Source organism: Aethalodelphis obliquidens, unplaced genomic scaffold, assembly GCF_003676395.1.
Source record: "Aethalodelphis obliquidens isolate GAN/ISIS:26980383/991018 unplaced genomic scaffold, ASM367639v1 scaffold4, whole genome shotgun sequence".
In the NCBI taxonomy this organism is placed as follows: domain Eukaryota; kingdom Metazoa; phylum Chordata; class Mammalia; order Artiodactyla; family Delphinidae; genus Aethalodelphis; species Aethalodelphis obliquidens.
Window position 1 is genome coordinate 60,788,812 of NW_020837948.1, and position 144,179 is coordinate 60,932,990.

Here is a 144,179-nt window from a genome sequence, read left to right on the forward strand (position 1 = left end):
GAATGTCCCAAGGTGGCTGTGGTTCCTGGCGCTTGTACTCTAACACAGTGCCTTTCTGGCACTGTGTTAGAGTTGGAATCCTGGGGCCAGGCCCAGAGGAGTACATTTGGACAAATTCAGAGCAAGCAGGCCTGAGGCATGTATGGGAGCAAGCTGCAATGTCCAAAACCTGGAGGAGGCAAGAGCAAAAAGTGTGAGCAGGCAGGTGGGGCAGGCACCCGGGCAGCAGGCAGGTGCAGCAAGTTCCCAAGAGCCCAGCTAAGTGCAGGCAGTCTGGTTAAAAACCTGGGACCAAACGAACAGAGAGCTCTTATTCCTCACACGGTAGAGTGAGGTGTTGAGAAGCCTTACCAGTCTCAGTGTCTCTTTACTCACCCCCTCAGGAAAGCGAGGCCAGTACCATGTTTCTAAAGTCTGAAAGGCCCTCACATAACAGCCTGTGCCGAAAAACACCCCCCTACGCCCCCAGCTCCCCCCCACCCCAGCCCAACATACACATATACCTCTGGGATGGGAAGTAAAGAGCTTTTGTGTTTTCAGGCCCCTTGAGGAAGTTTAAACTGGGTACTCCCTCTGGAGGAGTTAAGGTTGATAGAGGATAGGTCTTGAGTCAGGGATGTAGAAGTGGCTGGACCCAAAAGGGATTGCTGAGGGAATTCCCTGAGCCTGGGAAGATGGAGAAGAAGCAGATGGGACCACAGCATGAGAAAGTGGACTGGATTTGCACTTGATCACATGATCAGCCAGCCAGCCCTCCTCCCCTTACCGAGACGTCCACATTCCATTCCTCAATAACCTTTCTCTGACCTCTCACCCAGTATTCTGTCTCCTCAATTCAGAACTTAGTGAAATGGCCATGATCTCAGGAACACAGAGGCTTAAAACAATCTTCTAACCATTGCTTTGTCCAGACTATGCAAATTCTGCTTTGGCATCTAAGTGTCAAGACCCAAGAACCCTTTTAAAAGGTAGCCATCCTTTGGAATTAAACCTCTCTTAACTTTTTAAATTGAAGATAGATTCCAGGGTCAACATAAAAAACAACCAGAGGGGCTTCCCTGGTGCGCAGTGGTTGAGAGTCCGCCTGCCGATGCAGGGGACACGGGTTCGCACCCCGGTCCGGAAGATCCCACATGCCGCGGAGCGGCTGGGCCCGTGAGCCATGGCCGCTGAGCCTGCGCGTCTGGAGCCTGTGCTCCGCAACGGGAGAGGCCACAGCAGTGAGAGGCCCGCGTACCGCAAAAAAAAAAACAACCAGAGAAAAGCCTAATCCCCATTGTTTAGCATTTTCCAAAGTTCTTTTCCTTTTTTTGCCTTTGCACTATATATGTGTGTTTATGTACCCAGAAATAGTCTACATTAAATTATGGATTAAGTTTGTTTTCAGCAATAATGCAAATGTATGAAAGTCTTCAGACTCTCCAACAGCTAACGTCTTTCTTTTTGCTATTCATACATAAAAAAGTAAATTTTACTTAATGCTGTTTTGAGTTCTCATCATAAGAACTGTCCTCTCAGTTGATTGGCTAAAGTGGAAAACTCAATGTTTGTTGATTTTCAAAACAAGGTTTTGAGTTCGCTTTGTTCACATGTGATCCCTTGCTTGCTGTGAACTTATATCCAAAAAGAAAATCTCTACTCATTGGATTAACTCTAAAAGATAATGTGTAGCCATAGTAACCTCCTAGACATCACTTCATTAGCCACAAAGCTTAGAATAATTGTTTCTGCATCTGTTTATTAAGTGTACACCTCTGCTTCCACAAAGGATCTGAAGCAGCCCATTGGAATATCAATAAACATCTATCTCCAGGTCACACATATAACAATAGCTCACAGTAGTACTTATATGTTCTCATTTTTAAAATATTTAAATGATTTTGTCAAAAGCTTAAAAATAATACATTTTTATATATTTTATATTATTTAAGATAACTGTAATTTTGTACATTTCCGTGTTCCTGAATAATGTAACCCTATGGAACTTGAAATTCACGTTATCACGAACAAGTCAACCATATGGTTCAGTTATTATGTGAAGGCCAGCCAGAAGACCCAAGGTCCCCACACTTCTCCCTGTTGTCTTGGACCAGCAGCAGGTACCATACTGGTTCTCACTCATCAGTATCAAGTATTGGGGAGAATCTTATCAGTTCTCTTTTTACTCAGCTAGTTGGCATGATTCCTTCTTTAATTGAAACTCCATCATTGCATATTCTGTAAACCACCTTTCTTTCTTATCCCCCTTCCCTTTTTTGGGTATCTTCCTCAAACTTATCTTTAGCCCAACTATCTCTTTCTGTGACAAAAATGAAATTTTGTCACAGTTTTCCACCATAGCTTCCAAGGTCATTTGAAACCTGGGTGCTAGTAACAATTACCAGTCTGCTGTCATGTTAGAGCAAAGGCAGAAATTGTAATTCATTTTATACTGGCTTTTCTCAAACTATATTCCACAGAACACTAGTTCATCCAAATGTCAATGTACGTTATGAGAAAAGGCTCCATGGTGAGTATGGTTTGTGAAACACTGGTGGCTATAACACACATTAGCATTTTAAAGACTCCAAGAAGTCCTACAGTCAAGAAATTTGCTTAATTTGACTCTTCCCACATTTACTTGCCTCAGACACCCCCACTAATACCGCTTTTGTGAAATACAATTTGGGACGTAAATACTCACAGTTCTTACAGACTACCGGGGTGGACAGTAATTATCCAGGTGATGCAGAGGAAGATATATTTACAAACTGAGATAATTACTCTTAAGACCCTGACTTAGGCTGGAGGTTGGAGAATATCTTTTCAAGGATGTCACTCTTTGCTCAAGACCTGATTGGTGAGTAGGAGCTAGCGAGGAGCCTTCCTCAGGTCATGTGGTCCATTCGTCTGTCTCAGTGGAATGGCTCCTAGGCTTCTAGGTCAGCTCAGAAGACACAGGCTGGGAAAAGATATTTCATTCTCTGTGACATGTGGCCATCCATTTTAGTCCCTGATTGAGATTTAGTTGAGATTCCCTTAGAGAGGGAAAGGGAAAGAACAGAGAAGCCACGGAAGCTTTTTGGGGAAACAAGAACCCTCATAGGATTAGGAGACAGCTGGGATGTGGGAGTGGTAGCTGGAGGGAGGAAAGAGGGAGATGCCAAAGATAGCATCCATTTTTATAAGACTTAAGTTATTTTTACAAATGATCGTACAGACCGTTCAACTGTGGTCTGTGAAACATAGACTGTCACTCGTCAGTAGTTACAGGATATTGTGTAGTACAAACCTCAAGAGTTTAGCATATTTTCCATTGTACACTTGTTACTTGAATGCTGAAATTATCCACCTTTACCGACAAATGGACTAAATTTAGTATTTAAAGGATTGAGACCAAGTGCAGGAGGCATTCACAATTAGGGAAGCAATTATGGGTTTATTTAAAGACCATAAAGTTGAGAATTCTTTCTTTGATTTTTTTTTTTTCAGGGAAGATGATCTGAACATTCTGCTCCCTCTGACAGGGTATCTAGTTTTGAGAAATTTGATATTCACCTATTTCTAGTCTCCCCTAAATGCAATACAGTACAGTAAGGCAGACCTTAGTGCAACGTTAAACAGATAGATGGTGGTTGCTTGTCAGGAGTAATGAGGTTCTTGATGACTGACCAACAGAGGACTATTGATACATGATTTACCTTAGCAGGTAAGTTCTGGCCTGGGAGATCAGATGGTCAGAAATCCAGGAATCTAGCAGAGAGTGACAGAGAGAAAGAGAGAGAGAGAATGAGAAGAAACAAAACACTTAGACCAAATAGGGAGTGCAAGTAGGACAGATTTTCATGAAAGGATAGGGACTCCAAGGGTTGAAGCTTAGGAGAGGGGCAAGAAACTAAGAGTGTTAGGAAGGGACTGTATTGCTCTCAAGCAGTACAAACCTACTGCACAACATGAGATTTAAGCCTGCCTCAGTGGTGCACACTCAGTGTTGTGAGAACTCCTCTTCTGGCAGCAAATCCAGAGCTACTAGACTGGCCCTGAGGGTTTAGGGAACGGAATCAGAACAGAACAGGGTAAAGAGTTGTGGTGCCAGAGGCAGCCCTTAGAAATGAACTCTTCCAGCCGCATTTTGATTTTGGGGTTGGTGGCATTGACTGTGGGTAGTAAAAACACGAAGTGAGAAGCCCTCTCTACAGGCTTCCTCCGGAGGAAACCTCACCAGTTTGTAGTTGAAGTCCAGAGAAATCTGTCTGTCATTTAATTGTCAATGTTATGTGTTCTTCAGAGTGTGGGTTCTGGAATCAAACGGACTGAACCTCGAATCCTCACTTAGCCACTCAGTAACTGCTGTATCAGTCAGGGTCCCTTCAGGAAAACAGAGCCGTGCCAGTTACCAGATGAGACTTAATACAGAAAACAAATTACAAACGGAATGAAAGAAATAAAAAGCTAAACAGGAGACAATGAGAACACCCAAAGAATAGCAAAAGTAGGAGCCTAAAGAGTCAAAGGGAGGATGGGAGCTGGGAACATGGAAGAAAGGCACTCTTGTGGGATCTGGGACATGAAGAAGATGCAGTTATTGCCAGAGATGCTACCCAAAGCACGGGGGGGAAAATATCCTGGCTTCTCCTTTCCTTCAGCTCTTCAATTTCTTGCCAGTGAACCTCTTTGTGAGCCAGAAGCCAGTTGGTAAGGGAACCTAGGAAATACAGTTGCACAGCCAGCAAAGCAGAGGAAGGCCAGGAAATAAGTATGAGAGCAAACAGGCAAATGACCAGCCCAGGAGCTATGTGATCCATCTGTTTAATGTTTATAGCCTCAGTTTCCTCATTTGTAAAATGGGAATATTATTCCTACCTCTTATGGTGTTGGGGTGATTACATGACTTAACATATGTTTCGGTTGACTTTTCTTGGTTGTAAGGAATAGTCTCACACACAGAACTTCAAGTAGTTGGAGGGACAGAAGGGAGACAGCTGAAAGCTATGCGTGAAAGCAGGGAAGCAGAGGTCCAAGCGCAGGGCCAAGCTTCATAGTAACCAAGGTGGAGCCAAACAAGCAGCCTCTGGGAGAAAGGGCAGAAATGACTGCAGAGCTGTGTCTCCTGGAGGCTGAAATCAGAAAGACCTTGGCAATCGCCAGCACTCCTCTGGATCTCTGTGGTGCGAGTTGTAGAATTTTGCTTTCTTTCCTACATTATCATGACTCCAAATTTCTCTGTGGGTTTGGTTTCCTCTTTCAGCTATCAAGTTGCATCTTCATCTTCCACTCTAAAGCTTGTAAGTTTTGTGATCTCAGGGTTTCTACTTCCTTATGATTTTGGCTTGATGTGATCCTTCAGAGCCCTTTTGTCTCCTCTCTGTCTCAGGATCTTTCAGCTTTAGTTCGCACTGAAAATTGTTTACCTCTTCACGTATTTCCCAATTTAACTTCATTGGATCAAGAATCTTATAGGGCCAGTTCCTTTTCGTTTGGTGAAACTTTTCATTCCATGGCCCCTCATAGGAGCCCTATGGCTTGGATGCCTTTGGGTAAGGAGCCCACCATTGGTCCAGTCAGCAGTTTTGGAGGGAGTAGGGCAGGGTGATATGGTCCAAAATAAGGCTTCCTAGCACTGTCCCTTTAGAAGGGGCTGTGGATTGGTAACCAGCAGGGGGCCTCGCTTCTGTCCCTATGTTCTCAGGGGTATTTTGGTTCCTGTTATCCCACAGGAGCTAGAACTCCTGGCCACTTCTGCTCACTTATGGTTCAGACCTCAGTGGTCCCACTTTCAACTTTTTCTCCTCTGATTATAGCTCATAGAGATAATTATCTTGTTTTGGAACATAGCCATGCTTTTTTTTTTTAAATTATTTATTTATTTATGGCTGTGTTGGGTCTTCGTTGCTGCACACTGGCTTTCTCTAGTTGCGTTGAGCAGGGGCTGCTCTTCGTTGCAGTGCATGGGTTTCTCATCAGCGTGGCTTCTCTTGTTGTGGAGCACGGGCTCTAGGCGCAAGGGCTTCAGTAGTTGCAGCGTGTGGGCTCAGTAGTTGTAGATTGTGGATTAGTTGCTCTGCGGCATGTGGGATCTTTCTGGACCAGGGCTTGAACTGTGTCCCCTGCATTGGCAGGCGGTTTCTTAACCACTGTGCCACCAGGGAAGTCCCAGCCATGCTTTTCTATTTCCTTTTTTTCTATTTTATGTATCACAACAATGCCTTTGGAGCAAAACAAAGCCTCAGATGTTGAACTTACAACACCATCTTGACTAGAGTTCATGCCAATAATTTCTAAAATTTATGACTAATACAAAGCTGGAAGTTATCAAAATTAAGTTCTTATGAGAAACTCTTTTAAGAAGAATGGGTGACCAAGTGGAGAAAAGAAGAAAGAGATAAAGATAATCTTAGCTCACAGATTGAGGGAACACAATGTTGATACCAGTGAAGGTACCTAAAAAACTAGAGTGTTGTGAAGAATATAACTTCAGGCATAGGCAGTTTTGGAGACTGAGGTCTCCTTATCTTAAAATCAATAACTCTCTTTCATTAACAAAACAAAAACAAAAACCCATAAACAACAATAACAATAAAATCAACAAACAACTGAAAGACTGGTATTGGTGAGTGGATGACTCCAGTGATAAAGGGAAAATGAGCTCAAAGACAATTTTAGAGATTGAGGTGAGGGTGAGACACTTTGTCTTAAAAGCCATCAAATCCTCCTTGCCTCCTCCTAACACACTGGCCCAAAATCCCAAGCCAACCAATAAAAAATCAAGACTAGACTGGGACTTAGACAGTATATGAAACCATGTGAAAAAAGTGAATGGCCCATGGGGTTTGTTGTTGAGTGAACAGAGTTTCTAGGGAGAAAAGGATTATAGCAAAGGATTTCTCAGCCCATCTCAGTTTCTGCCATACAGGTGGACAGAAAGGAGGGGAAGGCAGAACTAACCAGCTCAACTCTGTCCGCCAAACTCCAGGGTCTGTGTGGGTCCAGGGCACTGCCGCAGACTGGCTGTGAATGAGGACTCTGTGTTTCCTCAACTTCTGTATGGCCTGTCAGGACCTACACCTATTGTTTTCTTCACCAAAGCATTTGAGGGAGTCCTCTCACCTTCTGGAGTCAGGGGCAGGGCAAAAGAGGACTAAGAATGTTCTGGCCTCGGCATCTCAGGGAGAGAAAAGCAAGGCTTTCTGAGAATTAGGATGTACACTGTGGGGCTTTTCACTGCCTTTCAGACTTACAGAGTGAACCCAGGTTGATTAAGGAGTGAAAGAACTGTCTTCAGAGATGGGACACTTCCTGGTTGGAAATTTTCTGGCTGGACTTACTGATTGGAGAAAGGAAGGCTCATTTAGTGCTGCCAGAAAAGAAAGGTCTGGCTGACAACTGCGGGGTTGTTCTTGTCTTCAGAGTAGACAGGATATTGACTAGCTGCCTCCTGGATGATTGTATTGGGGCTGAAAAGTGGATCAGGCCCTGGAGAGTCAGAGGGGATGAGTCCAAAGTGAGATGAATCTGACATGGAGGAGTGGAGGGTTAGCAGGGGAGTCGAGCGACCTGAGACCCCTTCTGGTTCCTGAGACCCTCTCACAGTGTGGCCTGGACTTTTCTTTCCTCTTCAGCAAAAAGGAGGATTGCACAAGATTATTTTCAAAGTCCCTCCAGCTCTAATACTCATTCATATAGGTTGGGTAGGGGGATGAGGGCACACAGGGCATAGAGAATGGTTCAGTTGGAAGCCGAGGGTACAGTTTGCCTTTAAACATCAAAATGGCAAAAATGGTAAAGAGAAGAAAGGACCCAGTTTCTCTCCTCTCAGAAAGATCAGGAGATTTTAGATTTGATTTCATCAAAGTTTTTTCTTTTTTCTCTAAAAAAAAAAAGATCATACTGTATTTTACACATAATCCCTTCTAATGACTTCAGTACTTCACGAGCCCCTGTGTAGCTACTGGTTTTCACATTTAAGGTGGGAGATCTTCATTTAAGGATCTTAAAAGTTTGGATATGAAGCTCACTCATGGCCACACTCTGGGAAATTACAGAGGTTGTGTCTAATGTTTTTGTTCCTTTACCGTTTATTCAGGTCCATCCCTCACCTTTTCTTCCAGATAGAAGAGTCCAGAGGCAATGCGTCTTTAGATTCATTCACTATTTATCCAATATTTGTTGAGAGCTACTAGGTGTTGAGACCTAGCCCTGAGATAGATGCTGGTGACAAAGGAGGAAACAAGACAGATGTGATCCCTGGCTTCTTGGTAGCTTCAGACAGGTGTGCATGTGGAGGGGCACAGCCTGGAAACAAGAAAGCAGAAAATAAGTTATGTGATTATGTACTGTGATGAGAGCTATGAAGTACACAAAGGGCTGAGGGAGGGGAAATGGTCGGCTGAAGGTGAAGCCATCTGGGTGTGGGGCAGGGGTAAGAGGAACTCTTCTGTATGGGCAGAGGTGTCTTTGCAGAGGTCACACTTCCTCTAAAAGTTGATAAGGAAAAGCAGTTATGCCAAGAATGCAGACCTGATTCTGGGCAGAGCAAAACTGCAGTGGCCTCTGGCACGCAAGAGTGACTAGTGAAAGGAATTGATGGATCCCCAGAGCACTGGGAAGTGAATGCACCTGCTCCTTTCTACACACTATCATATATGGAATTTTAATTTGTAAGGTTTAGTTTAGCTATCAAGAATACCTTCGTAAGTTTACATATATGAAACACCGGCAAAGGCTCTTTAAGATGAGTCTGGAACTGCTCAGCCGGCCTGAACTTCTTCAGCACAGGACCTGTCAGAAGTGGGCTCAGCATGTTGTCTCTTTCCGTGTGAAGACCAAACAGGGATACCTGTTTGCAAAGTTTGGGAGTGGAAAAATCTCCACTTTTTTTTTTTTTTAAATTGTTCCATCAGTGGAAGCCCAAAGAAAGGAAAATGAATTCAAATGATAATAGTTAACCTTTATTGAACCTAATCTTTGCCAAGCTCTTAGTAATTGTTTTACATGTTTATTTTAAGCTTCATCTTTATGAGGTAAGAGTTATCATTATCCCGGTTTTACACATAAAGGCAAGTACAAAGAGGTCCATCTGACCGAAGACCCCAAGGCAGTAGGACTCCAGACCCTACTCCCTTAACCATTAGGCCACACTGCTTGAGGCATCAGTTTCCCATAAGGAATTTGGCTGGCACAACGTTAGAAAGGAGGTGTGGAGTTTCTCTCTGTTTCTAGAGTTCTTTAAAAGAATGTCAATTTTCCATCCAAGAGTGAGATTTGTGGAACTCAGGAATTTGTGCTTTTAGATTGTTGTCTAGTTGATTCTAAATGCTATTGGCTAATGTTTGAAAAGCACACACAGGGACATTCACAAGTATGGAGCCAAGAGGCTGGATGGACTCTGAATTCCTTCAATAATAACAGTAACAGTAATAATAGTAGTAGTATTAAGCAGTAGTAGCAGTAGTAGTAGTAGTAGTAATGTCATTTCTTGAGTGCCTTCTCTGGGCCAGACATTATATGTGTTTCCGTGTGTGATTTTATTTAATCCTGATAACTCTGCAAGGAGCATATGATTTTACAAATGAGGAAATCAACTCAGAGACAAGTAACTTGTCTAAAGCCATGCAGACAGTGAGTTGCAAAGCTGATGTTCAAGCCCCATCTGCCTGTTCATGTTCCACAGCATCACACTTGGTATCTATCATTCTGTAGGGTCATTTTTAGAATCTGGGTGGCCAGATCAATCTCATTTTTTTTCTTGTCTCATCTCAAAGTATAGCCAAATAATTAAATGAAATCTTTCTAGATACCTGGCCTTTGGCAAATTGTTTAGCCTCTGATTACCTTATTTGCAAAATGGGAAAGAAAAATGTAGTTCCTGCCTCATATATTTGTTGTAAGGATTAAATGAGATAGTTATGTAAAGCATTTAAAGAAGTACCCAGCATTCAGTAAACACTCGATGAATGTAAGCTACTATTACTATTACTGCCATTATACCGACCAGATCTTCCTCAAATGAATTTGTACAGTTGTCCCATGATCAGAATTTCTGACAACCAAGATTGATTGCTGGTTTCCTCTTGGCCCTCGTGAACCAACAAAAAATCAGCCTACTCCTTAAAAAGCAAAAGCAAAGAGTCCTCAGATGTCTTTGACCATCCCTCACAAGATATAAATCATGGCATAACATTTCTCAGCTCAGTACCCTCCAATGGAACTGGAGCTCTAGTTGTGCATCTGCAAGTTCATCTTCTTGTTCCTGCTGCTTTCCCTTTGTCAGGTAAACTTATACTTTTCACTAATCATTAACATCCTCTCCATCCATCCATCCATCCATCCGTCCATCCATCCATCCGCCAACCCATCCATCCATCCATCTAGCAAATAATTGTTGAGGACCTAATCTACACCATGCACTCACTCTTCCAGGCACTGTAGATGCAGCAGTGAACAAAACAAAGATCCCTGCCGTCTTGGAGCTTACACTCTAGTGGGGGCTGAGAGATTAACATAAACAAATAAGGCAAGCATAAAATATGATAGAAGCTGATAAGTTCTATGGAGGAAACTAAAGCAGGGAAAGGGTATAAGGAATGCCAGGGGGGTGCAGTTGCTTTTTGAAGAGTGTTTTCAAGGAAGTCTTCACCAAGAAGGCATAGTTCAGCAAAGGCTTAAAGGAGATGAGGGAGTGAGTCATGTGGATTTCTGGGGGAAGAACTTTCCAGGGAGAATTTCAGCAAGTGAACAGTCCTTGAGGCAAGCATATTTGAGTGGGAGAGACCGTAATGACAGTATAGTCAGAGGGGCCACGTAGAACATTTTAAGCCACTCTAAGTCTTTGGCTTTTACTCTGAGTGACAGGGGATGCCATTGGAGGGTTCTGAGCTGAGAAATATTATGATTGACGTTTTCATGGGAACACTCTAGCTCCTCCATTGAGAATAGGTTACAGAGGGGCAAGGATTGAGGTAGAGTGGCAATTACATGACTGCAGTAATGCAAGGTCACTTAAGGAAAAAAGAAAAATTTTATTAAAAGAATATTGGGTAGCTTATCAAATATCTGAGAGGTCTAAAAGCCAGCTCTGTCATAGTGTAGAACTGGCCCTGTGATGTCTCTCCACTGCCAGCACTGCAGCCTCAATGTTGTAGCCTGTGCTTCAAATGCCATTGAGGCTGGACCCGTCTGCTAAAAACCACTGCCTAATGTCATCATATGTCACTTCTGATCACTGGGCTTCTAATTCTAGGTCTGGAGGTTACCTGTGATTGGTGGGGCCTGGGTCAGGTAGCTATGCCCATGCTCTAGCTACAAGGGCAGGAAGCAAAATACGAGTCTGACACTTTCAACTTCTATAGTGGGAGATGGCTGATTCCCAACCACAGGGACACGGATTTAAAATGTTAATTGGCCATAAACGAATGACAAGGATCCACAACTGGTGGGTTCCTTCTGTTCCTTAGCCCTTGCACTTCTGCCTGGCTGTGTACCAAACGGCAGTTTGGGGTAAGTCTTCTCATGGTTTTTCCACAACGGCAGCAGCAGTAGAATACAGTTGTTCTCATAGTTATCCACACAGCTATCCACACCGCACCTTCACAATGTTGGTGATTCAGGTACACAATGTGAGTCATGCCGAGATGTTGCTTCCATTTAGCATTTTACCTCTTCCCTCATTGAAGGCATATTGATCCCCTCCTCCTGCTCCCTTCATACCACTGTAATTGACAGTGCAGCCTGGTGAATACAGAAGGAAATCTATTGAAAAGAGATATGTGGAGTCAGGGATGAGTAATGAACACCGTGGCATCCTCGCAGCTGTCAAGATATTTATCTCAATCACTTTGTCAAAAGGTGGCTTGTGGGCTTCCCTGGTGGCGCAGTGGTTGAGAGTCTGCCTGCCGATGCAGGGGACGTGGGTTCGTGCCCCGGTCCGGGAAGATCCCACATGCCGCGGAGCACCTGGGCCCGTGAGCCACGGCCGTTGAGCCTGCGCGTCCGGAGCCTGTACTCCGCAACGGGAGAGGCCATAGCAGTGAGAGGCCCGCGTACCGCAAAAAAAAAAAAAGGTGGCTTCTTATTGAATGAACCAAACATTTGAGATAAACAGAATTTACAATCTGCCATTCCTCACTTATCTTAGACTAGACAACCAGGCATTGTGTCACATCCTGTAAAAAGACTCCTTCTCTCCCCCTGCCCATTTTCGATTTAAATTCAATATTAATAGGTACACAACGACCAAGAAGAATTCACATTTCAAACCTAGAAGCTGAAATGGCCCTAAAAGCCTAATTCATTGTCCCTACTTGCAAAATTGTTAACTCAAACGTTAATATTTGCAGATAGTTGTTAGAGACTGGGAGTATATTACCCTCTTCCACTCTTGTTTGATCTTATGCTTTCAATTTTTACTCCTTGCTTAAAACTTTCAGTGTTATTAAGTAAAACCTTGATGGGATTTTAGAAGACAGTTCCCCTGCTGAAGTAAACTGGGGAGCTGTTAAAAATGCCTATATTTGGGCTCACTCACGACTAATTAAATCAGACTCTCCAAGGCCCAGCCTCCCACCCTCCTTCATTCTGCAGCCAGCAGCTGAAAACCACTGGTCTAGGCCTTGGAAGCATTTGAATTTGAATCAAAGAACATCCAGGTCGTGGCTCAGCTGGTAACAGAACTTGACTCAGACTAGACAAGGCAGTGTAGCAGGTAGTCTAAAGATAGTGTAGGCTTTATAACAGGGAGGGATAAGGTACTAACTTAGGGCTGTGAGGGGGTAAAGTGGTGAGGTTGCAGGAAAAACTGGTGCTTCCTGCCAAGGTCACACTGTTCTATTCTTGAAGAATTTGAATTTCATCCAAGGGTAGAATCAGCCTTAACAACAAGATGGAGGAGAATGGGTTGGAGAGGGTGGGCCTTGCCAGGACCAGAGAGAGATCTTCAGGAATGATAACAGAGGGAACAAGAGACTTTGGTTTGGAAGGCATGGCTGCAGCGAAGGCAGTATCCTGAGAAGTGTAGCTCTCAGAAGCAGCGATATCAGAAGCCTTAATGAGGCACTGCAGGCTTCGGACTAGTCAAGCGATGGGGCTTGGGCATCTCCCGGGAGCACTGGTAGTGTTATTTGGGAAGCCTTCCCGGTTTCATTGCCTCCAGGCCTTCCTAGAGATTGTGGTCCCTCTGCATGTCTTAATAAACGGCTGCTATGATTAAGGCAACTGGGGTAAGCCCGTGTTTCAATGAAGAACTCTGAATGATACACAAACGTGCTTACTTAAGAGTCGCTCAAATCAACAAGACAGAAGATATTATTCCTACTGAATAGAAAGAAAGTGGGAATCAGAGAAGTTAAGAAGCTTCTCCAAGGCCAGACAGCCAAAAAAAGAGCAAAACTGAAGTCAAGTTCCCATGTGATTATCGCAGAGCCATGCCTTGTGCTCTGTGCAGAGCCTGGAAAGGGGCCAATAGGCTGTTGGGGGGAAGTTTGAGTATCTTTGGCTTGGCATCCTTCTCCTTCATGGTTCAGCTGAGGGCAATGACATGGGGCTCAAGGTTGCCTAACGTTTGCTAACAATTGTTTGGCTTCTATCAAAGTTATTCAAAGAATGTGGGCTCTGACTGGATGCTTCCATGGTTTTGTGTTTTTGTACCTCATAATTTCCTAGCAAAAAGCCTTTCTGAAAAATTTCTTCCTTTTCAGCATAGAACTTACAGGAGAAGGGATTTTTCCTACCCCTCCGTCAGTATCAAAGTGGTCTCATGCGTGTGGCCTGGGGACCGCGTTTTAGAAGAGCTGGGTAGATAATGAGTGGCCAGGAGAGAAGCCAGGAGTCACTGTGGGTTCCTCTTCCTGGTGGCCACTCACAGATGCCACCCACCCGTAACCTCCAGAAACAAAACATTTGGACCCCAAACCACTGTAGCCAGAGCAGCTCTATCCGGTAAACCAACTCTAGTTCTCCTTGGGAAGTCCATGAATTTAAAAGCTGGAAGGGACCTTAACAATCTCATTTTGCACATGAGAAAACCATTCCAGAAGGATTTTCCTGAAGTCACGCAATTAGAGGCCTGTGAGGGCCATTGCTTTGGGTTGAGCACAACAGGAACTAGAGAAGCACTTTATAATCGGAAAAAAAGAAAGCTTAAGAAAAAAAGAGCATATGGCTGTTTATGTGTTTTATAATTTAACTGGGGAGACATATAACATACTGAGAGATGAATGACCGTGTGAACTGTGAAAACGCTGCAGGAATTCAGGGACGGGGGAGCCACGAAGGGCGGGGTGGGCAGACCGGCGTATGCGGAGGGGCCGCCGGGGAGCCGGGCAGCCGGCCGAGGCACGGAGAAGGGCGGAGAGCGCAGCGGCGCCTCTGCGGCCGGGTCCAGCCAGGGGAGCCCGCGCCCCCATCCAGCCCGCTCTAGCGCCCTGGGTCCCGGAGCAAAACTGGGAAAAGCCTCGGAGACGCCTCTGCAGAGTGAGTCCTCGCCTTGCCAGCGAGGGCAGAGAGCCCTCGGGTAGGGAGCGGCTTTGCTATCCCCGGCTCCCCGCGGCCTCTCCATCCGCTTCCTTGGTCGCCTGCTGCCGCTTTAAGCCCTGACGACCCACCGCGGGCGGCACAGCACACCCGGCCTTTTCCAGCTAACTGAGGTGGGGACATGTGCGGAGCCGGCGCTCCCCTCTTCTCCCCCCTCCGCCCCCTGCCTCTGCCCTCGCCCTGCACTCCAAGGCCTGGGACCACATCCCTGCGCGCAGCCCCACCCGCCTCCGCTCTGCAATCCGTCCTCTTAAGAACGAGATCCTGCAACTGAAGGTGCAGCTTTCAAATCCCGGTTTCATTATATTTGTGTTTCCCGTCTACCGAATCCCACTAACTGCTAGTCATGCTTCGCGGGGGGGTGGGGGTGGTGGTGGGTGCTTTCATCCTTCTTCAATGTATTTATTCACAGTAGCCATGATGTGGAAAGAACAGGCACGCAGTATAAAATCCAGGAATAGGGCTGTCAAGAGAATGGGAGCAAGCCAAGCAGGTAACACAGCCACTATTCCAGAAAGCGGGAAAGACCTTGCCCTCCCTTCGCTGCCTTGGCCTCCTCTGCAAGGGAGAAGGGGAGAGGGGCTGGGGGACACCCTCCTCCACCCCATCTTTGCTTTCCTGTTTGCAAGAAAGAGTCGCAGTCAGTTGTCCAAGTTTTGGTTGATTTTGCTTTTTGGAGCCTTCGCTAAGGGCCACAAGGTCCTTCCAGGACCGATAGAAAGCTTTTTCCTCTGAAGTTTTCATTCATTCATTCCACAAATATTTACTGAGTGCCTAATACGTGCCAGGCACGGCCCCAATGAACAAAACCTAACACCTTTGCCCTCATAAGAATTTACATTCTCATGGAGGAAAAAGAAAATAAAGAACATACCTAATAAATAAGTGAGTTACATGTTAGAAGATATTTTAAAAACATAAATCACAGGGGGGAATCAGAGTGTGATAGGTTCCTATATAAAATCAAGTGGCCTAGGTAAGCCCGGGTAGGACCACACAATGGAAAGGTGCCAGGAAGGAATGAGACCATCTGCAGATTTGTTACCCCTGCCCCAGGGCAGTCCCTTAGGAGTGCTTCTTTGTGTCCACAGATTTGCATTGAGCGAGACCCTTGAAGTGGGTGGCTGTCTTTCACTTCTAGAATAGGATGGGAGGTGAAGCATCAATAATTCATATTTTAATAGAGCATTATAGCTCTGACTTCCCCAGCTTCCATTCCTAACCGCTGGACAACTGGGAAAAGGGCTGTGATTCTTGAAAACAGGTAGGAAGCTGGGGGAGGGGAAAGATAATAAAATCCAAGGAGTTTTGTGCTCTGAGTCCTGGCAACAAGAGTCCTGTGGTTGGCTTCTGAGAAAGCTAGTGCAAGGTGGTTCCAGCTTTAGGGTAGGAAACAGCTATACATGGCATGAAGTCAAAGGCCATATTTTAATAATAATGACAATAATTAAAATAGCTGGTGTTTATTGACAGCTTACTATGGCATTGTGCACAGGTTTCACAGGTAGCCTCTTAGTCTCTGTCTTTTCTTCAACTGGGATGTCTTCAACTCTGCCGCGGGCCTTACAGTGAGATGCCGTGGAGGTTTTAGGCCCTTTATATTCTTCAGAGAGTGGCAAACATAATGATGTACCTTTTTATTCTTATAGTTAACTGTTCTGCAAATGACCCTAGGCCTTCTTGGAGTGCTTTTTCTTCTCTTTACCATGCTTCCCACGGGTAGGGGAAGAAAAGGTGAAATGGAAGCTGTGCCCCAGAAAGAAACAGAAACTGATGGTGAAGAGGAATCCTTGAGCTTGTCTTGCAGAGCAACAGACAGGGGAACAGTTCGTTACAACCCCTCTGCTTGTAACCTGATTAAGCTCACTTACGTTATTTTGTTTTTCTTTGTCTTCTCTTTAACTGCATTCCCTCCCAGCTTCACATAGACCAGTAGTTTTACAGGAATACGGAATCAGCTCCTGCCCAGTGTGAGCTGGCTAAGGCTGCTTGGGGCCACCCACCCTCCAACTGGGCCTGTACAGGTGTCCAGGTGAATGGCCTTTTGACGTCAGAGGGCTGGAAAACTCCACCCTCAGATCGTGCTAAGCGTCTCCATTTTGAATAAACAGAGCATGTAACCCAGAGGTGCCTGCACAGAACACCAATGACGGCACTTTTTCCCTACCTCCCTACCTGCCCTGCTTATCCCATAAATACCCCAGCCCTCTCACCTTCACGGAGGTGGATCTGAGACCTGTTCTCTCATCTTCTTGCTTGGCTGCCTTGTGGGTAAACGCATTTTTGGCTGTAAACCTCAGCTTCTCAGCATTTGGCAAGCTGCTCATCTGGCAAACAGACCAGGTTTGGTAACAAAGGGAGAGGATGGAGGGGAAAGAAAACCTTATCTTGCCATTTATCCATTACCTCATTTAGTTCTTACAACACCTATTTTACAGAAGAGGAACTGAGACAAGTACAGTAGTTGCCAAGGCCTTACGGCAAGTTAATGCCAAGGAGCTTCGGACTCCAGAGCTGTACCCTTACCTGTCACAGTAGCTGGGAGGACAGAGAACACATGTCGTTATTGGGATTGTCTCCACTGTCCTGCTTACCCCACCTCCAGGGGTAGGGCAGTATTTAGGGCAGTTTCCTTGCTCTTTAAGAGACTTTAAAAGCATGCCAAATCCTTTAACAATTAATTCAAAGCAAGAGACTATGTCATTTTATTTCTTGGAACCAACAGTGAACTGGGTTGAGTTCACTATTACTTATGCTTGGCTCAGTGCTTGAAGAGTATTCGGCCTCCTCAGGATAACTTAGGAGCAGGGTTTATGTTATCACCGTTTGGCCTGTTTACCTCCTCTGAGGTTGTCAAGGAACAAGGGTCCATTAATACCTGTTATGTACTTGGTGCTAAGCAAGTCACTGAGTGGGGAGCAGCGGGAAGGATGAACATTGCAGCAGAAATCCTCCTACCCAATCTGACTGTAGTGACGCTTGACAGTTACTGTGGAAAATAATTAAAAAATGATACTACCGAAAATTTTTTATTTTAATTGTATGTATACATGTAAATTAGTAGATGCACACATGAATTCATATAAATACCTATAACTGTAAATTCACTTGCCGTCTTTTCATGTAAGGCTAAGACCTTTGCTTTGATTATGGATTGGCTGATTGGAGTTCTGTATTGTCTTTCTGGAATAAACGACACCCATGGTGAGTCACCTACCATTTCCAGTTTGGGTTTCAAGTGAATCAACAACCTAAAGACAATTTTCAGGTAAGCTGAGTATAGAACACTTCTAGATTTTGGGGATATTTCTCCCTAATTTTTTTTTTTTTTTTTTTTTTTTTTTTTTTGTTTTTTCACTGTTGCAGCCTCTCCCGTTGCGGACCACAGGCTCCGGACACGGAGGCTCAGTGGCCATGGCTCACGGGCCCAGCCACTCTGCGGCATGTGGGATCTTCCCGGACCTGGGCACGAACCCGTGTCCCCTGTATCGGCAGGCGGACTCTCAACCACTGCGCCACTAGGGAAGCCCCTCCCTAATCTTTTAGACTTGTCTTTATCACAATCTAATTTGATAGCGAGGTTTCTGTGTGTGTGAGATTCAACTTTATGAGTCTTTTCAAAGCATTCAAATTAGTTTTTGTAGAAACAGTTCTGTTTTTTTCTTTTTACATGCCTTGAGTTTACCTATCAATTAATTAAATTATGTAATTATAATATAACGCTCCTGGTATAGACTGATATGGGAACAGACATATACTTGGCAGGCTGATCTTTGGCAAACTGAGTGACATAAACGTTGGGGCTGCAGACTCCATGAAGGTCTGTAAGTAAGCTCAGCTATAAGGAAGCAGTAACCATGAAGAAGCAGATAAAAAGTTAACTGAGGGAGGGTTAAGGAGCCTATATGCAGAGAGAAGCAGGGTCTCTGGGGATACTGTGATCCAGGAAGAGGGGGGAATAGCCAACTGCTTGAGCCATCTTACTTCCTGATGGCATTCCGGTTCTAAATTGTGTTGTGATACACATGGATTATTTCAGTACCTTCCTTTTTTTCTGGGCTCATCAGTGGATCTCTGTTCCTTGAAGCTCAAAGGACAGAAATGGAACAAGGACCCTTACTGTATATTATGTACAGGTCCTGATGGCAAGGGGGTCAACAGTGAAGGTTTCCAGTCTGCTCGGCTCTTTGGGCTGCTACTGTTTTTCCTATGTTGTCTTCTGGGTTTCCCTAAGTCCCTTCTCCTCACCCTTGGGGACTCTCTTTCTTCCTGAATCATCAACATTTCTAGCTTTGCTCTGGCTTCTCTTTTTTGCCACTTGCTTCTCATTTTTCATCACGTTTTTCTGCTAATTCTGTTTTGCTCCCACTTCTGTTTTTCTCCCACTTAACTCTCCTGGGCTTTTGAGTTTTGACATTTCCATGGCTGACTTTTATAGCCTTCAGAGGTCCTTCTCTCCTGGGTGTGCTCTATTGTCTGGGGGAAGCACTGATTGTCTTATGTCTTCTGTAACCTTCAAGGTTTGAATCTTCCCAGAGTGCTCACTCCCAGAGGCTTCTGGAAATATTTTCAGGTTTGCAGCTGTAGTGGAGAATAGGGGGTGCCAGATGTCAGAGTAATATCAGTTGGCTCAATGCATTATTATTATTATTATTAGCAGCAAAGTCTTCCCTTTGGAGTCCTTTGCTTATTTTAGAGTTAGTTTGCATTCCACTGGCTCAAACTAGTTGAGCACCGGAGGGCGAATGAGCCAAGGTGTTTGTTGTGCTAAATTTCAGGAAAAAATCAACCTGAATTAAAAACTGACCTCAGTAATGAACGCAATAAATATTGTTATATAATTAAGAACTGATGATACTGCTGATTCTAGTACTATCTAGAAAACACCTGAACATAGTAAGCAAATATCCTATCAGGAAATCTCTGAGTCCATTTTCTTAAGAGATTGGAAAACCTATCCTTTGACTAGTTTGCGAAGTCCCATGGGTCTTTTACATCTCCGATAAAGCTGGACATAGGGATCACAGCTTGGCCTAATACCAAGAGAAAGTAAAATGATCCAACATCTTTAAAACACCACTTTCTCCTCTGCATGATTATAGAAAGAAAATACGAAACAAACTGGTTCAGAGCACCGCTTTCCCCCTTTCCCTTGTCCCACTTTAAAGGGTAGAAAAGCAGATTTCTCATCCACCCTGGACCTTACTGTGGAGCATTACTACCCTGGAGTGTAAAAGCCTTCTGAGCACCAAACAAATAAACATCCAAGAATGCATCCCTTCTGAGAGAGTCACATGAAAGCAAAGCAAAGGGAGCTTTGGGAGGAAATACTGAAGGTGTGGCACTTTGTTTCACTCAGGGGAAAAGGTCATGGTGAGTTTCCAAGGCTCCACCCATGCCTTCATCCCTCCCTCCACCCCTCCCTCCATCCATCCATACATGTAGTTTAGGATTAAAGTTTAGATGTAATTTTTGCCAAGGGATGTGTATTAACATATTTATTTGAAATGATAAAAATTTTAAAACACAGAAAGCCATATCTGAATGAAAGTAAATCTGACTTTGCTAATTAATTTTCAATGAAGACAGCTTTGCCAATTATGTAACGTGGTGCACCATTTTCTATAAATTGTATGAGCTAAGCTTGTAGTTTTTTTTTTTTTTTTTTGGCAGAACAACCTGTTTATTGACAATAATGATTCTTCCAGGGAATATATTGGAATAACTAAGGTTCAAGGCAATATTCCACACATTCTAGAATGAATTCCATGGAGGAATAAATTGCATCTCACTGACTCAGAACCTATACATATTTTTCAAGTAATATCTACACAGGATGTTGAATTACAAAGAACTTTTGAAAACCACTAATCATTCACATTCTTCCCCAAATGTCACAGAGTAAAACTGATGGATCTTTTGTGACCTGATGACATTTGTCTCCATTTCTGTAGGTATTATAATGGAAATGCAATCTTCTATCATCCTGCTACAGTTAGTATAAAGCCACTAGATACTTTTTGTTTCCTGCATTTTATTTATTTTAAGCTTGTAGTTTTAAAATTTTTAAAAGTTAAAATACTGATTTAAAACATGGTGGAAATTCTACTCTTTACATTTATTTAAACTGATGATAAATTTTTTAGATGCCAGCTTAAAAATGTGTGAATGGGTATAGAGTTTTCCAAAAATATTTTACCCTGGGGATATCAAAGCCAAAGAAGAGAGTACAATTGCTGTAGAGAATTGTTAAGGGAGCAATGATATTTTAGTTAGAGAAGATGAAGAGAGGCGAGAATTGCTGCTGGTGTGTGTGGCGGGGGGGATTGTTCTCAAAGAATTCAGTGCAGTTGAACAAACGTTGTAATGACTTGCCCTGCGCAGGACAAGGTGCAATGGGCACACAGAAATGAGTAAATGCTGATGACATTGCTATGTCCTTAAACTAGGTTAATTCTTATTTTAAAAAGTCTATACAGTACACCATTTGGGGAGGAAGTAGATGCCCTAATGAAATAAAAATAGGGTATCATAACTTCAGAAATGTTGTGAACCTTGAGAGTGAAACATCTTCCTGGTAGAAAGGGTCAGAGCAACAGTAGGCAGCACTGCATCAAACTTTTAAAATATGATCTGACATGTGCAGGATGTTCATGGCAACACTCTGCATGCCATGGCAAACCTGACTAAGTCAAACGTCCTCTCCCGTAGACTGGCTATACGCATCCTGTACGTTTAAGCAACCGAATACTTTTACAACAACCATCGAAAGAGTCAACAAACTACAACTACACACAGCAAGATCGAATCTCACAAACACAAGGTTGAGTAACAAAAATGACAATGAAGAGGATGCAGTGTGTGACTCTTAAGTCCAGAAAAAGGCAAAACGAATCCTCATGGTCAGAAGTCAGTCAGGGTCATAGTTATCCCTGAGGAGGCAGTTGCTGAAAGGGACTTGAGGAGGCTTCTGGGTGCTGACCATGTTCTATCTCTGGACCTGGCTGGGTATAAAAGCTGACTACTTATGATCTGGGTGTTTTTGTGTATGAATGTTAGGCTTAAAAAATTAGATAAACAAACAAGAAACAATAGTAGTCTGGTGTTAAATCAGTCTTGGATTGAATGGCCAGGCTTGCTAGTCTGAAAAATTGGACCTGAAATAGGAAATAGAAATAAAGTTACCCCAGATGGTGGGCAGCCATTTGAGTGAGTTTAGGATTTGGGAGTGCACAGTCAGAGTTCTGCTGGTACTGCTTCCACCCCATCAGTTGTGAACCATAGTCCTCCTCCTTATTGCATCCCAGCTCAAGGCTCTCAAACCTCTGGCTCTTATTTAAACTGTAAATCTCACACAACGTGGAGCTCACCTGTTGGGTCAGAGGCCCGACCATAGTCCAGTTCTACACGAGCCTTTCCTCAGTTGTCTGCAGTACAAACATCCATTCCCTTCACTTTCCTTCAGAATCTGAATAAATCCTGAGATGGCTGGAGAGGAAGCTTCACCAGCCTGAGTGACCTGATGAGAAATCTCTCCCGTGAAACCTGATGGGAGGGACTTAGGAATTGCAGCTTCTAGACACCCAGTGGGTGATTTTACAGGTAGTAGGGGATCATCTTCGTATGATTGGCAGAGCAGGGAAAGAGGGAGAAGCCCGTTCTATGCATCTCACAGGAGGGTTACAACGAGCTCTATGAATGGAACAGCTGGGCACAGGCAGGGCTGAGAATCCCTTTTGAAAAACCGTGGCTGACTTACCTAAGACCCATGCTGCTTCCCAGTATTTTGAAAACACTAGAAATCACCTTCCAGCTTTTCCAGAGGTGAAGTCACAAGCTCCCAGCGGGATGCAGCTCCCCGACATCAAAGCCGTCCAGCTCGGATGGCACATGTCCCCATCCAGGCTGTCCTTGGGCGGGTCCGCTGGCTTGGAGAAAACAACACGCCTCAACGTGACAGTCCCCACATTCTGCAGACTTGAAAGGGAAATCCTCTGGATTCTGACTGGGCTCCTGGGGCTCAGCCCTGGCTCTGCCCCGAGGCTGCAAGAGGAATACGAACAAGGAAAGGGCTGCGTGTTGCTGTCATCGCTTCTCCAGGTGATCAGACACGTTTGCAGCCCGATCTTCTTTGGTCTTCACGTCCCCTCTTTGCCTCCGCTGACTGGTGCCTCAGACACCCAGCCCAGCATTTCCCCCCTTCTCCTCACTCACCCTCACCTCCCTCCCACCTACTTCCACTTTTTATTGTACATTTCAACAGAGCGCTTCTTAAACCTCGCAGTTACTCAAAGGTTTGCCCCCAGTATCGCTGTTGTTCTACAAGAATCGATTCCTATCCCTCCCCGAAGCCATTCTTTTATGTTGCTCTCTTGCTTTCGCAGATTTTCATTTTCGTGTTCTTTTCCATTTCTACAAAGGCAGGATGTAGAGGAAGGCCAGCAGAGGGCAAAGAGCACCGGAGCTGAATCAGGAGAGAGATGAGCATTTTGGTTTTAGTCACTGTGTGTGTGACTTCGGGCAAACAGTACAGAGTCTTCTCTGGGCGTTAGTTTTTTGATCTGTAGATGGGGTTGGATCACCCATGGCAGAAATCCAATGCCATGTGTTGCGTCAGTATTGGTGCCATGGCGATGCAAAGAGTAAAACTCTGTCCTGGCTCTTACAAACTTACTGAATAACATTACATTTTTTCTGATACACACACACACACACGCACACACGCACACACACACACACACACAGTTAGAGACTGAATCATGGTAGCTCCTTGCTGTCAGGTGTAACTTAACACCACATTTTATTTTTCAAACTTTGGTGAAATGGAGACAATTCAAGGCTGGTTTTCTTTTGCTGCCACAGATGTCCACATAATTGCTGAATCCTCTTAGTGGAGAAAATGGTCTTTGTCCTTACTCAAGGCAGACAAGGACATGACAGCCAAATCCAGAGAGATGGAGTAGACAAAGCAAATCAGAGCTTTATAGAGCGGAGTCTGGCAGAACCAGAAATAGAATTATACTAGGGAAGAGCACTGGGTTATATCTGAATTTTTGCAGAATCCACTTAACCCACTTCCTACTTGATTCCTTATAGCTTCCACTAACCCTCGTCCTCAAAGGGGCAATCTTCTTTTGATTAACCAAACCCAGATTCTTCCTGTATTTGCACCGACTCTGATAATGATGTGAGCGTATTTTGATTACCTTCGAATATCAAGGATTAATTAGAATAAATATTTCTCACTTTCTAAACAATTTACATGGAGGTGGGGTTTTGTTTGGGACTAGGAAATGAATGTACACGGGGATTTCTCTATGAATACTCAAAACCTAAGCCAAAGAGACTGTCAAGTTTATTCTGGACTCAATACTGCTATATGACCTAAGGATTAAATTTCTATCAGAATATGAAGCATGTTGCTTTCCATTAGGAAGGAGAAGAAAATAAATACATCTCAGTGCCTGCTGCGTGCTAGGCACTTTATATTGATATATGTTAATTTATTTGATCCTGATCATAAATCTCCAAGGAGATATTTTATTTTCTTTTACAAATGAATAAACGTGAAGAGCACACACAGCAGCTATAGAGCCAAAGCCAGAATTGGAACCCACAGTCCAAAGCCACTGTTCCATGTGGTCTTGTCAAATCACATCTGCTATCTTCTTTCACCACCTTCAATTTAGTTTTAATTCATTTTGTTCCCGGTACTTTGCTAGTGGTGTGGCAAATACAAAAGAACAAGATGAACCCTTTTTTGGAGAGGTTACTAATTTGAGAGAAATTAGAGCCACAGAAATGAAGTGATTAGAGCATATTATGTATATAATCAACTTGTAGGAAGATGTTGCGTTAATGAGTAAATGAAATTCAACCGAGTGAAAGTAGATGGATGTTAAATGAGGTCCTATTAGGGAATCCATCCTAGAAGAGATATAAAAGGTGTCATGGGAGAGGTGGCCCTAGGCACTGAAAGATAAAGTTGACAAGATGAGCAAGGAGGTGTGGGCTTACTGGTTTGGGTTAAGAAATTCAATCCTCTGCAGTGTTGTGTAAGTTCTTTTTTCCTTTGGCTAGACTGTCAGAGATTGAAGGCAAGAATTGAGGCATCTTCTGTTAATTACCATAGTCCAGCACTGGTCACACAGTAAGAATAATTGAATACTAGTTAGTTGGTTCACTCATGCAATGTATGAAAGTGTATATACACCTGCAGGTCCTTTAAACTTAAATAAGAAGTCGAAGAAGGAAACGTAAGTCGCAGGTCATCTCCACCATGACTTTCTCGCTTACTCAGATGATTTTGCAACCGTGTCAGGCTGTATAGTTTATAAAGCATCTTCAAATGTGATGCTTATTTCATCCTCACAGTAGACTTTTGAGTATAGAAGGCAGGGATTAGATCTCCATTTCACAGCCGAGGAAACCAAGGGTAAGGAATTTCCACATGGTTATAGGGTAGCATGTTGTGGAGCCAGAACTAGAGCATAAGCCTTTCAAATCAATTTTCTTCCATAAAGATCTTACTACATCCAGTGCTGTGTATAAAACTGGAGTTTGGTTTAAAGTAAATTTAACATATATTCTTGAGCATTATCATCTTCCACTTTTATGACCAGCCTTAAATAAGCCCGGCAAAGTTGGCAATTTTAGCTTCTTTTGCTTAATGCTTTAGATACTGTTGTCAGCCTGCCCAGACCTCACCACTGAAGCTCTATAAGTTTCAGTTTGCCCAACTCTAAGATTGAGATAATAATTATACCTACCTCATAAGCTCTTTGCCAAGGTCGAATGAGGAAACATATAGCAAAAAATGAGCATAGTGCCTCTTTAAATATTAGCAGTAGTACTTCACTACTCCTTTGTAATTTTTTCTTTTTGCCTTTCTTGGAAATCATTAGCCAGTTTTGAAACTTTATTGGCTAAGCTCTTTTTTTAAAAAAACTTTATTGAGATATAATTTACATATAATAAAACGTACCCAGCAGCAAGATGTCAGAGTTTTAGCTGCTCCATATCCTTACCAATCCTCCTCCTCTTCATTTTAGCTGTTCTAGAGGTTTTGTAATGATATCTCATTGCGGCGTTTCCCTGATGATCAGTGATGTTGAGCATCTTTTCCTGTGCTTTTTTGCCATTTGTATGTCTTTTGTGAAGTGAATGCCCAAATCTGTCTATTTTTAATTGATTACTTGTCTTATTATTGAGTTGTAAGAGTTCTCTATATATTCTGGTACTTCATCAGATATACGTATCATGAATATTTTTTCCCAGTCTGTGTCTTGTCTTTTCATTTTCTTAATGGTATTTACCAAGGAACTTAAAGTTTTAATTTTGATGAAGTCCAATTTGATAAATTTTTCCTTTATGGTTTGTGTTTTTGTGTCCTATCTAAGAAATCTTTACTTACTCCAAGCTTGCAAAGGCTTTTGCCTAGGGATATCCAATTGTTTCACTGACGTTTATTGAAAAGATTATCCTTTCCTCATCAAATTGCTGTGGCACCTTTTACTTTTTATTTTTTAAACTTTTTACTTTATATTGGAGTACAGCCGATTAACAATGTCGTGATAGTTTCAGGTGCACAGCAAAGAACTCAGCCATACATATGCATGTATCCGTTCTCCCTCAAACTCCCCTCCCATCCAGCTGTGGCACCTTTTAAAAAAAACTACTGTCTATGTGTGGGCCTGTGTCTGGACTCTCCACTGATCTATACATATGCTTATTGTTCCACTGATACCAGACAGTCTTGATTACTCTAGTGTTATAGTAAATCTTGAAATAAGGCAGTGTAAATCCTCCAGCTGTGTTCTTTTTCAAAATTCTTTTGGTTCATCTAGGTTCTTTGTATTCTCATATATGTTACAGAACCAGCTTGTCAATTTCTATCAAAAAAAAGCCTGCTGAAAGTTTGAAAGGACTTGCATTGAATCTATATATCAATTTGGGGAGAATTCACATCTTAATATCTAGTTTCTCAATATAGAGTACAGCATATTGCTACATTTATTTAGGTCTTTAATTTTTCTCAGCAATATTTTCTAGATTTCAGTGTAGGAGTATTGCAAAAACTTCGTTAAATTTACCCCATTTCGTGTTTTTAGATGAACTTATAAATTGAATTTTAAAAATTTAATTAGCTAATTCTTAATCGTAATATATGAGTACAGATGATTTTTTTTTTACCTTATATGGCCTTGCTAAATTCACTTATTAATTTGTAGATTTCTTAGGATTTTCTGTTTACAGCTATGTTTTCTGCAAATGAAGCCAAATTTACTTTTCCCTTTCCAATCATTTATTTATTTATTTATTTTTGCGGTACGCGGGCCTCTCATTGTTGTGGCCTCTCCCGTTGCGGAGCACAGGCTCCGGACGCGCAGGCTCAGCGGCCATGGCTCACGGGTCCAGCCGCTCCGCGGCATGTGGGATCTTCCCGGACTGGGGCACGAACCCGTATCCCCTGCATCGGCAGGCGGACTCTCAACCACTGCGCCACCAGGGAAGCCCCAATCATTTATTTTTATTGTGCGTATTTGTTTGTGTATTATGTATTGTGTAGTTTGTTCCTTTGTTGTTGAGTATTCTATTGTATGGAAATACCTCAAGTTTTTCATCCAGTTACTTAGTAATTGATATTTGGGTTATTTTCAGTTTTGAGGTATTACAAATAAAGCTACTATGATCATTTGTTTACAACTCTCAGTGTGGACATGGGCTTTAATTTCTCTTTGGTAAATACCAAGGAGTAGAATGGCTGGCTCATGTTATAGGTATACACTTACCTTTGTGAGAAAATGCCAGACTATTTTCCAAAGTAATTGTACTATTTTACATTTTCCCTAGCAGAAAATTCTATGAATTTCTTTATTGGTATGTGTTTCCCGTCTGGCAAGTTAAGACTCAGCTCTCATTTTGTCACTTTTTGTAACGGACATTTTCTTCCTTTTAATACATTACGTCTTTAAATGCCTCTCTATGCTCCAGCCACATGGTCCCCTCTAAGGGGCTTAAACACATAGAACTACTTCCTGCCTTATAACCTCTGTACAAGTTGCTTCCTCTCCTTTGAACACTCGTCCTTTGGCTCTTCATGCATGGTCTATTTCTTGTTGTTGAGGTCTCATGTTGTCTATCACTGCCTCTGAGAGACCTTTCCTAACTGCTCTATCTAGTTAGCCTCCCATCCCACACCATTCGTCTCTATTGCTTCTTTTTTTATAGCACTACTTGAAATTATATTATTATTTGTTTATTTACCTGGTTGTGTCTGCTTCTCTCACTAAATAATAAGTTCAGTGAGAGCAGTCTTATCTATCATATATTTGCGAGTGCCTAGATTAGAATGTAGTAAGTGCTCAATTAATGTTTGTCAAGTGAATAAATGAGCTCCTCCCCTGGGAGAACCTCAGAGTCCTTGCCATATCCATGGCCTCTGTGCTACACTTGATTGACAGACTTTGTGCCACCTGCCACCCTTGTTGACTCACAATGCACACTCCCATGTTGAAGGCTCTGAAAGGCCTTGGCAGAAAAAACAGATCTGTTTAACTCAGTATTTGTCAAAAGTATCTAATCATTAAACCCTTTCTTTGTGACTTATGTTTTGACCTCCTATACAAAGTGTACTCTAGAATCTTTATTTGGGAAATGCTAGTTAAATTCATAGTTAAGACCCAACTCAGTTAAGCAGAATTGAGTATATGGAATAATGGTCATCACAACTGACTTAAAAAGTTACCCTCAAAAGTTAGCTCTAGGAAAATGCCATTAAATCTGCCATATCTCTGAGGCTTTCTAGTTTTAATTGGGGAGATGGTTTAAAGAAGATGGAACTCTTTCACTATTTCTACTCCAAGTACTTGTTTTCCTTTATAATAATTAGTGGCATATGGTTTTATTAAAAAGGATTGAAACTGCACACATCACAAATAAGACTCAGTAATGGTTAATACTGGGATGCATACATGGCGTTTTGATATGGCCTAGAGAAAAAGATTAAACTTTCAGCTTTAAAAATAATTCAGGTAATTTGTTCATTTGTCTCCAGTTTTATTCCTGAATTAATAATTAAGTTTTCTATGCTTTTTAAACCATTTTTAAAAATTAAGTCTAGTTAATTTACAGTGTTGTGTAGTTTCAGGTATACAGCAAAGTGATTCAGATATATGTGTGTGTATATATATATATATATATATATATATATATATGACTCTCCTATTGATGATTGCTGGAAGACAGTTGTTTGAAAACACAGTTTAACTTTGTGAACAGGATTAAACAAGGAAGGTTCTTATATTTCTATAAAAGAGAAGCTTAGAGAGTTTAGGAAAGGCAATCCAGTTAGAAGATTGATGCCAGGGGGGCGTGTCTTAAAGCTGCACTTGCCAGAGAGTTGACTGATTTAGGGGGATCTTAGGGAGGTGACAATGGAGATTATGGAGATGCTAAAAAAATCCTCAACTTTCGTCAGCGCCCCATATTCCCTTAATTTTCCACCCTTCTCTGGAAAAGATAGCTCTTTTTAAAAAAATTTCTATTGATGTATAGTTAATATATTACAATGTTGTGTTAGTTTCAAGTGTACAGCAAACTGATTCAGTTATACATATATATGTGTATTATATATGTTCAGTTATACATATACATATATATATGTATAACTATATATATATAAATATATGAATGTTCTTTTTCAAGTTCTTTTCCATTATAAGTATTACAAAATATTGAATATAGTTCCCTGTGCTATACAGTAGGTCCTTGTTTTTTATCTATTTTATATATAGTAGTGTGAATATATTAATCCCAAACTCCTAATTTATCTCTCCCTCCAACCTCCCACCATCCCAGTGCTGCAATTTATGTCAAAGAGTGTTCTTCCTATGTTTTCCTCTAAGAGTTTTATAGTGTCTGGTCTTACATTTAGGTCTCTAATCCATTTTGAGTTTATTTTTGTATATGGTGTTAGGGAGTGTTCTAATTTCATTCTTTTACATGTAGCTGTCCAATTTTCCCAGCACCACTTGTTGAAGACATTTTCTTTTCTCCATTATATATCCTTGCCTCTTTGTCATAGATTAGTTGACCATAGGTGCGTGAGTTTATCTCTGGGCTTTCTATCCTGTTCCATTGATCTGTATTTCTGTTTTTGTGCCAGTACCATACAGTTTTGATTACTGTAGCTTTGTAGTATAGTCTGAAGTCAGGGAGTCTGATTGCTCCAACTCCGTTTTTTTCCCCCAAGATTACTTTGGCTATTCGGGGTCTTTTGTGTCTCCATACAAATTTTAAGATTTTTTGTTCTAGTTTTGTAAAAAAATGCCATTGGTAATTTGATAGGGATTGCATTGCATCTGTAGATTGCTTTGGGTAGTATAAGCATTTTCACAATATTGATTCTTCCAATCCAAGAACATGGTATATCTCTCCATCTGTTTGTATCATCATTAATTTCTTTTATCAGTGTCTTATAGTTTTCTGCATACAGATCTTTTGTCTCCCTAGGTAGGTTTATTCCTAGGTATTTTATTCTTTTTGTTGCAGTGGTAAATGGGAGTGTTTCCTTAATTTCTCTTTCATATTTTTCATCATTAGTGTATAGGAATGCAAGAGATTTCTGTGCATTAATTTTGTATCCTGCTACTTTACCAAATTCATTGATTAGCTCTAGTCGTTTTCTGGTAGCATCTTTAGGATTCTCTATGTATAGTATCATGTCACCTGCAAACAGTGACAGCTTTACTTCTTCTTTTCCAATTTGTATTCCTTTTATTTCTTTTTCTTCTCTGATTGCTGTGGCTAGGACTTGCAAAACTATGTTGAATAATAGGGGTGAGAGTGGACATCCTTGTCTCGTTCCTGATCTTAGAGGAAATGCTTTCAGTTTTTCACCATTGAGAATGATGTTTGCTGTGGGTTTGTTGTATATGGCCTTTATTATATTGAGGTAAGTTCCCTCTATGCTCACTTTCTGGAGAGTTTTTGTCATTAATGCGTGTTGAGTTTTGCCAAAAGTTTTTCTGCATCTATTGAGATGATCATATGGTTTTTCTTCTTCAATTTGTTAATATGCTGTATCACATTGATTGATTTGCATATAGTGAAGAATCCTTGCATCCCTGGGATAAATCCCACTTGATTGTGGTGTATGACACTTTTAATGTGTTGTTGGATTCTGTTTGCTAGTATTTTGTTGAGGATTTTTGCATCTATATTCATCAGTGATATCAGTCTGTAACTTTCTTTTTTTTGTGATATCGTTGTCTGGTTTTGGTATCAGGGTGATGGTCGCCTCATAGAATGAGTTTGGGAGTATTCCTTCCTCTGCAAATTTTTGGACAAGTTTGAGAAGGATGGGTGTTAGGTTTTCGCTAAATGTTTGATAGAATTCACCTGTGAAGCCATCTGGTCCTGGACTTTTGTTTGTTGGAAGATTTTTAATCACAGTCTCAATTTCATTACTTGTGATTGGTCTGTTCATATTTTCTATTTCTTCCTGGTTCAGTGTTGGAAGGTTATACCTTTCTAAGACTCTGTCCATTTCTTCCAGGCTGTCCATTTTATTGGCATACAGTTGCTTGTAGTAGTCTCTTAGGATGCTTTGTATTTCTGCAGTGTCTGTTGTAACTGCTCCTTTTTCATTTCTAATTTTATTGATTTGAGTCCTCTCCCTCTTTTTCTTGATGAGTCTGGCTAATGGTTTATCAATTTTGTTTATCTTCTCAAAGAACCAGCTTTTAGTTTTATTGATCTTTGCTATTGTTTTCTTTGTTTCTATTTCATTTATTTCTGCTCTGATCTTTATGATTTCTTTCCTTCTGCTAACTTCGGGTCTAGTTTGTTCTTCTTTCTCTAGTTCCTTTAGGTGTAAGGTTAGATTGTTTACTTGTAATTTTTCTTGTTTCTTGAGGTAGGCTTTTATTGCTATAAACTTCCCTCTTAGAACTGCTTTTGCTGCATCCCATAGGTTTTGGATCGTTTTGTTTTCACTGTAATTTGTCTCTAGGTATCTTTTGATTTCCTCTGTGATTTCTTCAGTGATCTCTTGGTTATTTAGTAACATATTGTTTAGCCTCCATGTGTTTGTGTTTTTCACGGTTTTTTCCCTGTAATTGATTCTAATCTCATAGCGTTGTTGTCAGAAAAGTTACTTGATATGATTTCAATTTTCTTAAATTTACCAAGGCTTGATTTGTGAGCCAAGATGGATCTATCCTGGAGAATGTTCCGTGTGCACTTGAGAAGACAGTGTAATCTGCTGGTTTTGGATGGAATGTCCTATAAATATCAATTAAATCTATCTGGTCTATTGTGTCATTTAAAGCTTGTGTTTCCTTATTAATTTTCTGTCTGGATGATCTATCCATTGGTGTAAGTGAGGTGTTAAAGTCCCCCACTATTACTGTGTTACTGTTGATTTCCTCTTTTATAGCTGTTAGCAGTTGCCCTAGGTATTGAGGTGCTCCTATGTTGTGTGCATATATACTTATAATTGTTATATCTTCTTCTTGGATTGATCCCTTGATCATTATGTAGTGTCCTGCCTTGTCTCTTGTAACATTCCTTATGTAGTGTCCTGCCTTGTCTCTTGTAACATTCTTTATTTTAAACTCTATTTTTTCTGATATGAGTATTGCTACTCCAGCTTTCTTTTGATTTCCATTTGCATGGAATATCTTTTTCCATCCCCTCACTTTCTGTATGTGTCCCTAGGTCTGAAATGAGTCTCTTGTAGACAACATATGTATGTATCTTGTTTTTGTATCCATTCAGTGAGCCTGTGTCTTTTGGTTGGAGCATTTAATCCATTCACATTTAAGGTAATTACTGATATGTATATTCATATGACCATTTCCTTAATTTTTGGGGCTTTGTTTTTGTAGGTCCTTTTCTTCTCTTGTGTTTCTCACTTAGAGAAGTTCCTTTAGCATTTGTTGTAGAGGTGGTTTGGTGGTGCTGAATTCTCTTAGCTTTTGCTTGTCTGTAAAGCTTTTGATTTCTCCATTGAATCTGAATGAGATCCTTGCTGGGTAGAGTAATCTTGGTTGTAGTTTCTTCCCTTTCATCACTTTAAATATATCCTGCCACTCCCTTCTGGCTTGTAGAGTTTCTGCTGAGAAATCAACTGTTAGCCTTATGGGAGTTCCCTTGTATGTTATTTGTCATTTCTCCCTTGTTTCTTTCAATAATTTTTCTTTGTCTTTAATTTTTGTCAGTTTGATTACTATGTGTCTCAGCATATTTCTCCTTGGATTTATCCTGCCTGGGACTCTCTGTGCTTCCTGGACTTGGGTGGGTATTTCCTTTCCTGTGTTAGGAAAGTTTTGGGCTATAATTTCTTCAAATACTTTCTCACGTCCTTTCTCTCTCTCTTTTCCTTCTGTGACACCTATAATGTGAATGTTGTTGCATTTAATGTTGTCCCAGAGGTCTCTCAAGCTGTCTTTATTTCTTTTCATTCTTTTTTCTTTATTCTGTTCCGTGGCAGTGAATTCCACTATTCTGTCTTCCAGGTCACTTATCCATTCCTCTGCCTCAGTTATTCTGCTATTGATTCCTTCTAGTGTATTTTTCATTTCAGTTATTGTATTGTTCATCTCTATTTGTTTGTTCTTTAATTCTTCTAGGTGTTTGTTCTATAATTCTTCTAGGTCTTTGTTAAACATTTCTTGCATCTTCTCGATCTTTGCTTCCATTCTTTTTCTGAGGTCCTGGATCATCTTCACTATCATTATTCTGAATTCTTTTTCTGGACGGTTTCCTATCTCTACTTCATTTAGTTGTTTTCCTGGGATTTTATCTTGTTCCTTCATCTGGTACATAGCCCTCTGCCTTTTCATCTTGTCTGTCTTTCTGTGAATGTGGTTTTTGTTCCACAGGCTGCAGGATTGTAGTTCTTCTTGCTTCTGCTGTCTGCCTTCTGGTGGATGAGGCTATCTAGGAGGCTTGTGCAAGTGTCCTGATGGGAGGGACTTGTGGTGGGTAGAACTGGGTGTTGCTCTGGTGGACAGAGCTCAGTAAAACTTTAATCTGCTGATCTGTGGGGCTGGGTTCCCTCCCTGTTGGTTGTTTGGCCTGGGGTGACTCAACACTGGAGCCTACCTGGCTCTTTTGTGGGGCTAATGGCAGACTGTGGGAGGGCTCACTCCAAGGAGTACTTCCCAGAACTTCTGCTGCCAGCATCCTTGTCTTCACACTGAGACACAACCACCCCCCACCTCTTCAGGAGACCCTCCAACACTAGCAGGTAGGTCTGGTTCAGTCTCCTATGGAGTCACTGCTCCTTCCCCTGGGTCCCCATGCCCACACTACTTTGTGTGTGCCCTCCAAGAGTGGAGTCTCTGTTTCCCCCAGTCCTGTCGAAGTCCTGCAATCAAATCCCACTAGCCTTCAAAGTCTGATTCTCTAGTAATTCCTCCTCCCGTTGCCAGACCCCCAGGTTGGGAAGTCTGATGTGGGGCTCAGAACTTTCATGCCAGTGGGTGGACTTCTGTGGTATAAGTGTTCTCCAGTTTGTGAGTCACCCACCCAGCAGTTATGGGAATTGATTTTATTGTGATTGTGCCCCTCCTACCGTCTCATTGTGGCTTCTCCTTTGTCTTTGGATGTGGGGTATCTTTTTTGGTGAGTTCCAGTGTCCTCCTGTCGATGATTGTTCAGCAGTTAGTTGTGATTCTGGTGCTCTTGCAATAGGGAGTGAGCACACATCCTTCTACTCTGCCATCTTGAACTAATCTCATGTGAAATAATTTTTTATCCTATCCTTGACATTATGAGCAAATGTTATAGGGAATCTTGATTCTGTTATGTTTCTCCAAAGAACATAGATTTTTTTTTTTTTTAAGCAGGAAGAACCCGAGTCTAAAACATCAGTTCAGTGCTTTAGTCTTAGCAGCTGGGCTGCTTGGAGTTGGCCCTGCACATGAACAATTCAGAGGTCAGCCAGAAACGTAAGCAGAGTTTATAAGCAGTTTATAAGGGCTTCTCTTCTCTGACTCGGCCTCTGGAATTTCTCCTCTCCCTTTCAAGATGCTACAGTTGCCCTGAACTCGGCCCCCTGGTTCTTCAAGCATAAGATTACAGGTTTCTATGAGCTGCAGATTGGGGACTGGGTCTGCCCTCAGGCTAAAATTTGTAAAACAAAACAAAACAAAAGGGACTTCCCTCGTGACTCAGTGGTTAAGAATCCGCCTGCCAGTGCAGGGGATATGGGTTCGAGCTCTGGTCCAGGAAGATGCCACAGAGCAACTAAGCCTGTGCACCACAACTACTGAGCCGGTTCTCTGCAACAAGAGAAACCACTGCAACGAGAAGCACGCACACCGCAACGAAGAGTAGCCCCTGCTCGCCGTAGCTAGAGAAAGCCCACGTGCAGCAATGAAGATCCAGCACAGCCAAAAATAAAAATAAATTAATTAATTAATCAAAAAACAAGACAAAACAAAAAATAGGATGCTCACCCAGTGGCCTTCCCTTCTTCCAGATTTTATACCCTCTCCAACATCTGCCTGCTTTTTCTTACTCTTCAATGCTTTGAGGTAGTGGGTTCTTAATACCCTGTTACACGTTTATAGTTATTATTTTCAGGGAGGTTGATTCAATAAGAGTGCCTCAGATATTGCTGGAAGTGGGCCCTGTCCTTGTGGGAGGTGTCCAGTTCCTATAACAATTCAAAGAAGATCAAAGGGGAGAAGAGATATAAATATAGGCTTTCTTATAGATCATATGATAACTCATGTATATGTGAGTCTCTAGAATGGCTTTCCCTGGGGTTTTTCTTTTGGTTTTTTTTTTTAAGACTGCCTTACATTTAAACAAGTTAAAGTTAATTTCCTCTCAGAGGCCATTTGCCAGGACTTCTTGCCTACTTGCAGGAGAGTGCTCACAGAATCCTCCCGCAGGCTAGGACTGGGTATGGAGAGCCAGCCTCCAGAACAACAGTCCTTTAGAAATGTGTCCCCGGAGGCAAACACAGACCAGGGACCTGCCTCCTCTATGTGCTGGACTGGACTCTCCAGTGGCTGCCCCGCTCCCCGGGAATCCTGCCTCTCTGGGCACGTTTTGAGTGACTGATAATTGGTTCACCCAGCATCCAAAGTCACTCCGAGTGGCAGGAGTTCAAAACAGCTCTCCTGCTCAAGGAATGTTACCAGGCATCACAGACCCAGATTGGGACAGGAAGGACAAAGCGAATAGAGCCAATAGTGCCACTCCCTGGGAGCACATGTTTTTCTCGGAACCCTGTACACAACTTGGTGACTGGTTCTTATGCACAATATCATTAGACTGGAAAGAACCCTACTGGCATCTTTCCACCCACACTGAACAATGTAACACTTTCTTCTCCTCACCTTCTCCTCTGTTCTGCTGCAGGAGTATTACTTGGTCTTTCCAAAGGTCAGGCCTCAGCAAGTACACGGAGGGATGTTATCCCCATTCCCAGCATGTAATCCCCAATCCTTCCACCCCTACCACAAAGGAAAGACCCATCATGATTTACTCTTTGAAGCACAGGGCCACAGTGAGGGCTCTATTGGAAAACAAGAAGTGGGAAGAATTGTTGAGCAAACAGTCAACAGCACCAACTTCACCTGGATATTTTGTATTAAACCTATTTAATGTTTTGAAGTCGTTGTTAAAAGGGACACCATGAATTTCATAATTTACTTGTTCTCAAACCTCACCGCACAAAGCGATCACGTAAGGGAGCTTTAGAAAATGTGATGCCATGGTCCTTCCTCCAGAGATTCTGGGTTAATTGGTCTGGGGCACAGCCTGGGCATGGGAATTTTTAAAAGCTCTCCAGGTGATTCTAAAAACAGGAAAATCTGAGAAACATCATCATAGTACGTCATTATTTTACACATTCTACATAAAAAACAGAACTAGATATGTAGTTGCAGTTAAAAGCTAATGTCAATAACTACAGACGGTCAATATCTGGTGTTTCTTATCTGCTGTAATTGTATGGACTGCCATGTGTATAAACAAGGTTAAAACTCAATTTTAGTGTTCAGAATAATCATGTGAGCCTCCCCCCCCCAACCAGCACTAATTCATAGGAAACCCTACATCCCTCTCTAGACCTCCCCCTCATTCTGACCTTGGAATTGTCCAAGAAAACCTCTGCAGCTTACTCAGTCCAAAGGGCCATTCTGATTCTAAGCATCTCACAGAGAAAGAGATGTAGAATTTGTTCCCTTCTCCAGCAGGTCCTCTATCTTTTCCTGCCGTTCCTTCTGTTCCTGCCACATGACACCCATTATTTAAGATAGGTTGATGCACTGTCTTTGGCTACCTTTGCTGGAAGCAACCAGCTATAGCTCTTCAGCTATTAGAAAAATAATGAAGTTACCCTTCATCAGACACCTACTGTGTCTATTTGTCTACACTTCCAAATCTCTAACTGAAAGAAAACATGAAAGGTTTTTTTGTTTGTTTTTTCAGTTTTGTTTTGTTAGCTGCTTAGGTGGAACTTGAGCAGAAATGCTTCCTTTTAAAAGTTGCTACTGATTTCTTTGCCTGCCTGGGACTTAAGTGTCCCCTCTCAATTATCCAAACATAAGATGAATTGGGACTTAATGCGCTGGAAGGTAAAATGACATTTATGGCCTAAAAAACAAGTTTCTGCCCACCCCAGTGGCCCTTGTTATGAAGAGGTGGTCCATAAAGAGTTAAAAAAAAAATTGTAAGGAGGGAGATGAAGAAACTTACTGGGAAGAGAGATGTAAGATCTCTTCTGTTTTGAAGTCCAGTGTGATCCTGACTGAAGTACACACCAGCAGGAAAAGACATCGAGGGCTCTCTCAGGAAAGCCCACAGGGAAGGAGGAGGGTCTGGTTGGTGACCTGGGCTGAGTATCAGGCCTGGATGTCCTTGTGAAGAGACCTGGTCCAGGTCAGCACGTGGTTGAAGTTAGAACACATCCCCAGCTTCCCAGGTATAATGGACTCAACCAAAATGCTTATCTCGGGAGCCCCAGCAGGGGTCCCCACTTAGTCCATTTCCAATCCTGAATGCCCCAGTGAGAGAGTCAACCCAGTCCCCAGCGCAGCCTGCTGGAGAACCTAGATCAGCAGCCACTAGTCACACATGGCTTTTTTTTAAAAATTTATTCTATTGAAGTATAGCTGATTTACAATGTTGTATTTCTACTGCACAGCAAAGTGATTCAGTTATGCCTATATACATTCTTTTTCAGATTCTTTTCCATTATGATGGCTTTTGAACTCTTAAAATGTGGGTAGTCTGAATAAAGATATGTGCTATAAGTGTAAAATGCAAACTGGATTTTGAAAACCATACAAAAAAAGATTGTAAGATATCTCAATAATTTTTATGTTGACTACATGTAGAAATGATAAATTTTTACATACATTTGGTTAAAAATACATTATTGAAGTTAATTTCATCCTAATGTGGCCACTAAAAAATGTTCAGTGACATACATGGCCCATACTTGTGGCTTGCATTGTATTCAATATTTCTATTGGGCAGTGCTGGTCTAGATGATCCTGTTCTCAAGGTTGGAGCCATTTGGAAGCAGGGATTATCGGTTAGGATGCTTCAGTGTTCAAGTAGTAGCAACCTCAACTCAAAGTGATGTAAATAATAATGCGAAAACAGTCCGGGGCTGGGAAGCGCTGGGGTTGATTGTTGTTTTTCTTTTTCCTAAATTTATTTATTTTTATTTTTGGCTGCGTTGGGTCTTCGTTGCTGTGCGCGGGCTTTCTCTAGTTGCAGCGAGTGGGGGCTACTCTTCGTTGCAGTGCGCGGGCTTCTCACCACGGTGGCTCCTCTTGTTGCAGAGCACAGGCTCTAGGCATGCGGGCTTCAGTAGTTGTAGCACGTGAGCTCAGCAGTTGTGGCTCACAGGCTCTAGAGCACAGGCTTAGTAGTTGTGGCGCACAGGCTTAGTTGCTCCGCGGCATGTGGGATCTTTCTGGACCAGGGCTTGAACCCGTGTCCCCTGCACTGGCAGGTGGATTCTTAACCATCGCGCCGCCGGGGAAGCCCCAGCACTGGGATTGCTAACACAGTAGCTCGGTGGCATCATTAGGACCTGGTGCTTCTCACTTTTCCACTTTACTCTGATCTGGCTCAGCTCAAGGGGAATGTATCTATGGAAGTCCCAAAAGTCACATGCAGACATTTTTAATGTCCAGAGGAAACAAAAGGGGAGGGGGGTGGTTACCTGTCTTACCTCTCTTCTTAGGAGTGAGGAAGTCTTCTCCAGATGTACCCTCCCTTCCCACCTCCCCCCTTGCCCTCTTATCTAACGGGCCAGAATTGGGTCACATAGTTCATGCTAAGCCACTCACCAGCTCAGTAATCGGATACTGCATGGCTTGAAGTAATCTGGAGTGAGACATCTGTTGGAAAGAGAACCAGGACCATGACAGGAAGAATGGCTATTTTGGACTAAACAACGCCTGACATTCTTGGACAATTCAGGGAGAGGGCATATGTCTCACAAGGGTCATTACACATTCTGCTATCCCAGCTGAGCTGATTTAGCTTGAAATACAATAGAGCTGCTATTTTATTTGATCCCCAGGCTACTGAAGCTTAATAAATATGTTTACATAAATAGACCAACAAAGCAAATAAAATCCCATAGCTCAGTGTGGTGGAAAGGAGAGAGCACTGTATCCTAATCAAGAGACCTGACTTTAATAACACCTTGCTGTGGCACCTGGGAAGGCTCAACGACCCTGTCTGGGCTTCAGCTTGTTAACCTTCCAAATCAGTGTTCAAAGATTTTGAGTCAAGATAGCAAAATAATCCATGAATATTTCGCCCTACTTTAATACATAGGAATGGTGATATAAATGGAATACAAAACATTAAAAAATATGTCATACCAAAACATTCAGGACCCAGTTTTAATGTGGAGGGGGACACAGGGGATGGTTTCCACACACCACCAGGCAATTTTGGGGACACCAGCTTAGTGTCCTGCACTCAATTCTGACACTGTGTACCTGAAGATAGTGTCAGATCCCACCAGTTAAGGGCTCAGTCCCACAAGACTGTCCACACCCCACTCGTGTCAGACACCACCTGAAAGTCCGAGTTGTCACCTGTGCTTCTGACCAAACTGCTAAGGCTTAGAGGTTTCCACCACCCCCTATTCAGGTTCCACTGATTTGCTAGAGTGACTCACAGAACTCAGGAAACCAGTTTACTTACTAGATTACTGGTTTATTATAAAAGGGCCTAAATCAGGAACAGCCAGATGGAAGAGACACATAGGACAAAGGTATGGGAAAAGTTTGAGGAGCTTCCCTGAATCTCAGTGTGTTCCTCAACTCGGAAGCTCTCCAAACCCTGGACTTCTGGGTTTTTATGGAGGCTTTATTACATAGGTATGATTGTTTAAGTCATTGGCCATTGGTGACTGATTCAACCTCCAGTGTCTTCCCTCCCTGGGAGTGGGACTGAAAGTTCCAGCCCTCTCACCACATGGTTGGCTTTACTGGCAACCAGCCCCCATCCTTAGGTGCCTCCAAAAGTCAAATCCTTAACATAACAAAAGACACCTTTCCGCTCACACCACTTCGGAAATTCCAAGGGTTTTAGGAGCTCTGTGTCAGAAACAGTGGAGGAAGACCAAATATACATATTTCTTATTACAAATCACAATATCACTCATACTCAGAAACTAAAGGAAAAATCTCATTTTAAAATTAAAAATAGCAAATGTTTGGAAAGTTGAAGTCATGAAGCACGTGGAAAGTAGGTTCTGTCAGAGTTCCGCTGGAAATGGGGCTAAGTGGACTGTATGCATCATGGTGGACCAGGTTTTCTGAGTTAAGCTGGGTGCTGAGACAGCACATCCACAAGGGAACTGGGACTGAAATAACCCTGCCTGACCACCCAGCAATGGCTAGACATGTTCCACTTGCCTAGAGGACCCAGACTGGAACTGGAGTCTCTGTGTGGCTTCAGAGCCACTACACCACAGTGCTCACCCCTTCTGGTCGAAGGACCTGTGGCTACTCAGTTCCCAGGTAGCCCTAGGATTCATGTCATTCTCAAGGTCAGCCCCAGGGATCTGGGTTTTAACTAGCCCTGGGGTCTCCAGATTTCTCTGTGTAGTGCCCACTCCCTACCCCCACCCCACCTCCAAAATATCTGTTTACTAATTATACACACAAACAATCATATTAGCTTATTATAAAACAAATGCAAAAGAAATTTTAAAAGGATGGGAAAAATTGTAATAAATCATACTTTAAGGTTTCCTGCTCACTGCAGTGGCCCTATTCGATCATGAGCGGCTATCAGCTGATATTAGTTGAGGTTTTCCTTATTGACATAAGGTATAAATCTGTATTTCAAAAAGCTTTCTTGATAGTATTTTCAGCAAGCCTCTTTGCAGATCTGAATAATTATTTTGTTTTTACTTTGTAATGTGGATGAAGGCGCAGGAAAAAGGTCAGCTCTGCCATTTTCTTGCTCTTTGCTTAAGCTTGTACTATTAATATTCTATTCAGTTTGTAATTTTTTGGCAGGAATATTTTTAAGCCAATTGTTCAAATTGTTAGTTGGCAACATACAAGCTGTATTATGTTACAATACACCGAAAGCCGATGAAGGAATGATGGTATTCGGGTGAACCCCTTTCCATTGTGGAATTCCCAGTTTTCCCTCAGGATAACTCCAGCTCTGTTTGTGACCTGTGACAATCTTACATATGAACCAAGTGAGGGCACCAGTGTGATTAGGTATACTAAATGTTGATAAATCTAAATTTCTTATGGAGGAGGATGAATATAAGTTTCTTTGGGAGTTCTGCCCAGCCTTCTTTAGAGACCAATGAGTTGCATCGTTCATTTGCTAACTCAAGTTGGAGATTCTGTCAAGAGTATGAACAGTCATTTAAAGGGTGTTTATGCTACCTTTAACTAAGGCCTCTCCACCTCTAAATATACCATTTCCGTATGCCATCTCAGATATCTTCTTGCCCAGTAGCTGACAAGGGCTTAAGAGAATTCAATTTTATCTCAGCAGAGGGCGTCCCTTCCTTCTAGGAATGTAGCAAGCCCTTAGCAACAGGAGGCTGTCTTAAGACCTAGGACCTATGAAAAGGTCATGAGAGCAGTCTCTACATCTGTAAGGGCTGAATGAAGCTCACTCTCTATTCATTATTCATTTCTTGCGGGAACCGAAGTCCAGAGAACTGCTCAGAATTCCATGGCTAGCTGATAACTAAACCAGCACCTGAATTCAAGTTTCCCACACTCTGCCCAGTGCACTCTCTAATATTCTTCACAGCCCTCTTATGTGTACTTGTTAAGCAATAGTAATGCCAGCCCATTTTCATTTAATGTAATTACTGATATATTTGAGTTTTAATCCATCATCTTATTTCATGATTTCACTATGTCCAACCTCTTCTATGATTCTTTGTCTTTTGTTTTCTGACTCCTTTTGGATTGACTAAGATCTATTATTTTTTCTTATTTACTATTTTGGAAGATTTACACCAGTTACCTCTTCTTTCAGTGTTAAAAGCTTAGAAACTACTTTTTTAATATTTATTATTTTATTTTTAACCTTGCATTGTTAACTTATCTAAGTCTAGTATAAATATTGATCTTTATCACTGACCTATACAATTCAGAAACATAAGCACACTTTAACCCCATTTACCCGCATCCTAACTCATTTGCTATTGTTGTCAAAATTTTAAATTCTATATAATTTTAAAACTCCATAGATACTTTAATTGTTTTTTTGTTCTTCATATTTTTCTGTATCCCAAACTTTCCATCTGGATCATTTTTTAGAATTCTAACATACATCTTTTAGAATTTCCCAAACTCTCTCTTTTAAAAAAGTCTTCATTCATCTTTATTATTGAGTGCTCCCTCCCTCTCTCTCTCTCTCTCTCTCTCTCTCTATATATATATATATATATATATATATATATATATATATGAAATAGAATGCTAAGCAGGCTGTTGTTTTCTTTCTTCCTGTTGATGATTCCATTTTACTATCTTGTGACTTCCATTATTGATTTTCAGAAGTCAGCTGTCAATTTAACTTTACATCTTTGAAGGCATTGTGTCCTTTTCCCTATGGCTACTTTTAACGTATGGTATATATACAGTTCCGTTTCTTTGGCTTGCTATGGTTTTACTCTGATGTGTCTGGAAGTGCTGAGTGGATACAATGTGTAGAAACAATTAGGCTTCTTGAATCTATGGATTGATGTCTTTCATCAGTTCTGAATATTCTCAGTTATTATATCTTAAAAAATTATTACCTTTGGCTCTCTCTCTTCCTCAAGCATAAAACCTTCTTTAAACAAAAGTCTCCCTCTTGCTCTCTTCTTCAAACATAGCAAGGTGGTTTTATAGTTTGTGGCTAATGATTTCAACAGATATTAACTCCAGTGCTTATGAGCCTATTTTAATTTTCTGTTTTTTCTGCTGGTTCTTGCTCAATGTATTTTGTTTCCCTGTATGACTATTGATTTTTGATAGTGGTTGGACCTTGTACTTCAAAAATCATTTGTAAGAATAATTTGAGGCTTAGTATTATAGCATCTTCTTCCAAACAGGATTTTCATTTGCCTCTGCCAGACACCTGAGGTCCTACCAGTCTGGATCCATCTCAAACCAAGTTCAAGGCTGAGGTTCCTTGGACCACCCAGATAACATGAAGCCAGAAGGAAATTATGTGCAAGGATTGGTTTACTCATGATTCACCTTACCTGAAGCTGCAACTCTTTGGGACCCCAGTTTAAAGTGGAGGTAGTTTATTAGAATTTCTACCTCTGGTAGGTTGCATGTCTTGCCTTTTGCTCCCTGGCCCCAGAAATTTGTCGAAAGTATAGCTCAGTTTTGCAGCTGTTTCTTTAGGACTGGCAAATGCTCTTAGGGAGAAATTAGATTTGAATATCAGTCCTGTCCTCTGAGTTCTTAACTTCCAGATTTTGGCTTTTAAGCTCCTCACTACTTGGTTAACATTTTGATGCTTTTAAGTAAATATTTTTAATATTTTATACAGTTTTTTAGGTTTCCTTAGTGGAAGGGTTGGTCTAAATTTCCTAGTCATCAATTATAGGGAGTAAAAGTTACAATTTATATATTCATCAGAGGAAAGAAAATTTTTCGTAGTCTTCTATCTCTACTTCATGCTTACCAGTTTGTTAGTTCCTATAAAGCACTTTACACATGCCAAGGATGTAATATATTCTGTAGAACCAAAATTACAATGTAGGACTCATCAAATCCTTTAAAAGAACCCAATCTGGTATGAAATAAAATAGTTCATAAAACAATTTGACTACTTCTGGCCTTTGAAATTCTGTATGATAAACTTGTGCCCCACCAACTCATAAGAATATAATGGAAGATCCAGTGATCCATATATAACATATGCACAAAATATATACTTATTGAGGGCACTTGATCTTCCCACTGAATGAAAATCTTTCCCCCTTACCTTGCCTCTTTCAGATATTTCCTCTATCCTTACCTTCTCAATGAAGCCTTCCCTAAACATCTCATTTGAAATTGAGAACTCCCCCCATTCCCACACTTCTTTTTTTTAAATATAAATTTATTTATTTATTTTTGGCTGTGTTGGGTCTTTGTTGCTGCGCGTGGGCTTTCTTTAGTTGTCGCAAAGGGGGCTACTCTTTCGTTGCAGTGGGTGGGCTTCTCATTGTGGTGGTTTCTCTTGTTGCAGAGCACAGGCTCCAGGTGTGTGGGCTTCAGTAGTTGTGGCACTCAGGCTCAGTAGTTGTGGTGCACGGGCTTAGTTGCTCTGCGGCATGTGGGATCTTTCCAGACCAGGGCTCGAACCTGCGTCCCCTGCAATGGCAGGCAGATTCTTAACCACTGTGCCACCAGGGAAGTCCCTATTCCTACACTTCTTAATCTCTTCTTGTCCTGTTCTTCTCTCCATCACCCTCCACCATATTACATACTATATATTATATATCCTGGCTCTATTTATCACTGCCTCTACAATCTTGATAAATCTGCTTAACCTCTCAATTCTTTGATTTTTATAGATGTAAAATTGAACTAAGAAAATTATCTCACCATTCTTCGTATGGATGTTTCACGGATGAGTATGGTGATAGATCAGAAAATGATTCTTAAAAAACTATTTAAAAAAATGAAAATTCTAGAACTGAAAATTGCAATATCCAAAAAAAAAATTTACTGGTTGTGCTTAACAGTAAATTAGAGAGAAAAGAAAAAAAATCAGTGCACTTTAAAAATAGTTCAATAGAAACGATCCAATATGAAGAACAGACAGAAGAGAGATTAAAAAAAAAATGAGCAGATCCACAGGGACCTGTGGACAGTATCAAAAGGTCTAATATATGTGCAATTGGAGTTTCTGAGGGAGAACAGAAAAAAAATGGTACAGCAAAGAATATTAAAAAAAAAAGAATAGATAAAAAATGTACAAATTTGGAGAATGAGATGAATTTATGGACTTAGGAAGGAGAGCAGACTTCTCACAGGATAGATTTAAAAACACACACACATGCCCAGGCCTATCGGAGTCAAACTGCTAAAAACCAAAGTTTAGGAGAAAAATCTTGAAGAACCCAAAGGATTTTGTTACAGACTCATTCCACACCAAGTAAAATACTGCAGCTAACGTTTAGTGGACTTGGAGTACTGAGAGGAATATTTCAGGGGAGGAGAAATTGCTGCTTTTCTCTACAGCACATCCTTTATGTGAGAAGTTCATTGACGATGAGTGCCAGGTAGGATGGAGGTTGGTGGCTGGAAAAGAGATTAGCAGCCCTTCATTTCGATTTTGGTTGGGTAAGGTCTTCTGGAGGGAGCAGGATGCTGCAGGCTCTCTGGAAGACATAAAGATTTTGACCCAAATGACTCTAAAATCAGGGAAAGAGAAGTGAGATCCTCATGGTAAACTTGTGAATGGTCTGAACAGAAAGTCTAGAGCTTCTTGGAGCCAGGGGAATTTTTGAAGTGGAGTTAGAGAAAAGAAATTTGGGGGAAATGGGAAAGACCCAGAAGATTTTGATTATTTGACAGCATTTGTTCCCTTAGCGTGATTTTCTTCCTTTCTCTCACAATTTAGTCTAACCCTTCTTGGGGCGGGTAGGTCTCATGAGCAAGCGCTTTGAAAATACGAAGGCAGATTCCTTCCTTTCCCTTCCACAAATAAATCATGCAGTTCTGGAAGTAGCTGTAGAGAAATCAGTTTTCTGGGGCAGAATTTTGGCCCTGTTTTGGCAAATGTGGCCCCTTTAGTTCATGAAGGATGATTTTAATGACCGAAAACAAATAAGACCCCCAAATGTAAACCCAAGGTTTGCTGCTTGTTATAATTGTATTTTCCATACTAGACTGGAAATAAAGTCATGGTGTTTTTGTTTGTAATGTAAGCCTCTTTTTCTCTTTTTGTTCCCCTTTTCCGGTCCTATCGGCCATCCCTCACTGTCTCTGTGCTTTAGGATCAATATCCCTGAGGGAAGGGAGGAATAGGTGAAGTTCAAGAAATAGCTGAAGGCGGGTTGCCTGATGTGGAGGCAAGGACCCAGTGTCGGTCCCGGGGCTGTGCATGGCGGGGAAGGTGCATCTCCGCAGCGTCGTGGCAAGTCTTCCAGACCTGTCTGCAGCTCTTCCTGTAACCAAGAGGCCTTTTCCTGTGTTTGAACTCACCACCAATGGCTGTCCTACCAAAGGTAAACAGCTGCTCTTTTTCCAAAAGAAAGCTTTTAACTTTTCTTCTGGAGGAGACAGAAGAGGGTTGTTTGAGGACTGGGCGGAGGAGGAGCATCGGGCGGGGAGGTGGGGGTGGTGGTGAGACCAGAGGAAGCCCAAGTGACCCCAAGCCCTGCCCTGCCTGTTTTTCTTTGTTTCTTCCTTTCTTCCTCCCTTTCTTTCTTTCTTTCTTTCTTTATTTCTCTCTCTCTCTCTCTTTCTTTCTCTCTCTCTCTCTCTCTCGCTCGCTCACTCGCTCTTTCTTTCTTTCTCTCTCTCTCTTTCTTTCTCTCCTCTCTCTCTCTCTTTTCCTTTCTTTCTCTCTCTCTCTCTCTTTCTTTCTCTTTCTTTCCTTCTTTCCTTCTTTCTTTTTTCTCTTCACCTCCCTCATTATTTTTGGCTAGCTCCTTTGTGCAGGCCGCCTTCTGTTCACCGACAGCTGCTTTGAGCGTCCGTCAGAGCAGCTCATCTGCCAGGCTGTGCGCCTCTGGTCACATCGCTCTGAGGCCTCCTGTTTGTCAGCTTCAAAGTGCCTCACAAGTGGTGACTTGCCTCCTTCCGGGTGGATGTCAAAAGAAGGGGAAGCCTGGACATACTCATGACACCGCTGGAATTAAGGCTGGAAGCTTCTATCTCATTTTGCAGAAGAAGCAATCAGGACCAAAGAAGAGCGGTTGAAAACCACTGCCGGGCCTTGTGGCCAGTAAGTGGAAGAACGGGGGGCCCAGGTCTGCTCGCGTTTAGTTCCAAGGGGTTCTTGCCAGGCCTCCCATTTAGAACTGTGTTTCTCAGGCAGTCAGCCTGCCTCAAAAGCACCTCAGTGATGATGACATCTGAGAGGGGATGGGGGAAGGGAGGAGAATACTTACTGGATGGAACTCCACCCTCCTCCTTCAATGGAGTCTCTTCTCTTTGGTCTCATCCACTCATTCACTCATTCATTCATTTAACAAATGTCTGTTGAGCAGCTTCCATGTGCCAGTGACTTCCAGACACTGGAGATACAGCAAGGAACCAGCGAAGCCTGGGTTCCCACGAAACTTATATTCTGTTTTCTGTATTAGTTTCTAAGTAAGATTACTTTTTGGTCAAAGGGTTCTGTCCATTTTTTTTTTCTTTTAAAGCAAATAAAATCTTTCCAATATCTAGCTTTCGAAGCATTAACTGGTACCTATCAAACACTCACAACATTAAGTAGAGATTTTGCCACTACATAAAACAAATCAGCTGCTGATCTTCCAGACTCTGACAGTTTAAAATCTATCAAAAAAAGACACCTAAAAAGAAAACTTGCCCAAGACAGTATCACTCACTGACAAATGTGGGAGTGAAATAAAGAAACAAATTGATGGTATAGATGTTGAGCTGAACTCTTATAGTCCATTATATTGGTACCAGGGGTCACTAGTACATTCTCTTCTCAAGAATTCCATGTAGAATAGGATAAGCATGTGATCCTTTAAAGTTGACCCCCTTTGTTTGGTGGTGAGTGGAGGTGGATGTAATAGTTAACAGCCTTGTTGAGTTTCAGAGTCAAACTGTGATTGCCACCAGCAAATATTCCTACCTGGGAGTTTTGGTTTGAAAAGGTTAAGGCCAAAAGTCGTAAACTAAGCAGGCTTCCTGATGCTAATGTATTAATTATCTTTTGGGGTATAACAAATTACTCCAAAGCCTAGTGGCTTAAAAAAACAAACGTTTATTATCTCACAGTTTCTACGGGTCAGGAGTTGAGGGACAGCTTAGCTAGGTGGTTTGGCTTAGGATCTCTGGTGAGGTTGCCGTCGGAATGTGGCAGGGCCTTCAGTCATCTGAAGGCTCGATTGGACTGGATGATCCATTGCTGAGATCACAGCAGGAGGCCTCCGTCCCTGTCCATGTGGCCCTTTCCACAGGTTGCTTAAGGGTCTTCATGGCATGGCAGCTGACCTCCCCCAGAGCAAGTAATCTGAGAGTGAGGGAAAAGAAAGCCTTAGTACCTTTTGTGCCCTGGTCTCCTAAGTCACTCCACATCACTTCTGCCTTATTCTAGTGTCGGGAACAAATCACGAAGTCTAAGTGGTTAGAATTAGACTCTGTCTTTCAAAGAGAAGAGTAAAGAATCTGTGGGCATAGTTTAAAACCGTCAAATTTAGACTCCCTTCAGATTTAAATTTTACTTTTTCATGTAGATCTTAAACAAATCACATTTCATTTGTGAATACTTCACTGTATATTTAAAAAGCAAACCACCACACCATTATCACACCCCAAATGATGAATAATAATTCCTTAATTTCTTTTAAAAATAGTCTCTTTTCAATTCTAAAATTTTAAAATCAAGAAATTCCACGTTAGAAGTTCAGATGTTCAGCTTATTTTTTAAAAAATAAGATGGTCTGGGTCACACTAGGCCTATGTTCTCACATGGTCACAAACAACTCTAGGTGGGATATGAACTCTTCGATTTGCCTTGATCCCCACCACACCCTATTGCATTACACATGGGGCACTGGTTAAGTGAACCTGCTTGGTTCATTTAACATTTGAGTTTACCCCTGGTCTAGGTCCAAGGAGGCTGAAACGTGTGGCAATGGGGTTGAAGAAGGGGGTAGCTTGACCCCTGGTGTGAGTTGGATCCGAGAAGATTAGGAAAGAAGACAGGTTGCAGCAACCTTGGGTCTCATCTATGTAGGGTTGTAAAGATGACAAGGATAACCATAGAGATCTGGTCAATATGGCCTCGGAAGTTTGGGTGGACGTTCCTGTGACTGCACTTGGCACTGAGGGTGTAGAGGCACGAGCAGAGCCAGCCACCTCTGAGGGGACCATGAATCAGCCAACATGGATCAAGCCTCAGTGCTATTTTCTTAGGGCTGTGAAAGTCCTGGGTCTGGTACAACCTAAGGAAGAGTGTGAGAGTCATGAAAAATAATGATATAGAACTGTTAGCCAACTTTACCAAGGAGGGGGAACTTTAATCACACTTCATGTAATGTATAAAAATAAAGTTATTTCTTGCCTCTTGTGTGTCACTGAAACATAGGGTCTTAGGGTGCTTGGAGAGAGCCTGTAAGTAGAAGAAAAGGCCTTTATGACCACTCTGGAGGAAGACTGTGGAAAAATGAGCCCTACTGAATAATGGAAGTGAGTACTGGAGGAGGATGCTTGCTCACCTCTGGCCTGACAAGAAACCCACAGGTGCTTTTTAATACAACTACTGCCATTCCCCAACTTAAAAATCCTCATTTGCTTCTATCAGATATTTGGAGCTCAGAATACATTTTCCTGTAGAAACCATGTGTTCCTTGGTGATTAAGTCCACAGGCCAGTTCTTAAGATTTAGTCCTGTAACTAAATCATAACCCTATCCATCTACCACATCTAACAGACTTTCCTTAGAGAATTTCAGCCCGGGTCCTAACATGGAATACCTAGAGTACATTTTCCCCAACCCTACTAGTTCAAACCCTGAGTTCCGCTCTATCCCTCAGACTCATCCCTCCTGGGCCAGCTTTGAGAACGCTACCAGCTTTTCAGGAGCAGCATGGGTGTGTGCTGGAGAAAAGGGAGCTCTGTTGGGTGAGTATTAAGAAATGCAGGCACAGGATACACGTGAGGACGGTGACAGTAAGGCAAGCCGACCAAGAGGCTAGGGTGGAGCAAAGGCGGGTAGGTACTCAGGTTTGGAATCTCTGGAGATTGGGGGTGGGGGTGGGTACATGGTAGAAGGTGCTGCTGTTCAAAAGTGTGACTCTTTCATGAGCCAGCTGTTTGCGTGCCAGGCACTGCCTATATTCACTCTCCAGTAAACCCTTGCCACAGAGTGTATGAGGGTGGCGCTCAGACTTTACCACCCACGACCGCTCTAGGCACCAACATGTCCACCTGCAGCTCCTGACGGCCCTTCTCGACACAACCAGATTTAGGCTGGACTTTACAACTCTTCATCTGCTTCCACTCTTGCCCCTCCACAAGCCATTCTTTGCACAGTGAGCAACACAGGCTTTCTGAAATGCAAATCTGATCATGTCCTTCTTCTGTGTAAAATCTTTAATGATTTCCCAACCATCTTAGGATCAAGTTCAGAATCTGAACTCGGACCCCCCAGCTGCCCGTTGCAGGAGCTGCTGCCTCCCCTCCTTGCCTGGCACATGCCTGCTCATTCTTCAGGTCTCAGTTTATGTTTCATTTTCTTAAGAAGACTTTCCCTGACCTTTTGTACAGGTTTGGTACCTGACTACACGCTCTCCTAACTCTTAGGTTTCCTTCTCAGAGCAGTGACTGCAATTGTAATTGTTCAGATACCCAAGCATGATTTATTTAATTGAAAGTGTCTCTCTCTGCCAGGAAGTAAAATTCATAAGTGCCTTGCCCACTCCTAGCATGGAGCCGTCTGGTCCATGAGACATGCTCACTAAATGGTCGCAGAATGCGCCTCTGTGCTGTACATTTTTACCTTTTATATTATACAGCATGTTCTCCAATTCTAGGGACCAGTTTTTACTGTGTGACAGGCAGTGTTTGTTAGCTTTTGGTTGAAATAGAGCTCTGAGCCAGAATTCCCTGGGTTTGGAATCTTACTAATTGTGTGATACTGGGAAGTAGTGTAACGTCTCCATGCTTCAGTTTCCTCATCTGTTAAAAAAGAGGAGGAGATAAAGGGCAACAATAGCACCTACTTCAGAGGACTGTGGTGACGATTAAATAAGTTGTGACATGTAGTATGTTTAGAACAGTGCCTCACACATGGTAAGTGTATGAAAGATTTTAGCTCCTCTTCTTCTTTACTCCTAAGAATATGAAAAATAGGTGTTATGTTATTATCCCCACTTGTCAGATGAGGAAACTAGATGCATAAAACAGGCTTTCTTTAGTAACTTGTTTATAATCCTTCATATCATTTTTTCATGCTAAAAAAAAAAACTAAAAAGAAAGAAAGAAATGAATGTTCTCACGTTTTGGGAGTTGGGACTTGGAGGATATTAGGGCCTGGCAAGATGAAGAGAATAAATCAAAGAAACAAAGGAAGTTTCAAAGCTGTTTCAGGCCCAGGACTTGGCCCTCTCCTTGCACGTTAGTCTAATGCGTGAGAAGCCTACACGAGGGAGGGGAGACCCAACTGGCACAGAGTCTGGAAGGGAGTTGGCGAGTCCATGGAGAGTGACTCAGAGCAGCAGGGACCAGCATCTCCAGGTCATAGCAGGAAGTGAGAGCCGTGGCTCCCAATCCGTTCTGAAACGACTCAGGAACTCTGCCAGGGTCTCCAAAGGCATCACCATGTCCTCAAACCAAATCCACTTGAATTAAAGAAAAAAAAAAACTATGCCATGCGTCCCATGTGAGAGGAAGTAGGTGCAAAGAAACCAAACAAAAGGTTGTGAATCACTGGAGTGGACAATCTTCCTGGAGAGAGGGGAGTCCTGCACCAGGCTTTAAAAAGACATCTGGCAGCGACAGGAATATTCCTGGCAGCCTGTTGTTAATGGCCCCGAAATAGAAACAACCCAAATATCATCTTCAGTAGAGTGGATATGTAAATTGTGGTACAGTCACAGAATGAAGTATTCTCCAGCGATGACAGTGATTGAACCATAAGTACACTCAACAGTAGGGGCGAATCTCACAAACATAACACAAAACAGAAAGTACAATTTGCTGCCATTTGTTATGTAAACCAGGTAATATCATCTACGTCAGGTTCGAGAATTTAGGGCCATGTGACCCTTGAGGAGAGGTAGAAGGCTGGAGGGCCACAGGGTGTCTCCTCTTAGGTTTCTGTTATTCAGATGTGTTGGTTTTATAAAAATTCACTGATGTATACACTTACTTTTTTGTGCACTGCTCTGAACATATGTTATATTTCAATTCATTCTTCACTTCCCCGCCCTCCATGGCCAGGGGTCAAATTAGTCCTGGGTGAACACATAGCCCTAGAGCTCTGGATATTCAGAAGTGGGAGACGTACCGTTTAGGATGCTTCAGAAGTGGGAAGCGTTCTGAGTAGAGCTAATGTTTCTGCAGTGCTGGTTCTGAGTCTTGGGTCACTGCTTTTGCCTCACTGAATTTTAACCTTGGTGTTTCTCCTTGTCCCCTGATCTTGTAGCCCTCTCTTTCTAATCAAATGATCTCTATAATATCGAGTGCAATGTGGAGCTCACCTGTTGGGTCAGAGGCCCGGCCATAGTCCAATTCTACACGAGCCTTTCCTCAGTTGTCTGCAGTACAAACATCCATTCCCTTCACTTTCCTTCAGAATCTGAATAAATCCTGAGATGGCTGGAGAGGAAGCTTCACCAGCCTGAGTGACCTGATGAGAAATCTCTCCCGTGAAACCTGATGGGAGGGACTTAGGAATTTCAGCTTCTAGACACCCAGTGGGTGATTTTACAAGTAGTAGGGGATCATCTTCGTATGATTGGCAGAGCAGGGAAAGAGGGAGAAGCCCGTTCTATGCATCTCACAGGAGGGTTACAACGAGCTCTATGAATGGAACAGCTGGGCACAGGCAGGGCTGAGAATCCCTTTTGAAAAACCGTGGCTGACTTACCTAAGACCCATGCTGCTTCCCAGTATTTTGAAAACACTAGAAATCACCTTCCAGCTTTTCCAGAGGTGAAGTCACAAGCTCCCAGCGGGATGCAGCTCCCCGACATCAAAGCCGTCCAGCTCGGATGGCACATGTCCCCATCCAGGCTGTCCTTGGGCGGGTCCGCTGGCTTGGAGAAAACAACACGCCTCAACGTGACAGTCCCCACATTCTGCAGACTTGAAAGGGAAATCCTCTGGATTCTGACTGGGCTCCTGGGGCTCAGCCCTGGCTCTGCCCCGAGGCTGCAAGAGGAATACGAACAAGGAAAGGGCTGCGTGTTGCTGTCATCGCTTCTCCAGGTGATCAGACACGTTTGCAGCCCAATCTTCTTTGGTCTTCACGTCCCCTCTTTGCCTCCGCTGACTGGTGCCTCAGACACCCAGCCCAGCATTTCCCCCCTTCTCCTCACTCACCCTCACCTCCCTCCCACCTACTTCCACTTTTTATTGTACATTTCAGCAGAGCGCTTCTTAAACCTCACAGTTACTCAAAGGTTTGCCCCCAGTATCGCTGTTGTTCTACAAGAATCGATTCCTATCCCTCCCCGAAGCCATTCTTTTATGGTGTTCTCTTGCTTTCGCAGATTTTCATTTTCGTGTTCTTTTCCATTTCTACAAAGGCAGGTTATAGAGGAAGGCCAGCAGAGGGCAAAGAGCACCGGAGCTGAATCAGGAGAGAGATGAGCATTTTGGTTTTAGTCACTGTGTGTGTGACTTCGGGCAAACAGTACAGAGTCTTCTCTGGGCGTTAGTTTTTTCATCTGTAGATGGGGTTGGATCACCCATGGCAGAAATCCAATGCCATGTGTTGTGCCAGTATTGGTGCCACGGGAATGCAAAGAATAAGACTGTTCTGGCTCTTACAAACTTACCGAATGACATTATATTCTCTATGATACACACACAGACACATACATATGCATACACACACATATTCAGGTAGAGAGATAAATTGATAGATAACTACTGGTGGAAGAAAACTGGATAAATGAATGATCTTATAGTCCATTGAATCCCATAACAGTCTTACAGAGAGACTGAATCAGAATCATTCTTTTCCCGAACTCCCTTGACTTGCACCTCGTGCTCAGGTGTGACTCTCCACCCCGTTTTTTCATAATTGGTTGAAATAAGGAAGTACTTCAAGTTGTTTCTTCTTTTGCTGCCACAAAGATCTGCATAACTGCTGGTTCCTGTTCGTGGTGAAAAATGGTCTTAACCAGATGAATGAAGGGCATAAGACACAACAACACAAATCAGAGAAGTTTAAACCATGCTTATTCCTAAGCGAAACAAACCCTAAACAGAGCTCATGCCTGCCCACTGAACTCCTAGGGCCGCTAACTTGGTAAAGGATATTCCCTCCATTTTCTAGCTCTTTGTATTCAACCTCCCTATCCGTTTTCAAAAACTGTGGCTCATAGCACAGGGAGATCAGCTTGGTGCTTTGTGTCCACCCAGAGGGGTGGGATAGGGAGGGTGGGAGGGAGGGAGACGCAAGAGGGAGGAGATATGGGGATGTATGTATATGTATAGCTGATTCACTTTGTTATAAAGCAGAAACTAACTGTAAAGCAATTATACTCCAATAAAGATGTTAAAAATAAATAAAATAAAAATAAATGTTAAAAAATCTACATATTGCTGAAAAACCCCACAAACTGTGGCTGACTTATCTAAGACCTGTGCAATATTTAGAAAACAAATTAGAAATCACCTTCCAGTTTTTCCAGAGGGGACCAAATCCAAGAAACATTAAGAATGTAAAGGATAGGACAATGTAAACAACAGTTCTGAGATAACTATGTCCAACAGCAGTGTGGCAAGTTGTTTTTTTTTTTTTTTTTCTTTTTCATCCACCAGCAGAGATGGAAGCTTGCTTTAGTCTATTGTCTTGGTCCGTGGCAGGGACCAGTGCATAAATCTGTTATTTGATCTGGGAAGAACTATAAGGCTCTAGAGTCAGGCTGAAGAACTGCAGCAACGCTAGTGTTTCAAAGAGCCTAGGAAGAGCCATGCATTCTGGCTGACCTGCACGCTGCCTGGCCTCACAGGCTGCCGCTTTGCCTCAGTTAGCATGACAGACCAAACTTTCCCTTGCTCAGAGTGGACAAGACATGATTTGTTCCCCTTTGGCTGTGTCAGTTCTGCAAACTAGATACCAGAGGCTGCAAGCTCAGGAGAGCCTGACTTTCTGGAACACCATTTGTTTGGACAGGCCAAGCCAGTAAGGCTTTTCATCTCTTTAAAGCTCCCAGGGCAGAGAGCATATTTGAGGAATTCCTTTTTTCAAAGTTTTTTTTTTTTTTTTTTGCCCCTTCCAACATTTTGTTTAAGAGAAAATGAGATGTCTATCTTCTGTTTCCTTATTTTTTTTCAGGAAAGCAAAGGGTTGTTGACTTCCTCCCTCTCCCCTCCCTTCCTTCCTTCTTCCCGAAGGTACTCATCTGAGAAAAAGAGAACGAAGTATTGTTCCTGTTCTCTTTCTTAAGTCATTTGAACACTGTCCCTGCGAGTTCTTTAAGTTCCCTGCAATCTGTACACAAGACAAGGAGGGAGAGAGAGAGGGAGAGAGACAGAGAGGCAAGGGATCAGGTAAAGCACGGGGGCTGCTGCAGCCATTGAGACTCAGGAGCTGGTAAGTTACCCATGCAATCCTTTCTACCTCCATTTCACTGTCCCTGGGATGGATATTGCTGTGGGCATCTTCAACAGAAAATGCTTTACTGGGTGTAATCCTTAATCAAAGCGTACAACTGAAGGATGGCCCAGCATTTAAGCTTATATATTTTTTTAAGAGAATACTGATGTTTTGCAGAGCTGAGGCTGGCAGAACTGGGCACAGAATTGCACTGGGCTAAGGAGGACATTGTGTTAAATCTGAATTTTGGCACAGATAAGATGGCCGGGCTAACCAGGAGCCACTGGAGTATGTGATGTGTCTCACTGGGGAATTCACTCTTCCTCAGCGCTGTGTCCTGAGAACCTTATCAGGGTGTCTGCTAAGAACTGAGGTCTGCTGTGGGGATTTTGTTACCCATTGTCTAGATTGAGGTGCCTTCTCTTGTTCCTTTCTTTTCATTCAGCATCCCCCGCAAAGAGAACTGTTAATTTATGATTGTTATTCTGCATCACTGAGGTAGGAGGAAAGAAAGAAGGGAATGTCACTTCGAATTGTACTTCATGGCGGTGGGGGGCTTATGTGTTCAGGTTCCACATGTGGGTTGAATGTAAATTTATTATCCACTGTCAGTGGAAGATGTCATCTGCCACACAAAAGAAGTCAAAGATTTTGGGGCATGTAGCTTTAGTTTTGGAAAACAACATGCCACTAACAGGAAGATTGAGATTGATCTCTTGTGATCAGGAGTGAAAAACCAAGCTAAATGTTGAAAAATACTTACCCCGCGCCTGGCTTTCGAAGCACCAAATAGAATACAGCAAACTAGTCAAGATTACACACACAGCTAGTTTTTAAAAATCTAACTTACTTCAATTAAATTTGGCAGAAAGTATAATGTTTTGAAGAACTCATCATGGCAAGCCACAAGGAAGCCAAGATCACATTGTCAGAAACAGGCCAGCAAGGTCACTCTGAAAGACCGTGTATATTTACTAATATTAATCATTCAACTCAGAGAGGTGTTGAATGGGTGAAAGACAAAGGACAGGCAGAGGTTTTTTCATATATTCATTTCTATGAAATTTACTGATTGAAGTCATCTGGGATGTGAAGAGTGTGATAAAAATAGCTGTTCTCTCATTTATAAATTAACTTGGCCAGACTATGCATTAACCACAATCAAGTAATTAATCTTTATTCGAAACCGAGCCATCATCTTAATAAGAATAAGAAAATATGATAGAACTGGACTGTTATGTGGGTTTTGTTCCATTAGTCAGACTTCTTTTTTCTTCTCCTTTTTTTCAAGAGGCTTTCCTTAGGAGCACTATAAAACGAGCAATGGAAGAGAGATGTGATTAGCGTTTGCCTGCTGAGGAGGCAAAATCATGCTAATAACAGTTGAAAGTGTTCTCCAGCTCCCCTACCACTTACCCAGCCACCCCATCGCATAGATCTTCAGGTCAAAAGGGAGCCGGGACTGATCAGCTTGGGCACTTCTTTTATTTTGCATCTTTTATCAGCAAATGTGACCCCAGTAGAAAACTTAGGGCTGCGAGTTTTCTTGCTTCTTTCAGTTTCATTTTTCCTTGATAATGTATTTGATTTTACGTCCAATTAGAACAACATCAGAGAACACTCTCTCGTTCGGGTTATTGAATAAAAGCATCAGATGCAACACAGTATGAAAAAAAGGACAGCAGAGTCACACTGACCAAAGACAAGTAAGGCAAAAGGTGGGTATGCCAATGGTGCAGAAAACAGCCTCGAGCGTGTGTCTCCACTATGGCCCAAGATTAAGGAGCTCAGGATAGATTCTTTTCTTTAAAAGAAAAAAATATATATTCAGTATTTCCATTTGAGTCGTTAAGTCATTGCCATGAGAATATTTGTTGGATACTGGGGGGAAAAAATCAGCTCCCTAAAGAAGAAAGCCGTTGACTCGTTTAGGCTACTTGCTACCAATCTGTCTTCACTCAACTCCAAGGAGTGAGTTGGCATTTGTGGAAACTTCCAGTGTGTGATTCTTCTTTGGGGTCATCAGAGGCTCTTCTGTGATAACATTAGGGGAACTCCAGCTTGGAATGAGCCATAATTTGACACACAGAGGTTGTGTTAATTAATTTGTGCCCAAACTGTACATATAACTAAATTATAAATTTGTCACATAAATGTTAAATTATGTTAGGATGTGTCCTATAGGTCTGTGTGCTGGGACGTGAATCAAATGAGAGCAAGCAGAACATCAAAAGCACAGGCTTTGTTGTTATACAAATCTGGGTTTGAATTCCAGCTTTTTGTTGCTTACTGTGTGACACTTACTTCGGCCAGGTAATTAACCTCTCTAAGCCTCAGTTTCCCCTAATGTAAAATTGCATCTACGTTATAATAGAGTTGTTGTGAGGATTAAATAAGATTATTTATGTAACACGATTAACACAAAGCATGGCAAGTAATAGGAGTCAACCAATGTCAGTTGTAATTTTTTTATGTTAATACTTAGGGGTACTGTCTCTTTGGAATGTAGAGAGTAGACTATATCCCCATAATTTGTGACATTATCCTTGATCAATACTATACCAAGGGTCTGTCAGAACAAAAATCATGCCTCATAGCTTTGGAGTTGGGCACACATTGAGTGAAGCTCAATTCTTTTAAAACAAAGGAAAGCAGAGCTTAATATTTTGATGTTCATCTTCACTAATGGCAGAAACGCCAGATTTAGCCTCATTAAAATGCCAGCTGTGTTCAATAGAGGGGCGAGTAGGGAAGAGTTTGTCTTGGGATAAAAGTCTTGAACTTAGTTGAATGTTTGAAGAGACTACATGATATTGTAGATGTTTCATTCTCCCTTTCACCCACTTCCCCAAGCTCTCGAGCTCTGTGCTCTTGGTGACCTTTTCCCTAGCAGTGGAGGGCTGGAGGCTTTCTTTTTGGAGACCATGGTGGCAGTGACTCAGCCAAAGAGAAGAGGACTTGAAGTGACATGTTCTCCCCACAGTGAAGGCTAACAGATCCCTCTCCTCAAATATTTTAGCAGCAAGCCACTTACTTTATCACTGATGAATAGAATACCAGTATCACCACTTGTGTGTGTGTGTGTGTGTGTGTGTGTGTGTGAGATCCAACTGCTATTTTTCTCTCACTCTAACCTTTAAAACCTACATCCTGGTTAGTCTGTTAAGTAATAATGATACTTTAACTTAGGTCTTAGTTAAACTTCCCTCTCCATCTTCCAAAAGCAAAACACACAACCAGAGCAACAATCAAAATCTACCACCAATAACCCAAAACTTTGAGGTTCTTTTGTTAGAATAAGAGGCTCTGATACAATAGAGACTTGTTTGGACAACTTAACCCTCAGAGAGCAAATTGAAGCTGGGGTTTTCTACCCTAATGTGCAAAAAATGTGTCTTCTAAGGTGGCTTAGAGCAGGGGAACAAAGACCAGTTTGGGAGTGAGAACACTTCTGCTCTGTTTTGTCCAACCTCTGCTGCCCCCTATACGTGTGACCTGATAGGTTTCTTCACTTGCTTGGACCTCAGTTTTCTCTGTAAAATGATGAGGCTGGACCAAATCAGTGACTCTCAAAGTGGTCTGTGTGAGTGCGTATCAGAATTCACCTGGGCCTTGTTTACACTCTTCTCCCCTGCCCACTGCACTAGACGATCTATGAGATTCTTATGCTGACATCCTGTGATTCTCTAAAACAGATGGTCACTGTCTTGCTCTGTCTTCTTCAGGATTGCATTGACATTAAACTAAAACGTATGTTTTAAGGGCCATACTTTTAAGCATAATTCCTATTCGGCATTTGATGTTCTCTCCAGAAATTAGTTTGGACGTATCAATTGTTATTCTAGAAGCTGTTAGCATTATGGAGTAAGGAATATGCAACCAATCGGATGAGATTGATGAATGTTCTATAACAATATATGTATCATAAAGGAGCAATTACTTAGAATTATAAATATTGTAATTCTGTATGAATAGCACTCTTCGATTTATGCATTTATATATTATTTGCATCTTACATTAAGATACAAATGCATTCTTTCTTTAATCAAGGAAAACACAGATACTATTTTTTTCTGTTCACTTTAAAAAAATATTTGTAGATTCAATCTCATAAGTTTTTTGGTTTTGTTTTTACCTTTTTACAGTGTGTGTTGTGCTGAGCCTATTTTAGAAGTTAGATCCTTGTCCCTAAGTTAATACTGACATGGAAAGGCAAAAGATTGATAATGGTGTTTGAAAAACTGGCACCCACAAGTCCTGTTAAATCTGCTTTAATCATAAGAAAATCTGTAGCTTAGAGAAAAATTTCTGATTTCCCTAATTTCATTTCTACCCATAGCTCTTGAATATTTTTCTCACATGTTTATATGGCTAATAAGTAGAGCAGCAGTGGACACAGGTCTCCACCTGACAGAAGCAGAGAGGCAGCAAATATTTTGATGTGCACTCTCAGAAACAGCTAGCCTAATGATGGCTGTTCTTTTTAACCATTCAAATATCAAATACATTTAGATAAAACAATGACATATAGATAAAAGAATAAGAACATGTCTTCATCAGAAGTTATGTATAATACATAAATTCACTAGACAGTAAGCACCATGAGGACAGGGCCTTTGTTCATTCACTGCTATACGCCTAGGGCCTAGAATAGTGCATGGCATAAGATAGATGCACGATAAATATTTGTGGACTAGATGACAATAAATAAGTGGGCTGTAGAGTGAAATATGCTATCTTAATATAATGCTAAATACAGCAGTTAGTAAGTTGAAAATTAGTCAAAGTTTCTGGGGTTCTGGACAGTGCCAGACTGCCAGCTTGACATGTTTATTCCCACCTGAATTGACTAGAGTTATGGCTTGTTCCACCATTACATGCATGGGGCTGTTACATGTATATTAATGTGTCATCTTGGCAAGGAACCCACCCACTTGCTTCTGGGAGATAAACATATATCAGATACACAGAAAAGACTTTGGTTGCATTTCATTTTCCATTCGTTTTCTGGGCAGATGATGGGTTAGCACATTGTTTTTGGCGAGAGAGAGAGACAGAGAGAGAGTGGTCATTTGTTTCTCCTTGACTAAAAGAGTTGTGAGCCAGGATTTAGCCTTGTAGGAAATGCTCAGTGCTCTCAGGTTTTTTATAGGCAGGGCTGTAAATCCAAGTTAAAGGGATGCCACTGAGTTTACACAAACACGAAGGAGTGAATTCAGGGAGGGAAATGTGACATCCTTGTGGCACACAATACCTTTTCCTTTATATAATTAGGCACTGGAGACAGCCAAAATGAACAAATCCTGGATTGAGGCAGTTTCGCACTTATTTGGCAAATTTAAAGTGGTAAATATAAGTATGAATATAACAACATTGGGGTCTTAGGTTTCCATTATCCATAGTAGGAACGGAGAAACCTCTCTTTGTTCACATTGATAAAGCCTGTCTCTTTAGTGCCAAATACCAGGGCCACACAAAGGAATTCTGACCCCTTCTCCAATTTTCCTATGATCTGCTACGGCCGCGCTTTGACCTCATTCTGTGACGGCCACTGGTATTAATGGGAGAATGAGATAACCACAGGATCACCACCACTCGCAACATTTATGGAGGAGTCATGACGAAGTTTGGGGACCGCCAAGAACTTTACATACATTATTTCACTTAACCCTCCCATTCTAAGAAATAGGTGCTTTATTCTCCCCATTTCAGAGATGAGGAAAGGCAACCACCTTGTTTAACAGATAGGCTAGAAAAAGTTAAGTGATTTACTCAAGGTCACTGAATTGATGTTCCTTATTTTCAGGTTTCTCATTAAGGAGGAAGCAGCTAATAATTATTATTTTTTAATTAAGTATCCCTTAAGGCGGTGTTCCTCAAGTGTAGTCCAAGAACCAACAGCATGGCATCACCTGGGAGTCTGTTAGAAAAGCGGAACCTCAGGCTGCACCCCAGACCCCCTGAATCAGAATCAGCATTTTAACATAATCTCCGTATGATTCAGGAGCACATTCAAGTTTGAGCAACACTGCCTTAGGGTTTGGATCTGTTGTATACACAGATTGATTTCAGAATGTAGGTCCCTGTTCTACAGAGTCCTTTTGTAAACTTTGAACTTGTCCAGGACAACATAACTCCCTCTTGGATAATGGTGTCACTGGACAAGCCTCTGAGCAGCATTAGGCATGATTTTTGTGGTCTCACCTAGCAAGTTAATGCGGTACCAAGGTACCCTAATAATCTCAGAGAGTAAAGGTCTGGGGTATTGTTCTTCAAGTGTCTTTTGAGAACCAAACATCAGAATCACCTGGGGCTGATTACTAGGCCTTTCCCAGCTCTAATGTATCTGGGGAGGGGCCTAAGGCTCTGACTGTCCCACAGGCTACTGGCTCAAGGTAAGGAAGACCCAGCAGGGGCAGTGACAAGTTTTGGGAACATCATTCCAAAAAGGTGTCCAGCTTTTTCAGCGGTTTGAAAAAATATTTAAAAGTAACAGTATGAGAGAGTATCTCAGAGCCCTTCTGGGAAGAAGAGGTACGCTGCCAGCTTCTCCCTTTGAATGCTGGAGAATGGGGACAAGAAACCCTGCTACCTGCCTCTGGGAGAAGGTTGGGGGGCGGGTCCCCAGCATCACCGCCAAGGAGCAGATGCCAGTACACACCCTTCACTCTTCCCAGTTCGAAAGAATCCTTAGAGCTTCCTTTGCACTGGGGACTCACCGTTCTCACTTAGAACAGAAATCAAGAGGGGCTATTGTTGGAGGGGTGGGGGAAAGGAAGCAGGGCCGGAAGAGAGTGAGGGAGAGGACCGGAATAACCTCTGGTTTGCTTCAGCCTGGACACAAGGCCTTTGCCTGGATGGAGACGGTGGCTTCTCCCCCTTAATGGAGGCCCTCTGGCCTTCCTCACGGGAAGTGCAGGGAGAGAAAGAACTCTGTGTTTTCAACGTTGTTTTATGGAACACCCACCACAAAAGCCACTGCTTGTCTCTTACTGTTTTTCTAATTCAGGCAGTTTTCTTCCCCACAGCATAGTGGAGCTCCCTCCCCTCCCCTCCACCCCAGATAGCTTTTTCAGTTAAAAAAATGTACGAAAGGGGATCTTTCAGCATTATCCTGAAAAATGTATACATTGAAGACTTTTAAGGTGCGAAGGAGCACCGTACCTAATCCACCAAGGTGGGGTTCCTGAACTACTAGAACTTGAAATCTTAGGGTGAAGAATATGCAAAAAGCTCTACAAGGTTACTCCTAGGTATATCCAGAATCCTGCCTCCCACCGGATTTTTTAAGAGTTGTGGGGAATTCCCTGGCAGTCCAGTGGTTAGGACTCTGCGCGCTCATGCAGCGCAGCCAGAAAAAAAAAAAAAGAGAGAGTTGGGCAAGCACCATCTTTCTTAACACTCAGGAGATATTCAGTATGCAATGCAACAAGCAAGTCTGCGTCTCCTCCAACATCATCCAGAGCTCTCCTGCATCCCAGTCACATCAGCACCAACCCCTGTCTCTGGATCCCCAGGGATGGAGAGTTCTTATCTCCTAGCTGTAGCCTGAGTCGTGAGTCTTAAAGAGGATGTTGGAGAAGGAGTGGAGAGCCTAGTGTTTGGAAAAGAAGATGCAGCTCAATATTACATCATTTTGGTTTGTCTTTACAACCTTTAAGTGCTCAGACATTCCATACTTTACCCTGGCTCCTTGGGCTCTTTCTGAGCCTCCTAGGAGAGGGATTTCGGCATCACATATTCGGTACCTGCAGTGAGGAAGGACAATCTGTGAGCAGATCCTATCCCAGAAGGATTAGGACATAAAGTGCTAAATTTATTTGCTTTTCAACCACTATGGATTTTGGGGGAGGGGGAGTTGGTTTACTTAATAAAGTGCTATCTCTCCTGTACATGGCACATGTGCCTTACACACGTGTGTATAAGCACACACACACAGACTATCCAAAATCATTGGCTCTTATGGAAGGAAACTGTGGATTAGCCCCAAACTGTTTATTTGACTCAAGAATGTAGTACCTGATTCTTAGTCCCCTATACTTTCAAACAGATTTACTATCATAATTATATTTTTCTTAGATATAATAAAAAAAGTTTGAATTTTGTTAGCTAGTGGCAGTAGGGGAGAAGGTGAGAGAGGACTTAAGTGTTACTGCAAAAAATTCATAAAGGGTTCCATTCACTTATTGTATGTTGTTTTGAAAATATAAGTAATGCAGAAGAGAAGGCTAAACTTGGAGTCAGAGATAGAGGCTTGAGTGTGCTCGCTGACACATGAATGAAGGCAAGTCAGTGAACCCAAAAGCATATGGAAATTTAGTATATGACAAAAATAGCATTGCATATCAGAGAGGAAAGTTGGATTATGTAGTTAATGGTGTTGGCATACCTAGGTAGCTATTTGGGAAAAACAAACATATCTCTTCCTTATTTCTTAAGTTAAAATTCCAGATAGATCAAAGATTTAAAATGTTAAAAATAAAAGCATAAAAATAATAGGAAAATGGCAGATTTATTTTTTTTGAATCTCAGGGTAGGAAAAGTCTTTCTAGTTTTATCTAGAAGCCTTAACATTTATTATACATTAAAATTAAAAAGCTTCTGTAGGGCCCAAACTCAATAAGCAAGGTGAAAAAGGCAAACAAAAAGCTGGGGGAAACATTTTAAACATGTATCACAAAGAACTTAATATGACCAGAAAATGGACAAATGACATGAAACACATTTCACATAAAATGAAATATATTTGGTTCTTAAACATGTAAAAAATACTCAACCTACTTCATAAAAATGGATGCAAATTAAAACTATGAGATACCATTTTTTACCTACTTGATGAAACAAAAGATAAAACATTTATTAACATATTTGTTTCTGGGGATCTGGAGAGTACTGTCATATATTGATGGTAGAATAGTGAATTAGTAAAACTTTACTATAGAGAGCAATTTGTGAGTGTCTATCAAAATGTAAAAGTGACTCCTCTTGGAAATTATATTACAAATATACCTGTAAGATGTAAAAAGACATACCTACAATGCAAGACAAGAAAAAAGAAAAAACAGATTAGGTATAGCATAATTGTCCAATAAGGGATTGGCTCAATTAAGTACAGTACATATATATAATGAAAATGCTTCTGATTTTATGTTCCATGCTCTGATAATTTCTTTAAGGATGATCATTTCACATCCATCTACATTCCTCTTGTCCTTTCCCTGCCCGCATGTCACTAAATGCCACATACAAAGTCACAACCAAAAGCTCTGTTCCTCCTCCTTCAGTTGACTCTCAAATCGTAGGGTCCCCATTCCCTTGGCAACGTGTAAAATATGGGTGTCAACCAGGGTGAGAAAGCAGCCCAGAAAGCCGAGTTTGAGAGGGGAGTGGCAAGGCAGTATAGAGGAGTGGTTACAACCCATGTTCTGGGGGCAGCTGCTTGAGATCAAGTCCCCGCCCACCTGCTTGCCAGCGGTGTGCTCATGAGTAGTTTAATTTCTTCATCTGCATGACAGGTATAAAAGAGCACCATCCTCTTAGGGTTTGTTGTGAGGATTAAGAGTGATAATGCATGCAACTGCTTAGCACAGTGCCTGCCTTATAGTCATATTCAATAAATATTAGCCCTTTTAGTTATTTATCTGAAGTCTCCCTGCTCATGGGATCTGGAGCTTTCCTGGGGAAGTGGGGAAGAGCATCTAAGTCATCAAGCTGTGTACTCATTAGCACCATGAACTGAGAGTCCTGGGGTGATTCAAAGGCTTTTTTTTTCCCCAATCCAACAACACAAAGGGAGAGACTGGAGTAATTTCTGCTGCCCCCAAGCTAGTATCATTCAGGGAAACTACTTCCACAATTCTATCCCCTGGAGTCAATTATATCCTGAAAACGTGATAAAGGCAGGCTGGAAAATTGCAAGATTGTGACATTATGCGGGGGGTTGTGCCAGTTAAGTTAAGCAGCAAGTTTCCATTTGCATGAAAAATGTTCCTTAAATCACATTTGGATCAAAATATCATTAAATATTAATATTAGGGCCATTGTATAACTTCCTCCCCATGGTAGTCATTTAATAAATATGAGTTGCAGCTTCAAACCAAACCAAACCAGACCAAAAGCCTTCCATCACCATGACGTGCATATGCCCGTGTTTCCCAGCTTCAGTCTCAGTGCAGCCCAGCAAGGGATGTATCTGTGCGCCCCTGTAACTTCAAGTGTCTCAGCCATGGATAGCAGCCCTCCAGCAAAAACAATAAAAAATATTTGACAGCTTTTAAGTGAATTGAATTTTCCTTCTGTGTGTAAGGTGATAGTGAACCCTCTTTGCATACACTTAAATATTATCAGATCACATTCTAGAACTAGATTCCAGAAGGCATAGTTTAGCTTAGTGGGTTGCCCTGCCTACTAATTCTTTCACGTGTGTCTGTTCTCCCTAACTACATTGGAACTGTATTTGTCAGAGGCTGTTTTTAACTATTTTTATACTCTCTCAGACAAGAGCCCTCCAAATTCTTGTTGGTCTCACATTAAAGCTCTTATTATCCCCACTTTAGAGATGAGTAAACCGAGACTCAGAGAAGATAGGCGATTCGGCAGAAGTCATAAGTTCTGTGAATCTCCAGGGCCTGTGGAGTTATTGCAAGGAGTCAAGGGGTCTGTATTTGGATGTCAAGTACCTACTGTTTGCACACTGACTAAATAATGTTTTGAAAGTACACGTACCTCTGCTTTCAAATCTTGTTATATAGTGGTAATTAATAAAATATAAATTAATTTCAAATGTTGCTGAATTAAAAATAGCTTTTGGTTATTTTGTATTTTTTCAAACTTTCTGGGGATTTGCAAAATGTGTTTATTTATGAAATTTACAAAGGGCATCATGCTGAAAAACCTGGGAACCACTGTTTGTAGAGCAAAGCTGGTGTTCACTAATAAATTACAGGGCGGTATTTTGAATAATCTAGGTCTTCTGGTGGCAGTGAGATTTTCTACTCTTAAACTGCTACCTATACCTATATTTGATAGAAAGTGTCTGGAAGTAGTCATCATTATTGTTTAATTTCTTCCTTCGTCTAACAGCTGTCTCCCTAAAGATTCCCTTCTGACCTGTGTGACATTGGGCAATCTGCTTCACCTATTTGCGTACTAGTTTCCTTATTGGCAAAATGGGGAAAAGGGTAGAGCCTACCTCATAGGGTGCTGTGACGGTCACGTGAGTGAATGCACGTGATGCCTTAACACATTCTTGTCACATAGGAAAGAGCAAATGTGCTCTTGTTGTGTTAGGCACCACTTGCTGCACCACTTTTTGTCACATAGTTGGAACTTGATAGACATTTGGGGGATAAATTTATGAATAAGTGAAAATGTGGAATAGGAAGAAAGGGCAATTCTAGATGTGTAATTCCTCATCTACGTTTCCTTAGTCACAGGCAGGCAGTTAGGACAGCGGCTTTTATGAAGATACTGTGTTTGGGAGTATTTGCTTCAATGAGCTCGAGCTAGAGAGACGATGATGTTTCTATATATTCTGGTCCAGTAGCTGTTACAAATCTATTAACTTTATGTCATCAAAATATGCATTTATAGATCAGGCAGGAAGAGTTTGGGCTTGGAGCAGATGTCAAGGCTTTATTCCTCCTTAGAAACCATGAGAGGAAACAAGACCAATAAACCATCTAGATAGGAGGAGAGAAGCAATGCTTTCTTGCCACAAACCAAAATGCTGAGGATCGCAGTTATGAGAGGGTCAAAGGAAGTCAGAATGACCTTTCACAGCAGGCTCAATGTTTATGTAGCTTAAAATTTCACTTCCAGATCATCCCATGATAGTTATTTAGCTTTATGCCATGAACAACCTTTGAGCCCGACAGAAACTTTTTTTTTTTCAGTGTTTGCAAAGTGAGTTGTTTAAGGTAGAAAAAAAGAACCTGTTGCTAGACTTTTAAAAATGGGCTGCCCTGAGTGTCACTACTGCCTGACATAATTGTTTCTAACAAAGGTCTCAGGCTGATGGGCCGATGAAGAGATAATCAGCTTCTCCAAACTGGCTGCTTTTCCCAAGACCAGGCAGTAATAATCGTAGCAGCTACTCATCGTTGGCTGTACCACGTGGGCAAGGCTCTGTGCTGGTGCTGTGGGCACTACATGAATAAAACCCAGTTCGAGCTTTCCAGAAGTTTCCAGTAAATTAATGGTTATACTGAATGGAGGTGAATATGCTGCCCTGTCACCTCCATCCATTGACACTGTTTCTACTCACTGGCACCACACAGAACAAATCCAGTCCTTGCAAGTATCGGCCCTTTGAAGTATTCATGTACAAGCTATCAAATCCCCAGACCTCCAACACGCCTCCTTCTTAACACTCCAGGTTCCATCAGCCATCTCAGTAAGGTGTGGTTTTGCATCTCCTCACCAGCAGGTTGCACTCCTCTGTGTGCTCTCCAGTGTGTCCCTGTCCGTAAGTTTTGATCCAGAATGCCCCCCCCCACCCCGCATCCCAGTGGTTTGGCCAGTGCACAGTAGAGAGAGGGGCTCTCTGAGGCCCATTTTCAGAGCTGCAGCAATTGCTGAGATTTTCCCTCAAAAGGTCCAGATGAAAAGGCCTGCAGTAACAAACTAGGAACTTGGAATGAGCATTATTGATTTGTCTTGTTATTTTTCTAGATCTCTAGCCCTAATCTTGTTTCAGGTCTTCCTCCTTCCTCTTTACAACCACGAGAATCTCTTCTTACTAGTATTGTTAGGAAGCCAAAAATACTAGTATAGTTATATTTATTGAGGGCTTTTTTTTCTGTCAAGTGTTTTGTATACCTTATTTTATGAAGTCTCATAATTAACCCCGTGAGGTGGTTTTCTTTTTTTTGTTTGTTTCAAGATGAGGAACCTGAGGCTCGGAGATTAAGTAGCTGGTCACAGTTGGTAGGTGAGAGACCTACAATTTAAACCCTGGGCTGCCTAACTTCTCAGCTTATGCTCCTTCTACCTCACTCAGCCTCTCTGTGATATAGCACATTGGAACATTTCTAGTGCTTTATCTGACCATACTAGGCACTCAATAAATGTCAGTTTCCCTTTCTCTTATCAGCCTTTCTCGTCCTCCAACTAATGCAACCTAAAAATGAGGAAGAAGGTTGTGAGTTGCCAGAAGTATGTGCCAGGCCCCTGAGGTGGCCGTGCAACATCAGTGCCCACATGATGGGCCTTTAGCCCTCTAAGCTCCTTCCAAGGAGCTGTGGGCCAGCTCTAAAGGGCCCCTGTTAATCTACTAGCCGACTAGCTTACTATTGAGGGATGTCTAGCGGTTCTTGCTAACCAATCCACACCCCTTATAGCTTCCTCCTCTTCAAATAATTCTATCCATTCCTGAAACTTCAAGGAAATTCAGAGTATCTTCAGAGCCACCAGCACCTCAAACCTAGTCCTGCCTCCTTTGGAACTTCGGATCTGTAAACCAGGGCAAGATGTAGAGAGCAAGTTTCATCTCAGGGTGAGCCTCTCTTTGGCTCCTCCTCTCACTGGGGTCCTTTATGCCCCTTTGAGAGCTCTCTAATGTAGCACCGTCAACAACTATCATACTCAAGTTCAGTAGTTCTCAACTGGGGACAGTTGAGTCCGCCCCGGAGGCATTTGGAAACAGGGAGATTATCACAATGACCAGGGGGCACTATTGGCATCTAGTGGTTGGGGGTGGGCAGGGATGATAAAGTTCTGCCGTGAACCCACACAAAATAGCAATAGTGTCCTCTCCCCTTGAGAAAGTCAGGACCATGACTTTTCTCACCATTGTCCATCCATGCCCAGCACAGCACCTATCCTTCCACAGATGCTTAATACAAATCTCTGAATGAACGTTCTCCTTTGTCACCTTTCCTATTTTTCTGCATGTCTCGTCTCTCACTGGAGGCTCTGAAATAGAGCTGTCTTGCTTGCCTCTAATTTCTGGAAGTGACTGCAAAAGTGGAGGACTTATTAAGCTCTGTCTCATATATATTCCCTTCCTCTTTCCTTCTCTTATGCTTGAAATTTTCAACAGTTTAGAGAACAACAGCCCTAATGAATGCCTTCTAAATTGATCAACAAACATTTACCCTTTGAATGGGTCTCAAAGACATGGCTTTCTAGAGTAAATTTAGGTAGGAAATTTTTCCCTCCAACGTGGAGCTAAACACCCTAAAAAAGTATCAGGTTGATGGACTAATTCAATGAGTTGTTAATGATTAAGTCTAAGTGGTTTGGCTAAAGCAGCAGCAGTGGCCCATCGGCTTCCCCTCTCAGACCCATGAAGCTACAGCCTGGATTGGGTAGAGGAACGGAGAGGCCTCTTAAGAAGCCAGTGAGGAAAAAGCTGAAAGTCTGAGGTCTGACCATCTTCATCATTCTTACTGAAATGTCGTAAAAGCAGGTATTAAGTAGATCAGGGAACGCCACCTCCCTCCAGGACAGAGAGCCTGTTAAAGGAGAGTCAGAACCGGATCCCCATGAAAGGTCTGTGCTCCCAGCTCCATGATAGAGGCATGTTGCTGTAGGGTGGACCGTTCTCTGTGGTTGGAAATTTTCAGAGTTCACTGGTTTTACTTTCTGGCTGATTTCCTTGATAAGACACTTAGCTCCTTTCTCTTTTATAAATTTCAGAGAGGAGGTTCTCTTCCCATCATGGGAGTTCCCAGTCTGCTCCACTCAAGGGCTCTCTCATTTTCTTAAAGTGTATGAAGGAATACTTTAAAAAGTCTTAAAACGAAGATTTTCATTCTTCTCAAATTGAAAACAGCCATCTGAAGAGGAGCATAGCTCAGGGCTGATAAGGAAGGGCTGGGAAGGATCACAAAGCAGAGACATTCAGTAATGGAGGAAAGAACTAGCATTTATTTAGCACTTGCTGTGCGCCATGCAGGTACATAGCAATAGTAACAACTATTAGGTATCTCGTTTTAATCTTTCCCCAGATCCATGAAGTAGTGTATTAGTCAGGATAGACTAGGTAACGTTTCAGTGACAAGCACACTCTAAATCCCCACGGCTTAAAAAAATAAAGAAAAAAGAAAGAAAACAAGGATTTATATCTCCCTCCCATTACATATCCATTTCGTAAATCAACAGTGGCTTTGACCCAGGTCACCTTAGCTTTAGGACCTAGGCTGACAGAACAGCTATACTGGAAATGTTTCAGGTTGCTATGGTAGAGGGAAAGAAAATTATGGTAACCATGGACTGATTCTCAAAGATTCCACAAGGAAATGACACGTCCCTTGTGCTCGCATTTTGTTGGCCAAAGCAAGTCACACGGCCATGCCTCCAAGTAAAGGGAATAGAGAAGTGCAATCTGACTATGTGCTCAGAAGAAGAGCTAGAAATATTTGATAAAGTGTTATTATCCTGTTATTACAGTTAAGGAAAGGGAGGCTTAGGAAAGTTAGTAGGTCGGGGAGCTGGGATTCTGACTCTGTGTCCTGAGCTCTTTGCTCTTCTATAACAAGTGCATTCTACAGGCATGTTACATGCATGGCGCTATACCTTATCTCCACATGCTGTGATGAGCTTAAGTATCCTTGGGGCTTGAGGTTATGTGCACCTCAGTGTGGACAGGTTAAAGCCAAATCCAAGTAATCGTGGCTTAGCTTTTATTTCACATATTTCCATTCTCTTTAAAGGTCTTCAACACATTCAGTGTGAAATCAGTTTGTAACAGAAATTTCATCCTTGAACACATGCCAGATTTTTCTTTTTAATCATAGTCTCAGGTATGATAGGTTTCCTTGCGTATTTCTTTTATTTGTTGAATAATGAGAAAAAGGCCACTCTGCCCTCAGTTTGGTAAGGCTGCTGCCTGGTGGATGTTCAAGATCCAGAGGAAAGGATGCCCCAGCTTCCCTCCATTACCTTCAAGACAGTCCCCAGAAAAAGCATTCCTTGCTCAAAGGCACAATACCATAACAAGACTGATTCTACCAGCCCTTAGAAAATCAATCCTGATATTTCACCTCCATGGAGCTCAGAGGAAGTGCCATGTTATATCAGTTCTTCTTAGACTTTTCTAATCCAAGTACTGCTAATGGGAGAGAATAATCTAGAAAAGAAATCCTAAGTCATCTGCTTAGGTAGAATTTCAGCCTTTAGCCTGTCCTAGTGTTTGCATTCTGCTCCATAACATATCCATATTTGTTTGCATTTAAAATGTTTTAAATTACTCACCACTAAAACTGATAAGCCAGGAAGATATTATACAACTTATTCTTTGGTTTTCTCCACCCTTTGGAACTTGACTTCAAGCCTTCGTAATCTATTAATGACAATATGCTTATCTCCTGAAAGTAGGTCCCAGAGAAACAGGGATAAGGGTAACTGTCAGGTTGGGGATATGGTGGGTTCCTCCTGGCAGCTAGAGTATCCCAGACCCAACAGAGAATAAAGATGAAGAAGAGGAGGAAGGGTAGGGGTTGGGGACAAAGAAGAAGAGGAACATGGAATTGTATCTGGAGACATGGAGGAGCTAGTACAGCCAAGAAAGAACTCCAAACAGGGCCTTAAAAAAACACACAGAGGGGCTTCCCTGGTGGCGCAGTGGTTGAGAGTCCGCCTGCCGATGCAGGGGACACGGGTTCGTGCCCCGGTCTGGGAAGATCCCACATGCCGCGGAGTGGCTGGGCCCGTGAGCCATGGCCGCTGAGCCTGTGCGTCCGGAGCCTGTGCTCCGCAACGGGAGAGGCCACAACAGTGAGAGGCCCGCGTACCGCAAAAAAAAAAAAAAACACACAGAACTCAAAACTAATTTACTGATCATGACAGTTGCTAAATAACTACAATTTGTATTAGTGATATTTTCCTTATCTATTAAAAAAGGCAAAGTACTTTGTCCAAAGCACAGCTAGTTGTGGCCTTAGGCAAGTTAACCTTGCTGGGTTCTCAGCCATAAAGCATGAACGCTGCTCAGCTTAATAGAGTGTAAAGTTTGCAAAACCCTTTGAAGGCAGAGAGTGCAATTTAAGTATTACGTATTATTAAATAAAATGCCTATTTAGGAAAGGAACTCTCTATTAGCGTTACCTTAACTAGTAGTCAACACCCAGGAGAGCTCCTTGTCAAAATTTTTATGACAGAAGGGATCCAGGTGTCCATCACTTAAAATGGAAAATCCAAGAACAAAGAAACAAGCCCAGACAGTAATGAATGGAATGCACCATTAAGGCATTGGCTTGGTTCAGAGATAGATTCCTGAGCTAAAGAAGGCCTCATTTACTGGAATGGAAAAATATAGGGCCAGGAAATTGCTCAGAGGTCTCCTGTCTTTTCCTGTGCACATGGAGATGCACTGTGTGTTGGCTACTGTTTTGGATCAGAATCTCAGTTTTAGAAATAGCCTGAGTTGTGTCCTTGGAAAGGGAGACGGTTGTGTGGTATATTTGTGTGTGGTGGGGATGGAGGAGGGGGAGGTGGGGAGGATGTTAGGGGGAGCCATTTAGATGCTCTCTGGAACCATATTTCTTCCTTGGCCTCACAGACAGTTACCAGAACTGAGCTAGGACATTGGGCAGCTGACCTGGGCTTAGAGAGCCTCCAAGTCTCCTGAACTAGCTCTGAGGTAGAGCCAAGCTGGCCCTGCTGACAACACAGGCCAGTTCTGCCTGGTCACGCTGGATGGCTGGTTGCAAGCCTGCCTGTTTTACAGCAGACATTTATCCGGCAACAACCTCTTGATAGACAGTGTTTTAGGCACCTCTTGATAGACAGTGTTTTAGGCACTTTAGAGAGATCTGATAGACAGATCTCTCTAAATGTAGAGATCTGAGAGGTATTTTGAAGGTAGAACTTGCTTTTAGATCGGCCATGAGTTAGGGGATATAACAGGAAACAGAAGACAAACATCCCTGTCCTCATGGAGCCTGCATTCTAGCAGAGGGAAGTGGACAATGAATAAAATAAATAAGTTATATAATATGTTAGAAGATATGGAGAAAAATAAAACAAGGGGGCTTCCCTGGTGGCGCAGTGGTTAAGAATCTGCCTGGCAATGCAGGGGACACGGGTTCGAGCCCTGGACCGGGAAGATCCCACATGCCGCGGAGCAACTAAGCCTGTGTGCCACAACTACTGAGCCTGTGCTCTAGAGCCAGTGCTCCACAAGAGAAGGCACTGCAATGAGAAGCCCATGCACCGCAACTAAGAGTAGCCCCTACTCTCCGCAACTAGAGAAAGCCTGCGTGCAGCAACGAAGACCCAACACAGCCAAAAAATAAATAAATTTTTAAAAAAGTAAATGAATAAAACAAGGAGGAGAAAGAATAGGGAGTGCAGGGGTGGGGAGCAGGGCGGGGTTAGGGTGGCCTCGTTGAAAAGGTGATATTGAACAAAAACTTAAAGGAGGCAAAGAGAGAATCATGTAGGTATCCAGAGGAAGGGCTGTCCAGGCAGAAAGGGCAGCAGGTGCAAAGGCCCTGAGGTGGCAGAAAGCCTGGTGTGTGTGAGAAAAACCAGAGGTCATTGGGATTGGCGTGGAGTAAGCCAGGGAGAGTGTGGTAGGGTATGAGGTCAGCGGGGTAACGACATCATGGAGATACTTGCAGACCACAGGGTGGACTCTGGCTGTACTCTAAAATAGAAGACTGTTGGAGAGTTTTAGGCAGGAGAGTAAGAAGATCTGACTTACACTTTAATATAATCAGTTTGACTATTGTGTTGCGTAGGCTACAAGGAGCCAAATGTGGAAGTAAGGAGAAGAGTTAAGAGGCTATTAGAAAACAATTTTCCATTATTTCAGAGTAAAGGTCAAAGTTCCTAGAAGAAACCTGTGGCTTGGACCACGGTAGAGGCAGTGGAGGTGGTGAGAAGTGGCTGGATTATGGATAGACACTGAAAATAGAGCCCATAGAATTTGCTAATCCATAACTGGAATACTCAGGTAGTCTGTCCAGGAATAAGTTAACGAGCTGTGAAGGAATGGTGATGAGGGCTGTTCCTCTCCACTCGAGAGTAGTAAAGAAAGAAGAGCCAGGATTCTTTTTTTTTTTTTAATTTATTTATTTTTGGCTGTGTTGGGTCTTTGTTGCTATGCATGGGCTTTCTCTAGTTGCGGCGAGCAGGGGCTACCTTTCATTGTGGTGCACGGGCTTCTCATTGCAGTGGCTTCTCTTGTTGTGGAGCACAGGCTCTAGGTGCACAGGCTTCGGTAGTTGCAGCACGCGGGCTTCAGTAGTTGTGGCTCACGGGCTCTTGAGCACAGGCTCAGTAGTTATGGTGCATGGGCTTAGTTGCTTCACGGCATGTGGGATCTTCCTGGACCAGGGCTCGAACCCGTGTCCCCTACATTGGCAGGCGGCTTCTCAACCACTGAGCCACCCGGGAAGCCCAAGACAGGATTCTTGTTGGTACAACCACCTCGCCTTTCTTCCTTTGTCCTTCCCGTTAATTGAGGGCCTATTACGTGCCAGGAACTGTGCTGGGATACAATAGTGAATGTGAACTAATGAGCTCACTACAATTATGGAGCAAACAATTTACAAAGGGAGTTAGACATTAAGTGAATAATCACACAGATAAGTGAAAATGACCACTCTGATCTGTGCTGAGTGTTGAAATTAGTATACCTGCTCTGGTCAGGAAGTGCTGAGGAAGGGATGCTTTGAGCTGGATCTGAATAAATATGTATTGATTAGACAGAGGTAGATGGAGGGAGGGGAAGAGTTTTCAGGCAATAGAAATGACATGTGTGGAGATTCTGAAAGGAGGAGCAGCACGCTATGGATAAGGAACTGAGAGAAGGCCAATATGAGTAAACTGCAGAGAGCTTGGGGAACGTGGTCAAGATGCAGCCGAAGAAATGGATCAGACCATACTGGGCTTGAAGGCCACGTTCAGATTTTGAATTTTATCCTGAAATAAATGGGGAGCTACTGGAGATCTTCAAGGAGGGGAATGACATGGTCATGTGTGCTCTCTGAGAAGCCACTGCCCTGCTTCGTGGAGAATGGATTACAAGAGTGGAGTAAGAATGGTGTGGAAGACTAATTATGAGACTAACGCCGCAGCTAAGGTGAGATCGTTGTTGCTTGGACCATGCAGTTGGTTGGGGAGGTCACGACGAGGATAAATGTAGAGATCTGAGAGGTATTTTGAAAGTAGAACTTGCTTTTAGATTGGCCATGAGGGTTGATGGAGGGAGAGTTCAAGAATAATTCCTAGTGCTTTGTTTAAAATACTTGCACAAGTAGATGTATGACTCTCCTACTCGTAGAACTCACCTACTTATATTAGGCAAAGCCACGGGAAGTTAGAAGTCTTATTTTTCTACAAATATTTAAAAATAAGATTTACGGTAGGGTGGTTTAGTTAGTTTCCAGCCTTAGTGGTAAGAGACGGGTAGGAGAGATGACCTCCCCCAGCCCTCTCCAGCCCCAAGGCCTGGTTGTGTAATGAGTTGATGGAATCCTGCCTGGATCAAAAACACAATCTCTAAACCAGCATTGTCCAACAGAAACATAATAGAATGTAAGACACAAATGTAATTTTATATTTTCTAGCAGCCATACTAAAAAAGTAAAAAGAAACAGGTGAACTTAATTTGAACAAATCTATTTTATTTAACCCAGTAACTCAAAAATGTTATTTTAACATTAATCAATAAAATAACAATTAATGAGATATTTTACCTTTGCTTTGCCAAATTTTTGAAATCCAGCATATATTTTACATGCATAGCATGTCTCAAATCAGATCAGTCATATTTCATGTGCTCATGAGCCACGTATAGCTGATTAGCACTGAGTAGGACAGCACAGCTCTAAACTGTCAAAGCAGCCACACAGACCTTAAATCCATGCACAAAGCCCTGGAAATAGAGGTCCTTCTAAAACAACTTTAAAAACAAAATAAGTAGTATCTTAAATAGAGCCTCTTAAATTTTAAAATTGAATACTTTTTCGTTAATTCGCTGTGTGAATTTGAGGAAGTCAGTTTACTCCTCTGTGCCTCAGCTTACAACAAGGAAGTGTGGTGGAGCTGGATAATGTGTAACAACCTTTTCAGTCTCAACACTCATTGACATCGGGTTAAGGAAGTCCAAGTAGTTCTTCCTTCTCTTTATCTTCATTATCAGAGCTCCCCAAAGGAGCTTTCTTTTCAACCTTTCAAACTCTTCTATGATATCTGAAAGGTGGAAAACTGGCTAGTTTACTAGTAAACTGACACAATTCCAAGAATGTTTTTCATTCCAAGGGAAAAAATTGGATTTTCTAGTGAAATTTGAATACTGATTGAATATTTAATGATTAAGGAAACGACTGATTTATTTTAGATATTACATATAGTAGTGTAGCTATGTTTTAAGAAAAAAGTGCTTATGTTTAAGAGATACATTCTAAAATAGGTATAGATGGAATAATAAGATGTCATGGATCTGCTTCAAAATCATCCTAGTTGGGAGGTAAGGGAGTGAATGGGTATAGGTGGAATAAGCTTGGTCATAATGGAAACTTGGTATGCGACATGGGGATTCATTATATTATTCTCTTTACTTTTATAGTTTGAATTTTTCCACAATAAAACTTTTTTTAAAAGATAGATTTCCAGACTTTCTTAGGTTCTACTACTGGTAGGATTTTCAAACGTTCCCCTTAAATACTGTATATCCTTTCCAGTACAGATGTAAAAGCCTGCTTCAGCTTTGAGAACACACCATTCTTATTTAATACTGCAGCAGAACGAAGCCCCGGGCACAAAATTCCCATCATAGTTCAAATATGTCTGGTGGTTTTAGGAGTAATGTGACCTTGCCCTCTTGTCCTTCCCTTTAGTATGGGTTTTGGATCAATATTTATAAGCAAAAGGCTGTGCCCCCTGTGTGTCAGGGAGAGCCCCAGACTCTGCCCAAGCCATAGAGGGGCCCAGGCAGCATAGTGATATAAATACATAGGCAAAGCACATTGCAAATCCAGAACAGTGCAGATGCTTGAACCATAGGCATAAAGATGTACTTCCTGTTGGCACCATGGAGGCCATATGCTGCAGAGGCAGGTAGGGGCAGAGGAGCAACTCAGAGGGAGTGTGACCTCAAAGGTCACAAGGCCCACCAGCTGGGACGCACAAGGGAATGTGTGAGTATAGGTCACTTGTTGCCCTGGGTTGCCAGAGCATTGTCTAAATTTCTGGTGTCGTCATGCCCTCTCTAAGTTCAGTGAAAGATTTCTGGGCTCCTCCTCTCCCCCTTGCCCTCTTGAACTTAATGATGGTGGATGAGTCTGGAGTCTACCTCCAAGTTTCTGCCAAGGCATTGTCTGGAGCTGAATAGTAAACTGAGAACACAGGACTATCTTACAGGGCCAATACCTTGAGGTTCCCTTGCCTTACAAGCTGGATCCCTGGCTTCCATGCCTTTGGGTGTTTGACCTCTCACCAAGAATTACAGAGCAGGCACTCATCATTTTCTCTCCCAAAGATAATTGCTAATGTCTACAGAAAACATTGTCTACAAAGAAAGAGAACAGCACTCAGTCTGAGAATGTTTTCCTTTTGCATTTTCATCAGCCAAAGTAGTATTGATTTTAGGGCACCAACATATGGCATGAATGTTAATTTTAAGGAAAATCTGGTACACTCAACGTGCTAAACCGTGCTACATTCTATACACACGATACTTGGCTTCCGTGGTGGCAATACAGCACCAGATTTTCTTAAATGTCAGGCATTTTAAGAAGTGGTTCCTCCGAATTTAAAATTACACACACACAAAATAAACGGAAATGCTATGGAGATGTTTTTAAATAAAATAAATTTGACCCCTGGGGGAAAACAAAGCAACAACTGACCAGAGACCATGATAGACCATTGGTTGGTCATCAAACATCAGCAGAGTGCTGTTTTAACTTCTATGCAGTATGTTGTAATCCACACTGATTTAGGCAGATGATAATCTGTAAAGAATGTCCAAATATTTGGGGTGGAAGGAGGCTTGATGTTTCCTCTTGAGGATTCTTCCTGTCTGTTGACAAAACTCACCTATGCTACTTAAATCACGTGAGCAGGTGAGAATTACTAGTGGAAACAATTCCCTCTGAGTCTCTGCACACTCCAGCTCTCAGCAGTCCTCATGGTCAGAACAGTACAGTACTAAAATAGGTTGAGCTTGGAGCTCTAAACTTGTTCTCACTAAGTTTCCCTTGCCCACTTTGGTTTATCAAGTTCACCCCAAGTTCAGACCTCTCTCAAGTCCATTGGCTCATTTTCATCTACATACTCTTGGGGATACTTTTCTAGGTCATCATCCACATCATAGATAAAGTGCTTGTTTCAAGTTTGCTCTGTCTCTGCTTATGAGTCTCAGTCCAGATTTCCAATTATTTGCATATCCCTATAATAAGGAGAGATTGAATGGTGTAGTTCCCAATGCATTGATAAAACAGTGCAGAAGGAGGAGGAAATTGGGAGTGCCACAAAGCCTTACATGGACCAGTATAAAGTCAAGGTCATCCAGTGGGAAGGTGATATATGAACTGAGATTCCAAACACTTAGGCTCTAGAACTTTAAAAGTCTCATATCCTCCCTGTGCCTTTGTCAGATGGAAACATTAATAAAATCTGAACAAGATAATGCCTGAAACCCTCTCCCAAAGCTTAAAACATTCTCTAATTAATTCTATTCACCTCATGGGATTTTTTGTGGGGACTAAATGTAATAACGGGTATGAAAGTATTTGAGAAAGTTGAGAATTATCTCAGTATAAGTTACAACAAAATCACAAAATAGTTCTCTCAATAAACCTGGATTTGTTTTTTATTCCTATTACAATATTGAGCCAAGTTTAGGAGATTATTTAATTTCAAGGGGAAAATAAAAGGCTCCACAGAAGGTAAAAAGATGCATTTAAAGAAATGGATAATTTAAGAATAAGTTAGGTTGACCTTCCCAGAAATCAATTTAGTGATACGTGTTAAGACCTGAAAATTCATATCTTTTTTTTATTGGAATATAGTTGCTTTACAATGTTGTGTTAGTTTCTGCTGTACAACGAAGTGAATCAGCTATATGTATACATATATCCCCCAATCTTGGGCCTCCCTGCCCCCCATCCCATTCATCTAGGTCACCACAGAGCACTGAGCTGAACTCCCTGTGCTATACAGCAGGTTCCCGCTAGCTAGCTATTTTACACATGGTAGTGTATATATGTCAATGCTACTCTCCCAATTCGTCCCACCCTCCCCTTCCCCCCGTGTCCACGTGTCCGAAATTCATATCTTTTGACTCCGTAATTCTATTTCTAGAGAATTTAATCTAAGGAAGTGACAGACACTCAACCAAGATTTACATACAAAGTTGTCGACTACAGAGTTAATTGTATATTGCATAGAGGTATATAGTAAATAATCGGTGTTGTAAAAGAAAATGTATTCATGCATAGTAAAAGACTTGAAAGAAACAAACCAAAATATTAACACAGTTACTCTTGGTGGTGGTATTATTGATTATTTTCATTTTCTTCTTTTTTTTTTTAAATTTATTTAGTTTTGGCTGCGTTGGGTCTTGCTGCGCGCGGGCTTTCTCTAGTTGCGGCGAGTGGACTTCTCATTGTGGTGGCTTCTCTTGTTTCGGGGCACCATGGGCTCTAGGCGCACAGGCTTAGTTGTGGCTCTCGGGCTGTAGAGCGCAGGCTCAGTAGCTGTGGCACACGGGCTTAGCTGCTCTGCGGCATGTGGGATCTTCCTGGAACAGGGAACGAACCCGTGTCCCCTGCATTGGCAGGCAGATTCTTAACCACTGCACCACCAGGGTTAAGAATTTAAACACTGCAGTATTAAATTTAAAAATGGTAATGAATTTATATTATTTAAAGGTCATTAAAAATAAAGTGTGTAGAGTTGCTCATCTTAATCTATTTCTGGTGCCAACTCATTTTGTCTTTTAATCCATCTTGATCAACAGCCAGTTTATCTCAACTGCTTTCATGACTTTCTTCCAGTTTTTCTGCTAACCACGACACCGTATGGGCTTTGTATTACGCCTGTCATTTGCCAGCAGCCTAGATAGTGCCAAGAGAGCTGAGTCACCTGTCAATTTTAAGGTGTCCACATATGGTGCTCACTCCTTCTTTGAATATCCCACACACTCTTCACATGAAGTTCAGAAAACATGAATTGGCCCAGGACTCGTTTCTTCTAGAATAAGATATACCAAGGGTCACTCTTATATTGTGGTTTGCTTGATTCTCCCTAAGAAGTTCTAAGGCAGGAATGTTCTCTCATGTTGAATTTCCTGTCAATCCTTACAGAATAGCTGAAACTCAAAGATTTTCAAAATATAGGCAATTCCCTAACCTCTAGATTGGATTTGTTCATATTTTTATCATTAAATGGACCCAAATGAGCTACCTCTTACCAGGTGAGACCCTCAGTAGAAAGGTGCTTACTTCTGTCTTAAGTTAGCCTCACCAGTTCTTCAACCAGGACAAATGAAGATGAACACTTTGAAAGGGGCCATTTCTCAAGCGCCCCATTAAATGGTGTTATCAAATGCACTCTTTTTATAAGAAAGAGAAAGTTAATGATCTAATAGAATCAGCCTGTTATTGGAGGGGGCAAGGGGAGTCAGCCTGTTGGTGGTAATGGAGGGGGAGTGAGAGAGAGAGAGAGAGAGAGAGAGAGAATGAGAGAGAGCGATTGAGATCATCAAAACCAATCATTCCCAACCACTCAAAGTCAAAAAGCTCTAAAGGACAGAAAATAGGCTTTGGGAAAGCACTTAAAAGAACTCTTTCTTTTGCTAACCCTTCCAAGGAAACATCTTTACCCAGAATCTTCTAGATTCGGTCTTGTAGCATTCAGATTCTCTTGACAGGCCCATCAGTACCTTAATTGGCTTTTCCTCACCACCTCATCAATTTGTCACACAATTCTTATTCAATTTAGATCCAGCTATTTCTGCACACTTTTACATTGATTTAGAAAATGTCCTTCACACTAGTTTCAGTCTCTACTCATGAAATGTCATTTACATTAGGATGACTTAGCTTCATGAATGGATTTCTCTCCAGTGTGATTTTGCCTTAGATGGAGCCTCAGGCCTTATATACTTCATTCCAGACACTGTTGCAAAACAAGAGTTTATGAGGCTGCTTCCTCCCTAAACATATCTGCTTCTTTCTCCCTTTGTCAAAATTCTCAGAGTTGAAATCCTGTCTATGTTTGTATATGTGGTTTTCATAAGTTTTAAATCTGACATTCAGTCCAATCATCGTCTCCAATATCACTCTCTTCAGTCATCCAAATTGGCTCAGGCAGGTGTAGGTTTATACAGAGAGATTACACACACCCGTGTGAGTGCACACACACACACACACACACAATTTAAATATGCCGGTGTTATCCTGTATGTTTTGTCTAAACGTTTCCTTTATTGATGCTTCCATAAGAATTGGATATCTGGTGTTACTTCAAACTAGGCAAAAAGTTTTTTTTAATTTGTCTTTAGAATTGGTCTTGTGCATTGCCTTTTGATGGCTTTTTCCCAGTTTTCCCACTTTAAGTAGTCGCTTTTGTGATTGATTCGTAGAAGATCTTAGATACCGAGTGATACTAGTTCTGTGTCCTGTGTTGCAAATATTTTTCCAGTTTGCCATTTCCTTTTGAATGTTATGTGCTTTTTGACATACAGACATTTTTTTCCTTATATAATCAAGCTATTCCACTTTTCTAGTTTCTAACTTTCAGCCAAGAGTTTTGAAACGTCACAGCTTTGAGGCAAAGACCCATGAAAGCCGTCTCACACCACGTTCCTTACCACATTGTTGAAACAACTGGGCAGAGGTTAGAGCTGGGAGAAAGGGTTGGATTTATACGTATCCTGAAGAGAAAGAGCCCTTTTTGAAACTAGAGGAATAGAAGTAGGAGGAGGGTCCCTTGGGAGGAAGGCGGTGTGGGGAGGGATGGTGATGACACTATGAGTGCCTTCGTAAGAGTCATTTATGTGAATAGAAATTGGATGACAATTCCATTACGTTTTCCAAGTTCCTGAGCTTTGGGCTGACTTCAGGGGATTCTAGGGGGCCAATTCCTCTCCAGACTTGGGCAATCTGAATGATTCAGTGGCCCAGGGTCCCCTGGGGGCAGGGGAACCCTTGCAGTAACCAGCAGTGTGGTGAGGGGGTGGAAGCTGCTGCCTCACGGCAACTCTGACCAGTTCTCTGGCACATGCCACCGTGGCACCTTGGCAGAGTTCCACACTTTGCAAGGATCTTTCACGGACTCTACCTCGCTTGACTATCTTAGCAACTATGTCAAGCGAGTAGGATACACCAAGGTTTCCTATCCTCGTTTTTACAGAGTGGAAGCAAACAGAATCTCAAATTGAACTGACTTTCCAAACTCATTCAGTGATTGAGTTATGAAGTAAGGTGAGGCGTGCAGTCCACTACAAAGGGGCATTGTAGCCAATCGGAAGGTGTACAGGCAAAGAAACTGGGCACGTCTGGGGTGAAATGCTCAGCCACTTACTCACTCTCTGACCTCATGCAAGTAACTTCCCTTCTGAGCTTCTATTTCTCACCTATAAAATGGAATAATGGTGCCTGTCTTGCAGGATTGATGTGGGGATTAAATGATACAGTACTCCATCTTCTTCAGTTCTTTTATCTTGTTGGTGTTGTGTGTTTTGGAGGGCCTCCTTGAAGCCTGTATGGAAAGAGTGGTATATAGACATTCTGAGGACATGGAGAGCATGAAGAGCCTCTGCACAGGGCCTGGCACAGAGCGGATGCTGCAAAACCGAGCTCCTCTCCCACCGTGCCAGCTTACAAGCTCCTGAGAGCTAAGATGCACACGGAGGCTTTCCTCTGAAGAGTCCTGGTTGGCTTATAATCCCACTCATCCAGAAGCTCTTTCCTGTAACATTTAGAGTGCTGCTGGCATTAAAGAATGTGACTTATTAAAAAATCACAATTATTTGCTCAGTAGGTCATCGTGTAAGTAGGCTCAATGGCGCATATGTAAATGTAAAAGATCTTGAAAGAGGATTATTGAAATAAAAGAGTCCAGCAACAGACCTCAAAACAGAGCTTGGCATCTTGGCTAAAAGCAGGAGTTAGCAAACTACTGCCCCGGGGCCAAATCCAGCCCACCACCTGCTTATTTATTTATTCTTTTTTAACATCTTTACTGGAGTATAATTGCTTTACAATGGTGTGTTAGTTTCTGCTTTATAACAAAGTGAATCAGCTATACATATACATATATCCCCATATCTCCTCCCTCTTGCGTCTCCCTCCCACCCTACCTATCCCACCTCTCTAGGTGGTCACAAAGCACCGAGCTGATCTCCCTGTGCTATGCGACTGCTTCCCACTAGCTATCTATTTTACATTTGGTAGTGTATATATGTGCATGCCACTTTGTCCCAGCTTACCCTTCCCACTCCCCACGTCCTCAAGTCCATTCTCTACGTCTGCGTCGTTATTCCTGTCCTGCCCCTAGGTTCTTCAGAACCTTTTTTTTTAGGGTCCATATATATGTGTTAGCATATGGTATTTGTTTTTCTCTTCCTGACTTACTTCACTCTGTATCACAGACTCTAGGTCCATCCACCTCACTACAAATAGCTCAATTTCGTTTATGTTTATGGCTGAGTAATATTCCATTGTATATATGTGCCACATCTTCTTTATCTATTCATCTGTCGATGGACACTTAGGTTGCTTCCATCTCCTGGCTATTGTAAACAGAGCTGCAATGAACATTGTGGTACATGACTCTTTTTTTAAAAAATTTATTTATTTATTTTTGGCTGCATTGGGTTTTTGTTGCTGTGTGTGGGCTTTCTCTAGTTGCGGCGAGCGGGGGTTACTCTTCGTTGCAGTGCATGGTCTTCTCATTACGGTGGCTTCTCTTATTGCACAGCATGGGCTCTAGGCACACAGGTTTCAGTAGTTGTGGCTCACAGGCTTTAGTAGTTGTGACTCACGGGCTCTAGAGCGCACGCTCAGTAGTTGTGGCACATGGGCTTAGTTGCTCCACGGCATGTGGGATCTTCCCGAACCAGGTCTCGAACCCGTGTCCCTTGCGTTGGCAGGTGGATTCTTAACCACTGTGCCACCAGGGAAGTCCAACTCTTTTTGAATTACGGTTTTCTCAGGGTATATGCCCAGTAGTGGGATTGCTGGGTTGTATGGTAGTTCTATTTGTAGTTTTTTAAGGAACCTCCATACTGTTCTCCATAGTGGCTGTATCAATTTACATTCCCACCAACAGTGTATGAGGGTTCCCTTTTCTCCACACCCTCTCCAGCATTTATTGTTTGTAGATTTTTTGATGATGGCCATTCTGACTGGTGTGAGGTGATACCTCTTTGTAGTTTTGATTTGCATTTCTCTAATGATTAGTGATGTTGAGCATCCTTTCATGCGTTTGTTGGCAATCTGTATATCTTCTTTGGAGAAATGTCTATTTAGGTCTTCTGCCCATTTTTGGATTGGGTTGTTTGTTTTTTTTGATGTTGAGTTGCATGAGCTGCTTGTAAATTTTGGAGATTAATCCTTTGTCAGTTGCTTCATTTGCAAATATTTTCTCCCATTCTGAGGGTTGTCTTTTCATCTTGTTTATGTTTTCCTTTGCTATGCAAAAGCTTTTAAGTTTCACTAGGTCCCATTTGTTTATTTTTGTTTTATTTACATTTCTCTAGGAGGTGGGTCAAAAAGGATATTGCTGTGATTTATGTCATAGAGTGTTCTGCCTATGTTTTCCTCTAAGAGTTTTATAGTGTCTGGCCTTACATTTAGGTCTTTAATCTATTTTGAGTTTATTTTTGTATATGGTGTTAGGGAGTGTTCTAATTTCATTCTTTTACATGTAGCTGTCCAGTTTTCCCAGCACCACTTATTGAAGAGGCTGTCTTTTCTCCATTGTATATTCTTCCCTCCTTTATCAAAAATAAGGTGACCATATGTGCATGGGTTTATCTCTGGGCTTTCTATCCTGTTCCACTGATCTATATTTCTGTTTTTGTGCCAGTACCATACTGTTTTGATTACTGTAGCTTTGTAGTATAGTCTGAAGTCAGGGAGCCTGATTTCTCCAGCTCCGTTTTTCTCTCTCAAGATTGCCTTGGCTATCCAGGGTCTTTTTTGTTTTCATACAAATTGTGGAATTTTTTGTTCTAGTTCTGTGAAAAATGCCATTGGTAGTTTGATACGGATTGCACTGAATCTGTAGATTACTTTTGGTAGTATAGTCATTTTCACAATATTGATTCTTCCAATCCAAGAACATGGTATATCTCTCCATTTGTTTGTATCATCTTTAATTTCTTTTACCAGTGTCTTATAGTTTTCTGCATACAGGTCTTTTGTCTCCTTAAGTAGGGTTATTCCTAGGTATTTTATTCTTTTTGTTGCAGTGGTAAATGGGAGTGTTTTCTTAATTTCTCTTTCATATTTTTCATCATTAGTGTATAGGAATGCAAGAGATTTCTGTGCATTAATTTTGTATCCTGATACTTTACCAAATTCATTGATTAGCTCTAGTGATTTTCTGGTAGCATCTTTAGGAGTCTCTATGTCATCTGTAAACAGTGACAGCTTTAATTCTTCTTTTCCAATTTGGATTCCTTTTATTTCTTTTTCTTCTCTCATTGCTGTGGCTAAAACTTCCAAAACTATGTTGAATACTAGTGGTGAGAGTGGACATCCTTGTCTCGTTCCTGATCTTAGAGGAAATGGTTTCAGTTTTTCACCATTGAGAACGATGTAGGCTGCCACCACCTGCTTTTGTTTTAAAGGATTTTTTTCAAATATACAGTACAGTAGCCTTTAAAATTTAATTTCATAATTTTAAATTTATTTATTTTTTGAACTTTTCTTCCAGTTTTATTGAGATATAGTTCCCTCTCTCTCTCTCTCTCTCTCTCTCTCTCCCATTTATACACCTATCTCCAGTAAAGTTTTTTGGGTTTTTTTTTTGCAGTACGCAGGCCTCTCACTGTTGTGGCCTCTCCCGTTGTGGAGCACAGGCTCCAGATGCGCAGGCTCAGCGGCCATGGCTCATGGGCGCAGCCGTTCCACGACATGTGGGATCTTCCCAGACCGGGGCACGAACCCATGTCCCCTGCATCAGCAGGCAGACTCTCAACCACTGCACCACCAGGGAAGCCCTCCAGTAAAGTTTTACTGGAACACAGCCACTCCCATTTATTCACCTGGTGACTATAGCTGCTTTCGTTACAACAGCAGGGTTGAGTAGTTGCAATGGAGTCTGTAGGCTTCACAAAGCCAAAAAAGTTTACTCTTTGACCCTTTACAGTAAAAGTGTGCCAACCCCTGGCTATGAGCTACTACTTCCAGGCTATGTGACCTTAGACAAATTATTTATACTCATTATGCCTCAAATTCCTTATCTATAAAATAGGGATAATTATAGTAGTGATTGAACAAGATAATCTATGTAAAAGCCTTGCATACAGTGAGTCCTCAGTTAACAATACCTATCATTATTAATACTTAAACCATTGATTTACAGCAAAACTCCTTGGGTAAAACACTCACTCAGACTCAGGAACAAAAACCTGTGTGTTTACCCTAGTTTCAAAGGTTCCCCATGCAGATATCAACAGCAGCTAAAATAGTCACCCTTTCTTGCCACAAGCATGTTTTCTTAAGATCAGACATTTCAATGCCATTAGCTCAGTTTCCAGGATATTAAAAGCATACTCTACCTTTTCTCCACACTTAATGTGGACACTTGGATCAGTGTCATTGAATATTTTCCAATTGCCTGTATACCCTATCTGGGAGAGGGGAAATTGAATGAGGCATTTTGTTGGAATTAAACATCGAGTACCAGCTGCTTCCTTCTGAAATTATGAGCTAGATATTCCAAAAGGTGTGAACCACCAATCAAAGTACAAGGGAAGATTTTACATCTAGTTGTTCATTGTTAGAAAATTTAAAAAAAATTTTTTTTAGTAAATCAACCTTGACAAATAGCATTGAAAGCCATTAAGGAAGCTGAAAAAATAGCAGTTCCACTTGTCTCCTAAATATAGCGGGAAATGCTTTCTCAGTGTAAAGAAGAAGTCTTATCCTACAGTCCAGTCAGCATATGGAGGTGATTTCCAGGAGAGAAGTGAAAAAAAAAAAAAATCCCACAGCTCAACCTTTCAGAAGTATCATAATCATGTAGGGAGAAGATCTTCTCGTACCTCTTCCTTATTGTCAACCTTTGCAGGTTAAAAGAGCCAAGAAGAGCCATCCCTGTGGTGGGGCGTTAAGGGTGGGTGCAAACCTCCAGCTCAGCTTCTTGCAAGGTGGCTAGGCAGGGCCCTGGGGTGGGTTGGAGGCCTGGGAGGAGGAAAAGGGCTCAGGAGGGTTCTCCAGTCTAGGACTTGTACGTGTGCAAACAGTGCACTGTGGGGCCCTCCCTCTCACCAGGTACAGCATGACCTCTCCAGGATGCTTTCCTTTGTGGATTACCTGGACCCCAAAGTGGCCACTGCCATGGGCTATGCTTCATCAACTCAGCCTTGGCATAGAGAAGAATCTTCTCCTCACCCTCACACCCCATCACTAGGAGCCTGGGTGGGAGGCGGAAAGGCAGGGATGACTGCAAGTCACAGGGATTCTTCCATCAGAATCCCTCCTTTACCGCCACCCTCGTGCCCGCTCGTGCTTCCCTAATTGTGTAGGCTCTGTATCGAGCACCTCCCTAATGTAGTTCTTAACCTTGAATGGCCATGAGGATCAACTACAGAGCTCTTAAAAAACACCAGTGCCTTACCTGGAGCCCCACCCCCAGATATCCTGATGTAATACAGGTCTGGGGAGGGGTCTAGGCATTGCATTTATTTTAGGTGTGTGTGTGTGGGGGGGTGTTACATGTTTAAGACTTCCCAAATGATTCTAATGTGTCGACCTACTATGTGCCAGGCACTCTTCTAGGTGGGTAAAACAGTGAAGAACATAGGCAAGGTACCTGGTCTCACAAAATTTATGGCCCAGTGGGGCAAGACAGACAATAAATAAATGAATGGCCAAGATATATTCTAATCGTTCTGCCAGGAAAGTAAAGCTGGGGCTGTGAAAGAGAGGTGGACGGTAGGGAGATCTGTAACGTTAGATTACATAACTTTAGATTGACTTAGGTTGTTTTCATACCTTGGCTATTGTGAATTATGCGGCGACAAACATGGGAGTACAGATACCTCTTTGAGATAATAGTTTTGTTTTCTTTGGATAGGTACCCAGCAATGGAACTGCTGAATTGTATGGTAGTTCTACTTTTAATTTCTTAGGGAATCTCCAGGGCTCCATGAGATGATGCAGTAGGATTTATCTTCTTGGGAGAGATAATTGGGCATAAGAGTAGGGAAAAAAGTTTCCAGAAAGAAGCTGAATCTAAGTTCAGTCTGGAAGAAGAGGTGGGTCAATAGAAAGAATATTCCTGGATGACCAACCAATCTAAGTAAGGGCAAAGAGGTAGGAATTAGTTTGCCCCATGTAGAGAATAGTGAAGGCCTGGTCTCACTGGGGTTGAGAGAATTTTAGAGAAAAAGGGAATTGAGCTGGACCTGCTTATAAAGGACTTGGAAGGTCAGGGAGAGATATTTACATTTGATTTGCTCTGTGTATCAGATGGGGAATGTGTTTAGTTACAAACCGCAGAAATCTGAATACATTTTCTTAAGCAAGTAAAGGATTCATTTTCTCAGAAAGCAAGAAGACTAGCACCAAGTGGGTTCAAGAGTTCCACAATGACACTTTCCCTCTTCCCCTCTGCCACGATTTGTGGAAGGCATTGTCGTTAACTTTATTGCTTCACGGTTCCAATATGACTGCTCCACCTCCAGCCTTATAACCACATTTTAGGCAGAAAAAAGAGACAGGAAAGGATAAAGTGGGTGGTTTCTGTATTAGGAATGCAAAGGCTTTCTCAGGAATTCCTAGCAGCCTTCTGCTTACATCTGTATTGGCCAGAACTGTGGCACTAGGTACCCTAACTGAAAGAATGTCTGGGAAGTTTAGTGTTTTTGCTGGGCACATTGTCACCACAAGCAAAATCAGGGTTCCATTTCTCAAGGAAGGGGGAATGGATGTTGGAGCAGCAATTAGCAATCTCTACACACGATTGTTGTAGGATCCTGAACAGAGAGTTGTCTTAGGAAAAATGATGAATTTTCAGGGAATTCCCTGGCGGTCCAGTGGTTAGGACCCTGAGCTCCTACTGCAAGGGGCCTTGGTTCAACCCCTGGTCAGGGAACTAAGATCCTGCAAGCGTGCAGTGCAGCCAAAAAAATATTGAAAATTGATGAATTTTCAGACGATGGAATTGGCATTGGTATTCAAGGGATTTGGAAGGAAGGAGAAGGAAGATCTGGAAGAGTGGATGGAAACTGTTGAAAGTAACCCTACAGTGATGTGGTGGGCACTTGAACTAGAAGACTAGGTATGGGAATGGGAAGAAGGTGAGAAGCTAATAGTCATGTCCAAGGAACAACGAACAGGATTTTGTAAAGACCACCCAAGAATGAATGGTCAGGATGGAAGGTGTTGGCAAACTGACTTCTTGGTCCTTTTTTCTATGTAGAAAGTTAACATTTGGGGTGGATGAGACAGAACTTATTAGAAAGGAGAAATTGATAAAGAAAAATCCCAGAATCAGAGACATGCTGAAGCAATAACAAATCCTAGAGTATCTTACATTATATATTATTACATATAAAAACAGAATGAAATCATTTTAAGACTAGAAAATTATTGTGATTTGAAAATGTATCACTTAAAAATGTTAGTAAGTACCAGTCATTGTACAAGTCAGCAAAGACACAGAAAAGTCTGGGAATTAGTCCCGACCGCAAGGGGACCACAGTGTGTTGCGGAGGCAGATGGCTGCAATACTCCGGGTGGAGGCTACATCAGGGGCGTGGGTACAGACTCGGGGGCTGAGAGGAAGGAGGGGCTAATCCCATCTGAGGGCTGGAGCATGCTTTGCGCTTTGACATTTCACGATTCTGCAGTGGCATAAATACGATCCTACTTTTATCCTTAACTACCTTGAGGCCCGGGGGGAGGACCTGACATTGCCCCCAATCCAACAATCTCATCCTTAGCATCTTAGTGTTCCCTCTCAGCATTGGGGAAGGAGCCAAGGAAAAACTCAGGGGTGGGTAGAATGGAGAAACCAGATTAGTCATATTTGCAGTGTGATTCTGTAATTATTGTGAATCTTCAAGTCAGACTCATCTTTATCTTAACGTCCAATGTTGAATGTAGTTTATCTGTGACTTATACACACCTGACTTTCTTCATGCGGTCTTTGTGGCTGCTTATACTTATTTCCTTGTTGATATAAGCCTGGGTCATAAAGCTGCATGCCCAAAGTATAAACCAGGGTAAACTCTGCCAGGGGCAGAAAAATGGAGAGTCCAAAGAAACGCTTCGAGAGAATTGTTCAGCATTCAAAAGGAAGGGGCTTTCAAGACTAATTTTGTCTGAATGTTTGCTGTTTGAAAGACAATATGCATTTTTATATTTTAAATGCAAGTATGTGAATAGCTAAGGCAGTCACAGTGTACAAAAATATAAGTTGAAAGGGTATACATGTAAAGGTCTCCTCTCTGCCCAGGGAGCTGTACAACTGAGCGGCACCTTCCTACAGACTCTGATGGGACTGGTCCCTCCTAAAGTGGGTAACCTGGCTGCTAGATAGACTCCCAAGCCTTCCACCCCGAGCCATACAGTCTTTCTCCCCAGAGGCAACTAATATTACAAGATTCCTGTGTTTCTTGCCAAAGATAGGTTATGGGTACAAGTACATGAGGAGATAAGTCTATATATTTTGTAAGTATATATATTTTCCAAGAATGATTTTAGCGAGCAGAATCAATAGAAAAGTCAACAGAAAGCAGATCAGTGAGAAGATTTTGAACTAAAAAGTATAAGGGAAAAAAAGAAGAGTAATTGTTCATCAGAAGGCAGAAAAAGAACAGGAATCCTACGCATGTAAAAATAAAAAGAAAGGGTGAGGTCACAGATCCACTTGCCCATTAGGATGGGTGTTTCCACAAAGCTCATGAGCATTTGCCAGGAGAGCACGGGGCACTTGGAGTTGTCGAGTAAGTGAGAGAAATGGTGGTGGCCTGCCCTCCCGGGATATTGTTTGCTAGAACGTGGGCATGTTGTACTCTACGGTGACACGTTCCCTGGGAGACTCAGTGGCATGTGATCACTGTGCCCTCGGGCATTTCCAGAGCCCTCCCACAATCATTCATATTACTTCAGTGTAATAAGACATTCCATCTTCCAGGTCAAAGGAATACAGCACATACTGGCCAAAGATTCTGAGCCAGGATAAAGCAGAGGGGGCCATGTTTTCTGAAAAGCACAACCCTAGTCATTGCTATACCTTCACTAAACCCCTCTCCTCACTGGAGATGTTCTTGGCAGTTTATTGATGTGAAGTTGGCTCAGGATGAATTGGGACAGGCCAGGTAAAGCAGTTATTCCTTCTTTCATGTAACACAAAATTCTGCTTGGGATCATGGAGCAAGAGCAAGCTAGAACATGGCATTTGTCAAATAAATTCCCAAGTAATGATTAGATCCCAACAATATATAAGGCAACAGGAAAGTTTCTGACTTTCTACCAGATTCTGTTAGAAATATAAGCTACCCACCCACACAGAAAGGTGACTAGCAGCACAGGACCCACTCATGAGTGGAACATCAAACAAATGTGATAGACTTCAGAGAAGTGAGGAATTTTCTTCCAGTTCTGGTGGAATGGAAAGTTTCACCTCTAAGTCTCCATAAAGCCACCAGTCGGTGAGGTTCTTTCCACCTCCTGCCCTGTAGAAACTTGGGACAGTCTGGCTAATATAGTCAGTGAAAGGTATCAGAGAAAGAAGGCAGCTGGCTGCTCAGGTAGACTTCATGGGGTAGCGGCTCCTGGTGGGGCTGACATGACTCAGGATTTGGTCAGTGGGTTTGGAGAGTCATGAGTTCCATTTTGTAAGAGCACTCAGTTCATCAGTCTCAGGGTAAATGATTCATTCATAAGAGTGATCTATGGACCTAACTGTCAATATCACCCTATTAATTGACAAGGGGTAGGAGTATATTTTCTAGTCACCAGAATGATCTTATCCACTAATAGCAGACTACTTTACGTTCAAAGAGTGTTGGAGGAATTAAAGACTATTTGCTGAACATCCAAGAAGGGCCAAAGATTAGAAGACCTTGAAGTATAACTTAATGCACAATCCCTGCCTCACAATGTTCTTATTGAATAGAATACATGCAAAAAAAAAAAAAAAAGCTAGTATCTGCCATATATAAAGTCTCCCCTTTGGATAGAGCAGGAATTTAGATCATCAAATATTTAAAACCCAGTACCCCTCTTTATATACCATATGCATATTATTGGATGCATTCCAAAGATACGAATTGATTAGAGAGTAGAATCTGGTCACCTTAACTGTTGTTGGATATTTCCCAAATATCCTCAATTACTCCTTTTATAATGTACAGAGTAACATTTGTTGTATGTTTCTTTTATATTTTTTAACTTATTTGAGTTTATATACAGTAAAATTCATTTTTTGTGTTCTATTTGAGTTGTGTAACCACTACCACAATCATGATACAAAACAGTTTTTTACTCCCCTCCCCACAAAAATATTGCCTTGAGTGACATTTTTAAATAGGTTCCTTCCACAGATGGCTAACCTCATCTATTATGTGTTGATTCTTACTACTTTTGCTTGCCAGACATCATATTTTCTGGTATTATCTACCAATTCTAAGGCCCACCAGACCGTATATGCAGGCATCCTCAGAGACAGACAAAATGAAGCTTTGGAATATGCATGTGTCTGTTTGCTTGTCTAGGAGTGGGTGTATCAAGTTTACTTGATCTGTGAACATAAAACAACAACGAAATTGAGATATATTCTAAGGACATTACTCCAAAGAAATTAGGAGAAAAATTCTAACATTCCAGTTGAAGCTCCATCCCCAAGAGATGTATTAGCTCTGAGAGATGGGAGAGAGAACTGCTAAGTCATATCTCCAGTTCATTTCCTTCCTTTAAATGGGTCATGAGGGCAGTGATAACCCCAACATGCTAGCAACTGTTCCAGGGCTCAAGTAATTATATTTATCCCTGCTTTTCAGACACTAGACCTAGGCATTAAGCACTTTCCTAAATGAAACCCATATCCATTTAACCTATGCAAGTTAGTAGCTGAATTTCTTGTCGCTGTCTTAATAAGGCTCTTTACAACATATATCTATATGTAAATGGTACATATGCATGCTCATTGTGGACAATTTAAACAATGGAAAACTAAACTTGACTTTATGTTATGTCTTGGCGGTATTTAGGAACTTTAAAAAAATAATATATGAGTTCAGTTGACTATTTCACATGTGAACAGGTCTCATCACCAAGTAATATTTTCTGACCAACCTAGAAAAGTCAGCTCATGCCATAGCTGACAGATTACATTTTATAACAAAGCGCAAGGAATTCAGGTTTATACATTAAACAGGGGCCACAGGGGCATCCAGAAGGGCTCTGAGATCAGGCTACCAGGCTTCTGGTTCCCTCTTCTTGACTCTGCCTCTAACCCAGGGAGTGACAAGGCAGACCATTTATCTCTTTAGAACATATTGCTCTACCTGCCAGATGCATATGGAGATCCTTCTATTCCTGCCAATATCAGGGATGCAAGACTGAATCATTACTTGCCAAAACACCTGCAGATGAAGAACTCAACAGTACAACTACATATATATTAAAACAATTATGCTGAATCATTAGAATGTTTAATTCTACAACTCAAAGTCTCTTTCTGTAGTCACAAATTCAGAAAGAACCAGGTGATCCAATAAAATCCCACTTTGGAGGAGCCTTATAACAGGATCCCTTTGTACGAACAGAGAGAGGTTGGCAATTAGTCCATATATTTCCCATCCTGCCCTTCTGTTTTCCTCCCACAACTCTCCACCCTTCGCTGCTCTCAGCACTGCTTCTTATTCTTAAGCTTCTCCTCCACTTGCACCTCCTCACTGCCTCCGTCTTTGTTGAGGGCAGAGCTCCAGGGCTGACCACGTAAGTAAAGTGCTATTCTCTCAAAGTAAAAGGGAAGTCATTGTCTCCAGTAGTAAAATGTAATGTTTTCCAATGAAACACTGGAAACGTTCAAGGAATAAAGAATGTGAGAGAATATATTCTTTCATGCATTTCAGAATGAATAGAAATCAGTGTTGTAGAGTGGGGATAAATAGATCTGCCCCTGGGATGCTGACTCACAGTGACTCTTCTAATAGCATTTACTGGACTGACCTCCGATTCCAATGAGAACCACAAAATACCAGTAATTTTATCTGGGGGATATTTATATTTTGGTGCAGTAGGTGAATTCCCAATTAAAGGGCATTATTAGAAGAATTTTTTCCCCAAACTAAAAGTAGTTTCATCTTGGTTAAGCCTTGCATTTCTAATTGGTATTTATGGTTCAAAGAGATTTTGTTTTTGTTTTTAAAATCCATTCATTCCCCATTTCCTCATAACTAACTCTTATGGATAATACCTGTTACAGAAGACATCCTGAGTCCCTTTTTCCTTTAACACGGATCAACCGAATACTTTCCTCCTCAAACCATTTGCTTCCTGACTTACAGCCTATTGGGTTTGGCGATTGAGGGTATATGGAAGAAAGCCAGGAACCTTAGAACATTGTCTGACTCTAGCAATGAAGATCCATGATTATTCAGAGGCCTCTCCCTCTCCACCCCACATTAGTACAAGGGGTAGATGCTACCAACTTCCCAAACATTTCCTTGGGGTGGAAGAGTGCAGGGTGACCACCCACTCTTGGTTTATGTTTCAGTTTCAGTCCAGGGGTCTTTCTATCTTCTGCCTATTGGACTTTTCAGGCATCTGTTTTCTGACTGAGCTGCAGAATCTTATATCCTAGCATTAGTATAGCCAGGATTTAGGGCTTACCCTAAACCTGAGGGTCAATTCAGAGAGTGGTAACCTTGGGAACGGAGCCAAGCAAGAGCACACACAAGGTGTGTAAATCAGGTTCTTCCCACAATAACTACCCGAGAATATATGAGTGTGCTCATGATCTGATTAGGGATGTCCCTCAAAAGTCACCTGCAGTCTAGATAATGTAAGACAAAATTAAACATTTAAAGTTCCATATGGAGACTTTAAAAACAAGAACCATTCATTCCTTCTCTCATCCCACAGCAGTTTACTGAGCATCTACTTTGCATCAGGCATCATGCTGGGGACTGGAAACCCAGCAGTGAATCAAACAGACCCAGTCTCTGCCCTCACAGTCCCGCAGGCATTGCAAGAGCTGGTTTGCCAGTGTTGACCCAGCACTGTCCCAGTGTCTGAGACTTTGGGTTTGACAAACAGGTCCTCTTGTCTCTTGGAAGGTGACCTCTGATATTAAAATAGGAACAATTCCTCAGCTTCCCACAGACTGGCTAAAATAGCTCATGAGACCACCCAGTCCCCTTTGTCCCCACCCAATCCCCAATCCCTTTTGTAACCAAAGTCATCTGTTACTAATGCAGGCTCAAAGATATGTCCGTAAGAGGAAAGAGCCATAGAGAAGGGACGGGAGAGTATTCTTATACTAGAAGGTTGATCTCCACACTGAATAAATAAACTCATCCTGGCTTTACCCATTGGCCTTTTTTAGTGTGGTTCACATTCACTGTTGGGATAAGACCAGCTCGGGCTAAATGGGTAAAGCCTTGGTTTTGAGGAGGCCCAGCTGCCAGCCACTGTTGACCAAGAGCTTCCGCTTGGAAAACAGAGAAGAGGTCAGTCAGCTTCAATCCACTGGTCATCACCCCAACCCTCCTCTCGTGTCTATTCTTTCTTACCACTCAAGAGCACTACCATATTGTCCAGTGTTAATAAACTTTCACATACACATTCTATTTTAAGTCTCCAACAACCCCATGGGGACAGCCCAACCCCTATTTCATGGATGAGAAAATCAAACCTCCAAATTAACCTGCTCATGTTCCCACAGCTGCTAACACAAAGCCAGCATTCATGCCCAGATCCTCAGGCTCTGCACTCTCCTATAGCTGTCTACCTTGACAATTTCAGTTCTTTATTTTTGCACATTATTTCGGCACATCCTGGTGACGAATGGTCTTCTAACCTGCTGGTTTTCTGGGAGCAGCCACAGATTACTGGCCAGGGGAGGGGCTGTGGTTCCCCCACCCCCTATGCTGCCCCCAAGACTCTCTTGCCTCCTACATAGGAATCCCGCATCTGTCCTGGATGCCTGCGGAGCTATTTTTAGAGACAGAGGGGAGCGTGCGGTGGCACACATTCAGGTTTTCTAGGAATCTGTTAATATTTTTGCAGAGGCCGTTCAGAGTTTTAAGTTGACTGATAAATGACCTCCAGAGGAAGACATCCTTTCCCTGCTCGTCCCTTCAACACTCCCCATCCCTGATATGGATGTGTTTTGGGGGGTAATTCTTTTACCCACCCCCCAGGGCTCTCCTTGGCACCCTGGACTCAAAAGACATCGGTATTAATAACTAGCAGCAGCTACAGCTGGCTTATGTCTCAAGAAGGTCGGGAGGAAGCAGATCTAGTTCTCCTTGACCTCTGCAGGGATTGGCAGTGCTCCTTCAGATCTTTATGCAGAAAGGGGCTGCTGTTTACGGGTCTGGGAAAATGTCCATGGGTGGATCTCAATGCTTTCTGAAACCTCCTCAGTTACTGACTTTATTCTAGAGCAGGCAGACTACTATTTTAGAGGTGGGGTATGTATATGCACACGTCAGAAACTGGGTAAAAATGTTTACCATATTAAAATAGGGAGGAAATGAAAACATACATATGTAAAATCTCTGGATTTGGGAGACATAATTCTGCCGTTTATGTTAAAAATCACATCAGCTCTGTTCAACAATGTTTCTTTGCTTTACTAGGTCAATGGTGACAAAATAAAAACGTAAACACTGAAAATAAATATGCTTTTGAACTTAACATTATATTAAGTGTCACTCCTAATATATTAAAATGAGTGAATTAGTAGACTATGTCACAACTAAAAACAAAAGTATTAAACAAAGACCATAATAATGTGTACAAACCAAAATAACTTCAGTTTCAAAATTAGTGATAACACTCCTTTCCAAGTAAGTAACATTCTGGTATGATACAGCGCATTAGCCATGCACTTTCAAATAGCTTTTTAACGATAAAATACACAAAAAAACTCAGTAAGTTAAGGCCCATGTTCTGATATGTGTCTATTTTACCAATTCTCCAATCAAGCTCTCTAATATGACATAGGAGCCATTGCCACTTTTAACCAGATAAGAATAAAACAGAACCTGTTTGCATTTGGATGGGCTCTGCTGTGGGTTGCCCTAGTCACTGCAGCCTGGAACAGTTCTCTCCAGTCTGAGCCGCCTTTTTGCAAATAGGATCTCCTATACAACCAACTGTGGCCAAAATGAAATTCCAGAGAAAGGAGCTGCCACTTTTCCCCCTCTGTTTCAGTGGGACATATTAGCTTTGTCTGAAAGCCAATTATTTTCATAGATGCAACGAGTTCGTGGGTCAGAGCCACCCCCTCGTTAGCTGTGTGTGAATCCAGGGCTCCGGACCTGATGAATTAGGCAAGAGATGATCTAGGAAATGATCCAAGAGCCTCTGCCCTCTCCATCCTTGTCCTGGTCCTTTCACAGCAGCTGCACTACTCCCCTCATTTTGATGGCATCCCCACACCCCTCCTGGACTCACAAAGCTAGACATTGCATTCTCGTACTGCTCTCATCACTTCCTACAAGTACGTGGTCCTTGAGGCAGCAGTGGTAGAAGACCTAGCATTTCAGTAAGAATTTTAGGAAGAAGCAAAAAAAGGATGGGGCACAGGCTGGACAGTCAAACTCCCCCTCTTAATTACTAAGCCCCAAACCCACAGAAAGAAGACAAGTCAGGGCTATCTTCCCACTCACAGAAACACAAAGCAAAGACTAATTGACATTATGCTTTAGTTCTCTAACACTTTCACATAACAGTTTTAAAGAATGTCCAAATATTCATATAATAAGGGCACATATTTTTTCCCTCAGTTGGATTTCTGTGTATGAATTGGTAATCCAACATAAAAAGACCCTTTTCTGTTCTAATTGTGCTGTGGTTCTCAAACCTCTCATAAAGACACACATGTGATTTGGGAATATCCAGGTACTTGTAAAAACTGCATTTGCCTCACGAGGGACTACAGAAAATCACTGGTCCTTTCACCCCTGGAACCCTCACCCTGCACTGCTCAGCATGTAGTCATTCCCGGGGCCAGAGAGCTGAGTTAGTCCAGAACCTATCCCAGCCCTGTCTTCAGTGGCTTGAGGCCAGACCTGACACCTGACCAGGCTGACTGGTTCTGTGGGAGCCTCTGCTGAGCAAAGGGGACCAATCCCATTCAAGCTCAGAGGATCTAGGTAGAAAGGGCTTCACTGGAAATGTGAAGTCAGCCACTTGGCTCTTTCCACTTGTATCCAAGTGAGGAGGATAGAAAACTGCCAAGGAGACGTGTGAAAGGAAGCATGGCCCCTGGTTTAGATTCTGGCCCTACGGGCTCTCCTAGACATACCTGATGCTGTCACCAGGACACAGTAACTGGTTCAGCAGGGAAATGACAGGCACCACAGGAGTCACCAACACCAAAGGCCAAGCTTTATTCTGAATGACACCAACGTGAAGGAAGAGACACAAGTGCAGTTTTAGAGACTCATGATCTTGGAATTTTTTCCCTGAAGTTGCTTCAGGTGGAGGATTCGAATTCATGAATTGCCAGGATGACTCTGTAACATTGGATTATATGCTTTGCTTAATCACATTGATGTCATCTGCTCCATATATCCCAGCAGCACCCTTTGCTGGGGGTGGATACTCAGAAAGCCTGACATCTGAGTTAAGCAGTAAAGTCCCTTCTGCTGTGTGGCCTTCAATATCCCCATCCTCCAGAAGCCAAGGCCCCTAGACAGGGAGAGGCAGTGGAAATCAATTCACTTAGAGAAGAACTGCCCCTAAAAGACATTTAAAGCGCCATCTGGCAGATGCAATTCCATCTCAGGCTGCAAAGTCGCAGAAGAATGTGTTTCAGTTCTGACTCCTGCCCTGAGTGGCTGTGGGACTCAAGCATGTTGCTTCATCTCTCTGGGCCTTGGTACCCTCATCTCATATGGGGACAATGGCCAGATGAGTTCTCAGGTTTCCTCCCAATCCAGCCCACTCTCATACCTCCCCTCCTCCGCCCCCAGCTACGGTTTTGTGGCTGTGATTTACACAGGAGCCCTAGGGTCCCACTCCAGGAGGTCAGTGCTTTCCATATTAGTAACCGGGTTTGCAAGGGGGAAAATATGATATTTTAAACAGCCTTCGGATAAATGGGGAGCGGTATTAAACAAACATTACTCTTCATAAATTAGTACCGACATCTAGCCACAACTCTTTATGGAAAAAGGGATTTTTTTTTTTTTAACGATAAGTTTCTTTCTCTTTAAAGGAAAATTGCCAAGGATGCAGAAGGAAATGAAGATGGTCAAAGACGAGGGTGTGCATTTCAGTTTGGGTGCGAAGAGGGCCCCCTCCTTCCCCCGCGGCCTGCAGCCAGTGGTTTCCCGAGGAAGAGCTCCTCCAAGACACCCATTCCCGGAAGCTCTCCGGGGGCCATTTTCCCAGTTCCGGTATGAGCCTCCTCCCGGAGACCTAGACGGATTCCCGGGGGTCTTTGAAGGAGGAGGGTCTCGCAAACGGAAGAGCATGCCCACCAAGATGCCCTATAACCACCCCTCGGAAGAAGCGGCTCTTGCCCTACACCCGGAGGAGAGCAAGAACCCCGGGCCCCCGGAACTCCGCCTGCTCTTCCCGCCGCCGCCACCGCCGCCGCCGCCGCCACGGCCCAAGTACGACTCGCGGATGATCGACCTGTGCAACGTGGGCTTTCAGTTCTACCGCAGCCTGGAGCACCTGGGGGGCAAGGCCGTCAAGCAGGAGCCCGTGAAGCCCAGCGCCACGTGGGCCGCGCCCCCTCCGTTCCTGCCCACGCCCTACCCCTATTACCCCAAAGTGCCCCCGGGCCTCGTGTTCCCCTTCTTCGTGCCCTCGGCCTCGCCCTTCCCCTTCAGCCGGCACACCTTCCTGCCCAAGCGGCCCCCGGAGCCGCTGCTGCCCCGCAAAGCCGAGCCGCGGGAGAGCGAGGAGACCAAGCAGAAGGTGGAGAGGGTGGACGTGAACGTGCAGATCGACGACAGCTACTACGTGGACGTGGGCGGCGCGCAGAAGCGCTGGCAGTGCCCCACCTGCGAGAAGTCCTACACCTCCAAGTACAACCTCGTGACCCACATCCTGGGCCACAGCGGCATCAAGCCGCACGCGTGCAGCCGCTGCGGGAAGCTCTTCAAGCAGCTCAGCCACCTGCACACGCACATGCTGACCCACCAGGGCACGCGGCCCCACAAATGCCAGGTGTGCCACAAGGCCTTCACCCAGACCAGCCACCTGAAGCGCCACATGATGCAGCACAGCGAGGTGAAGCCGCACAACTGCCGCGTGTGCGGCCGGGGCTTCGCCTACCCCAGCGAGCTCAAGGCCCACGAGGCCAAGCACGCCAGTGGGCGGGAGAACATCTGCGTGGAGTGCGGCCTCGACTTCCCCACCCTGGCCCAGCTGAAGAGGCACCTCACCACGCACCGCGGCCCCATCCAGTACAGCTGCTCCGAATGCGACAAGACCTTTCAGTACCCGAGTCAGCTGCAGAACCACATGATGAAGCACAAGGACATCCGGCCCTACATCTGCTCCGAGTGCGGCATGGAGTTCGTGCAGCCCCACCACCTCAAGCAGCACTCCCTCACGCACAAGGTACTGCGGGGCCCCAGGGGAGGGGAGCGAGTCCCGGGCCGAGGGCCCAGGAGACCCGCGCTGCTTCCCACCCCTGACACGTGTAACCCTGGGCAGGAGGCGTCCCTTACCTGAGCCCAGACGTTCTTCTTCCTCACCTTGAAATGGGGGAGAATGAGGAGACTAGCCATCAAGCCCTTTCCCATCTCGACTTCTGGAGTCTCGGGCGGTCCTAGAAAGAAAGAGTGCAGTTTGGAGAGGAGGGTGCGGAAGGATGAAGGAAGCAGCTGGTGCTTGGGCTGTTGCTTATTCGCCTCCCAGAATCCCTAAAATTTTATTTCTGGAAACTTCATCCGGGGCGCTAGCATGAGGGTGCATCAGTCCCTATCTACCCAAGACCAGCTTTGTGCCTGGGATACATGAATCGGAGCCTTCTAGAAAACTCTAGAACATTCTCTTGGTCTTTTTCTGCTAAAGTTGTGGCTACCTTTTGCTTTATTTTCTCCCTCAACTGCTTCATTTGCAGGTGGCTTTGAGGGGAGCAGAGCCTGGCCTGGGTCCAGCCGGGTCTGTGCTTCCTCCATTGAGCTTCTGCCTAGTTGGTGGCAGTGCTCTGTGGCTTGTATTATAGGAGGCATGAGAGAGCATTCTTCTCTGTTGGGTTTGGTTTTACCTTCCCCAGCCTCAGGTCTTCAAGGAGAAATATAGGCCTGCATGTCTAAGTTCAGCCTAGTTTGCAGACAAAGCCCTGGAGTCATTCTGGATGAACTAAAACAAGGCCCCGGTGCGTTCCTGAAATCTTACCCAGCCAAGCTAACTTGGGTCTGCTTTGAGCTTCCAAGAGGGGAAGTTTGCCCCACTGAACTCTACTCTCACACCCTTGACCTCAAATGGTTTTCTTGGCAGAAGAAACTTCTAGCAAGCCAGAGTTTCTAAAACATTCTTTCATTCTGAAAGGTCAGTGGAGGACTTTGCTCAGCCAAGATAATATTTCTGCTGTGGCATTGTGGGTTTCATTTGATAGGTTAGGACCAAATATGGACAAAATGCATGACTGCCTTGTGGGCTCTGCACAAACAGCTGCCCTGCAAAAGGCACCTTAGATGCATCCAGAGAGGAGGTGCCTGCCTAGTGCAGGAGCCATCAACAAGGAGCCTGAGCTGAGAGTCAGCCACCAGGAGGGCCATGTGCTCATTTCAGGGACTCCTACATGTGTGGAAGAGGAATCAGAAATGCATTTTAGAACACATAAAAATTCTGTAAGATGGTAGAAAATGAACTCAAAATGGAGGAAACAGCCTAGTATCTGAAATAGGTCTTGTTTGAATTAGGAAGCAAAATGCATTTTAATTAAAAGAGTCGGCAAACAGTGAGAGGTAGTATTTACTGAGCACTTGCTAAGTGCCAGGTACTGTACTTCTCATTTAATCCTCTTCAACAACTGTAAGAGCTACCTATGGGTATCGTTACTCCAGATTTGCAGATGAAGACACAAAGCCATGGGAAGTCACCCAGCATCTCTGTCTCTAGCACCTGAGCTCTTGAACACAACTATCAAGACTACTCTCTCTTTCCCTTCACCCAGCAGCTCCGCAGGTCCCCTCTCTGAGATTTCATTGATCTTATTAAAGACACAGCAGCTTCCTTTGTTCCCTAAGCTGTGTCCAGTCTCTCATTTACTTAAGGTCTAGGCCAGCCCACATGTGAATTTCACTTTGTTCATAGAATTCTCTTTAGAGAATTCCAAAAACAGTGATAAGTAGGTGCTAACTAGATCATAACCAAGTAGAGGGACAATCTTGAGAAGAAAGATGCTGAAGTAAATTTTAAACCCATCAAGAAAATAGTTTTTATTAATTTAATACTTTTAAACTCACTGTTTGAATATGCAACACATTTTAAAAATTCATCTTCTTAGGAGGACATTAAAATTTAGATCTCTTCATTAGCATAAATCCATACTCATCTGCAATCATCTAGACTAGACAGTATTCCAGTTAGAAAGAGCCCCCGGGTTCTCATGTCCCAGCACTTCAACTCGAGATGAGGAAGCCTTCGCCAGGAAAGGCTGCGGGACTCATCTAAGGTTATGCAGCCAGTAAGCAGCTGGACAGAGACCCAAACTCACCCTTTAGTGCCATGGGCTCACCTAAACTGAGGAGTGGTACTCTCTTACCATGTCCCAAATTAAAGAAATGAAAATATAGGCAGAGGGAACCTTGGAGCCCCTCCTGCCTTAGGTCACTATGAATATCAGGCCATATGGGTTTTATAAGATACAGTTGTTAGCTAAATGACTTGTTCTAAACCTGTGATAACCTAGTTTTAATACCATGGTTCTGGGTCCTTCCAAAAAGTCATTCTGGGTCAAGATTTATTGCAAGGGCTGTTTCAGACAAGCACTGGTTAGTCAGGATTAGGTAATACTCTACTCACGCCGAGAGTCCCCAGAAGTGCTTTCAGTTGAGGGCATTGATGCTTAAGTATTAAAACACTTCGCAAACAGCAAGGGAACTAGAAAATCTTCTTCTTTCCCCTTTTCTAATTCAGAAAGCTCTCCTCTGCCGAATTGCTCTATCAGACAGAAGCCGGCTTGGAGGCTCCATAGCCAAATCACAGAGGCCACTGTGGCCCGTGGGAGCCCAGGGGACCATCTCAAGAGGCGATTATCGAGTTGTAATTTTTTGAAGTGTGGATGTGAGTTGTTCTTCTTGGATTTTCAAATCCATTAATGAGGACTCAGGAGGACATTGGTTTTCATATGGGAAATGATATTATCAGCTTAGGGGGTTTTGTTTTTTCATGATCACGAAAGCCGGATTAGACTCACTTCACATGCCATTCATTCCATGGTGCTCTTACCAAAATCTTATTAATCCCTGAGAACTGTTACCATAGAATTAACCCCAGCAGCAGCAGGAACAACAAAACCAGTAGCTTTCTTTTCCTCTAGCAGTCTGGGTAGTTTATGGTTTTTTAGAAGGAAAAAAGGATTACGTAATCAACACTTTTCAAGAAAATAGTGGTTTAACAAGGCTACAGGCACACCATTTGGAACTCAACATCTTTCACCAAATCCTTCGTGGATTTATGTGGCAGAGAGAAAAGCAAAGGCTATTGTCCTGATGAAAGTCTGCTACCTGCTAACCACGGTTCTTTTGCGTCTTGACCCCTCCCAGGGCGTGAAGGAGCACAAATGCGGGATCTGCGGGCGGGAGTTCACTCTGCTGGCCAACATGAAGAGACACGTGCTAATCCACACCAACATCCGCGCCTACCAGTGTCACCTGTGCTACAAGAGTTTCGTGCAGAAACAGACCCTCAAGGCGCACATGATCGTCCACTCGGATGTGAAGCCCTTCAAATGCAAGGTGGGCGGCTGCCCGGGGGGAGCATGGAGAGGGAGGGCTCAGAGGGCTGTGCAGGTGCGCAGGAAGAATCTCCAGGGAACCTTCTACTCAGTCTCATCAGAGGGACCTCTGCGGCTCAGAGAGGTCTGCGGCCAAGCCCAGGCCTGTCTGCTGCTCTGTGCCTCTCTCCACCGCAGCTGTGCTCAGCTGAGCCCTAGGAGCTGCCCTGTGTGTCTCGCTGTGGAATCGGTGCACAGGACGTGGAGACAGCCAGTGCAGGGAGCGCTGAGGGTGGAAGGCCCATTTGGGGAGTGAGGTCGTTAAAGGATGAAGGCGGTGTGAGAGCTGGTGCTCTAGAAAGCAGCAGTCAGGTGTCGCCCTCTTCCCCTTACAAGCCAGTGAGTAGAACACAGAGAGGAGTCAGAGAAGCTTCCAGCCCTGTCCCCTTCCCTTCCCACTCCCCCCCCCCACCCCCGCTCCTGCCCTCTGCACACTTGGACTGAGCACTGTAATTTGAAGGCAGGTCTCCCGGAGGGGATGGAAGAGATTCCAAGGCTAGCCCCTCAGGTGGCCTCAGAGATGCTTGCGTGGGCAGAGGAACAACTGTGTGCAAGGTCAGCTGAGGTGCTTCTCGTTTATTCCTGAATATGATGGAGCATCTTCATTACAATCTCTGTATCACATTAACTTGGTGGGGCTTTTATTTCATGCGCTAAGGTAAAGTGTGAGCTGGAGATGTGTAAAGCCCAAGGTGCTGACGGGTACGACGCAGAAATGCTCAGGCTTCCCAGGCTGGCTCCCCTCCCCTCATTGTTTCTCTCCTCCACTTCTAAGATGAGAAGGAATCTTGCTCAGGATTGGGCAGTTTAATTCAAGGAAGGTACTGGCAAGTGACACCTCAGTCACAGGAGAGGGCTGAGGGGGAAGCAGAGGGAAATCGCCACGTTCAGATATCGTTAGAGCCGTTCTGTTTGACATGGATTTGCCTTCTCTCTGTCCTGCGTGTCTGATGGGGTCCCAATGATATTCTTTGTCAATGCCTGTTCCTGGAGTAGGGTTCCCTGCTTCCAGGGGCTGTTCCTGCCTTAATCCCTCAGCAGCATGTGCCCCCACTTGAAGGAACCCCCTGTGAAGCTGACTTCTTTCCTGTGCTGGCCACTCCTGGACGGGGTGAGAGGGGTCAGGAGCCAGAGCTTCCCTAGACCTGTGTGGGCATTCTCCGGAGGTGGGGGAGGGAGGGGTCTCCCTCCAGCCCTTTTCCTGCCACCCACTTGTGTTTCCCCTCCTTTCCTTCAAGTTCCCAGTGGTTTGAAAGTCAATTTATGTCCATCTTGAGTGATCTGAGCTGAAGGGGGAGGAAGCTGCCTGCAGGATGGTGTACGTACTTCGCAGGGCCTGGTGGGAAATGAACACGGGGCCCCCTTGTTCAGATGCTATGCAGAATTTCAAGATGGTGAAAGCAGAGCGTAAACACCAAACCCGGGACACTTCTGAGCTCAGGGCCTCGTGTGACCACATAGGCCACATGCCCGTCAAGCCAGGCCCGACTGCGGGACCCTGTGGACTCTACAGACCAGCCCTTCTGTCTCCCTTTGGTCTCCCTTTCGCCTCGCTGAGTCCCTTGAACGCTTCACTTTTTACAGAGCTGTTCCCGCCTGCCAGGGATTTACTGTCTCCTACAGTAGAGGTGCTATCAGCGGCTCATCGCCCCTCTTCATTCCTTGTGTTGAGTTTACTCTTGGGCTTCGAGCATGGACTGTATTTTTATGAGCTGGTGGTGGGGCACATAAAGTCGTTAACATACTCAGGAGCCATTGCATAGTTCGTAGTCCCCCCAAAATCCACGTCCATCCAGACCAGCCAGCTCCCTCCTCCACCTCACCAATTCAGGGCCAGCAGTAGTGGTTAAACCAGGCAGAAAACATCCCTGAAACAGAGGGATACGTCAGGGCAGAGCCAATGCAGGAAAAGGACTTGCCAGCTGTGTGTGATTTGGGGGCACAGAAGCAGTTCTGTTTCTCTACCTCAAGGGCCTCAGAGGGGCCTGGAGGATCTTGGACCAAGTGGTCCTTGAGGATTTAGAGTGTTCTCTCTGGTACCAGTGCATAGAGACGGGACATGATGGGACATGATGGGCCCAATGATGCCAGGCTTCCCTTCACCCCAATGATAGCGCACCACACATGGTTCAAAGGGTGTCTGCTGGTCAACTATACAGTTCAGAAACTCAATCTGACATCTCCTTGAGGGTGGATAAGCCTCCAGGTATCTGGTCACACCACGAAACCCCATAAGAGAGGAGCTTGTAGCAGGAAATGCCAGCTGTGATAGAATACAGTTTAACTCTCCAGTGGGAGTTGGGCCTGGCACAGGAAGTGGACTGGTCATCTGCACAGGTCACTTCTTCCTGATGAGCAGGTTCTCTCAGGAGACCACGGGAGGTCGGAGGCTGCCTAGAAGGCCGTATGTATCATTTGAACAAAAAGAACTGGATGTTAAAGTGTATGTTTGTCAAACTTAGGTGGCCCTTCTCCATTCTTAGACATTCCTGAAATAAGAACAGGTGTCAGTCACCTCCATCAAGAGCCTCTGTCCCCTGGCGAGTGCCAGAACATCCTGCCACGTTCTTCCTCTCTTCGTCCCCGTCTCCCTGCACAGTGCCACCTGCTTGGTGTCCTCTTCATACCATCGCCCGTCTTCATTTCAAAGGAATTTCAGAGCATGTCTGAATTTGCAGATTATGTAATGGGGCCCTGTGTATTTATAAACTAGCTCCAGATCCCACTGTGGGATAGGCCATCTCCAGATGGTGTCCTGGGGACCTTGCTTCTTACTCACGTTGTGCTGTATTCTTGGAAATCTGGCCCTGGGTAGGGGTTGCTGGAGTCTGAGAGTTGGGAGAGGAACAGAGGGCCATTTGCCCATCACCGTGCAGTTCACAGCCCTCAGAGAAGAGTGGATGGCTGGCTACACGGTGATGCTGGAGAACGGGCCCAGACAACTACACCCGAGCTCTGTTGCGGTAACGGGGAAGGGTTATTCCATTTATGGGACTGACACGGCTGGAAAAAAGAGGCAGACCTTGCTCCAGCCATATTCCAAGAGTTGGCTCCATCTCCTGTACCCCAAAACTTGCCAAAAAAAAAGGGAGACTCTTTAAGTAACAGATTCTAATTTCCTGGGATTCTCACCACTAAAAATTCTTCCTAACATAAATCCCTCCCGCTGTGGCCACATGAACTGGTTCTCTCTGGCCCTGGCTCAGTGGAAACAGCTGTCCACAGCAAACAGAAACATTCGTTTACTGCGGGATTAGGCATTAACAATAGGATGGAAAATTCGAGGAGGAAAGGTTTCTGGTTTTTTTTTCTTCTTATAAAAAAATTACTGCCCTTCTGGGTTCTTTTGCTATTGGCTCGACTTCTGGACTCCTTGCTTCTTGGAGCCAGCTGGAGTTTCTCCAGAGACCTGCGCCTGTAGACTTAAGCCACGTTTCAGAAATACGCTTCCCAGATTCTGCGCAAGCACGCAGGGGTTGACTTGATGCTCTCCTCGTAGTAGCCACACTCCATAATAGCAAAGAACCAGCTGCTGTCTTTGGGAAACCTGTCCAGGAAAAGCAGTCATCCAGAATTTCCGGGACAAATTCTCCTTTGAGATGGGTGAAGCCGGGAGCTGCCGATGTTATGAATCACCAGGTCATCTGCAGCCTGGCCCAAAGCAGAGGGCTGAAGGCTGAGGCAAGAACACATGGAAAAGGATGAGGTCTCCCTGAAAAGGGTCCCCGCCGCCTCCGCCAAACTGGCTCCATCTCCCCCTCCAGCTCTTGGATGCTCCATCGGGGAGAAACCCAGTGGGGACTTGCAGGGGCCCAGTGCTTGGGATCAGGGTTCTCAGGCTGGCATCGAGGGGGTTAAGGCAGTGACCAGATAGCAGCCTTTTGGCAGCAAAGCCCTCCTCAGCAGAAGGAAGGATATAGCTGTATGAACTGCCTGGTTAACAATGCCCCGCATGTCCCCAGGGGCCCGCCTGCAAATAGATTTCATCTTGCTTTCTCTTGTACTTTTCAAAGCTTCCTGTTTTCTCACGGTCCTTTTGGACAGTTTACAGTCTCTCTCTCCCTCCCTCCCTCTCTCTCCCTTTGAGGAAAGGAACACCCTTCTTATTAAAAGAGAGAGAGAGAGAGAAGGATGTAAGGGAAGGGCAGTTTAGCGGAGGCCATTCTCCGAGGCTGCAGGCTGCAGCTCTTTGACCTTTCCTCTCAGAATAGGGAAACACAGGCTTCCTGGTGCATCGCAGTCTCAGTAGTGTGCCTCTTTTTGGCTTTGTGGGCCTCTGGCCCCAGCCCAGTGGTTGCCCACTGCCATCACTCTGCCTCTGTGCACAGCGACTTCTCTGTGACTCTGGCTGTCAGCGCTGTCTCTGGGACTCACAGGAAGTTGCCTGGACCCGGGAGGGAAGGGGCGTCAGGAGGCCAGAATTAGGAGCTTCTATGAAGATAAGGGGACAGGGCCTCTGCCAGCTGTTTAAAGGGCTGACGGAGGATCAGAGAGCCAGATAATAGGCTCCCCAAAGCCTGCAATCTAGGATGAATCTTCTCTTTCCATCCACATTCCCAGGGCTGCCTCAGCCACACCTGCTTACATTTCTCTTATGCCTCAAGCAACCTGGCAGGTATTTACTCAATACCTTAATATTGAGATCCTTCCTCAATATTCCTTCCACATAATTTGGTTTAAAAAGACAGTACCCTTATCCACAAAGAACTTACCATTTCTAGAATGTAAAAATGTACATGATAATGATAGTCTAAGAGCTAACATTTATTGAGCTCTTACTATTTGCCAATCTCTTTACCTGAATCAAAAACCTTCATAGGAGGGGCTTCCCTGGTGGCTCAGTCGTTAAGAATCCGTCTGCCAATGCAGGGGACACGGGTTCGAGCCCTGGTCCAGGAAGATCCCACATGCCGCGGTGCAACTAAGCCCATGTGCCACAACTACTGAGCATGCGCTCTAGAGCCCACGAGCCACAACTACTGAAGCCTGCATGCCTAGAGCCTGTGCTCCACAACAAGAGAAGCCACTGCAGTGAGAAGCCCGCGCACCGCAATGAAGAGTAGCCCCCTCTCACTGAAACTAGAGGAAGCCCGTGTGCAGCAACGAAGACCCAATGCAGCCAAAAATAAATAAATTTATTTTTTTTGAAAAAAGCCTTCATGGGAAACTAAGATTATCATCGACATTTTACAGAAGAGAAAGTGGAGCAAGTTCTGTATCCCTCTGGGGTTTCACCACTGCCTCTCTGTTCTGCCATCTCAAAGCCCAGTGATCCATGCAACCCATTTTTAAAGGACAGTTCAAAACATTTGTTCCAATTTCCTATTACATCTTGAGGTCCGTCTCTCTCTATATATTTATTTATTTATTTTGGGCTGCATTGGGTCTTTGTTGCTGTGTGTGGGCTTTCTTTAGTTGCGGTGAGCAGGGGCTACTCTTCGTTGTGGTGTGCGGGCTTCTCATTGCGGTGGCTTCTCGTTGCGGAGCACAGGCTCTAGGCGCAGGGGCTTCAGTAGTTGTGGCGCACGGGCTCAGTAGTTGTGGCTTGCGGGCTCAGTAGTTGTGGCTTGCAGGCTCTAGAGTACAGGCTCAGTAGTTGTGGCACATGGGCTTAGTTGCTCCGCGGCACGTGGGATCTTCCCAGACCAGGGGTCCATCCCGTGTCCCCTGCATTGGCAGGCATATTCTTAACCACTGTGCCACCAGGGAAGTAAGCAACAGACTTCCACCTCTCTCTTTACAAGTAGGTATAAAAGTGGGTATTGGTGGAAAAACTGATATTTAGTGTCAGAAGCACACTAATACTGCTCATTAGAGCAACTGAGAGTTCAAAAGGGCTGGACTGGTTGAGATGACCACCTGCAAGATGACATCTGACTCCTTATCACTGCAGCAGCTTCCTGTACCAATACTGTGCCTTTAATCTCCACAGACTTGGCAGCAGGTGATTCAGCAAGTCTTGACTTGGGCAAGCTCTTAGCCTCATGTCTCATGATGAAAGCGGGCCTTGTAGATGACTGCTTTTCCCAGGAGAAGAAACTAGAGTTTTGATGCTCCCTCCCAACTTTTCTTCCTTCCTGTCTACTCCTCTCCTCTCCTACAAGGATTCTGCTTAGAGCTCACTCACACTCAAACCCCACCTGAGGGTGCCGTCTTTAATTGCCCCAGTCCTCCTTCTGTGGCCCCTCTTCACTCATGGTGACTGAGAGACCTCTCCAAATTTCACAGACACAAAATATATCCATTCATTTGTGTATAGTTATGTGAGGACAATCCTCTGAGAAGGATGAAGAGGCCAGGTGTTCTGGATAAGGACTGAAGGGCTTTGTGGAAGGGTCAGAGGCTGAGAGGAAGAAGCTAAGGGTCCCAGCCGCTGAGATGTGAGTGGTGTCCAAGTACTTCAGGTCCTGAGTTAATTGTTTCTGTCCTCCTGCCACTGAGGATTTTGGTTTGCAAACTAATGTGTATAGCTTTAAAGGGGGCACGCGAGAGAGTTGGCCATGGCTGCTTTGTGGAATTTTTGCATAAGGACGTGATATTTTTCCTGACTTGATTGTTTATTTCCTAACCATATACTTAGATATTCATTAAGTGTTACTACGTGTGTAGCCCTGTGCTTGATACTGGGGTTGGCCTCAGAGAAGAGGAAGGTAGTTCTTATGTTTCTGAATACTACCTGGGACACCTTTTAGTGCCCTAAACATCTTTCAGAGTTGACACATTATTGCTTAGCCCTGGGAAAGCTCTCCATTGGCTATCAGTAGGCTATCATAAACCATGAAGGGTAACTCTGGTATATAAAAATTAAATTTTATCCACAGCAACAAAATTAGTCTTCTTTACCAATCACACATCAGATAATATAGCTGACCAGCCACGTTCCACAGTGCATCTTCTTCCCTGAGGCTGTAGGCCTTGATTTCAGGAGACAATATCATTTATTAAAATGATAAAACATCCTAATGTCCCTATATACCACTAAAATGTCCCAGGAAGTTCAGTACTGAATGAATTGATCCAGAAAAGCATTAGAGTAGAAAACACACACTCAGCTATGATGATCATAAAAGGTTGCTTTTCTGAGGCTGCAGAAGAATCTGGAAAATACCCAGCAGTAGCCCTCTTCGTGTGTGCACACGTGTGTTGGGTGGAGGTAGGGTGACGGGGGAAGGGAGCTGCGACCTCAGGCAGGTGAATTACAGGATCTGCTCCAACCCCAGAGTTACAGCAGTTGCAGCAGCAACAAGCAGTGGATCATTACCACAATAGTAATAGTTACTGTGCCTGTAGTTTAAGGTTGATTGAAGTGTCTGAACATATTTAATGAGGAGACTTTATTCTTGTGTCAAAACAAAATCAAAAGGCACTCCACATATTCTTCAAGGTTAGGCTAAAATTTCATCTCCTTTATAAAACCCATTCAGACCAATCCAGCTTCTAATACCTCAGCAACCACAGATGATAACTAAAAGTGGAGTATCACCCTCCATGGAAGTCATTGAAGGAAAGAGGAACCCATTTCTTCCTTCAGTTCTCTCCGTCTGGCCTATAGGACCATGAGACCCATCCAGGCTTGGACTACTGCAGTGGCCTTCCAATCTCTATCTCCCCTCCACCTACATGTCTTGTGCTTAACTACCTATGGCTTTTGCTGTTTTCAGATCTTCTGCTACGATGTGCCTCACCCCTTCACTCACTCAACAGAGGCTTACTAAGGAACTATCATGGGTCAAGCCTGGTGCTAGGCAGGGATTATAACCAAAAGGCAGGCAGAGCCTTCAGAGATGCTGCGGTCTGAAGGACAGTTCAGCTCAGCAAGTCCAGCAGCAGCATTGCCCCAAACAATCAGAACTGTCCCATGAACCAAATGAGATATATCTGTTCTAGAATGACCCATGACTGGAAATACCTAATGTAGAAGCTCTAGGTTCAATTTTTTTTTTTTTTCTTAGCCAGGATGGAGAACTGGATAAACTAAGCTAATAAAGAGAACTCTACCAGAACTCTCACACATGGGCAGAACTGAGCCACAGGCTGATATATCTTTATAAATTGTCCCGGTTGAGAATAAAGAGAAAGCCGGTATCCATACTTTCCCCTAAATTAGACCCACTCTCTCAGCTTTTCCCCTCTTGGGTCACCTTTTCCAAATGAATGTGGTGAGGGGTGCTCTGAATACTGAGTGTGGGGTACCAGTATGCTGAGTTCATTCTCGCTAGTAAGGAAGTAAAAAGGGAAAATACGTAACACCGCCAAATAGGAATCATTTAAAAACACAGAACCAGCCGTTTATTATTCATGCATGGATTATCTGTGACAAATCTGTAATCCCAGGATGGCTTCCTCTTCCTGCCCCGCATTCCTTTAGGCTAATCTCCCAAGGTCACAGTTGTTAGGTGTACCCATTCTTCCAAGGCCAGCTCAGCTCTCACCTCCATAGCCACCTGAAGAAAACACTGTCTTCATTAATAAAAGTTCACCCCAGAACCTCCACAATGGCCCTGAAAACATCTCTCAGTGAGAAAGGAAGACGGGTGTCAGCTTCGGAGGATGCCGTACCCCGCATCCTCTCTCTGGGCACCTCTTGCCTCATATCACTACCCTCACGACATGAGCCTCTGAGGGTGGGAAGGGAAAAGGGAAGGAGAATGTTCCTCCCTTAATGCTCTGGTCCCAGCACAGACACAGAATCCTTCTTTGCATTCCTCACATCACAGTCAAGGAAGGGCTGGAGCTTCCACACCCTGCTGTGCTGAAGCTTGGGGACAAGAAAAGCAAGGAAAGCACCCCAGAGCAACTGCTTCTGTCTTACACCATCTGCATCTGCACACATTGCCTTTGAAAAGGCAGTTCTGTTCTTCCCAAAGGAGCTGGAGAACTGCTGTGGTCCATCATGTATTTGCAATTTGATGGAAATAGAAATTTTTAAAAAGTGAATAAAATATGTTTGCTTTTTGTATACCTAGGATGATATTTTCAGTACTTCAGATCTCTACCCAGAGAAAAGACACACTCCTTCCTTTTAACTCTGAAATCCATCCCCAAAGTTAGCAAATTTAAAAATTAGAAAAGCATTGCCTGATATAATCTAACAGAAGAGTTATACTGGGGGGACACAGTATGATGTGGTGATTGACGGTGTGGCCTCTGGTGTCCGAGGACCTGAGTTTATTATCCCAGCTCCAGCTGTGAGCCTTGGCCAGTCTTTACTCTTAATCCCTCAGTTTGTCCATCTGTAAAATAGGGATGAGAACAGCACCCATCTCATAGGACTGATGTGGGTTAAATGAGATATTCCATGGCAGACTTGGGACAGTGCCTTCCATATTGTAAACACTCCATAAATATTAAACAAGTCATCGTATCCTCATCATTCAAGCGAAGCACACTTTGAGCAATTGCTTTCAGAGCAGTTTTTCTCCTTTCCAAAAGGTTGCATTCAAAAGAAGCTTTAATAGCTTTGCAATTTTTACCTTGAGTTTAAAAATCCCAATACAACAGGAGTAAAATCTCGTGAATCCAACCCTACCTGTGCTACCTCTGAGCCTGGCTCGATCCAGCCCCTCCTTGACTTCCATGGGGACAGTTTCTTTGGAAGCAACTTAAAAATGCCAAGATCCAGACAAAGTAGCGACGCATCCGTCCTCACACAGGCCTGGGTGTGGTCGCCTGGGCAGGGTCCCCGCCTTTGAGTAACCTGTGTCCTCTTCATCACTGTCTTCACAGCTGTGTGGGAAGGAATTCAACCGGATGCACAACCTAATGGGCCACATGCACCTGCACTCTGACAGCAAACCCTTCAAGTGCCTCTACTGCCCCAGCAAGTTCACCCTGAAGGGGAACCTGACACGCCACATGAAAGTGAAGCATGGGGTCATGGAGCGGGGCCTCCACTCTCAAGGTAATCACCCTTCCAGGCCAGTGAGGAACAAATGGGAGCTGAACTTGTCTTTAGGGAGCTTTACTTTGGGGGGTTATTCTTACCGTCATAAAAGGGAGCATAATTCTCAAGACCACAGCAGAGTAGCGGGAGCAGGTTGTCAGTGTTGCTGTAACACACGTAAAGCTGGTATCTGAAGGTAGTAAGTAAAAGTGAATTTTAGGATGTAGATTAGAATATCATAGTGATGCCACTCGGTACCACTATTAGTTCGTTGTTCCAGACCCTGCAGCAGGTGCTTGGTCTCTGTGAATCTTTATAGTAACTCCAGGGTGGAGGAACTTCTGTTATGAGGCTTTGAAACATTAACTTGCTCAACTGAAAAGTAGCAGACCGAGAATTTGAACACAGACCTTTCTGACTCTAAAGCCTTATTGTATCCTCTTTATCGCACTGCCGTTAAGGGGCAGGTCTGCTAGTTCTGCTGTCAGCAGAAGTGTGTCTGTAGCAGGCTAGGTCTCGTCTATCTGTTCACAACCAGAAACTCGCAAGGACAGTTTTCCTGCTTGGTAGGGCTGATTGGCCCATAGGCAGAGTAGTGAGTCTCCCTAGCTGAGCCCTAACTGAACTGATGAAAGTTTCTGCCTCCTTCATCTTCTTGGTCCCTTCCTTAGCAGTGAGGAGTTTATGTTCCACACGTACTGGGTTCAGTAGGTTGTCCTTCAGTAAATGGGCAGTAAATGCTTTCTGTCCAATGCAGTGTGCTGTATGCCATGGCAGATACGAGGGGAATGAGACCACCTTCATTCGCCCTCTGGGAGGCCTGTGTGTGGGGAGAGAAGACACACATATACGTAACTTACAATATCATGCTAACTGGCCGATATGTTCTGATTCACATATGATCCAAGCACAGGGTGACGCACTTAGATTTTATTGCTCGTCCCCAATATTCCACAAAGTAGACTGTGTAATTCTCATTTTATGTAAATGGAGACCAAGGCCAAGAGGTGTTACATAAACTGCTCAAGGTCAAACAGCAAGTCTGAAGGCAGAACTGAGATTCTAACTCAAGAATTTCTGGCTCAAGCCAGTGCTTACTGCACTGAGTAAAAACATGGGCGGGGGGGGGTTTGTTCACGTTTGCTGCTTCTCCTACCCCTTTACAAAAGAGGTGGTCAACTAGGCACCCGTATTCATGAATAGGATGCACGTGTGCACACCCAGCGTGAAACAAAATGATGGTAGCTTTCAGATTTCTCAAACACCCACTGAGTTTACGGCGACTCCTGGTTGAGAGGAAACTGTGATCATCATAAAACAAGGCCTGGAGTTTGTACAAAAGCCCTGAAAATAATTCTGGTTAAAAAACAAAAGCACTTTATTTCCCTGAGAATGTTCTTTTTCTGAATCATTCTTTGCATCTCTGCTTGCCTGAGCTACTTCCCAAGCTAGGCCTGGATTCTTCCAGAATAGGTGAAGTATGCTCAGTCACCAGGGCTAGAGACACAGGAGGTGATGAGGAGACACTCCTCCGTCTGAAAGCCTGACTTGGTCACCAGGACGTACCCCATACAGATACTCATATCCTAACAGGCAACTAAAGACTGTCATTCTTCTGGACAAATCAAGAGCATCACCATATATCAGAGAGTTGCTTTGAAAGTTTTTAACAGACTTTCAACAATTTTAATGTTTTCAACTACAAAAGGTGTTAGCATTTCTTCGCTCTAGGTTTTGAAATGGCTCAGAAATCAAGACCCAGATTAAAAAGATCCTCCCTGTGCCCCTGACAAGATTAAAGCTACAGACAGCTTCATCGCCTGACCACACCATAAAGCAGGCAGCATTGGACCTCGGCTTCCTTTGTGCATCCCCGCCCCAGAGGCCTGCTTCCCCCTGTGCAGCAGGGTCTGGCCGCACCCCAGCCCCCTCCCTCCCATCCCTCTCTTCAGTCCTCCCCGCCTGGTCCTCAGGGCCTGGCTGCTGGCTTACCACGGGCAGACACCTCCAAGATCAAATCAGGTGGAGCGCTACCACATGCCTGTTGGCTGCTGAAAAGTCCATCCCTACAAGGGCCTTCAAACTGAAACTAAAAATGAGACCCTCTTACATCACTGTGCCCAACAGCAAGGACCCTTGTGGTGGGACACAAGGGCTTTTGAGCTCCTCAGAGGACCTTCCTGCACCCTCCCTACCTACTCTGTCTGTGCTCAGGGGGCCCAGTTATGGGGTGGCCCCCTTGGTCCCAAATGGAATATCTGGGGTTTTTTTCAAGTTGAAAATATCTCTATTATTGTTTTATTTTTTTTCTTACGGTAAAATGTGTGCTCACTGTTAAAATAAAAAGAAATATATTTGAAGTGAAAAGGAAAATGTAAAAATCACCTCATAGTTAATCATTTTTGAGATTTTGGCATATGTCCTTCCAGATAGTTTTTGATATAAAATAGAATCTACACTATTAATATATATGATAAATAATATATATGATAAATATATATTTCTTTTACTTAAAGGATATAGAGAATACCTTTTATGATCAGTAATAGGTCTCTGCATCTTCTACACATAGAAGTACCTTCTACACACGTCATACCTTCATTGTATGGAGGTACTATTATTTATTTAAACAAACCTCTATCGTTAAATTGATAATTGTTTTCACAGTCTCACTATTAGAAGCGTGGTGATGAGCATCCTTACATATACATCTTGTGCACCTGCCAGACTGTTCTCATAGTTTAAATTCTCAGTAGTGTAACTGCTGAGTCAAAGGTGTGCTTATTTTTAAAGCTTTTCTTGCATGTTGCCAAATTCCCCTGGAAGGAGTCATACCGATGTAGACTCCATCTGTGACAGGGCCCATCTCTCTACAGCCTTCCTGGGGATTTCTCTGCTTTTCAAATGCAAAAGCAAGCTACACTAACCGGCCCTGGGTTCCGCCCAGCGACCTGAACGTTTCCCGGGGCCTGAACGTGCCTTTGCTCCGGCAGGTTTTGGAAGGGGGAGAGTTGCCGGGGCGCAGACGGCGGGGGGCCTGAGGAGCCTGCAGCAGGAGGAACCCTTCGACCTGTCCCAGAGGCGTCGGGCCAAGGGGCCAGCCTTCCAGCCGGATGTGGAGAGCGCCAGGGGCAGCTCCTGCCACGAGGAGGACGACGACGACAACTGCTGCGAGGCGGGGCGGGACAGCCCGGGCCTCGGCCCCCGCAGCCCCCCGCTCTGCGCGCCGCAGGACCTGTCCGCCAAGGCCGACCCGGGCCCCAGGGCGGAGGCGCAGGCGGGGGAGGACGCGCCGCAAGGGGACCTCCAGCCGAAGAGCCGGGCCAGCCCCGGGCCCGAGGGCGTCCGGGAGAGAGAGTTTGCCCGCAGAGACGAGTGTCCCGGCCTCCTCCGGGCCCTGCAGAGCGCTCGGCGGGGCCCCTCCTTTTCTGATTACTTGTACTTCAAGCACAGAGATGAGAGTTTAAAAGAATTACTGGAGAGGAAAATGGAAAACCAAGCAGTGCTTTTAGGGATCTAAGTGGACGGTTTAAAAATTACACTTGGAGAATGAGCACTAGGCTGTGCAAGTACAGCTTTCCGCATGAGCTCTCGTTTGCTGGAGGCGGAGAAGGGCACGAATCTTTACAAATGGCTCAGACTAAGTGAGCAGGGATGCCTCACTCACGTAAATGCTTCTCAGGTCATTCATTGGGCCCTTGATTTTTCACACACATGCAAGGTCTTCTTCAGTGTTATTTCGTGGATCTCCAGTGTAATAAACTGTACATATTCTTCTAGACATCTAACTGTAAGCTGATGCCGAGGTGCTTTTAGAAATTATATCTTCCATTGACTAATACGGTAAATTTCTTTCTAGTTGCAAAAATATGGTGCTTGACATGTTACCTTATTAATGACTCTTTAGTTGAATGTGTAAAAGGTATAATATTTTTCCAGATAGATGAAAATATGAGTAGTTGTATATAGTTTAAAATTTGCTATATTAAATAATCAAAAAACGCCAGAAATGACACAGGAGGGTGAGGTATTGAAGAGGACGTTCTCAAGTAGTTGCTGCAGATATAAGATAACATTTCAACAGAATAAGAATAATTTTGACTGAGGAAAAAAAACAGCAATACTTAGATTCCTGCCTGGGTCTGCCTCATTTGGCTTCTGCTAACCTTCATCAGATGTGGCATTTGGAGCATATTTTCAGATAGCCCGCCAGTGCTCAGCGTCTGCAGGCTAACCCCGTGTCCTGAGCAGAGCTCCCTCCTGGAGACCTTGCTCGAGGCTTCGTGCCCCGTAAAGCAGCTGCAGGAAGAGTTGTCACCCCATGAGCAGTGGATTCCTCCTCAGTGCTGGAGCTGGGTGGGGGGGAGGAACTCTCCCTGAAATTTAAGCTCTAACTTATTTAGAGTATTAGAATAACCATAGGCTAATCACTAGTAAAGGATTTTCTGGGCTGTATTCTCAATGCTACCTGAACATTAGAATCATCTCAGGGAGCCTTTTAAAACATACCAACGCTGGGGCCTGACGCCCTGAGGTCCTGATTTAATTGGTCTAGGGTGGAGCTCTAGCACTGGTTATTTTCCAAGTTGCCCCAGATGACTCTTCTGTGCAGCCAGGGTTGAGAAAGATTGACTAGGCTGAAATAGTGGCTCCCAAGACCCCCTCCCAGGCACTCCATAAATATTTCAGCTTCTGGCTTTAGACTCATTAAGATAGAAAGCAGGAAACCTTGAAATCATACTGCTGACTTAGGCCTTTTTACCTGTTCTGTAAGAGCCTCACGAGAGGAAACACACACACACACACACACACACACACACACACTGTATAAACACACACTTTTTGTACTAGAAATGATGCCTGTGTTGCTTATGGTCACTTAATGTTTAAAAATACATAGCCAGCCTATAGTGACTAATTATTTCTTCCTAGATGTGTGAATCGTGAGTCCAGTGAGTGGCAGTGACTGTCAAGGGTGGGTTGAGCCCCACAGGTGGGCTTCCCTTAGGCACCGGCGTCTGACGAATAAAGCAGTGCTGACAGGATGTCACATATGTGTGACTGACCATAAGCAGTGACCCTCTGGTACTGTGTCTGTGTTTATGTAAAAACTGTCCCTTGGTAGTTTCAACTCGTATTTGTAGAGCTAGGTACTGTTTATTATTTGCTTCTTCTCCTCCCAAAATTACCAGTACATTTCTTTAGACGACCTGGCCCATCTCTGCCTGTGGAATGCTGGCTTTTTCTCTTGGCCAAGGTGCTTCCCCGTCAGCCTCATCTAGTTCTTGTCAGTCACACGTGCGCTTTGTCAATCCCTGATGCGTTCCTCCCGCTGCCTTGCTTAAGCCTCCTTCGCCCAGCCTCACCACCACTACAACGTGCCAACGCTGCTTGTGTTGGCTACTGCCATCTATGCCCCAAGGTCAGAGCACCTGCAAAGGGGATGGTGAAGGGAAGAGTGTGGTTTTCTGCGGTTACCAGCACAACTCTGGGCCAAGAATCCATCCAGATCTTCGTAGGGGCAATTTGCCTTCCATCCATTATTTTTAATACAGCTCATCAGTGCCTCTGATGACATCACTCAGAGGCTGGCAGAGTGTTCTGTGAGGCCTCCTCCTAGGGTCCTGTTACATATTCATTCTTTCAGCAGCAAGGTGTTGAGGACCTGCTACAAAGGCTGCAGATTTCCAGTTTGTTCTGGGTGTGCGGAGCTGGAATAGGAACTAGAAAAACTAGAATAGCAAGCTGTAGACTTTTCCACCCAAAACGAATCACGTGGGAGTGTTTGAGGAACAAGTTAATGTTGAGATGGAAAGAGTATGGTCTAGAATGCTGGTTTCCACGTTGTGTGCTGAGAAGCAAGAGGTCCCTCTTAGGCCCTTCTAGAGCTGCCAGGGGAGGGAAAATTCTCAACCCATATCCCCACTTCATTCAGAGCGGCTCAAATTCCATCTGTTTTATGTGTTAGGCTTCCAAGTAAAATTTCATTTGGAGGAAGAGAAAAGGGTCTAGGAAAAGTCATAAAAAATTGTTATGGAATGTATTCTAAAGCCTGTTTTTCATTCTTGACTCTGGATATGAGAGACTTAATTAGATATAACCCACTGGTTCATATGCACTGACCTCCTGAGAACCAAGGCTAAAACCTTGGTTTTGTATGTGACCAACATCCTGGTTGGCCTGGGACAACCCGGGCTTATACCTGTTGTCCCCAGGTAGTTACTAAGAGTGTCACCTTAACTCTCAAAAGTGTTCCAGTTTAGGGGCTTCCCTGGTGGCGCAGTGGTTGAGAGTCCGCCTGCCGATGCAGGGGACACGGGTTCGTGCCCCGGTCCGGGAAGATCCCACATGCCGCGGAGCGGCTGGGCCCGTGAGCCATGGCTGCTGAGCCTGCGCGTCTGGAGCCTGTGCTCCGCAACGGGAGAGGCCACAACAGTGAGAGGCCCGCGTACCGCAAAAAAAAAAAAAAAAAAAAAGGCACCCTATGCATTAAGTGCAGAGCTAAGGGAAGGGTTGGCCAACCTTGCCTAGAGCTAATTAACCAGGATGCAAGTCTGAAAGAGAAGCCATGAGGCCATCCTCAAGAGAATTAAGGGAGGAAACCATCCAAGGTCATCAGCAATCCCAGGACCAGGATAGCATGAAATCCATCACATTGTGACACTCTGAAAATAGGTCACTACCAAATGCTTTCCAGGCTTTTGACCACTGTCTTTGAACCAACCAACTGACCCAGCCAACTGGCATATTTTTCTTTTATCCTTCTTATTCCGGCCTATGATTACCCCCTGTTGTTGCCTTTCAACTCATTCTCTCTTTTTAAAAATTTGACTCCCCACTGGCCATGAGACTGAGGCTGACTTTCCATGACCCCAGAAGGGTAACTGGTATATTTGTATGTGAGTAGTTACATGAGACAACCCAATGTGCATACTGTATTTATTAAGCCCTGAGGGCATTTAATAAAATATTAACATCGTGTTTTGAATTACGATCTTTGTCTGCTTTGCTGGAACAAAATGTAACAGAGCTAACGTTTAAAATCCTTCACATATTTGGACAACATTACACCAGATGTTGATTTTGTACAGAATTCTGGCTTGCTATTTAAAAATAAAACTCAAAGTGTGTAGCAACCCAAGTTGTGAATATTGCTTTCTGCTTCAGTGAAAAAGCAGTTTACCTGAAAATAGCATGTAACCTATATTTTGTTAATTTAAGCAAATAAAGACGTGTTGAAAAAACTGAGTTAATTATTTGTGAATACCTGAAATTTTGCAAGGAAGCTGCCACTGTCAATGTCTTACTCCTGCCCTCAGATGATCTGCCAGAGCAGTTCCTACAGGTGGGCGTCTTGGCCCCAGGGAGACACGGGTGATGTCTCCCTCCCTTAAGGCTTCAGAAGGATTAATAAACTTCAGCTCAGCAGCAGGCAGGTGACATCTTCCTCATCTTCTTCTCTCCTATTCAGAAAAATTAGTTCTGGAAGGGTGTCATGGAGAAGTGGGAGGCTAGAGGCAGGATTACTTTATTCTGCGTCGAGTTCTTTGTACAATGTATGTTCTCGTGGGCAAGAGCACAAATTCTGGTGCCAGGTTCCTGGATTCAAAGCCCAGCTCTCTCACTTCCAGTCTTTGGGACCTGAGATGAATTTGTGAGCATCTCTCTGTGCCTCAGTCTCCTCATCTGTAAAATGGGACCCAGAACAGCACCTTCTCACCAGATGGTTTTGTGAGTTAATATACGAAGACACTCCTGGGCCTGGCTCACAGTGTATGCCTTGTAAGACTTAGCCATTATTATTACCATCAGTGAATTGGCCAGAAAACTGAACACTCAGCTGTCTCCCTTCACCAGAGCACTCACAAAGCTGTGTCAGCATGGGAAGCTGTCCATTTCTCAGGAAACCTCCCTTTTAAACGTTATATGCTGTTACTTGCCAAGCACTGTGCCAGGTGACTTATACACTCAATCTCATTTAAGCCTCATGCAACCCTGAGAGGCAAAGGTTATTATCTCCATTTTACTGATGAGGAACTGGAGGGTCAGGAGAGTGAAATGACTTGCTCCAAATTACTTAGTTAGCAAGTTCCTCCTTTGCCCTCCAAGCATATAGCCTGTAGCAGGTTGGGTTCTCTGGAAGTAGATGCTGAGACAGATTTGGGTGTAAGATGTTTATTAGGGATCAGTACCAGTGAAAAGAAGGGGGAGGAGAGAAGATTGAGCAAAGAGAATCCAGACTGTAATGCATGCCTGACCAAGCCTCACCCAACAGGGTGGGCAGCCCCGGGGCAAGGTCTGCCCGTCAGAGCCGTGCCACACTGGGCAGAGGCGTCCAGGCCTTTGCGCACCCGCCTTGCTCAGTCTCCAGATGTGAGCTGTCTAGGAAGAGCGTGACCTCAGGAAGGTGTGACCCTGCAGCAGGGACAGACCCTGAGGGGCTCAGGGAGCTGCTGGCTGGAGGCGTCTGCTGACTGCATTGCCCACAGCTTAGCACAAGGCCGTCTCTGAAGAGAGACCGGGTCACTCATCTCTGCGTCTGCCGCAGCCCACCTCTTGCATCACTCCAATCCACTTCTTCACATACACTCACAGAGTATCTTCTCCAGGATTCCAGTGGGCCTCTCTCCCTGAGGGAGAACTAAGAAAAGGGAGAGTAGTGGGTAAACTTCAGCCCCATCGTTGCAATTAGTCTAGGAGACACACTGATGTTCATTTTCTCCTTCCCGCATTACCTGTCTAGATCCCTCTCTGCCAGGCTCAGTGGCTTTCCAGGTGGCTTGACCCAGACCCTCATCTCCAAAGGGTCTGAGCCTTGGTCATCATGTTGCCCTGGACTGAATGGCTTTGTCCTCCCCACCCCCTGTGCCCCTTAAGCCTTAACCCCTAGTGAGATGGTGTTTGGAGGTAGGACTCTTGGGAGATAATTAGGTTTAGATAAATTCATGAGGATGGGACCCCCATGATGGGATCAGTGCTAAGATCAGAGTCTTCTCTCTCTACAACGTAAGGACACAGCAAGAAGGTGGCCATCTGCAAACTAGGAGGAGGGTCCTCACCAGACACAGGAGCTGCCGGCACCTCGTCTTGGACTTCCCAACCTCCAGAACTGTGAGAAATCAATGTTTGTTGTGTAAGCCACTCAGTCTGTGCCCAAACAGACTAAGACAGATGTCCTTCTCAGAATGGAGTTGCTGTACCTGTTCATTTACAGTCACAGGTGGGGAAGGAAATGCCAAATGAACCCTAAGTGGGTTCCGTACGCATTCTTCCCTGACCCCTTGTGTAACAACAGCCTTACTCTCTCCTGCTGATCAGGTGGTTTACCTCTGCCAAGATGGTGACTCCTTTCCTTATCTGCTGGTCCCTGGAAACAAGGAATAAAAAGTGCCCCGGCGACAGACATGGCTTATCATTTAGTGGTTCTCTTGCTATGCCCCAGGTGGAAGTGTACCCTCTTTGAGGAGAAGAATTGCTAACCCTGCAGAGCTCAGTGTCACAGGGACGAGAAATACTAAGTCTCCCAGCATGTCACATGAGTGAAGGGAAGTAGGGCCACTCCTGCTTCCACCCTTTATCCCTGGACCCAGGCATTCTTCCTGTTGAGGACATAGGACCATATAAAAGTCTTTGATTCAATGAATGCACTGGAGGATGACACCCCATCCTTGTGGGGTATTTCCTCCAAGAAGAGCTCTAGGGAGCTAACCACTTCTGGGTGGTGTGTATGTGATATGACCAATAGATCCTGTGGTCATAGGCCCACCTCTCACCTCATTTACTGTAATGTGAATTCTATGGTTTGATGTGATATTATATAGGATTCTGTGCCAATAGAACAAACACTCCATAACCCTACCCCTTGCAAAGCAGTGCTGGCTGAGGTCCTACCAGCAGAAAGGGCAAACCTACATCTGAAGTACTGTGCATCTATTCCTGAGGCAAAGAACTACTGGCTCTTCAAGTCAAAAGGGACTCGGTATAGTCAACTTCTCACCAAGTGACCAATTGGTCTTCTTGAGCAACGGTGCCATACTGCAAGCTCAGCATCAGTCTTCATTGCTGGTATGTTGGATATTCAGTGATAGATCAGCCTTGGTCAATGCAATTCATGCTGTTGTGCTCATGTGTAGCCTGCATCTCTGCCACTGTGGCCCCTTCATTCATATGCTCTTTGTTACAGCACTGGAGTGGCTGTTGACAGAGGGCTGAAGTCAACTGGCAAGGTCACTTGTCTGCCTCACTATTTAATGTTCCTCCATGGTGGATGCTATCTGATGGGTGTTAGCATGTGACACAAAGATTTTCATACTTTGTGTTCACTCCCATATGTCTATGCACACACCTCTACTCTAGATAGACAATAATAGTGAATATCTACTTTAATTAGAGTGGTCAGGGAGTGACGTTTAATTTGAGAACTGAAGGATGGAAAGACCCAGCCATGGAGAAAACAAAGGCAAGAGCATTTCAGGCAGAGCAGACAGCATCTGCAAAGGTCTGTGATTGAAGGGGACGTGGCCAAGGAAAGAAGGACAGTGCGGAGAACACAGCAGGAGAGGGAGGGTGATGCAAGGTGAGGCTGAAACGGCAAGCCACTGAGCATGGGGGTGAAATAATGAGATTTACATTTTCTAAAGCTCATTCTGACTGTCGTGTGAAGGGTGGGTTGGAAGGAAGCCAGGATGATGCTGGGAGACCATTAAGAGGCAGGGGTTTTTGCCCATGTCAAAGAGCTTTATTCCTATGTTTTCTAATAGAAGTTTCATGGTTTCAGGTCTTACATTTAATTCTGTTTTTTTTAACATCTTTATTGGAGTATAATTGCTTTACAATGGTGTGTTAGTTTCTGCTTTATAACAAAGTGAATCAGCTATACATATACATATATCCCCATATCTCCTCCCTCTTGTGTCTCCCTCCCTCCCACCCTCCCTATCCCACCCCTCTAGGTGGTCACAAACCACCGAGTTGATCTCCCTGTGCTATGCGGCTGATTCCCACTAGCTATCTATTTTATGTTTGGTAGTGCATATATGTCCATGCTACTCTCTCACTTCATCCCAGCTTACCCTTCCCCCTCCCCGTGTCCTCAAGTCCACTCTCTACGTCTGCGTAAGAGGCAGTTTTAATAGTCTGTAGAAGATAATACTGGCCTGGATTTAAAAGGTAGCAAAGAGGAAGTTAGAAATGGATGCTTCCAAATCTGTTTTGGAGGTCCCATCGACTTGTTCTGCTTAAAGCACATTTTAATTTTAATAACAAGATAAATACATATTTTTCTAAGTACAAAGTAGAATGCCACTTGATATAAAGTCCATCTCCTCACATAATGACAGAAAGGATGAATTAGATTTTTATAGCTATCATAAAACCCACGCTCTTTACTCTCTTGGCAAGAGCATGTTTGCCAAGTAATATACGTAAAAGTAAGTCCATCTGGTTTCTCTCAGTTTTGTTCTGGGTTATGATTGGCAAAAAAGAAAATAGTTGAGACTGAAAAAGACAGTGAACCTTATTACACGGATCCTGGGAAGAAATGGCAGCAGTGAAGAGAAAGGGACACAGAGTTAGAACTCAGTAAACCAAGGGAAGGAGGCTAGAACTCCAAGACTGTAAGGTGAGGCTCAAAGAGTCCTTTTCGTCTCCCCAGGCCCTGGAGACATCTCTGATCCAGCCAGTAAAATAATACATGTTCATGATAATGGACTTGCACAGTCAAAGAACAGTTCATCCTCTCTACCATATTTACTAACTAAATGTACTCCAAATCCATTTTCATTTTAAACTATTCAATTCTCAAAGGGTGACAGTCCAGTTATCTGGAAAATTTTATCCAGTGCACACATTATTTTGCAACACTGCAGAATGAACAAGATGTTGTCATGTTTTGCGTCCCAAAGTGAATTGGTCCACGGCACCACAGACAGTAAGTACCTTAAGAAGAAATAAAAAACAAAAATGTGTGGCAGGAGTCTGTCCCTGCCCTTAAGGAACACACAGTTCTTACAGGCCTATGGAGGGTGGCAGGAACACGGTTTTTCAAATCTCCTTATCCGAATCTCCAAAGCCTTAAAGCTAAACACTGTCCTCCTTGTAAAATCCCAGGTGCGAACGCAGCCTGGTCCCCTGAAGCACCATGGCATTTCATTTTTGCACAGCAGCCCTGAGCCAAGAGTAACTTGCAGCCCCATTAGGAACTTGCTCTGCAAGTGGAGAAAGAGGAGCTCATCTGAGAGCTGGGGAGTGACCCTTACAGGGTCTCTGGGGACCCAGTATCAGTGGCGCTCACTGTTTCCTCTTCCCTGGATGCAACAATATATTAAGAGAGAAAAAAAGGCGGTTGGCTCTTTTCATGATTTTCCTTTTTAATTTTTGTTGAAAATGGAACTGTGTTCTCTTGATCCTTCAAACAAACGAGGGGAAGTGGAAGCCCAAAAGTTTCTCTTAGGTTCCCCGGAGAGGGTGTCTGTGTTTGTAGTGTGATGTGGGAAAAGGCCTTGTGTATCTGCTGCATTGTCACGTCGTACCAGAGTGATTTGCAGTAGGAAGTGTGGGATGAATACCATTTCAATGTAAGAGAAAGTGATGGAGCCACAGTCTTTGAATCAAAGATCTCAATTTGCCCTTCATCTCCAAGACGTACTTCCCCTGACCTCTGCCCCCCATCTTTATTAGATGATGAAAGAAACACAAGAACACTCTCTGAACTTGACCCAAACAATAAGTGCAGCCAGAAATCCTTGCTATTCAGCATGCACGTGGGCAGGGAGGGGGAAAGGGGGAGGGTGCTTGGAAGGAAATGCCGGAGATCCAGAGGCAATGGGAAGGGGGGGCTCTTAGTTTCTGGCAGCGTACCTGAAGAATCATTTTAAATTGATGTTTGAAATATGCATTACAAGTCTCTTCACTGGGCAGATCTTAATAAACAAATGGCCTTTGGAAGGAAAATGGAGAGATACATTAAGAGAAACCTAAAGGGGTTACTTCGTTCGTTTTAGCAATTCATCACATTGAGCACGCCGGAAAATAATTTTATTTCTTCTTCTAGAAAGTAGTAATAATGAAACTGGTCTCCAACCTGTGTGAGATGAGGGAATAGATGAGGTAAAATCTATCAATCATTCTGGACTTGCAGACATGACTGCTGTGTCATTTGCCGCTGTTGAAGGGCAGTTTCCCTTCCAACCTGTAGCAAGCCTGGTGAAGAAAACACCTTCACTTTGAGTGGCAGTTTATCCAAGTCAGAATATTATTTAATACCCTCAGCTGTGGTTCTGCAAGACTGCATGTATAGAACATTGAGTCAGCTACCTCTTCTCACTCTTTAAAAACCAACTAAACATAAAAGAAGTATGAAATCCCCAGCAACAGCCACATCTTTACAGGAAGAGAAAGCACAAATCGAAACAAGGTTATCCAGAGCCTTAGAAACAGATAATGACAATGTCACTCTCCCAGGGGACATTCGATAAACATTCATCAAATGTGATGATGCGTCTCTGTGAAGCAAGCACCGCAGACAGGGTCTAATCCCTTCAGAAGTCACTCTGAGTGCCTATCTGAAGAACACAGGTGATTCTGTGGATTTCAAAGGGCTTGTCTTTCCAAAAGCTCTGTGTGCCTCCAAGATGCTAATCCTCTTACCTTCCTGCAGGGACACTTCACTTTTGATCTCAGATTTATCTAATCAGATGCTTCTCCTTATTCAGACTGTTAGCTCTCTGAGCCAAGGACTTGGCCACCACTGCACCACCTCCAGCAGGGTTTTAGACAGACTTGAGATTGGATGTGGCCATCATCTCTGCTTCTCCTTGGAATACTGTAAGAAGGGTATAAAATTGACACATGAACTTACCAGGAGTATCCTTCAAGGGGACCTGTACAAAATGCTGCTATTCAAACATATGCATCTTTCCATTATGGTTAAAACTCTGTGGCGAAGGAGGGGGCTCCCAGAACAGCGGTGTGAGGATCCCAGTGCAACCTCACTCCCAGAGAGACCTTTATTAAACTGGTAAAAACTAGCAAAGATAACCATTCAAAATCTCTGGAGATTGACCAAAGAACTTACAATTTCAGGAATGTGTATTCAACAAAATCTGCAGAAACTCAGTAGGAACAGTGGTAGGCATGTCTGCACCGCCCCTGCCCCCCACCTGCCCAGATCCATGTTGTGCAAGACTGTTGCCATGGGCTTGACAGCCAGGTAGTAATTCCCATCTCCCCAGCTCCGTGCAGAAGACCTATCCTGGGTGGGTGACCAGGCGGTGGTGTCAGTTCCCCCCACCCAAACCTTTGCTTACTAAGGAGGAGCTGAGCGGGGCAGTGGGGAGCCCAGTCCCTCCTTCCCCACAGCCCTGCGTTGTGCAAGAGCTATTCCAGGGGATTTAGAAGCCGAGGGGCAGCTCCCATTTCCCCCAGTTCCTGGTGTAGGAAAACGATTCTAGGCCAGCCAAGCATCCAGTGAACCTCAGCAGATCCCATTTCGCCTGACTCTGTGTTATGGAACACCTGCTCTGGGGGAGGTGGCAGCAGCTGGTGGTGATGTTTGTACGATATTGTGAAGATACTTGAAATATTCACAGGTTTTACAATATATTCTTTTTTATTGTGGTAAGAGATGTGTGGCATAAAACTGGTCATATTAACCATTCTTAAGTGTGCAATTTAGTGGTACTAAGCACTTTCATAACGTTGTACAACATCACCACTATTCATTTCCAAAAAATTTTCATCATCCCAAACAGAAACTTTGTACCCACTAAACAATAAGTATCCCCTCTCCTTCGCCCCTGGTAACCTATATTCTAGTTTCTGGCTCTATGAATTTGACTACTCTAGATAACTTCATATAAGTGTAATCACACAATATTTGTCCTTTGTGTCTGTCTTATTTTACTTAGCGATGTTTTCAAGGTTCATCCATGTTGTAGCGCATGTCAAAATTTCATTCTCTTTTAAGACTGAATCGTATGATAAACATTTTGTTTATCCATTCATCTGTCTTGTAATGAACATAGTGTTGTTTCTATCTCTTGGCTATTGTGAACAATGCTGCTATGAACGTTAGTGTAGAAATATCTGTTTGAGTCCCTACTTTTATTTATTTTGGATATATACCTAACAGTGGAATTGCTGGGTCATATGGTAATTTTATGTATACATTTTTGAAGAACTGCCAAACTGTTTCCTACAGTGTCTGCGCCATTTTACATTCCCATCAGCAATGCACAAAGCTTCCAACTTCTCCACATCCTCTCCAATACTTGTAATTTTCCATTTTTTGGATAAAAGCCATCCTAATAGGTGTGAAATGGTATCTCATCGTGATCATAATTTTTTATTTAAATTCCTTTATCTGTTCAGCTGTTAATGCTGAGATCCATAATTCATTTTATAATCTACTTGTTTGTTTCTCATGAATATAAAAATAGAAAGTAAAAGATGGACTAGAGCTTTTTCCTTGTAAACAGAAAGTGGATGCTCCAGTGATTTATATGGGGTTTATTCCTGTTGTCGTGCTGTTTTTCGCTACCTCCTATCCTTCAAAGGACAATGACTCTGCTTGAGTGTTGAAAAGAAGTCTTTATCCCAGTTGCTTTATTCTGTTTTACTAGTCCATTTTCTTTTTTGTTCCCTGATCCTATTGTCCCTTGACCCTGAATTGCCAGGTGAGCTAATAACTACAGTAAGCTGGATGTACCTTGGGTTGGCCCTTGTAAAATTTGTACCAAAAAGATTGGGGTTAGTCTTTGCTGGGACTTGTCTGTGAATAGTGGGCAGAGCTGCCCCTTCCATTTGGGTGAGCCTGGAGGGTGGTGACACCCATGCACACGGAAGCAGTAGAACCTGCATCCAACCAGGAGCCAAGTTGCTGGGAACTGTCTATCCCCTTGTCCAAGCTTACAATTTTACACTGTAAAAACTTTAACAAAAAACCTCTATGAGACTTTTGTTTGTTTGTTTAGAGGGAAAGAACGTGTTTGGCTACTTTAGGACTAATATGAGTCATTTAGTGATCAAAGTCTATACTTAGCCTCTAAAACTAGGGAACAGTCTTCATTCATCAAAACCTTGATCCTTACTCTTAAAATTAAAAATCTGTCTGTAATATTACCAACCATGATTTTCCCATTTGAAATTTTAAAAAGGGGCATCAGCAACTTCATTTATTCATTCAATGAATGTTTACTGAGTGCCTGCTATGTGACAGACACGGTGCTGGGAGGCTCTGGAGATACCAGAATGAGCATCACATAGTCACCATCCCCTCTGACCTCGGAGGCCATTTTATAAAAAGGCGATTGACAACTCTAGATGTGAGTGTTGGCTGGAAGGGAGAGCCCCTGGGTTCCCTCCTCTGTGCCCTGACAGTGATCCCTGAGCAACCCTGGACCTGTCACCCAGCCCTTCTGGGCTTCACACTCCTTCTCTGCAAAGGAACGGGTTGCCTTGAACAGAAAGGATGCAAACACTGACTCCTGCAGGGTCAGGCAAGTAGCATAAAATCAGAATTGGGGCTTGTGTGAGATAATGTAGAGCTGGGGGAACTGTGGTGAAGTGGGAACTACATCCCCACCTAACATCATTTAAATTCAATTTTTTTTAAATCAATTTTTTAAAAAATTTATTTTATTAAAGTATAGTTGATTTACAATGTTGTGTTACTTTCTGGCATACAGCAAAGTGATTCTGTTATATATACATATATATTATAACGTATATACATTCTTTTCCATATTCTTTTCCATTATGGTTTATCGCAGGATATTGAATATAGTTCCCTGTACTATACAGTAGGACCTTGTTGTTTATCCATTCTCTCTATATAATAGTTTGCAGCTGTTAATCCCAAACGCTCAATCCTTCCCTTCCTCTATCCCCCTCCCCTTTGGCAAGTCTGTTCTCTGTGTCTGTGAGTCTGTTTTTGTTTCATAGATAAGTTCATTTGTGTCACATTTTAGATTCCACATATAAGTGATATCATATGGTAAAAAAATTTTTTTTAAATAAATAAAAAGACCATTGATGTGAGTGCCCTAATAAACAACTATACATCAGTTGTATAGAAAGTTCTCAAATTACGAGCAGAATAATTAAGTTCCTGTTGAGGGGATGATTCTAGAATTCTACTCGTGTAAATTAACTATGTATAATATTAACAACTATTACTCAAATGCCTTCAGTGGAATTGGTAGAGGTTACCTATCTAGACACCTCTCCCTTCCCCCACGTTTTAAATGTCTTCCCTGGCATTAGAAATTCCTTTTCTGGGGCTTTAGAAGGTAACAGTGAAGAAAGACTTGAGTACTCAGTATTCTAAGAACCAAGCAGCATGGCTCCTGCCCTGCAGCGATCTGCTTCTATTTATCTAAGCAATGAAGTATAATATTTCTCTTGGCCTCTCAGAAGGTGCCTGGTTTAAGACGGAATTTTAAGTCAAGGCTTTAGATTGAGTTGAAAAATTTTCAAAGCCATCACAACTTTACGTTTGACCCTTAGGGAGCTCAGAAATGTCCATGAGCTTGCGCAGCTATTTGTCTGAAGACACGGGATGATTCATCTGAGACTTGCCCCCTTCCGCCCCCCGCCCAGCCATCTTATGGAGAATCAACAGCAGTGTCCACGTTTCTCAGTAGCAGCCCTGGGGTCGGTCCACCCAACCACATTCATGCTTGCATTCCTGGAAGAACCGCATTTCCCCTTAGATTATTCCAGGTCACTGTGGGCTTGGGATGCAGCAGTGCCGGGTGGTTCTATTAAAAGAACATGGTGTCAAGGCAGACTCCATGTGAATCCTGGCTGTGTCACCTCGACAGGTGTGACCTTGGGCAGACTACTTAACCTTTCTGAGCTGGTTTCCTATCTGCCAAATAGAGATGATGCGTATCAGTGGTGACACGCACAGGCTCTGGGCTCGGACACACCTGGGCTCTGGTCCTGGTTCCATCTTACACCAGTGATGTAACCTGGAGGAAGTGATTCTCCCCCTTGAAGCCTCAGTTTTCTCTCTGCAAAGTTAGGAATCACATAGCATCTGCCTCATAGAATTGTGAGATTTAAGAGGGATAATGCTTATAGATGCCTAAAGCAAAATAAGCACTCAATACAGTTAGCTCCTATTACACTTACTACAGTGACCACATGGGAACGTGCCTGGCCAAGGGCCTGACACCCAGGTGACTTACAAACCATGTCGGTTTCTCTCCCCCATCCTCCTGAACTGACCTGAACACAAATGTGGCATCATTTATACTGCTTTGGGGGTGATAGCATATGGTTAGGGAGAATTCTCCCACACCTGCACCCCTTTCCTTGCTTCTCATTTTACTCCATTGCCTGGCTTCCCCTTACAAGAAATCACTCTTGCGAGTGACAGAGACATGCACGTGCCTCTCTCTGCCACGGAGCCAGTCAGGGAGACAGATTCTTGGCCCAGGCCGACTAGCATTTGCATTCTCTTCATTTGAGCTGCATCAAAGGGCATCTAGAGGGATGCCCCAACTGTGACAGAGAGACAAGCAGAACGGCAGAGCCAGGTGCACTTACTGATATTCCCAGCACCGGCACCAAATTACAGCACATTAATGCCGACTTCTGAGAAAGGCGGGTTTATGTTGCTTCCTGTACATTTAACGAGGATGACTTTTAACTTTTAAAGAAAGAACAATTTAGCGAGCAGACAGCACAGGCTTTTAAGGCTCTCATCACACAAGGCAAACACCTGAGTTTTACCCCAGGCCTGTGGTGTGCCCTGTTTTTCAAACTACAGATCTTGACCCATGAGTGAGTCATGAAATCAAGTGGGTTGAGACCAGCATTTTTACAAAATGGAATAGACTAGAATTGAAAGTATCTGAGAGTCTTATGCACAATAAAGCTAAATGCTTTTGGTGGTTGCTACTTGTTTTTAGATATACGTAGATGGATAGATTGAGTTATAAATGTTTTTATTATCGTTGGTCATAGTCAAAATAGTTTGAAAGCCACTGAAATATTAGATGTACAAAAATACATATGTGCATTTTATCAAAACAAATGAAAATACGCACTCCGGAGTAAAGAATTATATGCAGATAATGGGAAACCCAAATCATTCAGCTAGTGTCTTCTGTTTTGTTTTTGTGTACTTTATCACAAAAAGTGTGTGTGTGTGTGAGTGAGAGAGAGAGAGAGAGAGAGCAGGTGAGAGGGAGGGAAAGACCACCACAGAGTGTGGTCTTTCAGTGACCTCAGGGCAGCCTCTCCCCTGGTAACTGGAACTGCCTCAGTGAGGGAGAAAACCCAGCTGATTGGATGCAGCTCTTCTGGGTCCCACTGAGTGGGTAGATTGATCTTCAGCTCCTGAAGTCTTTTCTTTCTTTTGGCTGTCTCACGGTGTCCTAGCACAGAAGGTGTTTGAGAACTTTGTATTGACCTGAAAGTCTGTGCAGGACACAGCGGAGGACTTGTTGAGACAGTTCTCTTTTAATGTCTTTGTATAATGCACCCATAAGGTTGTCCGGCATCTCCTCTGAGCTCACATGAAGTGCCCCTTGTGTGATGGGTACAGTGGGGTCTGTAGGCAGTTCCCAGGTCACAACTCCTATAGATCAGTACTGGACCGTGAGTGAGAAACCTGCATATCAGCAATTCCAGTTCTAGGGTTTTGTTCTGTGCTTTGACCTGTGCTTGTGCATGGAAAGGACTGTGTACCTATGTACTGTGAAGCATGCTTTGAGATATCAGAACAATCTAAACGCCTACCAATAGGGGATTTCTTAAATAGATGATGGTACCTACCTCCACACGGTGGAATACTATATAGCTGTGGAAAAGAATAAGGAAGCCATTTATCTACTTCCATGGAGCAGGTGAAAAAATAAAATTGCTATGATTTTAAAAAAGAAAACATGTTACTCTAAAGGGTCATGCCAGCTTCAGGAATTCTCACAGGGACAGCTAAGGCTCTCACAGCTCAACTGCTCCCACTGCCTGGACCCACCTCCCTCCCTCCTGCCCCACAGGTTGCTGTTTTGGTTCTCTGTGTGTGTAATGAATCACCCCCAAACTTAGCATCTTAAACAACAATGTGAACTGTTACCCTGTAGGTCAGGAATTCAGGCAGAGACTGGTGACGGCGGCGGGGTGTGTTTGGTTGAGGTGTTCGGTTGAGGTGAGCTTACCACGCCCGAGGCAGTGAGGATGTGTGTGAGGGGCAGGGACTGCAACTAAGCCGGAAGCCATGTTAAAACAAGAGCATCCCCTCTGCTCTAAAGAGCTCCCGAGGAGGAAATTCTGCTACCAGGTCAATGTCGCCTCTGGCTGTGGCCGCAGTCTGTTTGCCTTTATTATGTGTACCCTGACGTCACGGAGGATACGTGCTCATTATTTACCCAACATCCCCTTTTGACTTACTCATGAACACTTTCTCTCTCTTTTCCTTGATATGATGAAATAATCTCATTCCTATGATATCTTTTTCCTTCACCATCTTTTTCATTGTGTTCCTATTTGCATGAGTGAAAATATAGACTGGAAATCTGAATTGTATTCCCTTACAATCATTGGGTAGTTAAATTATTGGGGTCAGACGGTATCATTGTGTGTCCCGTTCTCCACCACCATCACTGCTCCCCAAGAACATCTCTTCCACAGTTCTCTGCATCTTTCACATGCCTTAATCATCAGTGGGGTAAGCTAGTCTGATGAAAGGAAGTGGTTCCAAGAGGTGGTTTGAGGACTGTGGCCTCTCCAGAGCCATCAGCCCTCATTCCATCAACTTTAGAGCTGACCCCAAATAAATATACAATCTGACTCAATCTAGCTTCAATGAAGCCTCCTAGCCCCGCCTCCCAACAACGTTTGCATCCCGAGGCTGTCCTACACCGTTCAGGGGTGGCTGCTGGTTTGGGTACCCCTGTGTGACAAACCATGCCGTTGATGTTTCAGCTTCTATTGATAAGGGGATCAGCTGAGTGGCTGGCATTCTAGGAGAAAGTCTCTTGATTTTTACTTTGCTGTCAGGTTAAGAGAATGAAGGGTATTTCTTTCTTTGAAAACAGGGGTTCTTATTCAGTCTGCCCAGTACCTTTAACCCAGGCTGCCCTACCCACACCCCAGAGGGTCAGTCCTATAAAGAGAGAGAGCTCCAGTCTCCCAGACCCACTCAGGACAAAATGGTCTTTCCTTATTCCTGCTTTTTCTCCTCTCTTCTTGTGTTGTTCCTGAATCCCTGGACCATGAACCTGGCTTCCCCCATTTGACGCTTAGCATTCTTTTAGACAAACGTTGTTTCACTCTCAGCTTCCTTCACATCTCAGTACTCCCAAAGGCTACTTTGCCCAGTGAGTGCCAGAGCCTAGGATCCATCCATATCTGGTTGTTTAGCCATTGCCAGATCTCGGGACTTCATTAAAGACAGTTGAAAGGAAAGGAAACTGAGTCATGGGCAAGTTTCAAATTTCCAGATTAGTGTGTCCTTGAAACTAAAAGGGCATCCCAATGACAGGTCCCAATACAAAATCTTCACAGGGCGCTCAGCGTGTCTTGGCTCAAGTCACCAACCTCTCTTACAAAGCCCAAGCCTTTCTGGGGTTGATGACACCTGTGTATGACTTGTAGACTATTTGTGTGCCCTTCCTTCAAATACAGTCCCTGGAAGTATGAAGTTTTAAAAAATAATCTCCCAGTTCTACTGTCATTCTGATTTGTGAGGCAGGAGGAGATCTCCAGGATGATATGAGAAAAACTCATCAAGGAATTTTGCTGTTCTACTACCCTGTTACTCCCTTAATCTCATTCTTCCACCCACTATCATTATCTTGTAAGATTTTGCCTCTGAATCAGTGATTCTAAGAATTGCTTACTCCTCCAATATCTATGTGCTCAATGATTTTCCAGGCGAAGGTGTCTTGTGGAGCTTTTCCGTGGTGAGGGATAAGGAGATGACTGTAGCTGACATGTCCTGGTCAATTTAGAGCTGGGTTATCTGTTTGGAGGGTGTTTGAAAAGGAAAGCCTGTCATAAGTCACCTGCCACATGGGAGCAAATGGTAAAATTAGAAGAAACTTGCATATCTAGATAGGATTCTAGATAGGAAACTGAGAAGAGCTAAGCATCACAATATTTTTTTATTCCTTCTTGTTGAATATTCTCTCCTTAAAGGAAGACAGTCATGAGAAATGAATGGCTACACACATGACTGGCAGAAGTTCCTGGCAAAAGTTGAGGACCACTTATAAAGCCTGGAAGGAACACATTTAATAGGTTAATAATAAATGACATTCCTGAAACAGTGATGAGGGGAAAAAAAGTCTAAGAAAAAAAGTAACATCGAATATTATGAAGGGTACAGGAATGAAAGAAAGACGAAACAGAGTATCAGGAGGTCCATATTCAGCACCATATGAAGAGGGTTATTAATGTTATTAAAAGGACAAGTAATAATTTTGAGGAAGAAATAATGGGAAAGGTTCAGGAACAACATTTATGTGTCTACATAATAAGCCCAAACTATGGTTGTAATTTAGTATTTTAATATGAGGTAAATGCATTTGTTTGTTGATCCTCTTTTCTAGAAGATTTGGGAGCACAAGGGAAAGAGAATCTCAGAGATATTATTAACGTTGGCAGAGATTACTGGTATTCCTGGGATTTCCTTCCACTATTCAGATACCTGTGGGAAGTCTCTCCTTGCTCAAAACAGAGCATCTCATAAATTCCTAAGGCCCCTTGCTAACAACATCTTTTTTTCAGAAGCAGATAAAATCAATGCTGACCAATGCTTAATTTTGAGAAAAAATCTAGATCCTATTGGTAAAGTGGAAGTGAGGTTATCCTTGGGAGATGGTAGCTAGTGGACATTTGTTATTCTTCAGCACTCTATTCACCCCACTACACGTAATTGCACCCCATGGGGAGTGATTCCCTCCCCCCGCATTGCATGCAGTCTTTTGGGGCATGTCAGTCAAGGTTTCCTGCCTTCCCCTAGCCAAGGGATGGCTGTCGTACCTAGCTAGGCCAATCAGATGCGCTCTCTCCTAAGACTTTTTTTTTTTGCGGTACGCGGGCCTCTCGCTGTTGTGGCCTCTCCCGGTGCGGAGCACAGGCTCCGGATGCGCAGGCTCAGCGGCCATGGCTCACGGGCCCAGCCGCTCCGTGGCATGTGGGATCTTCCCGGACCAGGGCATGAGCCCGTGTCCCCTGCGTTGGCAGGCGGACTCTCAACCACTGCGCCACCAGGGAAGCCCTCTCCTAAGTCTTTTTGTTGTTGTTTTTGCCGTATGCGGGCCTCTCACTGCTGTGGCCTCTCCCGTTGCGGAGCACAGGCTCCGGACGCGCAGGCTCAGCGGCCATGGCTCACGGTCCCAGCCGCTCCGCGGCATGTGGGATCTTCCCGGACCGGGGCACGAACCCGTGTCCCCTGCATCGGCAGGAGGACGCTCAACCACTGCGCCACCAGGGAAGCCCTCTCCTAAGACTTTTAAGTGGATTGACACAAGGAGAGAATAATTCCTGGTAAGTGAACTTCTGGAGCCATCCTGGTTCTGTCAGTTTCAGAGCCTGGCTCCAAACCTTCTTATTAGTCTGTGAGCTTCCTGATAACCCTCCCAACAAATTCCATTGTCGTATAACTTAGCCAGAGTCTGTTTCTGCTGCTACTAACCTAATAACCATATTGATTATGACATCCATACACTCTTTATTGAATATTATACTCTATACCATCCTTGTGATAGCCCAGAGGAAAACAGAGGGCATGAATGAGGCATCTATCTGATATTTCAAAACCTCAAAGAGATAGATATGTTGGTATATCTAGAGCCCATAAAAGGGGAAGTGGCTTAAGACTATAAAGAAATAAATCTGAAAAAATGATTTTAAAAAGTGATCTTGGTGTGAAGGAAAAGAGAGAGGAATATAGGAAACAAATGGGCCACTTCAATGAAATCAGATTGTAAAAGAACACATACACACTCACACACACACACACACACACACACATACAAGATCAGAGAACAGTGCATTACTAAGGGGAAAAAGAAAGATTGGTGTAAAAGAATAAAAAATGTAGCTGGAAGGCTGAAGCCAAGAAAACAATTTTTTAATGGAAAAATCTGGAGTCATCAAAATGGGCTTTTGTTGGATATGATGAGAACGCAAATGGCCAGGATTGTGTGCTGAGGCTAATGTCCTAAGGCCAGTGGATGACAGGAGGGGAAAAGAATTTCTTCACAACCCCTAATTGGCTTCCATCTTCTCAATAAAAGAGAAAGATCTTCAGACCTGACTGTGTGGGATAAACATGGTTAGGGGGTCATTGACGTCCAAGATAGGAGCCAAGATAGTAAGAGAACAGGATGTCTCTCTGTAAAAGACTGCAGTCTCCAGACCTGAATGAATTCTATCCCAAGGGGCTGAGAGAACTAACCAAAGTAACTGCAGAGTTATTGCCAGTAATTTTTGGAAAATCAAGAAGAATAAAAAAGGTGCCTGAAAATTAGAAATGGAATGGAAAAGGTGCCTGAAAGGAGGTAGGATAGTATAATATTGGGGTTTGTAATCTACAAATAGTCTACTTAATATGAAGCTTGGTGTTTTGGGAATTACAAGACTTAGATCACACCTGTGGGCTATGTAGTGATTATCACAACTTAGGTGAATCTCCTCACACCGTCTATCAGAATAAGATGGAAAACTGGATTAAAAGTACTAACACGTGGATTTCTAACTGGTTGAAAACTGCTATACAATACATATTGAATGATGAATCACAGCCTTCTGGAGGGCAGGATCTTGGACTATGCTGCAGGAGTCTGTTCTTGCCTATCTTATACAATATATTTTTTAATAAATTTATTTATTTTTATTTATTTATTTTTGGCTGTGCTGGGTCTTCGTTTCTGTGTGAGGGCTTTCTCTAGTTGTGGCGAGCGGGGGCCACTCTTCATTGCGGTGTGCGGGCCTCTCACTGTCGCAGCCTCTCTTGTTGCGGAGCACAGGCTCCAGACGCGCAGGCTCAGTAGTTGTGGCTCACGGGCCCAGTTGCCCCATGGCACGTGGGATCTTCACAGACCAGGTCTCGAACCCGCGTCTCCTTCATTGGCAGGCAGATTCTCAACCACTGTGCCACCAGGGAAGCCCCGTATACAATATTTTTTGACAACTTATACCAAAACAGAGAAGTCACTTTGTGACTGACTTAGAGCTAGAAGAGATATATACTAAATATATTGGATGTAAGAATGAGTCTAAAAATGATCTCTATTGGTCATTTATGTACAGAAGTTTATTTATGGATAATTTGGAAAGATGTTTGTTAAGGTCTGGAAAGATATACACCAAGGTATTCATAATGATTAACTCTGGGTGGGTGGCATAATAAAAGTTTGAATGTTCTTCTTTTAGATTATCTATATTTTATGACTTTTTTTGGTAATGAACAAGTATTTCTTTCATAATAAGAAAAATAATAAAGGGACATTTCAAAAAGAAAAAATTCCATTGTCTGGAACAATATAAAAACAAACCAGATGGGGGCTTCCCTGGTGGCTCAGTGGTTGAGAGTCCGCCTGCCGATGCAGGGGACACGGGTTCGTGCCCCGGTCCGGGAAGATCCCACATGCCGCGGAGCGGCTGGGCCCGTGAGCTATGGCCGCTGAGCCTGCACGTCCGGAGCCTGTGCTCCGCAATGGGAGGGGCCACAACAGTGAGAGGCCCGCGTACCGCAAAAAAAAAAAAAAAAAACCAGATGAAAGTTAACAAGAATAACTATACAGTGTTGTGTTAAGGTAAAAAAAATTACATAAGCATAAAATGGGAAAAAGATGGGCCTGAGAACAGTTTATTCGCAAAATATTTGGAAGTCTTGGGCTCAAAGTCTATATGTGCCAAAAGGTAGATGAATGCAATCATAGGCAGTATTAATAAAATAGAAGAGTCTGGGAGAAGGGAAGTGGTGGTTCCAATGAATTCTGGTCGGATCCCATAGGGGCATTGTTCTGAGCTCCACACACTAAAGACAGGCATTGATGGCCTAGAGAACGGTCAGAGGAGGGTCATGTGAACAGTGACAGATCTTGAAGACCATGTCACTTGAGAACACAGGACCTAGGTTAATTGTTCTAGGTCAGAGAAAAATTAAAGGTTATGTGACAGTTGTCAGCCACAGCTCGGTCAGCCGTAGGACAGGACAGAGTAGAATCCACAGACCAGATAAACCTACCACAGAGTGGCTATGATTGGGGAAGTTTCTAGCATCTGAAAGCCCAGGAAGGTGGATGGAAACGGGCACATCTTGCAGATGACAGAACACAGGCAGAGGTCCAGGAAAGCAGGTAGTATCAGGGGCATCTGACAGCAGAGAGAGGAGACCCAGCCGTATTCCGGTACTTGGAGCTGTCCAGTTCCTGAGGAGCTGGGATACCAGGCAGGCATCAAAGTGGGGATCAAGAGAAAGAGTCAGTTAGCACCAACTAGTGGTCCTCAGGCCAGCAGTATCAGTATCACCCAGGCACTAGTTAGAAATGCAAATTCTCACGCCCACCCCAGCCCTACTGAATTAGAAACACCCAGCAATCTATGTTTGAATAGGCCCTCTGTGTTTCTAATGTGTGCTCACACTTGAGAACCATTGGCTTCGTGATTAAGCACAGGAACTCTAGAGCCAGAATGCCAGAGTTTAAATCCCAGCTCTGCCAGTGACTAGCTGTGTGATCTCAATTTCCTCATCTATAAAATGGTGATAAAAATAGTACTCACCTCATAGGGTAGTTGTGAGGATTAAATCTCTCACATACACAAACACACATGCAAAAAGCACTTACACCAGCGACTCTGGCATATTTAAGCCTTGCGAACATTGCTCTTAACATGAGTCACTAGAACTAGGGTATATTGGTGACGTAGAACAAACCATCTTACTGCTTGACGGGAAGCACAGAGGTGGAACTTCAAGGCTGCTTTTCTCTGGGTCTCTAACTGGCCTGCAGTAAGGAGGAAGCAGTTCCAGCTGTGGAAGCAGGGGCGTCAGGGAGCCAGGTGGGTTAGAGTGATAACTGACTTTCAGCCTTCAAGCTGTGCTGCCTGCTTCCACATTACTCCTGAAAAGCAAAACGAAGGCTAAGGGATGAAATTTAGAATGTTTTGATTTAAGACAAGGAATAAACCTCCTCCAAAAGAAGAAAAAGCCCTTTCCTACTATGTGTAGACAGTCTGAGACTAGGTCATCACTTGCAAGGGGTATCATGAAATTGGTTTTGAAATGGGGAGGGAAGCTGTGTCTCAATGATTCCCTCCACTTTTTAGAACCTAGGAGCCTAGATCTTTGAGCGTTTAGGCCCTGCCCCCTCTCGCTGTGAACGCCTTTTCTACTGACATAAATTCTCCCACCACTCCAGTATTTTCTTCTGGCTCACATTTATTTCAGCTTTGGAATCCAGATGTAACCTGATTTTGAGTCTGGAATGAATTAATATGTAACAAGATGAATTCTTATAATATGAATTGTTGCCTTCTTGTTTGTTTTTCTCTTCCTTACTCTAGACATTTGGAAAGAAACAAAGGGAATTTTACCCCCTTCTCTCCACTAAGAAAGGCTAGGCAGTTAACCCTTTGGAGTTGACAGGAGGTTTTGTAAATTTTATATGTGATGCTACATACACACACACACACACACACACACACACACACACACACACACACACACCCCGAAGGAAAACTGCCAGACAACCCCAAAGAGGCTTTACTCTCAAAGTGTTGCCTTGCGTGGAGAATGCCTTTGTATTTTGAAGATAAAAGAGAGCACCTTTTCTTATTTTGGTCGTTGGTTTCCAGGATACTAGGAGAGAGGCAGGGCGTGTGTTCCTCGTGGGCAGGGTCTGACCAGCAGGACCTGTGTGATGCCTACAGAGGCCAGATGCCAAATGACTCTGCTGGCCTTCAGAGGTGAGCTGGGCCCTTATACCCAGACCTCTAGCGAAGGCGGAGATCTGCTGAAACAGGGGCCAGTTAGCAGCAGCAGTGTGCAGCAAAGGCGGAGTGATGCCGAGGGTAACTGGTGTGAAATGATAATCAGACGCCTTTCCTGTCCCCTGTACACACACTCACACACACACACACAATAACACACATCTTTGGAGACACACCTGTAAGGAGCCAGTGTCCAGGTGCAAGGCAAAGGAAAGGGAAGATATGGGAAATGACAGATATTACACTGACATTGGGCTGATATTGACTGATCCCCCCAAATGGGATATTAGGGTCCGAATTTGGTTTAGACAGGCTAAGTACTCAATAAATATGTGAGGAAAGAATGAATTGTCTAGTTTAAGACTTCGTTTTGTAAAAGGAACTCTTCTTACATTTTCTTAATTCTTAAAAATCTTTCAGGGTAGTGGGATAAGGCGATGTTTGAGTGAGGCAGAGCAAGGAGAAAGAGCTATAGCCCCTTCCCCTGGGAGAAGGTCCACTGCAGAGATGCTGGCGTGAGGGGGGGCACGGAGCAGTGGAACCCAGCTAGGATGTGGCCCAGGACTTCCAGTCTGTGCTGGGGCCTTTTAGTCTAGGCATCGATAGCTAATGCTTCCCATTGAACAGTTTGGCTTAAAAATGGAAGGAAGGAAAAACTACTTTTGAGGAGCAGCTAGCCCTAGACCACTTAAGGAAGATGAACTCGATCCCATGGCAATCCCAGACAAGAAGAGCCAAGGGTGTCTGAGGCGCGAATGGCCCTCGCTCCCCCTCTCCTACTTGGGGGCAGCCACACTTCTGCAACCCTTGTGTCTAGATTCTAGTTCCCTTTGCCTAGCCGTGTTCTCCTGGGTCCCCCATGAAACACCTGGATTAGACCTAACACACCATAAGGCATCCCTCTTCAGCTTCCTTCATAACTCACAGCCTCGTCTGACATGACACCAGCATCATGGTGAACTACGCCTGTCTCTTTTGGGAAAGAGGGTCTGGAAATTATTTCAAGGACTCAACAAAGTTGCAAAATGCCTATCTTTTATGGGGCCTGTGGGGCCTTTCTGTCATCACTTTAGTAATGTAGGGGAAGTAGAATACAAAGCAGCGTCCAGTGATGAGAACTTAAAGGCAGGCTCTGCCTTTGATATGCCTGAGCCTCTGATATTGTGAGCGGAGGGCTGGGAGCCGGGACAAGCTGCTGTCTCTACCTCATCTGTCCATAAGTGAATGTAAGCAAACTGTTTCCTCTCTTTCTGCAGGTCCTATAGGCTTTTATTTACTTAAGTCTGCATTGTCTCTGGTCTGAATCCTGGATGTGTTCATGGATTGCCTGATTTGAAATCTGGTCAGACAATAGACCTAGGGAAGCTGCCTCGGCTGAGGAAGAGTGAACTCTAGCACCTATGGCATATTTCATAGCCTGAGACACATCTCCCTCATTTCTGAGAACACGGCCAGAGGCAGTAATCATATTATGTTATTCTGTGAGAAAAGTATTCCCTATCTTATTTTTCGGTACGCGGGCCTCTCACTGTTGTGGCCTCTCCCGTTGCGGAGCACAGGTTCCGGACGCGCAGGCTCAGCGGCCATGGCTCACGGGCCCAGTCGCTCCGCGGCATGT

General features: G+C 43.5%; 1 protein-coding gene and 1 long non-coding RNA gene across 6 annotated transcripts in view; both read left to right on the forward strand.

Moving 5' to 3' along the window:
- Positions 1 to 52,553, forward strand: part of LOC113617439 (uncharacterized) — a 271,846-nt gene extending 219,293 nt beyond the window's left edge. For 2 of the 4 annotated variants that reach the window (XR_003431643.1, XR_003431645.1), the window contains 4 exons: positions 45,977 to 46,207; positions 46,631 to 46,929; positions 49,252 to 49,352; positions 49,700 to 52,373. This is a non-coding gene — a long non-coding RNA (uncharacterized LOC113617439). Of the gene's footprint in view, positions 1 to 33,599; positions 33,761 to 45,976; positions 46,208 to 46,630; positions 46,930 to 49,251; positions 49,353 to 49,699; positions 52,374 to 52,461 lie in introns of those variants that run through there. The other 2 variants (XR_003431646.1, XR_003431644.1) reach the window with 2 other exon arrangements.
- A 2,601-nt stretch (positions 52,554 to 55,154) lies between these two features.
- Positions 55,155 to 120,949, forward strand: ZNF366 (zinc finger protein 366). 2 transcript variants are annotated; one of them, XM_027100876.1, is made up of 5 exons: positions 55,155 to 55,434; positions 99,979 to 101,336; positions 104,495 to 104,686; positions 114,451 to 114,625; positions 117,601 to 120,949. In XM_027100876.1, the coding sequence occupies exons 2-5, from the start codon at positions 99,993 to 99,995 to the stop codon at positions 118,125 to 118,127; spliced, it is 2,238 nt and encodes a 745-aa protein (XP_026956677.1). In that variant the 5' UTR covers positions 55,155 to 55,434; positions 99,979 to 99,992; the 3' UTR covers positions 118,128 to 120,949. The 2 variants fall into 2 exon arrangements, with proteins under 2 accessions (XP_026956677.1, XP_026956675.1); XM_027100874.1 differs by lacking the exon at positions 55,155 to 55,434 and having other exon boundaries at positions 99,800 to 101,336.
- Positions 120,950 to 144,179: the final 23,230 nt, after the last annotated feature.

Coding starts and splice junctions, on each gene's coding strand:
- ZNF366 (XM_027100874.1), top strand. CDS start 99,927: ATGGAAAAAGGGATTTTTTTTTTTTTAACGATAAGTTTCTTTCTCTTT. Junction 101,337..104,494: donor AGCACTCCCTCACGCACAAG/GTACTGCGGGGC, acceptor GACCCCTCCCAG/GGCGTGAAGGAGCACAAATG. Junction 114,626..117,600: donor GCGGGGCCTCCACTCTCAAG/GTAATCACCCTT, acceptor TTGCTCCGGCAG/GTTTTGGAAGGGGGAGAGTT.